Source organism: Liolophura sinensis, chromosome 9 (genome assembly GCF_032854445.1).
Source record: "Liolophura sinensis isolate JHLJ2023 chromosome 9, CUHK_Ljap_v2, whole genome shotgun sequence".
In the NCBI taxonomy this organism is placed as follows: Eukaryota; Metazoa; Mollusca; class Polyplacophora; order Chitonida; family Chitonidae; genus Liolophura; species Liolophura sinensis.
The window spans coordinates 30,844,631-30,987,685 of record NC_088303.1 but is presented as its reverse complement, the minus strand read 5'-3'; the positions used below and the strand labels follow the sequence as shown (position 1 = coordinate 30,987,685).

At 39.4% G+C, this 143,055-nt stretch overlaps 1 protein-coding gene across 2 annotated transcripts; it reads right to left on the bottom strand.

Annotated features, from left to right (window-relative positions):
• Positions 1-21,478: 21,478 nt before the first annotated feature.
• LOC135475388 (G-protein coupled receptor dmsr-1-like) lies at positions 21,479-80,666 on the bottom strand. 2 transcript variants are annotated; one of them, XM_064755258.1, is made up of 3 exons: positions 80,298-80,666; positions 52,036-52,146; positions 21,479-24,291 (listed from the first exon to the last, which is right to left on the bottom strand). In XM_064755258.1, the coding sequence occupies exon 3, from the start codon at positions 24,091-24,093 to the stop codon at positions 23,017-23,019; it is 1,077 nt and encodes a 358-aa protein (XP_064611328.1). In that variant the 5' UTR covers positions 24,094-24,291; positions 52,036-52,146; positions 80,298-80,666; the 3' UTR covers positions 21,479-23,016. The 2 variants fall into 2 exon arrangements, with proteins under 2 accessions (XP_064611328.1, XP_064611329.1); XM_064755259.1 differs by lacking the exons at positions 52,036-52,146; positions 80,298-80,666 and adding an exon at positions 24,957-25,047.
• Between the last annotated feature and the right edge of the window lie 62,389 nt (positions 80,667-143,055).

Here is a 143,055-nt window from a genome sequence, read left to right as displayed (position 1 = left end):
GCTTCTCAGAAGAGTATGAAAACTAAGTATGACAAAGAGACAGTAAGACGCAGATTTGAAGTTGGTCAGAAGGTATTGGCCTTACTTCCAGTTAGTGGTAAGCCACTTGAAGCTCGTTATTTTGGACCTTATGTAGTAGACAAGAGGCTAAGTGATCTTAATTATATTATTTTCACTCCTGATCGGCGCAAATCTAGACAACTTTGTCACATTAACATGTTAAAGCCATATGTATACAGAGATAGCACTGATCTCAATGTTGTACGTCCTAGTGGAGTTGCTATCTCTTGTTTTCCAGTGCCAAGTTGTAAGAGAGAGTTAAAGCGTTTTTTGGGCATGGCAGGTTATTATCGAAAGTTCTGTAGGAACTTTTCATTTGTTAGTGAGCCATTAACTCAGCTGTTAAAGAAAGGTGCTAAATTCTTATGGTCCATTGAGTGTCAGAGATCTTTTGATAGATTAAAGGCCATGCTAAGCAGCGGCCCCATACTTGTAGCACCTGATTTTAATTTACCATTTAAGCTAGCTGTTGATGCTAGTGATATATCTGCTGGGGCAGTTTTGTTACAAGAAAATGAAACAGATCACGTTGATCACCCTGTGTTTCTTTTCTCGCAAATTTGACAAGTGCCAGAGAAATTATTCGACAATAGAAAAGGAATGTCTGTCCTTGATTCTAGCATTACAACATTTTGAAGTATATGTGACTTCGTCAAGTTACCCCATTGTTGTGTATACAGATCACAATCCCTTAACCTTCTTGCACAAACTAAAAGGTAAAAACCGAAGATTGTTACGGTGGAGTTTGCTTTTGCAAGAATTTAATCTAGAGATTAGACACATAAAAGGGAAAGATAATGTGATTGCTGATTGTTTGTCACGTGTCTAGTTGGTTTTCTGCAGCTTTGTTTTTAAAGACTGTGGTAAACGTTATTATTATTATTCATGATTATGAATATGTTAAAGAAAGTTTTATGCAAAACTTTCTTTCCCTGAAGGGTGGGGGAGTTATGTATGACTATTTAACGTTTTCATGTACTGTTAGTCTGCGGACCTTTGTGTTGTATGTTATAAGCATAACAGGCCCTGTTATATATGTACAGTGCGGACCTGGCCGAAAGCACCTCGTTCAATGCTCTGTTTATTTAACTGGATGTTCATTGGCTGTTAATTCTGTGTCTAAGAATAGTTGAATCCACCTGGACCGTATATAAGCCGTGTTTTCTGTGCAGAGTGGAGGTATTTTTGCTGCATCCACTGGGAGCCAGGAGAGTGTGCGACGCTCACGTATCGAGTCCATTATTTTGATATGAGCTGGTGATGCCAGTTTCATTTGGGAGGACAGTTTTTTTATGCCGGCATCGTTTGTGTACCACAGTAGTACTGATGTCTGGTTTATGTGAATTTCTGCGGAAGTCACGTTTATTGGTGTTCGGATCTTTATTATGATTATACAGTGTGGACTGTGTAATTTGTTTAACACGCTGACCCCACCTGACCGACAAGGTCGTCAAGGACTCTAAACTGAAGTTTTCAGTTTTGCAAAGGACGTTCGTTCTGCCACAAGGTGACATTACTCTACGTCTCTGAACGGCTCGTTTGTGAGCTTCTGCGGGAGCTGTGACTGATCTGAAGTGGATTATACCTCCATGCCTGTATTTACCCTGTGTTGTGCTCTGCGGGTGTGACGTCATTCAAAGGCTTGACTGTTCCAGTTCTGTGTAACCTGTGTACTGTGTTCGTGTTCGCTAACCTGGCGAAGTACCTGTCTAGGACAATTTGTGAATTGTGTGTTTATCCCATGGTCTTTACGTTGGATTTCCTGGAATACATTCCTGGGGATGCAAAGGTGAACTGGAAACTTGTAAAGACCGGTAATACTGATGTGTATGTTGTTGTTGTTGTTGAACTGTCTGTAAAACTGTACGTCTCATTTTATATATAAAGCATTGTTTACATTGTAATATTGAGTCACTGAGTCTGTTTTCTGTTGCCGTTTTCAATACCGTAACAACCTGGCTTCCTCATACATCGTATAGATAATCAGAACTTTAGGTTAATTTGTCGATTATAATGCAAATTTTTGGTCTTGGCTGCTGTAGTCAATTTTACAGGGTTAGCCTCAAGCATTAAGGTTTCTGGAATTAAACGCTGTTGTGTGTTTCTTTTTTTATTATAGTTTTTCAAGCAAAGCCGAATATGGAAAGAATTTTGAATGACGTCTGATTTCTCTTATGTTTTTACCCATGTTTTCAATAGTCTTAAAAAAATGTGTGATATAGTCCTACTTTGTATACAATGTATAAGGAGTTATACTATCTGGCCATGTGGCCTTTGCGTGCTTCTGAAACAAAAAGTATAAATCGCATCCCTCCAGTTTTTCACACACATGTTCTTCAGTAATTATACTTCATATTTAGGTATGTTTTACTTGTTTTTTTGCATGAAGAGAATTACACCCCACTGCTGCATCGGAGCTAGATTTCCTATCTAGTTACAAGGGGTTCTTTACCTTTACTCTGTAGAGAGCTCCAGTAAGTATCGTAATTACAATTATGAATAAATATCTAAGGATTTTCTCGACTAAACTTCTCCATATTATTTATGAAATCTGTCTCCCAGGGAAATGTTCGAATTATGGCTTGACGAAATATAAATATCCTTACATATTGTCTGTCAATCGAAGCCATAGTTTCACTTTTCAAGAAGAGCAATGTTTTATGCTGCAAAAAAATAGCCTTATTCTTGTACATATCTTCCAGAAGGCAGACGAATATTCCACTTGATGTGCATTACACTTGATTGTTTAAAACTGGCTATGTTTACGTGTAGAAATTTGTTCACTCTTTCACAATTTTCATTTGATTGTATTAGCTTTCATTCGGTTTGCTGAGAATAGCAGAAGGAGTGATTTGCTCAAACCACCACAGTAGCGCTACTCTCAAACAATATATTAATTACGTCTAAACTTTGGTTCCAGAGCCCCGCTACACAAGCAGTCAAGGGAACGTAACCCTTGTTTTGCGATTTTGTTACTTCTTCGGATATCCCGAATCCTGTTGTGAGCATTCGTCTGAAGCAAAGAAAGGAGGTTGACGCTGAAGGGTATGGCTGTCAGAGTTGCGGGAGTACTGTCATGTTTTAATCGTGCCTTGCCACCTTCATGTCGAAGAGAAGCACTGAAGATTACCTGACGTATTCATAAAATCCATCAATGTTGCTAAAGCAACTTGGAATGTTATGTAATTACGTGAAATAATACTCTTAAACAAACGATGATGTAAATGACTTGTTAGCTGGAATAAATTCTTAAACAAATGGAATGAAAGCTCACCTTTTTATGGAATTGCCTCGTGTTTAATGTGGTTATTTTTTACTTATAAAAGAACAGTCACATTTGATGGTGGAGGAAAACAAAGTAAACCATTGTCCTTTGCCGGATTTATGAATACCCGGGAGAAAAGGCCAGATTTGAACGACAGTTCCTAACAGTCGCAGGGAATTTCGAACCAACGATGCAAGTTACAGATGTGTGCTGGTTACTGTTGTGCCTCAATTACAGTATCTGGTTTTAAGGTTTATACAAGTCACAGGTGTATCCGAGTTACGTAAAGGTGTTTATTTAGCAATGGTTTATCTCAATTACGGGTGTGTGTCAGTTACAGTTGTACATGTGCGTCACTTACAGATGTGCGCGTTACACGTGTACGCTAATTACAGCTGTATTCCATTTTGTTGCGTATCAGTTGCACTTACATGTACGCGATAGTTACAGGTTTACGATAGTATAATTAGTTTACTGATTTTTATACTCCGGCGGTAAAACATCATGTACACATCAGCGGGCTCTTGCACAAAGCAGTCCTAGCCTAAGTTGACTGTAACTACCATGGCAACATATGTTTTAGGATGCTTCGATCGCTTTGTGCAAGCCCCAGAATTGTTATCGTGCAAGACAAATAGGGGAGATAACTCTTCGATCTGTCGGTAGATGTTCTATCTGATTGTCGTGAATTGTCAGTGGTTTGAGGGTCGAACACTACTCACCCAGTTCATTAGACTACTTCCTTCATGATTCAAATGGCCATAATCTGTAAACTTACGCTGTAGGAACAGAAAAAGTTTTTTCTCGATTCGTGATATTATTATGTAAAAATATAGTTGCGGAAATTAGTGTGAAGATACTTTTTGACGTAGGCATGCAACTTATACGGTCATCCCCTCGCACGATAACCCTGGCCGAGGTCTTCATAAGTAAAATATTTTTTCAGCTATAAAGCACACCAAAATAAATAAATAAATGTAAAGGTAATCCTTTAATTAATTTAAATATTTGATTCGTGTTTCATGCTTAAGTAAATTTCACTTAAACGGCAGCTAGGATGCAGGTGTATGGGTGAAAGAAACCGGCTGAAACCATAATGAAACCACAGCGCCTCACAGGGTGATCCTAACAGCCCATTTTCCCCACAGCAAAATCAGAAACAAGTTTATAGAGCGCAGTATACAGACACTCGATTCAACGGGTCAAGGCCTGTCCGTCGTCCGTGAGAGAGCATTAGACAAGATTGATGTGAGCTGAAATTAATGATGATATGTGACATGTGATACAGCGCTGAAATAAGCTCACTTCGCTCCTTTAACTGGTTCCGGACATCTTTAACATATGGTCAGCACCAACCATCCGAACGTACTCCACTCGATCATATAAAGCAGACAATGAAGTCGAAATCATGGCAGAGAATGCAGACATGGCGTGGCAGCACGTAGAGCTAACATCTGGACTCTTCCCCAAAATTTTAAAGATTTAAAGCCTTAAAAAATAGCCAGATTAGATTAGATGCGGCATTGAAATACACACAAGGTTAAAATTTGGACTTTTTCTCAATTCTGCTAGTTTAAACATTTGGATCTTCAAAAACAGTCACATCTCAATGTTTTTATATATATATATAATATTTAATTAATTCAAATCTTGCAGAGCAAAAGAATAATTCTCCACAGAGCAACCCACTCGTTAAAAATCAGTTTATAATGGAGTTCATTCCCTAAAACTGTCTTTGGGTAACGTAAAAGAAAAAAATGTGACGAACAAACAACTTACCGGAAGTTCTGATCGCGATGATATTTTCTTGAACAAATATGTCAAGGAGGACGATATGAAATTTGACGCTGCACTATTCATTTATTACTACTGAACAGTGTTCATTCTTGAACTGAAGCCCTGAATCGCTGGGATAGACGAGGTATAGGATCAATACCCGACTTGGACAGCGAATTTCAAGATCGCCCCGCTCTCCTTCTTCGTGGTGCCTTGCTGACAACTATAGCGGTCGACATCGCTCGTAGAGCGGAGACTGGTGTCGGCTGAAGAGAACTTGTTTTCCCACTAATATTTGCATGCTTATTCCACATACTTATATATCATAACAATGTACCCCAGTTAAAGACTTTAATAAAAAAAATAGGTCATATTGAACCAACAGAAAGACATATATGTATAGATGAATGGAAGTTATTTACATAAAAATGTATGTTACTGGAATACATATACCAGATAGAGAAAGGCTGTCAGTTCAAGTTTAAAGGCAGTGCAATTCCTGAGATCCAGTTATTCATTGTACAATGAACAATACTTTTCGTAGTTATAAACATTAACCACAACGAAGTTATTACTTGAATGTTGAATATACATATAGTAAAATATAGAACGCTTGTTACAGATTCTGACTCGCAAACGGTAAACCATGGTTCGAGCCCAAGTCTTGTCATACACCAGACTCATTTCGTGCTGGAGTATAGGTTTGCCTCGTAAGCTGAATACCTAAGACTTTTAAATCATGAATCTTGACACTTTCCTTGTTTGATTGTTGACGTGAATACCTAACGGGTTAAATACTGGTAAAAACTGGTGTAAGCATTTCGTGACGCCTGATTGCTACAAAAAACTTCTGTCTTAAAAAAAGTGTAATTTACACTAATTAAAAGATTCGTTATCTTTTGATTGATTTCTAAGTAGTTAACACCACCTTTTTTTGCCATTGAATGCTTGACTTTTTAACACACGTCATAGCAATATGCAGGGCTTTGTTCTTTACAAAATATGTAAAAGAAGCGCCAAGTGTTCACGTGGCGTATATACATGTACACTGTATTGGTTCTGTATTTGACCAGCCTCTCTACTTGGAAGCATCTGAGGAAAATAGTTATAATCATGGTTTGAAGCTGATATTCCTTGAACTTAAACGATTAAACCAAATTCTCAGATTTAGAAACAGGTCTCCTCTGACCCGAAACGATATTCAGCATGAACGGAACTATAGATATCTAGGCTAACTTGAGCGTCTTCAGCGGAACAGTGAACGCCTCTCCTCATTTACCCATGCATCATCGGTTGTACTGTGTAATAGAATCATTTACGCTGCTCGACACCACCCCATTTCCTGCTGTAACTTACATAATGTAATAGCTTATGTAATGTATAGCCTTTACAATGGACAATCTTTACCGTTATCAGGGGGAAAGAGGCATTTGGACATCAATGTATGACACCTAATACACGATTTTAAAAGGTATACGAGACATGACTGACTTTGCTTGCTCGTATCTGATGCATATTGTGCAATACATTATGTTCAATAGACCACCATAACTGCATATGGTGATGGAATTGACATTTAGCCTAGAGGTCTGGTTACGTCAGTCAGTGCTCTTTACTGCACAGAATAAACACTCTTCAATATAAACACTAATATAGGCCTACTCCTTATAATATACAATTTAAGCGTGTTTCTCCGGTTCCCTCCGGGCTCTTCCCGCTTCCCTCCCACAATAATGCTGACCGCCGTCGCATGAGTGAAATATTCTTGAGTATGGCGTGAAACACCAATCAAATAAATAAATAAATAAATAAATAGATGTGTTTCATGACATATAGAATAAAACATAAATAAATAAATAAACAAATGAAAATGAATATTTTGAGGCATCAAGATAGAGTACATTAAACAAAACACTAAATCTGCTCAGCTGGATATATATTTAACAAACTCTCACTAAACAGGAACGGTGGCCTTTCATCCACATAGAACATAAACATCTAGGAAGTAAACAATAGTCAGAAAACTTAAACTGGTTTCACCTTGTCAATGAACCCTAAGACACTGCAAAAGACCAAGTTCCATAGCTTTCAGCCCTTGTTATGACAATTTATTCAATGACAAATTGTATATGCTGTGTCTGTAACTTTCACCCCATTTTCTCTTGAAGACACTTTGGTGAGTGTCACAATGTAAGAAGTTGTTTAATGTATATACGGTTTTCCAGGTTTAGTGTTTTGCTTACTTTAAAAAAATAAATAAATGAAAACTAATTCAAGAAAGTTAAAGGTTAGTTGTACAAAATGGAAAAGTTACTAGTAAGTATATTATCACAGAAATGGTTTAGGTGAGACGGATAGGAGAGGAAATCCATTTGCGTCTCATTCCATTAAGCCACATATTGCACTTTGTAGAAATGTAGACAGAAGCTTCAACGAAAATCACTATAATATTACGGTAAGTTAATAGAGTGACCAAAAATGAGACTACAAATAATAGTGTTTTTATTAGTGATGAGTGTGATGGCTGTAGAGCATATCTAGGGGTCGTCCAAGAATCTTGTAAGAGACGATTTTGCACCCGAAGCCTGAAATCTGTTTACTGTGTCGGTGTGTCGGCAGCTATATAGCGGAGAAGTGGAATTATTTCAAGGTGCGTTGTTGACACACTGGCAAATTTAATAATTCATCTTCCTGTCAGACGGATGCCTTGTGCGGCGAAAGCGTTTTCACGGGTCTGGCGGTATGCTAAAACACATGAATAATTCATGGAAGAACCAATTAGCGTGGTTTATTTTAGAGGGTAGCGCTTCCGGGGCTGGAGTCAAATATTGACCGACGACTTAAGAAGCGTCATTAGATTTCATAAGGCGATGATTTCTAGGAGTGAGTAGACTGACACTGAAGCTAGCTCTGCTAAGGTACAGAGATTTCTATGTCCGCCTTAAGGTAAATATTTTTGGAATGAAGAAGCTCTTCACCTTAGGTTAAATATTAATTTGCAATGATTGGTATGCGTGTACGCAGGACATACTGACGGGCAAAGACCCGGATATAAATCTCATCCCAGAAACAGCGAGATAATTAAACAGATGTCTATATTTGTGTGGCTTTAGATGCTAATGTGACTATCCGTCATGCCTTTAGGCAACACGGGTGCGAGAGAAAGAAAGTGGGATAAACAGAATTATCATCTAATAGAAGCTCTACCTAATTTCTGTTATACTCCCTAATTCTATCTCAGCCAATCGCGCTGGCCGTGTAACAAAAAACACAAGGTTTTAGAGCCAGATTTTGCTCTGATTAACCACAGCTTCAGCAATGCAAACCCTTCACATTTAAAAGGCAATTACCCGGAATGTCAAGCCTTCATCCATATGGCAAATGTTAATTCTTGTTTTAAAGTGTTTCTAAAAACAGAACAAACATGGCGTCTTGCTCTGCACATCTTGGTCATTATTAAATTCTCGTAGCCATTATGGGTTTGGTTAATGCTTTCTACGGTATTGCCTGTGTCATATGTATCTTTAAAAAACTTACTAAACGAATTAAAATAAAACAAAAAACAAAGCAGTGCTGAGAATGGGGAATATCCAATTTATTTCTAGGATACACTTTGGTTTTGAATACTGTCATTGTGATATACGCGAAGAATACCACTAAGGGAGAATCATCGTTGCTGACCTTCTTCTGATTCTATAATTGAACATTATCCAACGTTCAGAATTACCCACACACAAATTTATTTATTTATTTGATTGGTGTTTTATGCCGTACTCAAGAATATTTCCATCGTACGATGGTGGCCAGCACTATGGTGAGAGGAAACCGGGAAGTGCTCTGGGGAATCCTGCAGCCATTCGCAGGTTGCTGAAAGACCTTCTCATGTTCGGCCGAACATCTACATAAAGAATATGTTTTGATGTGTGCTTGGTACGCCCATTTGAGCCTAACAAGTGTCTTTGTATACTTATAATACATGGCAGAGTGGGCAGATGTTATAAAGTAATAAAGACGAATAGCGCGGCAAGAGATTTCTATCGAGTTAGGTGGATCATAATATAATTTCACAGTACTTTAAACATTGCGAAATCACGTAATGGCAAGCTGCGTGTATTTGACTTTGAATTGAATGTCTCTAACAAAATTGGAGGCAATTTTTTTCTTTAAGTGTTTGTTCAGTGCATCTGACATCCAATTTCAGCCTCATTCAATTAGATCAGCTTGTCACAGCCATGAAGTGGATTCCTTGGAAACAAGACAGAATTGGGGACGTCGAAAGCTTATTTCGTGACAGCTAAACGCCAACCTAATATATAACAACGTCAAACAGCCATCAGTAGGACATTTTAGATACCTCATGTCAGACGTAACGCAGCATGCAATTAGGTGAAGGCAACATAGGGCAGTCGTGGAATAAGAAAAATTAAAGCTCTTCCTAGAACAACACAAGTTAGTGAGTGTTCCACTGGTGAATTCCAAGAAACGAAGCAGGTACCATCAAGTGCTTGCACCTGGAGACTTCTAGTGTATTCTCTCTTCGTCAGTACCATTTGTTTTGTCATATTACGACAGTGTTCACTTTTAGTAGAGATGGCCACAGTGACTCTAATACTACTGAAATAATTCACTCAAACATCAGTCAACACCAGCAAGAGTTATATTATGAAAGAAATATAGATGTATTCACGAGTGCCAAGAGAAAGGGCCACGAGTGCCTTTTCATCCTTTTTTTATGATTTAGCCTTACTTATGTTAACGGATGCCAGTTTAGCCCCGTATTTGTGTTAAATAGAAGAAAATACAAAGAAAAAAGTTAAAAATGTCTGATTTAAAATATGGTTAATATATAGAATTTAACAGTTAGAGAGATCCAAGGAGAAATGGTGTTTACGTATGTTCTATACGTTGAAGAATAACAAAACTGCACTTTTGTGATCATTGGAATCGTACCAGTTCGGCAACTGTTTTGTTTCTGATATTACCATACGTTACGTAAAATGACGGCCTTAACGAGAAAACCAGAACCCTGTCCCCGGGGGAGTAATAAGGTCGGCTTCTCTCCGACGAAAGGTGCATTCCAAATCACGGGGCTAAATTGAATACACGGGTTAATCACTTCTTAACGGGAAGGAGACTGGAACCGGCTTCTGATGACGTGTATTACATTTGCCAAGACTTACTCCAAGGAATTCTTTTTTATGGATACGATTTTTAAAAAAATCGACACGCAGTTTTGTTCGCCACATCTGCTGGGACAAGCATGTCTATTGGCTGGTATAAGATGTCCTCTCAGGAATTCCTTAAAAAATTGCACGTGAGGATTTTTTTACCTTAACTTTTTGGATTGAACGTCGTCTTTGCCAGAAGTTAGAGGCAATGTTATTTAATTGGACACACATTTAAATTGTGCAAGTTTTGAAATCAACAACATTAACCTGGTTGGCTTATATGAGAGGCCATTCGGGCCAGATTACAACAAAAGCAGACTTCTAGTTAAGCGTCAATTTATATGTGATTGAAGGGCGGATCGCCAGCAAGTAAGGAGGATGTGATGAATGCAACGTAGTCGCCCGCTATTGCAAGTCATGCCGTTGCTGTTATTTAACAGAGGGGTCCCCAAGTTCTTTCTATCATTCGTACGCTATACTATTAATTATACTGTGATGCTTTGATAGTTTTGCTCTCACTCTAAACATCGTCGTCATATGACTGGAAAAATGTTGAGCACGACGGTAAACCCCAAACACTCACTCACTCACTTATTCTAAACAATGAAACACCAACTATGTTACAGTCAACTTGGGGAGCCTCCGCAGCGGAAGGTGTTAACCAGAGATGTAGTCAGCATGAGCTGGACTTGAACTCACAGCGACCGCATTGGTTAGAGGCTCCTGGGTCATTACGCTGCGCTAGCGCGCTAACCAACTGAGCCACGGAGGCCCCTGCTATACGTGGGAAGGTCTGCCGCAACCTGCGGATGGTCGTGGATTTCCCACGGGCTCTGACCGTTTTTCTCCGATCATAATGCTGGTCGCCGTAGTATAGGTGAAATATTCTTGAGTAAAGCGTGAAACACGAATCAAATAAATAAATGATAGGTAGTTGGAGCCCTATGTCTTGATGTACAATGTCAGAGGTATAGCTAGCTAGACTTCAGATAGTGGGCGGCCTGCGTTACCACGTATGTCAACAGTACGGAAGCCGATAGAAGACATTTCGCTACCTCGACCTTACTAATGCAGGGAATGACTGCGAGGTACCTCGCTTCGCTACTTCGCTGCCTCGCCGTCTGGCTGTCTCTCTACCTCGCTGCCTCCCTACCTCACTGCTTCGCTTGAATGAGGGTAACGAGGCAGCGAGGCTGCTGATGACTTCGTTGCCTCGATGCCTCGCCTGCATTAGAAAGGTCGTGGTAGCGAGATGTCCTCTATCCGCTCCCATACAAGCGTGATATGTATTGCACACAACTCATTTATTTATCTATTTTCTTATTTATTAGTTTTCATTTGATTGAGTGGCTTTCTACGCCACACTCAGGAATATTTTACTTCTACGACCAGGGTCAGGTTTGTGGTTGGAGGAAATCTGTGAAAAGCCGCATTCGTTTTCATTAGACACTCGTTTTCATTAGACACTTGCACTATAGTGCATCTTACATAACGTGATACATGACATTCATCTGCACTATGAAGGATGCTTGAGAAATACTACGGTAAAAATACGGATTTTAAACGTGCCATAATATGACAAAATTGATCACATTATAAAGTTTTTATTTTACATATGAAGACAAACGTTATCCAAAACGAAACTTCGACATCACCTAGAAACACACACATGAAACGTTGTTCTTCATACTGTAAATAAAATACAGTGCCTCGTTTGAACGAAAAATTGGCGTCTTTAATCGAATGAATGAATGATTATGGCTTAACGCCACATCGGCAATATTTCAGCCATATCGTGGCGAGTCTTTAATCGAGAGTGCATTTTTGGCGAGTTCTTACTCAATGTTATTTCACTGGTCACACATTTAAATAGTGCAAGTTTTGAAGTCAACACCATTAACTTGGTTTCCTTATATGAGAGGTTTCAGCATGAAGTGTATAGTACAACGACTGGTTGACCCGTATCACTATACTGGCTCGGGCGGGCGGCTTACTTGCGTTTGGTAAGGCGTCTCAGTGGAACAGCACTAGATAAAGAACGGTGGAAATCCGTCCTGCAGAAGGAGGCACATTCCATTCTAAGGACTCATAATTTGTTAAGTACGACGTTAAACCCCAAGCACTCACTCACTCACTCTATTAGAGGCCATTTGGGTCAGATTACACAAACGTGGACATCCAATTATGCTTGAATTATATGTGATTGAAGGGCCGATCGCCAACAACGGAGGAGGATGAAATGGCTGCAACGTAGTCGCCCGCTGTTGTGGTTGTTCTTACACAGTAGGGTCCTCATGTTAGAATGGCATCGCTCACCTTTTCGGGTAGATTTTACTAGTTTTGATAACATTGCTTTTGCTTACAGTGGAAAGAACAAGTCTCCCTCCGCAAGTCTGAATGTATTCTTGCTAGCATTCGTGCATTATACTATTAATTATACTTTGATGCTTTGATAGCTTTGCTCTTATTCTAAACAATTAAACACCAACTATGTTACAGTTAACTTGGAGAGTCTCCACAACAGACTGGGTTAGCACGCCAGCGAGACAAAATTGACAGAATATCAACACAGGCCATGTTGCCCTTTTAAACTCCAAGGGACACCGCACATAATAACGAAAACACGCATTTGTGTATATTGTGGTAGGAGGAAGCCCGACAGATCCCGGTTGATACCCACTGACATCCGCAGTTCTATTCCCTTGCACAATAGTGCATTTGACGTCAAGATGTGATATGTAACATCCATCGCGAAAACGGCACAAAATAAATCCACGCGTGACAAGAAAACGACGACTCTATCGTGGGTTTCATGTTGTACTATATAATGATGTATGAAAAACACACAATAACAGAAAATGTACTACGGAAATGGGACAACAAAATGCTCCATCTTTTGCTGAAATAGTCCAGAAAGTCCAATAAAACGTGGAAATATACTTGTTCTTGTAAAGGAAACAGGGCAGTGGAAATATTCGTTGAAAAGATATTGTTCATTGCAGCAAAATTACAGTGAAATTTGTAAGTCCAATAAAACCTGATACATTTGTATATATATATACCTGTTTTTTTTGTTCAAGAAACTCGGCAGTGCAAAAAAATCAATGCAAGTAAGAAATTCTACATTTTGCTACAAAATGTCATGAATAGTATAGAATCCGTGCGTAATTATAAGTAAAACCCACAAGATTCCTGCAAATAGCCAAACTTTAACATAATTATTATATTACATTGTTATGCTGTGACATTTGGCCTTAGGGTTTTTCCGAACCATACCGAACAGATACAAATGTATCGTGGATAATTGGGTAGTGTTAGTCTCTGGAAACCTGCCAATGTCCGAGGCATTTGGTCGTGGACAACCGCATCTGTTCTCTTCATTACTCAGAACATCTTGCTGAGATGAAAAATTAGTCGACAGGAATCAATAATTTGTGCTACCGCCAGAAGATGTAAGAGCTTCATTCGTTTTTCATTTTGATACTAACAAGGTATCAAGCTGTTTGATGCGATGGCACGCCTTTAATATAGACCAATTAGAATGGATACGCGTCGGCCAAAATCGCCGATAAGACAAAAGCATTGCCCTGTGATTTCTAATCCCATCTCTCCATACTTTTTACCATGGAGCATAATTGCAATTTTCTGACAATTCTCCATCTTCAAGAAATTTATGGAACAGGCGAACTCCCCTGCTTTTGTAATTGGATGCTATCCTATCAAACCTTTCCATGTCGTGCTATCATAAATAGTTGTTGCAAAAAAGAAAAAAAAAAAAACGATGACACGTATTCTATGAACAGATAAAGGCTTTTGGCCGTCTAACGCTAATGAATGTTAACGACGAAAGCAAAGCGGTCAGACGCACAGGATTAGAGCTCTGTCGGTATCGCCTGTGTTTTGGGTAACAGGCAATACAGTAACAACGACAGTGACCTATGTACCTATATAATGGGCATAGCCTACTTACAAAAAGAAAACTGTGACAAATAACATATCAGCGGAATTTCTCTTTCTATCGTCATCCAATAGACATGTTGTGAAATTTATTATTTTGTAGAGATTGCATATGATTTGTTTTTTTTTTGCATACATGAAAAATGATGTAGTAAATTGCAAACAACGAAAAGTACTCGACCCAGTGAAAATATAGTTATTTATTTATTTATATGATTGTCTTTTATGCGTCAGAATACAGTTACAGCAAGGCACTAGCGAAATTTATGTGGAATTTAATCGGTGATTTTTTCACACGGCCAAACTCTGTCGTAACAGGAAAGCGTCACAAAAATTGTTCAAGATGATTATTCCACCTAAATTGTGATCGTAAAATGTTGATCCCAAAGCACGTAAAACGAGTCAAATATTTGGTTTTATGTCGTCCTTAGTAATGTTTCTTGCATATAACAACGAGGGTCTAGTAGGGTTAGTCATGTACCGTGTGTTCTTCAGAAAGAACGAATCCATGCCGCCAAAGTGCTGCCGAAACTGAAGTATCATGCCCAAGACACCAGACATGACACCAAACCCAGCCTCGTTATACTGACACTTGGCCAACCAGTCCTGTTTGCCTACTCTAACCTCCCTTTGTGTAAAGCCAAGCTAGGGAGCAACAATTGACATTTTCAATATTTTTGGTATGACCCTCCCCGGTTTAATTGCAATGTCCCCAGACTTCGAGGCGTACGCTTTAACCAACAGGCCAGGAAAAAAGTGAGTAAGCAGCCACCAGGCGATCTACACCCTTTTGGATGTGAAGTCACAAAGCACATTTTAAAAACAGAAAATCTCTGAGGTGAATAGCCTTGAAATCACACAAGTTAGAGAAATGCCTTTTAAAATCGCTTCTTAATAGTTTACCTTTAGGGTGGAAAGTATTGGTAGCTTTTATGTATAAATTTATTTATTCTTTATTTAGCTAGTTAAGGGTGAGTTCAGAGGTAAAGATGCATGCTATTATCCGTTTATATGGATAAATCGTGTTCGGTAAAAATTTCTTTGTGGTACCTTGTCAATTATCCCGTTAATGGACGGATCAGTGTGAATAGACTGATGGAAAAAAACTAAGGGTCAGTTTCTTCTGAACCGGCATTCGGTTTCAAGAGGACACAGAAGTGCAGACTAAAATATATTTAATGGGTCCATTTTGTAGAACAGCTCCTCTAACCAATCAATAGAGCCTAACAAAATGCATGTGTATGGTATCTTAGGATAGTAGTGCTTAATATTATGCCCATTGTACAACAGGCAACACTGGGTGCATAATGTAAAATCAAGAAATCCAGCAAACTTGGAGAAGCAGAAGTTATTGATCGATCGCTGTGTTCCAGTATATGACTATAAGAATAAAGACATCCATCGCATACTTTTGAATAAAAATTTATCGTAGGCCATCAGCCCAAAATATTCAGAAAAGAAAGATTTTTTCCCCATTAAGGCACATGCTAAAGCTTTTCTCTCTCTTAACTTTATGGATTTACATGTATGCGTTTTAAAGAGGGCTTTGTGGACCATATGAAGTGTAATGATTTTTTCATTATACCATGTCACTCAGAATTGAGAAAATTTCGTACTGTTTGAATCTGTGTGATACCTGGCGCTTCACGTGGTCTCAACCATATTTTTTTATTCGAAAATGCTCTTTACAGTTATAGAATTATAAAACTTCTAATAGATGGAATACCATTTCTTCCCTTTTCCATCCCGATAATAATGTGGAAAAATTTATAAAAGAAAAAAGGCTACAAATGGTAGTAGAGATAATATTACACAATTTGTGTAAGATTCCCATGTACCTCATAATAAAACACAGAGCTTCAATTCAAAATTTTGAATTTTACAAATACAGAATTTCTTGCCATAGTTGTGGGCGTCCTTCCAAGTAAATTTATACTTTTCATAATGTCGAACCCCAGAAGCCGGCCTCTCTGATCAAGGCATCAACGGTTTCCTCTTCTTCACATACAGCTTGGAAGGGAGCCCGGGGCCTAATGCCTTAAAATCTCTAATCATGTCTGTCACGGTATAAAGGTAAGAGACGCGAAATGCATAAACCATAAATAAAAAGAACAAGTTAAAACTCCCTGTGTAGCAGATCGCCAATCCACACAAATCAGTGTTCCAGGTTTCGTAATCTATCTTTGCCATGTAATGCTGTAATCAGGAAGAGCTGGGTCAATCAGTCTATGTTTTGCACCCAGTCCCAACTTAAGGTGGGATACGTGTTCTTCTACTGTCTCTCAAACCGATTCAATCTCGACGGAGTTGTCAGAATCCGAGTGTGTGCTGTTGGCAGTGATTGATGATGAGAAGGACAGTAAATTGCAAATCCAGTTACACGCCCCTATCAGATTACGGGAGGGCTTATTAACCACATCGTGGGTCATTTTTATGTTGACTTTTATGTGATCGTAAAGCGTTTGTGAAGACTTGAGTTCCAAGAAAAACTGCATAAATGACCAAACTAAATGGTCAAAATGAGCTTCACTTTGTGAAAACAAGACAGATTACCTGATTATTGGACAAAAAAGATAACCATGGGGATGAAAAATGAATAAAATTACGTGGAAATCACAACCTATAGCGGGATTTTGAAATTGGCAACAGTTTATCAACTTTAAGATATCTTACACAGCCTGTAAACCTTATTGTGCCCATCTCATTTTCTTGTCTGTGAGACAGTTTCTTCCTGTTTCTTTGTTTCTTTTAGTTCTCGGTTTCCTTGTTACGTCTGCAGGTAGAAATATAAGTTTTTTATAGCATTATTAGTTTCTTTATGCTTCAAGTAACGCTCACGGTATGTCTTGTGTTCATTTGCTTTATTTGGGGGAAAACTACCACATCAGGTATGCGAAACACTTGATAAGGTGACCTCCCCATCAACCCAGCGGGAGCTGGATTCGAACACGCGACTAAAATCGACTAGGCTTAATTGTCAGTCTTGCCATTAAAGACCTATGATCAGATTTATCCACTAATAAGCTTAAGCATAGTCGTATGGTAGGGTGTGGTGTGTTTTCCCCAGTCTGTTTGTTGTACGTTAAGTGTTTTGGTGTTTCGATTATCAGATAGTTCGGTACAACATCGACTTTCACCATACATGTACATGTATTTTAGCATTTATGTGTCAGAGGATAAGAAAGATGTCAATTTTTAATCTTTTTCCGAAATAGGTAAACAGATTCGTAAAGTAAAAGATGCAATTAACGGGCATTGACCGACAAAGGAAATAGGGCTATAGCTTCGGTACACTTTGAATATCCCGACCTTCTACCACAGTATAGGATTTATACCATTGATTTGCTAGCACTGTAACAAACAGGGTCATTTTCCACAATGGTGTCTTAGTCTAAATGGATTGTAACTACCGTGGTTAGACAGGGGAAAGATGTTAGGATTACAAGAATTACAGGTCTTTTCCCACAAGATGGTAGCGGTACTTAAGCTAAGGCCGAGCTAACAGGCTGCAGACTGTGCTTGGTGAGCTACATACACACAGAGAGTCTGTGAATTACACATCACATTAAATGTTCAGAAAAGGGACTCGGAACATTCTATGTTAAATTCTAGGAGCTCGAGATTTAAAGATGATTGCCTTAAGTGTAAGGAGATTTCTGTATTTATTCGATTGTTGTTTTAACGCCGTAGTCAAGAACTGTTCACTAATTCGATGGCGGCCAGTTTCATGGGTGTTTTTTAAAAGATGAGGAAGAAAATAATGAAGTAATTGCAATTAGAATGTGCGCGGAAAACAGTATCTATATATATGTACATGTATAGGCACCAAGTTTTTAAGATTCTTTCATTATCAGATAAAAGTGCAGATAAAAGTTTTCAGACTCCATTAAAAGGTGGCAATATTTGGTATAATGACATGAATCTATTTTTCTTCCCCAAACTGCAGTTCTGCGAAATCTCTGTGTTGTTACATGTATATACAACTCAATGTATGATGCCGATAATCTGATGTTATACACAGTAAGGAAAAGCATTATATAATGAAAAATCAATATATCAAACTATGGGCCAAAAATCCCACCTTACATTCTCAAGTCCACCAATGCGGTCGCTGTGAGTTCAAGTCCAGCTCATGCTGGCTTCCTCTTCGGCCGTAAGTGAGAAGGTTTGGCGGCAACCTGCGAATGGTCGTGGGTTTCCTTTGGGCTATGTCCGGTTTCCGTCAACCATAATGCTGGCCGCCGTCGTATAAGTGAAATATTCTTGAGAACGGCGTAAAACACAAATCAAATAGATAAATAAATACATTTTCAAGCCTTAAAACAATAATACACATTTTTTGCATACAGTTTTCCATGCCCTCTAGGGGGATGATTAGTTCGTGTTGTCCTTTTCTCCTGTTGAAATAGGTCGAAATGTTTCCAGCCATTTTAGTAATGAAGAAAGCCTAATGAGAACTTCTGGACATTTATTTGATTGTTGTTTTGAAGTCATCGTTTGACCTATGGACAGCCTTAGATTAGTCATGGCCCAGTAATTGGAAATGTGTACAATCACTGTAATGAGACACAAGTACCATTTCCGCACGCACTGGCAACTCTGGTCCAAACTGGATTCTTCCCTTGTAATACCTGAGTACTGTGTTACCAACCGCACACAAATCGCCGTTGTCGCTGTGAGTTCAAATCCAGCTCATGGCGGCCCTCTCTCGTTTGGTACGTGGGAAGTTCTGTCACCAACCTGCGGATGGTCGTGGATTTCCTCCGGGCTCTGCCCGGTTTTCTCCCACTATAAATTCTAGTCACCGTCGTATAAGTGAATACCCTTGAGTACGGTGTAAAACATCAATCAAATAAATAAACAAATCGCCGTTATAAAGTCAGTAATGAACGATATATTTCACACCTTAGGCTCTACTAACTTTAAGTGGGAAAAGTCCTCATTGTGTTCCCCATTTCTTGGAAGATTCCTCCAAAATATTAAATTCTATTTTCCAGTCACACAGAAGAATAAACATGTGTATAAATTAGAAGTATATCAAAGAGCAAATTTCGCCCGCGCAATGAATCGTTTAGCTAGGAAATAAATATTCAACACGTTAGCTTTTTGTGGGCTTCAGACGAGTAAGCCTGTGAAAAGAGATAACATAGCTTAGTGTCCAGTTATAACTTAAAAGTAATCATAACAGAGAAATGAATTAAACATTACTTGCAGTGAAATGTTTGGTTCTTACTGTAGGTGTTGTAGATTATACTAATAACGCAAGTGATGAGCGACGTCACATCGATTTTCTTTGGCACTAAAACAGGTACTGAAAGTCAGATTCGCTTTTTGGCCCTCAGACCAACATTGCACGAGTAAAGTTTGGAAGAATTGTATTCAGACTTTATTTTAAAGATGGTGAGAAAGGTGTGTGCGTCATTAATGACATTGTGCAGATTGTGGCCCGCGAAGAACACTTTACCATGTAAACATTTCTTTGCATTTAACTCAGTGCAGGAATCATAAAAAGCATGTGTTTTCAAATAGTGTTTTTATGACCTTTTAACCGATACTATCTTCATTTTCATATTTTCTCTCCCTTTAACACCATACATGTACGTATATACAGAACATATCTGAGAATCCGGTTACATTATTGCACGGATGACTGCAGTCATAATGCCTACAAGACTGCCGACTTCCTTCAATACACATATGTCTAGCTTACATCTCTTGTTTGAATCCAAATCCCGCCCTTGGTTGCGGCCTTGAATCAGGAGGTTTGTACAGATTGCCGGTGATTTATTTATTTATTATTTATTTATTTGATTGGTGTTTTAGGCCGTACTCAAGAATATACCACTTATACAACGGCGGCCAGCATTATGGTGGGAGGAAACCGGTAAGAGCCCAAGGGAACCTACGAAGAGATCTTCCCACGTACCGCCAGAGAGGAAGTCAGCATGAGCTGGACTTCAACTCATAGCAATCGCATTGATGGGTGGCTTCTGGGTCATTGACGCATACTCCCTCGGCCAACTGAGGTCCCCAGATACCTGTTGAAGAGGTGTGGTTTACTACACATGTAATCTTGACACACGTTATATCAGTGAAAAAGTCTTGAATGTGATGTTAAGCACAAAACCAATACATGGCTGATACACATAGTTTACGTCAATGTTTCTCTAAACTAGATTGACAAGAATCATTAATCTTCTGTCATATTTCGGGTTTGAATGAGAAGAAAACATAAAAATGATGCCAGAATCAGACGGCAGAGCGTGAAAACTTATTTGGAAATATGGTCTTTAACATTTGTTTCAATTTGTTTCCCTTCAGGAGAAAAGGGTATTTGAAAATATTTTTATATGGTGGATATTTGCGATCATCTATTCATACATATCGTCTTTGCATAATAATGTTCTAAATAAGGATGTGCTGCAGATCTAATCAATTTATTTGAGTGTAAATTTGTTTTTTATTTATATCCAGATACATGCAGTTAATCTGATTTAAGATAATATTTATAAATATATGAAAAATATAAATATGATTAATATCATGGTTGAACACATTTGTTAGCGAAACGAAAAAAATAACGAAGATCATATTTACAACTAATTCTTCACGCTCTTTCATCTAAACTTTATGTAGTTTTTATGTTTTCTCCGTCTGTAGTTCGGCTGTCTTTAGAAAACGCAAAGAATGTGATGCTCTCTGTTACTTGCTGAACTATTCCTAGTGTGTGTGTGAAAAGAATTGTTGGCAGAAGGCAAATGTTGATAAATCGAAACATTGGTGCCAACACACGAAATCATGTGTTGGGGACTTTATTATTGTCTTGACAACACTCTTTATACTTTTTCAGTGATGATGCAATTTCAGAAATTATTATGAATATATAAAATTCCAGCTCCCACTACATGTAAATGACGTATGTGTCGAAGATAGCTAACTTTGAGCAAACCTCAAGAATCTGTCTGTGTAAAGAGCCAGCTCGTGACCTTTGAAACTACTTGGTGCATCCCTACCATATCAGGCTGAGTGGGATGATACACGCACAGATTTGCTATAAACTTTGCAAAGTAAGCTGTCTGATTTAAGGTTTTCGTAGTTTTCCTCCACCGGAAAAATATATTTCAGTGTTGTGTGAAAATACAATTGACTGAAGAAGTGCAGAAATAAAAACAAAGCAAAGTGGAACTAAGAGAAGAAGAACTTACTACATTAGAGAGTAACGATTTATTATCACAACCGGAACTTTTCCAGATACAACAACTAACAAATGGATATATTATAGCTTATTTATATGAAAATTTATTACATTTGCGACCCATAATATACTTAAAAGCAGCGAGGGAAAAATCGAATTTTTTTTTCTGCTCAAAATAACTTTTTCTGTCTTTAAATGGTGACCATGGGTTTTTGCGCTACAAGAATTAATTTGATATTTTTGAATACACCAGCTTCTGTCACAGCCCTTTTTGACAGCCCTTTTTGCAGATTTGTTAAACATGAAACATCTAAATCTGCTCTAAAAGTGTAAGTCGTTAACACAAGGCACACAGCACAAGGAATGCTGTGATTAACAATGCCAGGCACGGGAGACTGTTTTCAATAAGTCACACTGGAAGATACAAACACGCTTACTGATAACACACATTTGTTAATTGGATACGAGGGGGTAGAATCAAACCGATGTAAACTAAGCAATGTTGAATAAAATAACGAGTTTCTATCTCATGTTTGCTGCTAACATCATCGTGCACACGCAAAGTTTTACAGATTCAAATTACAAAATCAATTTGTACATAATTTAAATATGAATGACATGTCCTTGCATTTCCCTGCGTTCATCTCAATCTGGCGGATAAGTTTTGAAAAAACAAAAACAAAATGAGGGTTCAGGTTGATCTATAGTTAAGTGTCTTTCTGACCTGTGTCTATGCAATTAGAACGTGTGTACATTTTAACCACCTTCTGCTACAGAATCATTCCATGTTTTTCTTCAGGTATTGAACTGAAGTTCACACTACTGCAAGTTCTGTATTGTTAATTCGCTTGGTGTGATGACGTCATGCATTCGACCATTCCATATTTATCAGGATTAAAATGGCCTCATTTATATTTCTGGAATGGGTTTTATGTTCATTGGTAATGCAGGTGGGGTGGGGGGGAGGAAGGCTCCTCAGAATAATAGTAAAGAGGAGGCGGTTACACACTCTTATAAAATCTAAATCCGTGGGAGTGAGATTAAAATGTCCAGTTTTGTCTATTTACGTCGAAAAACGAATCCTGCTATAAAAAAACAAACGGAGAGAGCAGCTGTCTCCACTTTAGCATCCGTTTTCTATTTGAGGACGACTAAATGACATGATATAAATACTATACAAAAAGATATCCATTATAGGGTATGGCTGAACGATGTGTGGAGATCAAACTACCGTTAAAAATTTCTGGTAATTAGCCACCAGACTTTCATGTTTATTCCTATTACCACCGTAAATATTCAGGAACCACACGTTATTGGAAACCAACACAGTCCGAAATCCAGCCATACTAACAACGTCTAACTGCGCTCTCTTCTGAAATACAAGATAACAGCCAGTAGGGCATGTTCTATTCTAAATAAATTACCTGCATCATTTCTTTCACAGCCTATCTTTGTATGTTCTCTGTTTATACTTCACTACCAAACATTCCGCAGTTGAGATACATTCCATATCAGCATTTGTATATATACACTTTACATATGTTTGAGTCACATAATACCTGATAGGCTAGCTACAACACTGCAAGGATACTTGGCTATAAATCGGACTCTCTGGTGCTCATGTGCGTGGAGACAAGATGGTGTCCACCGACGCGAGTAGCTTTGAAGAATATTACCAAAAAGGTGTCCCTAAACTGCTTACTCATAGTACAATACAGGATAAAATTGATTCCATTATTTATGAGAGCCAAAATGTCCAGTAAATCTCCCAAAGGGTAGTAGACCGTATCGAAGAAGCCCTCGATGGTACCACTGAGGATGTGAAGCACACCCTGTGGGGTCTCTGTCAAGAGGAACAAGATGACAACTGCCAGGAGCATCCTCGTTGTTCTGTTGGTCTTCCTTTCCCGTGTTGAGTCATCGTCAGTCTTGTGACTTTTCTGAAGCAGCTTTTTGCGCCTTTTTTCAGCGTCCTTCATCGTTTTCACGAGCATTATGCTTAGAACGGTTAGCATAAAACACGGCACTAATTTGATTAGAACAGCTTGGGACCAGAAGTTTGTTTTCTCTATTATGTTGTCCAGCGTGCCGTTTCTCTTGATCGAAATAACCCATTGATCTGAGTTCTCTGTCATGGGTGTGACTTCGTACATGAGACAGGTCGGAAGGCAAACAACGATCACAGCAAATGACACAATAACAATTGCTAGTTTAGCACGATGAATACTGCATAAAATCACCCCTCGTCGTGGGTAACGAATAAAAATATACCTGAACAATGCTAGGGTCACGGTCAACCAGATTGACACGGAGTGGACAAGTACACTGAATATAGCATAGAAGAGAAGAAATCTGGCAGAGTGAATGGTTCTTTTCCCTTCCATCACATAAAAGTACAAGGCAAAAGGGAAGTAAGCTGCCATCGTCAGTCCGTCAGAAACGGCCAGTCCGGTTAACAGCACATTCGTCGGGGACTGCATGTTTTTGCGAGTCAGAACGATGATGTTAAAGATATTTGCCACAACGCCAAAGACGCAAACAACACAAGCGAGATATCCATGATAGAAATTATACCAGTTATGGAATGCAAAGAGTGCTGATACACTCTCGTCTTCAATGCCCGTGTCGTTCAACAGGATAGAACCATTACCGTTGCTGTAGCTTGCGGCCATGATGACTGGTACTGTATCAAGCAAGTGGTTGCGTTTTTCGCTATTTTCACGCTGGGTTTTGGTTATATCAGTCTATTCATCGATATCAATACAGATGACCCGGCATGAAAATCTTACTAATGGTCTCAGAGGGAAGGAAGACGACATGGGGCCCATTAGATTCTTGTTCCACATCAGCAAAAGCGATAGGTTTTACACCTGTAGAATAGAAAAGAATGAGGTAAAATTTAAAAATCATGCTGATGATCATGTTCAACCATGTTACACGAAAGACAAATGGGAGATGAAGTGAAGGGGAATTATAATGAAAAGAGGCGTTAGTCTGACTTTGTCGAATAACGTCTTCAAAATTTCTGGAGAAGAGCAGAAACAGAAGAGAGGACATCAAGCGAAGAACGAGTGAGTTTGCATGAAAAGCTGTTTATGAGTTTTTTGTAGTAATTCTATGGTGTAAATCTAAATGAACTTTTCTCGCCACAATGACTTAATCCAAAGTGTTAATAAGTAGATGCGTAGATGCATGAGGCGTGGTGCGGCACGCTTTCCGTCTAGATGCATTAACTGTTTATTACTCTTCACTTTATGACGGTAAGTGGAACTTTCCAAACCGCGACACTACCTGGAGAGCCCAGAAAGCTATCATTTGCTCGGCCGAAAGTTGAAGCTAACTAGTTGGCGAACATCGGAAGAACCCGCCATCGGTTCCAACGTATAACTTCCTGAAGCGAGAAGACGCCAACTTCTACTACTGAAAATAGGACCATCCATTAGCTGTTTGTCATTTAAATTGGATGCGCAGCCCGCGAGGACGTAAACTCTTAATTAGTCTGTCACTTGGAAAAGACATCAAACTTCGGAACTACCTGTCTTTCGGAGGCCATGACGGTAGATCGAAGCCCACACGTGTAGAGCTTTGCCCTCAAACACAATCAAGCCTGAAACATAACGAATGATTGAGCATTCAGCACAATGCTGAAATTGCGACCAGGGGTAGCTTATCCGTCTACATCGCCCAGATGACATTACCCCGGGTAAATTACGATTTATTGGAACTACTGGCACGAGGCTGTGTCCATATAAATCAGTCAGTAACTCTGTTTCCTTCATATACCCAGAGCTATCGTAGGCGGTTTAATTCAAGCCGAGGTGACGAGCTATAGTTTGGTAACTACATGACATAAAAAAGAGAATAGGCTACAGCAGAGCGGGTTAAACGAAAAGCAAGGATGACAACGTGATTCTTGGAACTTGATCGCCACACAACCTCTGAAACACTCCTTTTTCTCAGTGTTTTTTTCAGTTAAGGCCTTATCACAGCCTTACCCGTTTTAATTTTACATATGTCTACCTTTTAGGTCAAGGCTAAGGTAGACATTTCTTTACCTACTAGTTACAGATGGGACCTTTTCTACCCTGCGCGATATCATAAAGAGCAACCTACTTTGGATGTCCTTGACTAATACTATCATCCTATAACGATTCTTTAAAAACCAAACAACACCTATTTTGTGCTGTTACTTTCGATACGATGAAAAGCAGGAGGTGAATACTTTTCCTGTGAGAGTGACGCCGGCAGACATGATATGGGTCACATCCGAAGGGCTATTATGTCTACATCATCTGATACAGCATCGCCCAGATGGACGAAATAAAAGAGCTCTTCTGCTGCCTCGAAAGAGAAATTCATTACGTGCCAAAATGCAAATAATGCATAAAGCCTATTGTGCTGAAAAGTCATTGTTTGCAGAGCAAGTTATTCTCATAATCCACCGTATAACCAATCATCGGTAGGAATATGACGGCCGATCAATATCCACGCTTGATGCTATAAAGTAAGTTAATCTTTTGATATTGTCAAATTTATATTATCATATATCATATCCTCATAATATTTTCACATTACACATGTTTCTACCGAGGACTCTCCTTAAACATTAAGCATTTAGTAGGAAAATGTATTCCAGGTCCAAAAAGTTGAAATTTAACTGAATTAAATTGAAACTGAAACAAAGCTGACCTGAGTTTTTACCTCTCTGTGTGTGCTTGATACAGTATAAGGGTTATAAATGGAAATGTGCAATATTGAAGTAAGCGAACCATTTCCCTCTAGAACGGCTAGTGGTAACTGTGTGTGATGTGCGAAGAGGAGGCTTCATATAATGCCAAAGAATACGACTCTGTTAGATAATGTTGGGGTATCGTCCAAGCCTCAGGATTTGAACATACAGAAACAAGGCAGTGCATGTATTCTTACATTTATATGCTTACTCCAAAGGTACATAATCTCAATATAATCATTCCAATGATATCTAAAACACTCGATTATCTTGTTCTATCTGTCACGTTTATCTAGTTTCGTAAACTGGTTGTTTTCAATAGGTATAACGCTCAAAGAGTTTGAGACGTACCACATAGGCCTTTATTGTGAAAATAAAAAGACCGTGAAAGGGACACAACAGGAAACAAACAGGCTTCACAATATACCTTATATATGAGTGGGGCGGTTCTATCATATAATACATCATATCATCATAATACTACCATTACATATGTTTCTACTGAAGACTCGTGGGTTTTCGAACGTTAGCGGTTTTTACCATTGGTTTCTTTGCAGTTTAGAGTATTACGAGTTAATCAATGAGACTTTCCCATGAATGCGGTAATCGATCGATTTGCCTGCAATTCGTTTTGAAGTCATTTAATATGAGACAAGATGCTGATATTTTCCGGTAAGAAAAGTAGGTCAGTCTTTAGGTTCGGGTGTACCGAAAAGGCAGCTTTGTGGCTCCCCAGCTAATCCTCTCCGTTAATATAGGAATAGAGTTCATTGTGACAAAATAAGCAGTACATGGGTAACTCCACGAATGGCCAAATCAATGATTTTGCCTCATGGCCACGTCAGCAGCTTTCTTGGGAAATGGTAAAGATCAGCTCATGTTAGGAGGCCATTTTGAGAACACGAGGTCGCAAACACGGATACAGCACCAGGCTGCATGTATTTCAGCCTATGTCCGATCAACCTATATATTATAACGCATAAACTTGTCCGTTCGTTTACAACAGCCATATAAGTTCACTTCCTGGTGAAGGGTTTAGCCCCCACTGAACTATCATATACATGGTATCCTTATAGATTCCCATAGGGCAGCACTGTATCGGCTAATGCAATAAACTCCGTGCAAACGGTCTAGAATGTCAAGAATAAAGATGGAGTCCCTCCGGTAGCTACACCTCACACTGTTAAGCCGCCCTTTGCAAGAATCCAAGGTTTGTCAGCCGCAGGCTGCAGACCCATAATCTTATTTTTAATAATAGCCTTCATTTTCTACCGAACTCGGCGTAGACTCGAAAATTCCCGGATAATAGAGCCTCTACATACAAGTCGCATGTCATTCTATGCCCTGCTTAGTAATATTAGTATAATTCTGGCGGCGAGTTTACAGACCCCGAAACTTAAAGGCCTCTTTAATAAGTAAATTCGTCGAAATTTATCTATTTTTAGGATGTGTAGTCCGCTTGTGTGGATGTGGCTGCTCTGAGTATACATGTATGCCAGCTAGGGTTTGTGATTGTGTATTCGGCAGTACCCACAGATTACAAAGCATTTCCTCACTCACAGTCCAGCTGATAAATTGATAAACTCGGCAGCGGACCGTTATTTTCTTGATTCCCTCGTCACATTACGTCGCCACGATATGGCTGAGATATTGCCGATGTGGGGTTAAGCCATAATCATTCATTCATTCTTTCATCACATCATTTTCAGGCGAGTTAAACCAAAGTTTCATACTGGGGCTATTGTTACCCGCGATTGTTTCACTCGATGTAGTGTACAGTTTCCCTGAACATGCTCCGTGATAAATGGTGTGTTTATTTATCTGATTGGTGTTTTACACCGTACTCAAGAATATTTCACTTATACGTAGGCGGCAAGCCTTCTGGTGGGAGGAAACCGAGCAGAGGAAAACCCACGACCATCCGCAGGTTGTTGCCATGGCCTTCCCACGTACGGGCGGAGAGGAATGACAAGCGGTGTATAACACACGCATGTTTAAGAGCGTTTTACACCGCACATTACACATAGCGACTGACAAGACTAGATCACAACTGTCAGGCTAGAACAGTGTTTACTGATACACTGAGTTGGGCACATACTACAGAAAGAAGTACAAATATACATGTAGCCTGTTTCTTGTAACGTGACGTCTATTTTCAGCTATCACTAAAATAACCTATACACAGGGCTAACATTGCCTTTCGTTTTTGACACATATGACCAGAATCTCTACAAGCTATTGAATATGTAAATTATTGCAAAAAATGCTGTTTTCTAATCCATAATGTTAGTTCTTTAACTCCATAAGCTTATTTTTCAGACAAACACGTCATTGCATTGGGTGACGTCATATATATTCAAAATCAAGTTACATGTTTGAGATTGCGCGGAGTTTGGTATATGACAGAGAGGGGCACCTGCTACCTTATTTCTAATCCAAATCATTTTTAGCCCTGCTTGTGATACTGCCACATTTGAATATATACCTTAATATATGTATGTATACTTGAGGTTTAACGTCGAACTTAACGATTTTTCAGTCATATTTCGACGAGGAGTCATTAGGTGTATGCACATATATTGTGTCTTCTAGTGGCAGGGCGATTCCAGACCGTCAAAGCGCAACCACCGCTGAAGTATCATGTAGAAGACATTACAACTCACCAAGTCACATTACACTGACCAGGCCAACCAGTCATGTTTCCTTGCTCTAACCTCTCAGTGCTGAGCACCAAGCCATACCTCAATAAAGTAAATTTATTTTTTCTGTAATAGCCATATGATTTCAACGACAATTACCCATCATGTCACTTACTTCTGAATAATTATGACGTATCTTGAGGCACTGAAGAAAGACGTCCTACCTTGGCGGCTACTGCTTAGCTACTCTAATAAAACAGAGTACGCTCCACTCCCATTATCCACCATACTTTTTACAATAATGATGACGTCTTTCGAGGGAGGCCCTGAGGTCTTAGTCCCAAGTTTAAGGAGTACGAAAAGTATTCTAATTGCATTTTCAATGTGCAGTGTTCGTACTGTTACGTTTCAATAACGAAATACAAATTTTGGTAGATAATTTCACTGATTTTGGTAATAGATGAGAATATACCAAAAGTTAAAAGAAACAGACTGTACATTTAAGATGTTATCGGAACTGATAAAAGTTACGACTTTATCACTCATCGTAGTTTTGCGAAGACTGCGTGGTGATAAAGAAAATCGTCAATCTCTAGAGTTTGCTTCAAACTGTTTGTCAAGGGCTATTGTGTTTCCCTTTCCGCCCAACCCTACCCTATCCTAACCAACCCTATACCGCACTTCTCACAGTGGAACGCTGACCACCATTGGCAAAATGCCACTTGTTGAACTTGGTGTTGCGTTACCTGCATTTGTGTCAGACAAAGCAAAATTGTCTTAAGCTAATCAACAAGAAATTTCTATTATTTCTCCTGGTAATGGGCGTGCAGAAAACTGTAGTCCCTCTAAACTTAAGTTGGCAAATTCAAGCTCTCGCACGAGTCCAACAGCGCCATTGTGAAAGCCGGTTTTCGCCATTCTCTTGCCGTGTTTGATTTCGGTTATACACATGCTACTGAATCTGTTACATAATAGATCCCCAGGGCTGACACTCTTAGGCCTATCACATAACCACTAACCAGCACTATAACCATATCCAACATCAAAAGGCGATAACCTGTACTAAACAAAGCAGACTGTAGTGATCAAAGCGACTTTAGATTCCATCCACTATAAACACATAATGTCTCTGAAGTACAAGCGAGTTACCCAAGTATGGTATCCAATACCAGAGTACCTTGGAAGTGTTTTAAAGATATTCAGCAATCAGTTTATTTTTGCTTGTTTATGGCAGGTGGGTCTTTTTTCTAAATGCAACAGAAATAACCGTATATCACCAAGAGGGTTAAAATTAGGAACCACAGAAGTACAGTGTCGTTTTATCTACATACACTAGTTCCTGATGCCTTGCCAAGATTTTTTTATGCCTATCCTAAGACTGTTAGAGTTCAGCAACATGACACACTGAACAACCGGCATGAAATCAAATTGACTTATCGGTCATAGGATCAGAAGGAAGTCAGTCTACATTTGTAACAGATCAGTTCAACAAACTATCTCTTGGGCTACCTTTCAGTCTATCGACGCATAAACGGCACACGGGATTCAATAGTGCAAATATCCAATGTTCTCTTAGCAGGCGTTGGTACCATATTCCATAAATACACAAGTTATTTACAGGTGTATGAACCATACATAAGAGATATCTAAGACTTAACACAATATATTCATCACTAATAGTTGTCAGTATTTCATGTATATACTGGTAGAAAAACATATTACTGATTTTTAATTTGACATTTAATAGCCCACTTTAGGCCAGGTAGTTTTCAGTACTGTTTCATTGTTACAAAATTGGTTGTTTGAAGGCAGAATCACGGTGGGATACATTGTAATATGAATGGCCCTTTGTTCTATTACGTCAAGGATGTTACACCGGAGTTGAACTCTCATCAGTCTACTGCCATCAATAGCCCTTAATTCAATGTCTCTCTTGGTCGACGGATTAATCGTGCCTGGACATAAACAAAAGAAACCTCTGCACCATTTGCAGAGGTTAAGAATTCCGCGGAAGCGACAAGGAGGCACTAGTTTCCGAATGTTTTTTTTTTGGCGGGTAATGGGAAAAGAAGCGCATTCACGCGTGGTACAATCGGCCACATTGTGCTATTTCGGGGGAAATCTTTGGAGGGCGGTGCAAAAACGAACTAGCTTGTTTCGGAATGATAAACAGGAGCGGAAACCTGAACACTTCGGATAATTTCTAACTTCCACAATGGACTATTTAACGCAACGCCTTTGGCTAGCTTCGGGTAGAGTTCTATGTGGAAAAAAATACAGCCGGTAACTGCTTGAGGCTATACGCTGATATGGGTGACATAAAAAATACGTAACTGCGTCAAATGTCATAAAGTTACTCAGACTGTTCAGATCTGAAGTTTTTGTTTGCCATGATTTCTAGAACTGTTTTACAGCAAAAGATGTTTGGCACTTTAATCAATCTCTGTCTAAATTGCAAGTGGGTAGGCCTACTGTTATCAGCTTGTCTTTTTCTCGCTTTACCAGAGCTTGTAACGGTAGACTACATTTTGTTTTTATCTTAGGAAAAGAAAATTATTCCCTAATTTCGCCCTGGTGATCAGTGCTAAAACGGAATGAACGATATGGGTTTAACACAATGCAGATAGAACTTGTGTCAAGTTGGATGCTCTTTATTTTAAATGATATTCGTGTTTATAATCTGTCCCCCGCCATGTCATATTTTTGCGGTAAAAACGTTTCGAAAACAGGGATTTCAGGCCACAAGAGTACAAATGAACCATTATCAGTTGATTATGTTGACTTGTTATTCTCAATGTATTTATCGACAGTGTCTCGAGTAATATGAAAGGGATTTAAATATATCGTGGGTGAAATCTGAAGTTCATGGTTGTTTTTGTTTTTTCTTACTTCAGTCTTAAGGCTTACTTCAGTCACTGCGAGATGCTGGACTGTTACAAGCTGTTGATATTTCAAGTCGATAAGCATTTTATGAAAACAATGGATTTGAGTTTCTCTGAGGAGGACCGAAACCTTGAACGTGATATGAGACATAAATAATGTCCATAATCTTTATATAAGGTTGGCTTACGTCAACGGGCCATTGAAGTCAAAATGTGTACTTTTAATAGTCTACTTTTATATTCATACAATGTGTTTAGGTTTATTAATGAAGGAATGCCCATGTACAGTATATAACAGTAACTACTCCTTTCCATCATACATGTACATGCATGTGTTTACCATGGGTGCGACCTTAAGTAGAAACGAATGAAAGAAAAAAGAAATGTTTTGTTTGCTTGCTAAAGAGTTGCTGTTTTCACCCACAGTAATTCGCCCATTTTGCAAATTTATTCCCATCTAACATGAGGGCGATGGTCGCATAATATTAATAGAGTAGTCTTAACACGCAAATAAAGAAAGACAAAGAGACCTTACCTACTCTGTGTGTACGGTCAACGGGCTTACAAGTCTTTGTTTTCCCTCAATACCAGAAATCTTAGAACCGTAACAAAGGAAAACAATGACACCTTACCTACTCAGTGTGTACGTTCAATGGGCTGACAAACCTTTGCGTCCCTCACTATCAGTCCAGTGCTTTGCGCGGCCAAACTCCACATCTACCATTTTCCTTGCCCTTTAATGTGACAGGCATCACTGCCTAACTCTTGATATTCCGTATGCCATCCTAATTATTCACCCAAGGGCAGGCTTTGTCTCACCTTCTCATTTCCTATAATTGATAATAGCTGCATCATACACAGGTGTCTTAATATTTAAAATATCATAAATACTAATTAGGGATATACAGATGTGAGTTGATGCACACATGTCGAGTGGTAAGAAATGGAATGTGTAGATAAAGCAAATTCTGTGACCATGAACTTTAATTCTATTTGGCTTAGTGACGTGTAAGACAGTAAGGGAAAACTGCACTATATGGGGGTGGGTCAAACGTGCTGTAAACACTACGGTAAAAGCAAATCAAACGTGTTGGGCTGAGAGGCTATAACGGTATTCATCGTTCCATCGAAGGAATATTAGCAATAACACATCACATGGTAGCTTAGAAGACAGTTAGCAAAGGGCGGGAAGGGAGGAAGTAAAGGTTCTGGTAGTGGAGGTTTTAAGATGAGCCCTTTGATAATTGAAAACAGGTCTTATTCATACATATCTCTTTAGATCAATTGCTTATTTCCCTCACGCCTCTTTCTATACAGAAAAGAGAAACGTCGGTTAAAACCATTCTAGACAAAATCAATGGTCACAGCTATTAATCTTGGATTCATCCGAATGCCTTTTTTGTTTCTCTAAGACTTTGCAGCACATTTCCAATTCCAGATAAAGAACGTTCTGCTATTTGTCGTCCAGGACAAAAAACATGCACATTCCTTTTCCTCAATTCCACTGACATCGCGAAATGCATCTAGTTCAATAAACCATGCGTAAAAAGCTGGATTCACAAATAGCAAAAGAGAAAACAGCAAAAACAACAATAAAACAGCAAATAAACACAAGAAAATAATGTCCTCCAGCGACAAGTCGACGATTCTATTCAACGACAAATAGATTTTCTTTTGTGCCCGCAGTTTATCTTGAGATAGCGGTCAAAGAAAAACCGGGATTATTTCATGATTTCAAAAATTGCGCCAATACATAACTTGAAAGCGGCGAAGGTACAAAAAGAACTAATATGTCAAGGAAATAATAGAACAAGTACATATATTGGAAACAAATGAGATCGAAGAACCATTAATTAAAATCCTCTACACAGAAGGTTGAGTTTTCTCAGCAGTTTTTTCACGTGGGAAGATTCTAAAGAAAACAAAGCAGATAACACAAATGGCCCATAACTGAATGAAAACATATTGATGTTATCGCCGTTGTACATGTTGTAGTACATGTAGAAGGTAGAACTGAGGTTCTTTACGCAAAAACAAAACCGGCTCCGCTTTGTTCAAGTCGGGAAGAGATTCTCCATTGCTTGGAAACAATGCAATTTGATGAGACACAAAAAAAAGTAAAGATCAGATTAATGGACAGCGAAATTGTGATAAGATAAGTGATGAAGTTTGAAGTACATATGGATTTTCTCAGGGAATTAGTTTGTGTGTGCTACCATCAATTTTGAGGATGTATGGCAAAGATCACAGTGTATCATCATTAAAATGTCCACTCTAACTCTTGGTCAAATTTCCCTGTGTAGAAAACTGGGGAATAGGCGAGTTCTTTTTTCAATTCGCCTTTAGAACTTAATGGAGTTTTTCCGTTGACGTCTGGATTTAGTCCGAGTACACTGACTGTTGGTTGAGAAATATTCTGATACGCCATATTTATGGCTGCACAACCAGTCAGAGTCGAGAAAGTTTGTCTCAGAGATGTGACATGGGTAGGTACCCCAATAACCATTCCACCTACCTCCAGCTGCTTAAACCCTCTCCCATTTGCCACACAGTTTGTTTTTATGATAATGCAATAAATAATAAAATGCCCCCAAGCCATGACCTACCGTCGTGTTTTCAAGACGACCGCCATGTATTTAAAATAGGTGAATACAATTTTGGGAACGTGTCCAAAAGCGGATTTTTGTACTTTTTTCACTCTCTAACAGTGAAAATCTTAATCTCGTGCATTATTTTTGCAAGGTTATTTTTAATTTGAGAAATTGGTTTATTTATAGTATAATAATTTTGCAATATCTTAAATGAAGTCAACTCTGAATGACAGAGTCCAGGAGTTTATCTGTTGTTGACGATTCAAGTGTTCACGTGACCCTGTCAAACTAAGAGGCAAATGCCGGTGGTCTTGAAAACACGACGCTGGTGATGGCCTGGAGGCATTTTACGCGCGAAACGATACTTTATTTGATTATCATTGAAAAAAATGGTGTGGCAAATGAAAGAAGAGATGTTATGACGTGGATTTAAGCAGCTAGAGGTAGATGGGGTGGCTATTGGGGCCGATACCCATTGAGAAACTTGTTTGATTCACCTGTGGTTGAGCAGCCATGAATATGGCGTATCCAAACATTTCTCAACCAAGTCATTGTACTCGGACTGTTGAGTCAAGGGTTTGGATTTTGAATTAAGCTCTACACCATAGGCGTAGTGATAATCAATGCCTAGCACAAAGCTGGAAGCTTCACATTTAACTTATCGTTATAGTACTACACGTGTTGGGATCTTTAAAGGCGGCCTGTATCTTAGATGAGTACATATAGATGCCGGGAACCAGCTGTAAACTACTGCAGACAACTACCCAAAGGTAGGCAAACTTGATCTAATAAGGCAGACTACTAAATCCTTTCACAGATCAAAATGGATGGCGAAAAATGGTAATTACTATCTCTTTTGGTCTTATTTATATTTCGCATAGACAATTTCAATCAACTAATTTGAGAGATTACGGTACATGAACTGAACATCCAAAAACGCATCCTTTCTAATGTTTGAATCACGATAGAGTTCAGGGAGCAGATTAAAATGGCCAACTAAATGAAGAACGTGGTGAATGCAGTGCTTGGTTTTAATGAAGACCTCCTATCGTTTTTCATTCATTGGGAAAAGCGGGGTTTATTGGTTTGGACCAATTCCAAAATCTATTGATCCAGACCCATCTGCTAGTTCCTTAAGTCGCACAATTGCGTCATACAGTAGGGTGTACACAAACAGACAGAAAAGTCGATAGTATCTCAGAGACTTCTGTTGAATGGAAAGGCAAACGGTATAATTTGATTGTGGCCCGAACACTCAGATCTGACAAGGTTAAGAAAGGTGCAGGTCTTAAATTTGTTATTCTTTCTTCTCGTCTAGTACAAACAAGAAATTCATGTGACGTCTTTAAGCAAAATCCTCGCCGTTGATAATATACGCATGATATTTTGTCTCTCGTAAGATTGAGAAATTAAATGAATACGTTACTAGGTTTAGCACTTTTCTCTTTAGCATGTCCATCACTTATACGTAAATGTAAAGCCTTTTATGATATGTTCATACTATGAAACTTCAAGGCGATCGATTTCAGTATCTGTTGGATCAATTTCGTTTAGTACACCGCCACGTGCACACTGGGTTCTGCTGCATATATACGCACTTAATAGTGGCAATAAAATTCAACGCATCTGGGGAAAGCTATGAGACAACATGTGGCAAAATATGCATACGTTACAATTTTAATGAATATGTAGAATGTATGTAAAAAAATATATATATATAAAAACATTATCTTTACTAAAGGTTCTTATGATTTCAAATGTCCGAGCAAAATGTTCTTCATTCTTCATTCTTCATTCACAAACTCCAATACATTTAAGCCAAAGAAGTATATTCTTGAGCTATATTTCTGTTACTTTCTGGGACGTTTTAAGTTCACGAGACTGTGTGATGCATATATAAGTGTACTTAAACTAGTGTACTTGTACTGACTCGCCGAGCTTTTCGTTGTTGTTTTAATCACGACGAAATGTCACACGCGCTTCAGTCAGCATGAATTTAACGGCAGACAAGAGTGTTATGTCAACACAATCTATTTACTTGTGTTTAGTTTACCAGGAAAATCTATGGATCGTGCACTTTATTCACATTTATACTTAAACGGTTAAAAAAAACAACAACAAAGAAAATCAGGTTATGCTGGGCGATGTCTACATTGAAACGATCGACACTTATTCATTTCTAGCTGTGCCGGTATCTTCATTAGTCTTAGTCCTTTACAGACATCTATATCAATATCCAGTTCCCGAAGGCTATTAATACTATTGTTGAGGCAAGATAAATTGGACAGAGTTATGGGTTTGCTGTATTAGATATCTCTTAATTTTATGCAATACTAGTCATTTGATCACATAATTCAGTTTCCCATGTCGGCATTAAACGAGTAACTGGATGGATGTATTAGAGAATTTGTGAGCATAGACATGTAAATGCCTATATATTATTCAACGTCTATAGCGTATGACGGTTACTGTTACTAGTGATAATTTAGGAAATCTGATGCTGCAGCTAGAGCTCACAGCTGAACAGCTTTGCTAGTCGAGTGATGTGAAACATCAAGTCTGAACGAAATCTAGACTATCTGAACTTTCTGAATGAGAGTGTTCAAATCAAGACATTGTGTGGGTTTTCAGCGTTTTTTTTTTTTTTTGGACCCAAGAAAGTTTGCCGGGCATCTGTTGAACGCATTAATGATTTAAGACTCATTAGCGACATTTGAGCCACACGCTAGAAGCTAGAAGCAATTATGGCTATAAAACTGGACTGACAGCATCCGCAATCAGCACACATAAGAAAAAGGATAAGAGGCTTTTAAATTAAGTTAAAATCAATTAAAATTTGAAAACCGAACAAAATAAATATAGTATACAATATCTTTACATGATTAAAACATGTTTTAAATATTTAACTACAACTACATCACCAGTAAGACTGTGAAATAATTGAAATACAAAGTCCGTTGTATAGAACCTCCGAGAAAGGTCACATAGTCAATCAGGATATAAATGAATGCTGGGGGTTTTACGTGATACTTAACAATTTTTCGACATGGCTGAAAAACTGCCCAGGTGGCGTTAAGCCAAACGACTTATCTTTATTCATTCAAAATGCTGCCGCCACTGAATTGTCATGCCGAAGACACCAGACATGACACACCACCCAGTCTCATTATACCGACACAGGGCTAACCAGTCCTGTTTCCTTGCTCCTACCTATCAGTGTTGAGCGCGAAGCGATGCAGTCTTTTGCATGATCCGACCTGGGTTTGATCCCGTGTCTCCTGACTTCGAAGCGGATCAGGATATGTTTCATACCACGTGGAGTATCACATGGAACGCACGTGGGATCTATACCCCGTCGAGGACAAATTTATTATATCAATGTCGTCCAGAGGGGCAAAAGAGACAAAGCTGTGAGGCATACTGCTGAATTGCCCTGCATTCTGGCTACTTCCATTCACCGTATGTACAGCGTGAAGCACAAATAAAATGAAAATATAAATAGTAGCTTAAAAGTTTACTTAACAAAATGCATATTGTTTCAAAGTTCTGTAGTTATAGATCGACACTATTCATTATCATTGACCGTTTACAACTAACTTGTCCAAACAATTGAAGGATGCCGTTAAGGCATTTAACATTAATAAATACCAATATTAACTTATTTAACGAATTAATTATTTCTACGCACGCCCGTGCCTCTTTGATGTGTGTTTCAGCACTCATCCAAGGCTGTTTGGGCCTATCACACTGGAGAACGAGCAAACAGAGCGAAGTGAAACATTTACATTCATCAATACTCCTGACGAATTCCATAAAAGACATAAATGGGTCTCTATTAAGTATAATATCAGATAAATGGCACAATTGTCGCCTATTTTTTTTTTACCGTTTACACAAGGAACATCAAATCTACCTTCACGCGATAGGCCGACTAACCACAACAGCTTTCTGTGAACGAAGTGAATAGTGGGAACATCAGTTTATAACCACAACAGCTTTCTGTGAATGAAATGAATAGTGGGAACATCAGTTTATGACCACAACAGCTTTCTATGAACGAAATGAATGTGGGAACATCAGTTTATAACAACAACAGCTTTCTGTGAACGAAATGAATAGTGGGAACATCAGTTTATAACCACAACAGCCTGCTTTGAACGAAATGAATGTGAGAGCATCATTTTATAGGCACAACAGCTTTCTGTGAATGAAATGAATGTGGGAACATCATTTTATAACCACAACAGCTTTCTGTGAAAGAAATGAATAGTGGGAACATCAGTTTATAACCACAACAGCTTTCTGTGAAAAAAAGGAATTGTGGGAACATCAGTTTATAACCACAACAGCTTTCTGTGAAAGAAATTAGTAGTGAGAACATCATTTTAACGTTCCACGTTCCATATTTTAGTAAAGACATCCGTGCATTGTTAGGTTCAAGCGCTACCAGTAAATTGAATGGATGGCATACTTCGAAATTTAAAATTCCCTCTGATAGACACACTACTTAAAAACGTTTCTGAGCCACTGATTTTTTGTGTGAATGGCAGGCGATTTAAAGTTCATTAAGCTACTTAATATGTTTTTCTGAGCGCTTGGCCTTGTGAAATATGGTAGACCATTTGCTGTTATTGTTTACAGGTCGTCATTGTCTGTCTCGGCTTTGCTATCCATGTGGTCTAACGTGCTAAAACTGAATGGCTATTTGCAGTCGTGTTTTGTTAGTATGTCAGTCCAGGCCCTCGAGAAGAGTAGGATCAGTCTCGTTTGTTTTGCAGGAACCATAGCAACTAAAGTCAAACTACAAGAAGCAATCGTGGTAATAGGATCAAGGATTATGCTATCTCATATGTTGTCAAGCAATTGCCTTTCTTATGTGTTTACAAAAGCTCACAGAGAAATTAAGGAAGGCTTGCTGTCAAATGGGCAATATAACTGATTCAGTATGGAAGTCAATATGTGAAGAATCCAGGTCTTTATCACAGCGTCAGACTCCATTGATGAGGCACCGACTCTTGAGACTCCACGTCTTTACAGTTATGCTGTTGACTGCCTCATTTCCTCTTGCTTCTTCTATACCCAAATTTCATCATCTGGACAGCATCATCACTACTGACTATAATTTCCATACAGAATTAGCTAATTAGTCTTAAAGAGAACTTTTTTTTTATAATTGTGAAGCTCAGCTGCTTTGCTCTTACTATGAACATTATAGCATACTGCTTGGGGCTTTGTCCTCGTAGTTTATTTCATAACATGCTGTAAGCATGGGAAAGCAGTACAATATAAAACACTTACAGTACAGAGAATAAAAGCAGGGCAACTACGACGGTATGATATAGTTAGCAAATGGTCACACGATGTAACCGGCGAAATACGTCCTCTAGTCAGTTTACCTTAATGAGCGTCAAGGTTCTCAGTTCTTGGACACATTGGTGGTTACCTTTGAATTCCTACGAGCTAAAATTGTTTGACTTGTCAAATAAATATTTAGCAATCTTCTCTCACTTTATTAACAGGCATCGGAATGTTCAGACAAAAAAGTAAATAAGTAAAACATAAGTAGAGAGAAGTTGTGTTGATCTATAAAAAATATGATGTTCAGTTATAATGGATTAAACATTTAAATATAGTAACCCTTTGGAATGGTGGGGAAGGACAATCCTGATCAGTCTTACTTTAAATTACAGCTAAATTTAGCTGCTCTGACGAATTTGTCATGTTTAAAATACTAGTTAGAGCACATATATATAATTTTGAGACAATATACCAACGGACACACACACACATCATGTAGGCTTACAATGCCATTTGCTCTTTTGATTTGGAAAAGTGCCAGATGTATTGCGTAAGAAGTCAACATTTCAAAATAATACACCCCTAAATTATGACGTCGATATGACTTAACTTGTGATTTAATTTGGAGAATTTATAATAATTATAAAGCAAAATTAAACAATTAAATGGTTCGAAGTCAGATAAGTCAACGATGCAAGGAATAAGGTGATCATAGATCGAAGATAAGGTCAGGAGACCGTAACTCTATAGTATCATTCATCTTTGCAAAGTTTAGATTTTATGGTCCTTTTTTCAAAATCGTAAAATCGATCGCAACGAATTATTCTGAGACCAGAAAATCTCTTTGAGAGGAAAAGTATGTTTTTATAGCCATAAATCTTTGTAACTTGATCATCAGTTTCTGGAAGTTGATGTTGTATCTTTTATTGATCAGTTAACTGAGTCGCATAAAGCTACCGTTTTCTCTAAAAAGGTTCTCCATCAATATGTTTGTAGGCCTGCTATAAATCGTAGTGAAGCAGATCTAAAAGCCATTTGACAAACTTTGTGTTAAAGGTTGCCGGCTATACTACGGCTGTTTTAATATACACACCGTTTTTTTTTTTTTCGCTTTTCATAACCTATTAATTACATGAGATCTTTGGATATAGAGGGCAGAATAAAAATGCATGCGCCACTTATATTCTTGGATGTTAATTTCCTTGGGTTTAGCGTTAAATTCAACAGTTTTTACAAAAGTTTCTACGTGTAGCGGCCTGACTCCATTGCCACGATATACATTTCAGATGCAGTCTATTATGAGGATGGCGTATGAGAAGTTACATGTAATAGGTATAAGAAATAAACGCATGACCTATCTAAACCTGCAGTTTTAGGAAAAGGTTTCCAACTTAAGCAATTATTCAGGAGGTGGATAAGCGTCGCGTGGGAGAAAAATATTTCATGGATGTTTTATTTTTAGCGATAGCACCGAGCAACATGTACTGCAACAAGTACTTAACTGGTTTTTCACACTTAAACTTTCAGCTTTTCAAAATTACTGTTCATTATGCCAAATACCATGCGATTCTTGGTAATCATTCGTCAATTCACGGTCACCTGATATTCCGCAAAACACCATATATAACGATCGCGCTTAAAAGCAAAGGAACGCCACGATTACAAGGTGACATCCCACAATCTCGTACTAATATCATTGGACAGCTGACAATTTCTGATATCCCATCCCTCAGCATGCTCTATTTGTATGGTGCACACATCAAGTACACCGATCTGCGAGCTATTCGTTGGCAAGCCCCAAGAGTTATACATTTCTTCCTTGGACCCACTTTACTGTGTCTCTCCTTTTAGACGGGTCTGGTTACCGCATGGTAATGGAAGGTTGTTGAGGTAGCATGTTGTCTAGCAATGACGAATTGGTAAAGACTTTTTTATGGAAAATAAATACGGGAAAAACATACTAGTGCCATCCATATTGCGGAAACCAGGTTGCAAAACACTGTCCGAATAAGTAGAAAAGAAAAAAAAATCTATGACATTTAGGTAAAGAGGCGTGCCAGTGTGTTGTGCAATGATTCAAGATACTTCATGGAAACTCATCTTATCTTCTCCAGGCATGTCTATCAGTAAGACCATTATCTACCACAAATAGCCTTTACTAGAAGAACAATCCCCACGCCATACAATCATGACCGCAGTGTGTTTTTTCTTTTCGGTGTTTCTTTTCTACAGACATCGCATTTCCCCTTACATGTCTAAAGAAGCCTTTATTCAGAGGCTTTGCAGCATCTCTCTCTCTCTCTCTCTGCCAACCTGGTACTGCCGGCAGATGACTGGCCATGCCGTCTCCTATAGCAGGACTGAAGTGATTTTGACGGCCTATACCTCATCCGCGCACAGTATTACTCTCCAATCTATTCCTTCGTCTTGACCCCAACCGCTAAACCAGTTCGATTCATCCGAAAGTGGTTTTCTATTGGCCAAATTTATCATCTTTCGGACTAAGCTTCTAGTTATTTTACAATTCGTCTACTCAAAGAGATAGTAACCGTCTACAGCGGGAATGGTATATACCGCTGAACCAAGGCTACAACACATCGACTTTTTACGCGTCTAACTCCATCAATCTTCCGTGAAATCGCTTGGTAGGCGAACCATGTGTGAGTTCTGAGCGAACAATATAGCTTTGTCATTCTCTTTTTTTTTCAGCACCCTTTACTGTGGATTATTGACGTGTAATATGATTCACTATAGTGCACATGATTCTGTATTGTGATTTTCACCGGTTTTATCCAGTCTAAACTCTTTCCAGAGGCTTAGGTTCAACCAAATCAAATTGAATTCTTCGGAACAAATACATGATTTCTATACTTAAACTTACACATTTCCAGAAAAGAACTCCAGTTAACCACAAAAATAATAAAGATCGCTTTGCAAATACTTGATCTCTAAAATGTCTGTCTACCAATGATGCGCATCTATAACAATATTGAATGCTATGGCAGAGTAAACTTTTCAAATGATGTACAAATCTAGTATGTGCCTACCGAAAAAAAGTGGTATACCAATATGTAGCGTCCCATGCATTGTAGCGAACAGCCAGTGTTTAGCGGCATAATGTTGAAAAATCCGTCGGGAAGTGACTGTATGACTGGGGACAAACGCGAATCTATGCACATCATCTACAGAACTCCCACGATGAGCGCACCTGGGTACACGAACTTTTTTATGATACTTTATATTTTTGTTTTGCTTTCGTTTCAGACACTCGGGTAAGATCCCGCGTCAGTGTTATGTGTTCGAGCCGGCTGGGGGCTTCCTAAACTTACAATTATACAGGCCAAAATCAGTGTAGGAAAACCTTTTAGATGTCTACGGTGTGTCCGTATCAGATTTAATGTCCCTCATAACTTTGTTCAGGATACTTTCATTGTCGTCATTGTTGGAGTTTTGCCTCACTGGTACGTCATGTCGAAGTCACCAGACATGATACAAAGCCCAGTCGCTTTATACTGGCAGCAGGGAGACCATTATTTAGCCAGCCCTCTGTGGTAAGTGCCAATCGACGTTGTAGCAAAACTGCCAGCTGCAGTTTGTAGTCTGTGGATTAGTTCAGATTTTCCCTCATATGTGAAGTTGAACTTTCCCGGCACAACGACATTTACATTCACCGACAAGCAACTGCAACCAGTGCATGGCGCTCCAGGTCTTATGAATGGCCGTCTTTTATCATCACTTTGACATGGCATTGAATATTCGCTGATAAAAATACAGTTAGGCCTATATACGGAAGACAAAGGCGCTAATTTATATGCAAATTCAAAAAAGGCATATTGAAAGAAAAACGGAAGAAACATTTGTTTAAACCAAAAAGAGACATTCCCCTGCCTGCTATGTTAGACCACATCAAAATGGTTGACAGCTGGTGGGGAAAGGTATCGATAGTACAAAACCAATAATGATGGTATCCACGGCTTCGTCACGTGACTCTGCGCACATTAAGGCAGGCACAAGGACTAGTTTGATCGGTGTCGGTATACTGCAGAAAGGTTGTTATTTCTGGGATCTTTGGCCCAATGCTTTATAGCTAGACAGCATGTGTCACTTCTTGGGTCTTCGGCCCAATATTTCATGGACTTAGCCTCCATTTAAATACAAACGGCCTATAATGCGATAGATTCTCTTTTCTGGTATCTCTAGCCTAGTATTTCATGGCGCTAGTGCTATTAGATTCACATCAGTTTATTACAGGATTGCAAATAATGCGATTGGTTCTGATTTCTGCTGTATTTTTATAGTTTCAAGGAACCAGCACAATGAGCACAACATCAGTTTAACTAGACAACATATAATTGGGCAGGAGTACAGTGTTGCATGCATGAACTAACCTAGCCAAATGCTATCAAACTGAATGATCTACTTGAAGGTCAATGACAGAATATTGGCCTAATGGTAAGCGTGTCCAAAGTCGAGAGACCCGGGATCAAACCCGAGTCGGGCCATACCAAAGACTTATGAAATGATGCTTGTTGCCGACTCTCTTGGCGGTCAGCACTGAGAGGTTGGAGCCAGGAAACAGGACTGGTTTGCCCTGTGTCGGTGTCAGTATTATGTGACTGGGTGGCGTTTCATGTCTCGTGTCTTCAGCATGGTACTTCAGTGGCGGCAGTACTTTTGCAGCATTGATTCGCCCTGCCACAAGAACACAGGGTATATGTACACACACCTAATGACTCCTCGATGTCATATGACTGAAAAATTGTTGAGTATGGCGTTAAATCCCAAGCATTCATTCACTCATTGTGATAGAACAGTACGACTGATCTTCCGTTGCAAAACAACGCCACCACTTGTCAGCACGCAGTGTACGTTTACCACATGATAATCCAAAAGGTTAAATGATATATTGTCAAAAAGTCGTATTTCGTTCACGCTACATCATTCAAGAACACCTGTTGTGTCATAGTTAGTGAGTGAGTGAGTGCTTGGGGTTTCAGGCCGAACAATTTTTGCAGTCATATGACGACGAAGGAGTCCTTAGGGTGCATGTACCTGTAATGTTGCCTCCTTGTTGCAGGACGGATTTCCACCGCTCTTTTATCTATCCACTATAGACCCTGGATCGGCCGTTCCCGAATCATAATTAGTAAGAACTTCTGAAATTATATATTGTGACCATTGTTACATTTGGTAGATTTTGCTCTATTCGTCACTTGTTGACAAAAATTCACAAGGCGATTTCAGTTTGCTGCCATTATGTTACCACTCCGGAACCGAGTGTGTTAACAGACATATACATGTCGTATATAGGTCGTTGCTTACGTTTGTTACAGAATGATCACTTGCTGAAGGATGGTGTTATATCGGATTTGCTGGACGGAGAGCTATCAACCTTCCCGGAGGTTGAAGTTTTCTTTCACAGTTCTCAACTTTTCACCAGTTCTCAATTTATCACCACTTCTGAGATTTTCACCAGTTCTCAGATTTGCGCTAGTTATCAAATTTTCTTCGGTTCCTCAGCTACTATATATTAATTTCTCTGGACTGAATAGACAAGCGAACTACAAGGGGTTGGACAATTGTTTTTTAAGTTCCCTTTTCAGCATTCTCCAGCCTTTCACCCTTTCTCAAGCTTTCAACATTCTCCGACCCTTTACCGGTTCTCAACCTTTCAGCAGCCCCAACTTTTCACGGGTTCTCTACCTTTCAACATTCTTAAATCTTTCATCAATCTCCAAACTTTCAGCATTCTCCAACCTTTCATTAGTTCTCAACCTTTCGGCAGTCCCCAACATATCACCAGCTCTCAGTCTTTCAGCAGTTACATCGCGTATGCTGACGGGGAGGACTAGTAAACTGCCTCACGTTGAAGATTTTTTTCACCAGTTCTCAACATTTCACCGGATCTCAGCCTTTCACCAATTCTCACAATATGGGAGGTTGAAAATCACAGTTCTCAATCTTTTGTCAGTTCTTAACCTTCCACAAGCTCTTAAACTTTCAGCCGTTATCACCATTTTTTCAGGTTTTCTAGATCCTGTGGCAAACTTGAACCACTCATCCTTATTTTACCAAACAGAGTGGTACAGTACTACATCATGGAAGCTAATACTGAAGCCTTCCGCCTGTGAACACGCTGGGAGCCAACTAGAGCACACCATGAAGAAGAGGTAATCCTTCACTCCCTTTTGCCACTACCAATGGGTCGACAACCCCCTCTGGCTAGTTTAGGTCATCGTATTTATACCCACGCACTGACTGGTCACAATTTACGACCGTGTCGAATATGAAAAGGCGTAGTCCCGGGGTCAAGCATTACCAAATAGACTGCTTAAGTTAGCGTGGAGCGATTTTCTAGTGCGTCATGTGCTCTGATTCGCGGTAAAAAGTCTTATGTTTCCCTGAAAAGCTTTCCGAAGCAGATACAGAAACGCCTATACAAGATATCCTTTACCTCACTATTCGTCTTCATTTCACAAATGGTTTGAGGTCAATGTAGTTTCAGTTAGTACTGAATAATGACTGTAAAACGGTCTGTTAGAATTACTATACTTCACAATGTTGATCTCATTTATACTCATGTTTTCAAGCGTCAGGAAATGAATCAGCCATTTAAAGGAATTATAAGTTCACTCAGATCTATCAAAAACATTAAAAATGAGCATGACATACCCAGATTAAGCATCAAAGACTTTACACTGCTTCACATTTTCTTTAACTGTATCTGCCATAACCGTACTTGGAGTGCTCCGTGTACATTAAGGAGATAATGTCATAAAAAAGCTATTGTTCCCGTCTTTGTTTGGTTCTTCCTTAAAGAAACTAGAAACAAGAAAGCAATGCCAGTTGACACAAGAACCTAAAGTATAAATTCGAGTATTCTTGATTGTCGTTGTGTTTACTATCGTATATTAATTGTATGCATGTATGTATGCATGTATGTATGCAGGTATGTATGTATGTATGTATGTACGTCCTATGACGACGTGGAGTCATGAGGTGTGAATACACATATTGAGCAATGTCAAATTAATACGTATGAATCTTTCAGATTCGCTGCGAGCACACGTACTACTTGCACACCCACCAGTCATGTTTCCATGGTCTAACCCGTCAGTGCTAAGCGCCAATCAAGGCAGAAACAAGTACCATATTAAAAATCTCTGGTATGACCTGACATGGGTTTGACTTCACGTCTTCTGACTTTGACGTCGACGTTCTTTTGGAGTTTAACTCCGACTTTGAAATATATTTTACTTAAATACTAAACAAGTGGACAAGCTTAAGAAAATGAACACAGTCCTCGGTAAAGCATCGATCGGTGGCGTAGTTATTTAACATGGTGCATATAATTGCTTAGTGCTAATGAGCGGTAGTAATGCCAGGTGAGTATAGCAACAGTTTTGCTCTAGGACAGGCATTTGTCCTTTCCTCATAATTACTACATGGAATACAAAACCGGAAAGTAGAGCCTAATCAGCCTCACAAGTTAAGTCTGTATCCTCGAGCTATAAATCGCTACGCGATGCTTTTAATTTAATCAGCTACGCTTTTAAACATATCCTGAACAAACAATACTATAAGAGTTCACAGATTTGAAAATCAGCATGTGGAATAAACATTATGAAGGGGCTCATTTCAACCGTCAAAGTGTGAAAGTTGAGAAGGAAGGTTCTACGTCTCACTATGCACACCAAAACCACCATGAGTATATCGCTGCGGATAGGTCAACAATGCCCTCAGGTTGGAACCGTTCTCTTGGTCTGTAAGATATTGGAGAGCGTCCAGTAGACCGGCATAACGCCATATTGAATTATCTCTGTCTGTTGGAGAGGAACAGATTTCTCCGTCCACATGTGCAACTTTGGCACAAATCAGAGATATAAATTATGTAAGATTTTGTAAGGGTACCTACCGGTGTATTACTGAAACTGATCTTTGTGAATTTCCGTGGTTGGCACAAAATCTTCTTGTTTGGTTTCTTTTCGTTTCCTTTTATTCAGTACAAGGTACCTTGTGCGGTTTGAGAAAATCGCCAGATAGAAGTATAATTATTTCTACAATAAATTTAAATAAGAGTGCACTCTTGTATATCTATGTATGTGCCTCCCAGCCCTTCGTGCCGTACTGAGTATTATATTCAATTACCTTCATGACAGAAGATTTCTTCTTCGAATTCTCCCGTATAACTAAGATATGGTCAGATAGTAACGCCACGTGTAGAGCACAGATTTAATAAGGTCTAGTCAAATGACCTTCACCGATGAAACTTGCCGCCATTGTATAACACTAGAATTTTTTTAGTATAACGTTAATAATGACAGAAAATGGTATAAACCACATCAATCAACTAATCAGTCATTCATTCCGCAGTTTTTATAAAAGAGCGTACTCTAAATCTTGAAGTGCCTTTGCTAGCAAATCCAAACACCGCTGAAAGTCGTTTCCATTTGCTTTGCCAAAGGGAGATTAATATTGAAATAAAAAAAATCAACCTACAGTTGCAAGCTTTACATGGATAACCATGTCAAATGATGTGAGGTTATTGCTTGTAGGATAATTGTATCATGCTTTCGGAAATGACGTCAAGTTATTGCTTGTCAGATAATTGTATCACTCTTTCTCAAACGATTATTGCTTGAAAGATAATTGCATCACTCTTTCGCAAATGACGTCAAGTTATTGCTTGTTGGATATTTGAATTACGCAATCGCGATCATTACATTAGGTATTTCTGTATAATAAAACATTTTAATGTAGACATAATCAAGATGGATACCATTATGATGGATCAAATTTAGTTCTATGTTGCTTGTTTTTAATACTGACTTTTGATACCATATAGGGCTAGTATTGCCTATCAGCTGAAATATTTAGAAGAATTTAACAAAATCACATCTGTCTGTGCGTATTTCTTTATTTCCTTTTGGGAAGCACGGTGTTCACGTGGTTCATAAGTAAATAAGCGTTTCCATCAAGTAGTAACTTTGACGATATATGTGATATCTTAGTCCTACGGGTCTAGTTAAAAGGTTCATCACTGTCAGAAGTAATGTTTACAAAATCGATCTACTCTAATCGATGTATAAACGTAGCAAGGTGTAACATCTGTCAATGTTGTGTGAATGTTTTGTCAAGGAAGTTCTGGTACAATACAGCCTCTCTAGGTATAAAATGTCTCGTCAAATAACGTAAGTTTTCTTTTTATTTGTCGACCGAACTATGCTTACATGTTTACATAATTCTCAAAACAAATTAGCTTACTTGAAAATTTTCGCTAATTTGTTCATTTTGTGACTACCGGTTCGTCTCCCCATGAACGAAAACTACAGGTATGCACAGACACTTGCGTCTTACCATCGATTTAATGAACACATGGGATCAAAATTCTGCAAAGATAAATCATTTTGCACACTTGCTATGCATATATAATTGTCACTATCAACTGTCTTAATGACTGTAGCTCCTGACATAGGTCACCGTGGCATACTGCTAATGGACAGGGGCAGGACTCGCGCATGATTTGATTGGAAAGACGGCCGGCGTCGAATCGTATCGATTCAAGGTGCTTAACTTTGTATCCATATATATTAAGCCTTTGGTTGTTCTGTCGTGGAGTCAGTCTACAGAGCTGATAGAGAGGTCATTTAGCGGACATTGTCACCGACTGTAACAATACGAGCGTCACAATCCTGTGATGAATGCAACGCAAATGCACCTTATACCAATGATATTGCTCTCATTTTGAAAATCATTATTGAGAATAATTTTCTGCTCTTGTTGACATGTACGCTGATGTTGCCTTCGAGTAGTCATGGATGGATAGTCGTTATGGCATTAGGTGTAAAGCATTATTAAACTACACAGCGAATTCCAAACTCAAACCATACCATGATTACATAAGGCATTCACCCAGTCAAAACTTGCACACTAAATGTTAGTGAATCTCGGTGGAGCTGTGTTGACTTTTGATGCAAAGAATGAATTCAATTGCCGTGAACTGACTTGCGTTGGAATTGACATGCTTCACTGATGCTATACATAACGGTCTTAGAAAATGGTGCACATGTAATGACTGTTCATCTCTTTGGAAAGAAACTCTGTTTTATAGTCCCCTGGTATATGCGAAAACTCTAAGTATTACACAGGCGTTTTCTTATAAAACCTGATTAAAACTGTCTTGGAAGTTTTATCCGTTATTATTTTGAAATACTTATCACTTGTATCTGGTTTGCAAAGAACACGAAGCAGAGCCTATGGACAGTTGGCTTCACAATCCTATGTCATCATAACTCAGAACTGTCCTACAAACTATATGAAGCATTACTTGCACTTAACTCCCAGTGTCTATTGCTCTGAACTGCTTCACGCTCAACACGAAGCATTACATAGACGATAATTCTTAACATAGCCCTATGGTGTCTTTGCACCTTACTTTACACAACACATATATCATTATGCCTAAGTAATACGTAATACGGTTATTTAGACCACATCACCGGCTACACATAGCGTATATATTTTGTTTGTCAAAGGGATACCTGCTGGATTTTATAGTTAGGTAAATATGTATGGGAACACAATGTATGCTTCGATAGACGCGTAATGCCAAAGAGTCGCAGGCACACAACTGCCCCGCTCGCGACTTTATAATTAGTGGGAGGAACTCAGGAGTTGTGTAATTTGAAGGGGGAAATGGAACACAGTAATCTGCCAGTTATCATACGATGAAAATCTCCTGCAGCTGTAAATTGCTTAATAGCTACGAATTATAGTCTACATTATTTTATTAGCCACGCCGTTTGTAGAGCGGGAATGGATTTGTGTAAAACAAGACGCTCAGGGTAATGCCATTATCTGAGATGATTAAAACGGCCAGATTTAATTATGTGTCTTCAGTAAACTGTTTCTTCAAGAAGGTATCACTCAGCACGCCATATAGATCTGGCCATGAATCACATGACTGGCGTACCACAATTGAGTTAAGTGAGGTGATGTGAAGCCCCACTGGCTAGCGGTAATCGCATTGACTGCGCGGTGACGCAGAAACACCATAGCGCAAAAGTGTCAATAAATCCCAGGCGTTCTTAATGAAGTTTGAATGGCATTGTCATCTTTCCCCAATAAAGCTGTCTGTCGCGTGAAATGACAATAATTAGAAGCCATGTAGACAAAAAGACCCGTCTGGGTGAATTGTTAGCGGTGAAGAGCACCATAATACTGCTCGGTGAGTCCGTCTACCTTCCTGGTCTGCGGGAAATGTATCATTTACAATGATGGGATCGGCGAATGTCTGGGAAATGTCCACTATGGCAATCTCTGCTAGGGCGCGATAGAAATTACCCTCAACGACAAGGCGGAAGCCTGCTTGACAGAGCAAAGCCATGTCCACGCCCGCTTATATAGATCTGAAGAGATCAAATTACACGTTAGGGTGCTTGCCAGAACCATTGTCCTTCAGATAACAATATCACGAAGACATACAAAACTTTTGTCTTTTGTGTAAAGTCTAATGTTATTTTTTTTTGAGAAACCCCAGTAATTCATAGAATTACTTAGATGATCTCGGCGATGTTACCGCCTAAAACACTGTGGCGACCAAGAGTCATTTCCATACAAGTCTGCGTTCCTAAGCAAGTTCCTAGAACTTCGTAGAACGTAAAATAAAACTATCAAATAAAATCAACTACATGAATTACTTATCACAGGGTAAACGGTAACAAAACCATCTAAATAAATAGATGTACATTTTATGTTTTCCTTTTTCATCGCACATACAGTTAAGAAACTTTTATCCCAGCTCGGAACATTTCAATCTGTGCGTCAATACAGAAATTCGTATTCCAACCGTCGACCAAAATGAACGTTCTAAGTCAGGACCAATTCCCAAAACGACGTTTAACATAAACCACAAATGAACCAAGAAAATATCTTAAGTCAAGACACAAACTGTATGGGTTTTCTGTATTTTTATTTTTATTTTTTTTTTTGAACTTAAGATATGGATGACGATTTCCTTACGAATGGCTTGGTGAAAAGCAAGGAGTGAGTGAATAATATAAACATTATGTTGACGTGTTGTTTTGAATGGAGTATCCATGGTAGTATATTTTGATAAAACATACCACATGCGTGCAGATGACATGCAATGATGATATGATAGTGGTCGATTAGAGGACAACAGATCTCTGGAATTCTGCCTATTGCTGCTTTCAGAAATCGGAGCTTTCAGGAAATCGGTATGGATTTGATGACGCTGATAACACCCAACTAGCGAACTTTGCCGCTTTTGTTGCTGTTCTTAAGTAAAAATTGACCATTAAATCTCCGTTTGTACTCCCCCTTCCAAAATATCCATCGTAGTGTTTGGATCTTGTTGTGTGAAGTACCAGTCATGTTGTACATATGAGATTAACAAATATGAAGTTCGTTTATCGCATATTTTGAATGACCAGAATATTTGCTAAGAACTCACCTTGCGTGAATCTGGTCAGACTATCTTGACAGAAGCAAGTACTCCAATGTCGGAATATACCTGAAGATGTCCTTTTCTCCTTAAATCAGTCAACAGCCGGCGTTTCAACCACTGTAAAGAAAACATATAAAGTGCAAACAGTCAAAGAACGCCATATGTGACATCCAGGACAAACAGAGCTAATGATCTGAGCTAGTTACTATAGTTGTTACCGACCGATATACCACAAGCTATGCTTTTCTCCAGGGTTTATTGAACCTGCAATGAGCACAGCTCAAACATCCATCTGTTTGTCGATGTACTCTAAAGCGTGATGTACATCATCTTTACAATAACCAACGATTCGTTTGCTTCTGACCTGCTTCTCGTGAATTCCATGCAGAGAGACACGTGTGTACATGCGGGTAATTACACATGGCAATATAGCTTTACTTACAACATTCACAGTACAAGACAGGAAACCTTTGATCCTTACAAATAACACATTCATCTCGATTCACAGACCTGGAATACGCTGGTTCTTCGATTCGTGAAATGTAGCTTGTTAAACACAACACTTCTTCAGTAATTCCAAAATAATGCTTAGTCCGTTATCTTACTGGCAAATGTCAACAAAGAAACTGGTCTTCCACATATGTGTCCCGTCGTCAAATGTTTTATTTCTAAATTGCAAAGCATAGTGAATTATTTGAAACCTTAAGAATAAAAGTGAGCAATGTTGTGACTTAAACTGATACTGTTTATTACACACCAAGTAACCTACTGACCCACAAGTTTCTTCCATGAAGTAGAAATTTAACCTTTCTCTTATAAAATTTCCCACGTCGCTATATTACCAAATGAAGTACAGTTATGATTTTATTTTAAGGTATGGTGACATTTAGCAAATAATATGCTAGAGCCCTTTTACTATACATAATAAGTTTCCATCAATAACCCATGCTGATTTGCAACCGAACATGTTGGAAAGCTGGCGAGTCGGTGGATAAGATTGAGCCAGGAAAGCAAGTGGAAGCAAACGCTCATGTTGAAGGAAGATCGATGGTAGAGTGCTACATACGGACCAGCAGCCGCTACTCAGCTGATCAATCCGTGCCATTGAAATCTGGAGTACTTCGGCAAGATTCTCCAATAGCCTGTGTAAACACGAGGACGGAAAAAGTGAAATAGCACTAGACTGTCATCGGGCTTGCTGGGACAATCTCCATTCAGTGGCCACGATGTTCGGTTAGGCAAGGCAGGAGCCGGACACTGGAATATATAGCTAACTATTGACACCTCCGGATGCCGTTGTAAGGAGGGGCAAATGCTAACCCAGTGGTGTGCGACTTAGCCCCGATAAACAACTCGACCAGGTGTTCCGATTCAGATCGATGCTATTCTTTAATTGTAGTCGTACTGTTTACACAGCCCCAGTGAGTTGTATACAATCGCCTATCCTTACCTACTCCGAAATAAATTGTATGTAGTTTCAATGCTTCACGGCACCATGGTGCTATTGACTTTGACATTTTCCCAGCGTACAGTTTACCTAGGAAACAAATCCCATATGTCGGTGTGAAGAACTAATACTGATGACCACTAGGATAAAAACGCTGCGTGCATATCATGTAAAGATGAATTTGAGATATGACATCCTCTACGAACAACAAACTTGACATTTTCACAAAAATCTTTCTTGAGCGTTGCAAATACATACCCAGCCCCACTGTAAACGTAAGATGCGGAATTGTTTATTTTCATACAAACGTTATGAGTTAGTAAACACGATAACTAGTCAGTGACTTAGGGTCAACATGTACTAAAGTCAAGCTTATGCATTACAGGCAAGGGCTCCACCTAATATTAATGTAACTATGTAAAATACATAGTTAGGTCTTTCGTATGCAAGAAAAATGACCGCAATCAGCTTTGCCTCTTTTATTACGTCACACATGCCGCATTGATTATCAAACTGCTCACTCATCTTCATTTCTCGCCTAATTACACTGTTCTACGTAATTAATTTCATCCTCGATTAATCATATGCTAACTGCCGCATCTGATCTACAAACTTAACCCAGTGGCAAACGACTGACTTGCACATGTCAGGTATATCGTGTTCACCCAGATGCCCCAATATCAAGCTGTACGTTGTTTATAGATTACATGTGAAAAAAGAAAACACTATAATACAGCCGCTAATATGTAGTTTGATAGTGAGTTTTATTCCTATTATGTATCACAGCCGTCAGTTTCAACGTTGTCCGATCAAGACATTCGTACTTCATTACAACATTTATTATTTATTTGATTGGAGTTTTACGCCGTATTCAAGAATACTCTTCTTATACGACATCGACCACCATTATGGTAGGAGAAATACGGACAGCCCGGTGGGAACTTTATGAGGATACAAATCACTCCTTTTTTTCACATGCATGCTTCAGATCTTCTGTCGTCAATATCAAACGCAGATATTATTGATCGCCAATATGAGATAAAGCAGACGTGGCTTTAATACATATGTACATATATTTGACTATACCACAGTACACATGTTAATATTCTGTGTTAATTGAGTGTTCGCTTATTGACTGCAATAGTCCTGCAATGTAAGCCGTTTTATAAAGGCAATCAAGGTTTTACATCGGTAAAATCTAAGTCATACGTAAATCGCCTCACAGGTGCAGTGAAAAATTAGCCCCTCTCCTTACGTCATTCTAGAATTTATAATTAATCCAAATATAATCAACGGGGCATGACATTATGCACACCCTGAGCAAGGACCAAGTTCCTTTGGTCAAGTTGAAATCGTATTGGCAGACTTGAAACCCACAGTGGCCTAGGTCACGGATTGCGGCGGTGGAGACACTTCGCGGGTAGCATGCATGGCGTCACAAACTGGCAATTTTACAGCAATCCTGGGATCATGGTATACAGTCAATTAATAAGAATAATCTGACCAGGGTCAGTACGACTACCCTCAGGCCAATCCCGATGCTATTCAAAACATTGTCGAAAATACAACACAATATTATAAAGGACATAATGTTTTTTCCTGGTCACTTAGTGCACATAATCTCAACTCATTCCTAACACCCGTTTACTTTCCACGTTTCCATATCTCTTTACCAGCATTAGGTTGTCATCACTGAGATTCAGGCAGCATATTAGGGTAAAAAAGGTGAGTCTTAAGTAAAATTATTGTATTTTCATGTGGGGTTTCAGCAGTGTCTTCTTTGCATACACCCGTCCAGATAGGTCTTCCAGTACAGTCTGGAGGTACAGGAAGTTGGATTGCTCTGCTTCCTTTTCAGGTTTACCGAGAACAGAATGCTGTAGGGATATTTTGGTGGAAACGTTAGCTCACATCCACTAATATAACGATGCTTGTCATTTTTCTAAATACCCACGCTATATCAAATACAAAAATGGCGATGAATTATGCCCTAAGCAAGACTGTAACGGCGACATAGCACTCTTACCCTCGTTATGTCGGTCTGCCAGATAAGAAACTGCCGTATTCTTTCCTGAATGCAAAGTATCAAGGCTGGCTTCCATCGCCTGAGGCATAGAGTTTAATCACTGCATTTTACCGGAGCTAAGGCAATTATTTTGACACCCATCAAACGGAAGTCCTGTACCCAGTAGCATTTCGCCCTAAGGAAGACTCGGTCGGCATGTTCCTTCACGTCACAGAGAAAGCCATGAAATGGTATCAATATTGAGAATACAACACTTTTATTACATACTTCGACATATTTATAAGTCTTATCCAAGTAGTCTAGAGCTCATACACGCAGTTTAGTAATCAGTCTCAAGTAAGTTCAGAGTGAACGTTCTGACACTAACCCTGTCTTCCACGTTTAATTGTGTCTGGCGTTTGAAACATGCTTGAAATATTTATTGCTATGAACTATGGATTGTCTTGTTACTTGTGGTCACATCAAACTGGTTAGATATGTCATGCGTTCTTTTGTGTCCGGAAACACTGACAAAATTGATGGCTGTCCACACGGTATGCGGTCCAATGCGTGTCACGGCTGGAATGAGCTGTATGCAGTGATGTTTACGCCATCATGGCTAATCCATCACCAGTTGCGTCTCAGAAATATCTTTCACGGTAAAAGTTGTAAATTGTAACACAAACTTTGCTAAGCATAATTTTAAGCATAATGAGATCAGAAGTACGGCAAGGGTGGAGCTGTGAAATTATGACGGACGTGTCATCACAACTATTCTTCATTCAAGCCTTAACTGGCGTGTGAGACTGATCAGTAACAATGGGGAACTCGTAAAACTCCTTCCCGCCTTTATTAAGACGGTCTAAAGCTGTGAACTCATTTGCTCTTTCTTTTTATCGGCATATGTGTGCTCATAACACATATACGAAGTACACACACACTGCAACGTCACAGAGGAAAAACATTGCACTCTGCTGTCATTTGGACCGTCTGTAGTTCGCCATTAGCCTTTCGTGCCTAACATAGAATGGGAGACTCGAGGACGAGCTACGCAGACGGTAAAAAAACACAGTAGAACGCATCGTTTCCTTCTGTGGCGTTGCACTGATATGTATTTCATATATGTTTTATGAGTACACATACACCGATAACTGTGACGTAATAAAGGAAAGAGCAAATGAGTTCACAGTTTTGAACCGCCCTGGTACAGGACGTTTATTAGTTTCCCATTGGTTTATCAAGAAGTGTGGATAAACCAGTAATTTGACGTTGTATTGTTTTTCTTCTTTTCTCGACCGGTAAGCCAGTAGACAGCCAGGCGACTGATAAGTGAGTAATTTGGTGTTGGCTATCTTCACAGTCAGACGGTCAAATATGGACATGATAATAAAAATACCAGATTGGATTTACGTTTATGTCGTGGATGAAAGGGCTTTCTGCCCAAGTGATTCCCGCATCTGTGTTTACTTTGGCTTCTTCCCCAGGTGTTAAGTCCACGAAGCCGTCAATCGATAGGTCTCCATGTAATTGTCTACGTTTGCATGTCTGTGTAGTGACCCCATAGAAATCCGAGTCTGGCTGGGTCTAATGGGTATCAACACCTGCTTCTGCTGGCGATATTTCTCACCAGACTCACTGGAACCGCATGCTTATGTGTTACATTTATACGTATTGTCCAAACTGCGGCTTTTGTGCGTACCTTTTACAGCTACTGTTCACTTGATATTTCTCTAAAGGGAAGACATCTCCCACCCTCCATCGTGACGGCCATTTTACTTATCTCATGCTAAAAGCGGTCTTGTTAAATTTGTGTGCAGGTTACTCTTTGCGCGTTGTGTTTTCTGTTATTTTTTTGATTCTGTTTTAGAGTTATTTGTTTGCGTAACATTTCGTTTTCATTAACCTTGAACTTTGCGCAACAAGATAGGGAGAAGCCATATTGCTACAAGGTTACCTCAGTCTATACATTATATCTCATTGCACTGGACTGTCTAATCGTGCTATAATAGCTGAGCTGCGCTCTAATGACTTGATGGCGAAAACAACGAAGCCCTACTCTCTAAACCTAATCCCCCTGCACCCCCCATCCCCCCTGCCCTCAACACATACACTCCATGTTACGTGCGAAGCCCAGTATAGGGATACAAAATATAAATACAGCACTGCTCCAGACCTACTGACAAAAATTCAACTTTCAATTACAGTAAGCCAACTCACAGCATACATTCCCTTAATAAAATATACTGAAAAAACACTAGGAAAAAAATGTCCTTATGCCCAATGTTAAGGAACAATGTTTTAGGTTATATGATAGAAACACTTTCTGTTACTGTTTTCATCAGCCCATGGGTTGTAGCTTTGAGCATACCATTTGACACCATGGTATACACCTTGTTAAATGATTGGTAAGGAACAAATTCTAGCGTCTAATTTTCTAATGGGAGCCATATCACAAACAATGGCTCAAACACCAGATATAATCATAATAGTCTTCATTATTATGATTAAATTTTTATCCACCAATCCCCTGCCCAAGGCTGGTATTGAACCCGGGCTATTGATAGACACGTGTTTTTAACAACTCGAACCTTCCCAGCTATGACTTGCGGCAAGAAAGCCAAATCCTGGGCAAGACATTATCCCCAGAACCCGCCGCCCACTGAAAACGTGCGGACATATGAGGTGTGGTAAATAGGTGACAGGTGTCCGTGCTAAGTCTTTTACGTATAGTCATATACCAACTAATAAACAGAGGTCCATTTCTACTGAAGTTACTTAAATGTATACACTTTTAACTCAAGGTTGGCATTGATTTTCTCTTTATACTTATATGTACTTTTGGATACAATTCATCAGAATAATAAATTCTGTTATCACCATCACGATGTATGAATAGACACACGTTTTAATCAATAAAGGCAATGCGTTGTGCCCGGTTACCAATTCCTTTACATCATCATACAAATAATACAGACTCCGTAAAATATGAAAACATCATGCACATCTACACTCTACTGATTTGTCATTCATTCAAGTATACTATTTTTTGAACAATGACAGAAGCAGCATGTTGTAAATGACGCGGAGAGACAATCGTGATGGAATGTCTAATATACATATATATGTACACCGTAAAAGACATCATGTGGGTGTTTGTGTATCTGGCTGAGGCGTCATGCTGAAATGAGGCAGCAGTGTCAGTTTTCCAAGATTGTTTCAAATACGTACTATAAACAGCATCGTGGTACAACATCACATATGGCCAGAATATATGCCTAGCCAGAACAAAGCCCATGTGACACACAGTCGTAGGATATGACATCCGTGGAGTGGTTCAACCCATAGAGACGACATTGAGTTCCGTCTGAAAACTGTGTAAATTGCCTTTATACGATGGACATTATTCTTTTAACAACACTGGTCTTCAGTAATTGAAAGGTATAAATCCTTGCAAAGATATTATGATTGTATCAGCTGGCAAAACGAACGCTGTGGACAACTGCTAATGGTCAAAAATGTTCCTTCTTTACTTTGAATATTGGAGAAATCTTGCAGAACTTATATCAGCAGTTTTAACACGCAGAAAAAAGAAGTTATAAAGGTAAAACCCAGACGGTAGCCTACAAAATGTCTCAAATGATACGAAAAAGCTGGCAACGAAATTTAAACATTATTTAGAGGATAATTATGTGAACATTAATTTAGAGACAAAAGCAATGGTTAATCTAGCTGGCAGAGAACAGTTTGACAAATTGTCATCATCTGAAAAAGATCGATTTAACCATGTCCTATGCTTCCACTTTACGAGAAGTACATGTAGATGGCCCAGAGAACGATGAAAGCTAACAGCTCAATTAGGGGAAGGGGGAGGTTACTAATGTCCAGAGACGTTCATGCTCTGTCAGATGAGAATGAAAGACGATGATAAAATTATTCCATGTCTTGTTGGTCTAGGCGTCAAAACAGACATTCCTAAAAAAAAATAAGAAAGTACATAAAGTATAAATTAAGGCAAATTCATGCCAAGATTACCAGTAAACATTTTTCAATGATGATGGAAAGACGCAAGGAATCAAGAACATTTCGCCACCAAATAAAATAATGAAACATTGCAAAGATTTATACATCTGCAGATGTTCTCTCGTGGGCGACTCAGACGTATTTGATCTTCTGGAATAAGCCCGAAATCTGTGCAACTGTGTAAGTATTAACTTGCAATTTGCCACTCATTCCATTTTAAAGGGTTGCAGATGAGTATTACTAGTAGTACCATAATATCATAGAACATTTGGTGTTTTTGTTGTAAATTTTCAGTACTGTGGGCAAAATTTTATCCCCTTAACAGAAACTATCGTCCATTAAAGCAGCATTTGCACGGTACGATCTCTGACCTCTTTTCGTCTCACTGTAGCAAATATTAGCTTATTGACTTACGTTCTTTTATTGAGAGGTTTAATTTAGTCAGACCCCGTTAAGGGAATCTCCATTTCAGGGCCTCTGTCTGGGGCGTGATCATGAATGGGAAAGGCGCCATTACCAGCAGCACTGCACTAACAGCGAACATTTTTTCTCTCTAAATACTGGAATCCAAGTCCGATGTTATTTGCCATGGACGACTAATCCGGGAAATGGGAAAGAGGCGTTGTCTAAAGTCTTTTCTATCACCCAGGGTAATTAATCCATTTCACATTGGTTCACGATCTCCTCTCATGCATTCCGAATGTGCGCGTCCTTCACGGCTCCAATAATCGTGCTGTTAACTCGGCGTTGTGAGTTTGAGGGAACTTTGCACGTCCCTTATCGAACTCACGCAAACCTCATGCGCTGATTCAGAGAAACAGGGTTTTTGATGTAAAAGATAAATGCAAAGCACGCTAGTTTTTTTACCTGTTTACTCCTGGTAAGAGTCGCTCTACCGTCCATAAAGTATAACTTAGTATACGCTAGCCACTATAGATTTTTCGTAATTAGCACCAACGAGGCGTGCTTACTGGCTGCAAGCTCGACATGATATATGAAGGACAATACTTATTGATCTGTATAGGCGCTAGTCAGAGGCACGACCTAAGCACAGTTGGTAATTATAGAGGATTAGCCTCGTGTCAATATTCCCAGCAGCATTGGGCAATACTTTATTCACTGCTCCACGACCAAGAACAATTACACATGGTCATGAAACACTAGACCCTCGACTTCAACCTGACTTTCAGCAAAATCTGGGTTTAGAAGTGCTGCTAATAAGTATTTCTTCTCCGTGCGCAACGTCTCTAAAGCCTCATGCTTTTGTATGAAAGAGTTCTTGGGAACAGAGACATGCTTTATAGTGGCGTGTATTCTGATCTACCATCAGTGGAATTCTTGTAGTCATTCAGGATCGTACACGCTAGAACGACACACGCAAGGGATAGACAAAGGGAATGGAAAGCTGTTCTTAGTGAGAATCAACAGTTTCGTCTGTTCAACTGAAGTGTGTGTGATAGAAACGATATTTAAACAGCGGTACGAGTCATGGGTTGGATTCCAATTATCTGCTCCGTGTGTTGTTAGGTTTACATAGTTCTAAGGCACCGTCACAAAGACTTGCTTTGCTCTCACGTGACGTGTTTGCGAGGTGTTCGATGATCCAACTGGATACAGGAAGAACGAAGGACAATGCAAGCTAAAGCGATGCAGCCAAGAAAGTGCCACAAGCAGTGTCTGATCACATATAAAGGGTGGAACACTGCCATTTGACATTTTCACCAATGTCAGTTTTTTTATTGGAACTGTTGTATTTGACTAACACTAACATGAAGAAGGATGCTAACACTATCTCAGGATCCCGATTTCTAAGCATGTTCATTTGTTTAACCATTGTCTGTTGATGAGTGTCCCACCGCCTTGCATGTGCACGCACACTAACTTTTCCCAAAGATCTCCAACACATGCACCAATGTAAATCATAAGAAGATATAATAAATAGAAATAAATATACATGAAAAAAAAACGCCATCGGTTTCTCCATGTTTGTGGTCACTACAGCAGATAGGAAATTTAGAGAGCTACACGTAGAGTGAGTGAGTGCTTGGGGTTTAACGTCGTACGACGACAATTTTTCAGTCATATGACGACGAAGGAATCATTAGGGTGCATGTACGTGTAATGTGCCTCATTGTTGCAGGACGGATTTCCACCGCTCTTTTATTTAGTGCTGATTCACTGAGACGGCTTACCGAAGGCAAGTAAGCGAGCCATTATACTGATACGGGTCAACAAGTCGTTGCACTATCCCCCGTCATGCTGAACGCCAAGCGAGGAAGTTACAACTTCCTCTTTTAAAGTCTTAAGTGTGACTCGATCAAGGATTGATCCTGGATCTACGGGTCCCGAAGGGGGCGCTCTACCAACTGTGCTATCCTGGGCGGTGAGCTATACGTAGACTATTTAGAGCTATAGATACCAACATGACGGTGTTCCTGATCAGGCATTGAGGAAGCAGCTTCATGTGTCTGAGCAACCAGTAGTTTTTTTTATGTTTACAGCTTCAACGTGCTGTAAGGCTTTACGAAACACACATGCTTTATGCAAGTTGAATACTCAGTCAAGGAGCAAGTGATCAATCTTCTCAAAAGTTAATGCTTCATGGCTACATTCGCTATTCACCAAGAGCACCCTCTGCAAACCACATGGACAGAAATTATGCCAAACACATAATTTTCAGCTGTTAAAAGGTTCTGTTTTTCGAGGAACTTACAAAGATTGACTGCAATCAGTTTTCCAATGCCCGTTGGTATATATATATATATATATATATATATATATATGCTTCGACAATTTAACACTAGCTCCCAAAGACATAGGTATGTAAGACATTATACAAATAAAAAAACACACAAGAGAGAAGCGGTCATCAGTTTTCAATGATGCCGAGCAGACAGTGGGTATTCTAGGCATGAATTCCATATCAAAGTTCAAATTCATAGTCCATGAATGAGGTCCAGGACAAATAACAATTAAACAAGGTATCGCAGTCGCGCTTTGATTGCAACTGTTCATAAACACATCATGCAGATGTAATGAGCATGGCTGCCTTTACGGCCCCTAGCCCCTGCTTAAGCGGTATTTGATACAGTTCGAAAATGACCAGCGTTACAGACCTATTATGATTCAAAAGTAACGGACCCATGTTAACGATTATACGAATTCCTAATTTAAACAGACTCGAAAATATTGGATGTTTGAAGGTAATTACTAATCGGTTGCATATTACCCCCAAACCCACTATTGTCAATACCGCGACTGCACGAAATGAAATTCCGAAAACGCTTTTAACCTGTCCACCGAGCTAACATATGGAAAATTCCCCAAACTTTACCACCGGAAATGTCAGAGTAATCAGGCATATGGTCCTTTATGTAGATTAAAGTTTACATGAAGCCATCACTTTTCTTTTCCACACGCATTACTCTTTGCCTTCTCTCACAGTATGTTCTAAAGGCTAATGGTGGTAGACCATCCAATCCAGATGTTACTCTCACCTCGAGACCTTCTGTGACATTTGTCCTTTTCTGCTGCCTTGGTCATCTCTGCGAGTTCCGGCTGTACGTGAAATCGGACATTCCATTCATCATCGCGACTTTCTAACAACATTGTTCAGTTGAGAAGAATTAAGCAATCAATGCAGTACTAATACTGGTGCTACTAATTCGTGTGCACATTTGGTATAGCGATGTCATTAGTGCATTACGTGGGAACACAAGTGCGCTTAACGAGCCTAGCGGCTAAAGTTTCATAATTGGCCCATAGCTTATGAATTTTAAACGAGCAATTTAACGTCTGTCAGTCTAAAAGCATTTATAACCAAAAATAATGTTAGTTTTTACTCTTTTAATGCGTTTGCGTCGAACGCCACATTCGACGCTTTTCACATCCGGGAGTTCCTATTTTGTCACTGGTTAATCCACAAAGTACAATATGTAGATTACAAACATGTGATAATGTTAAGGAGGAAAAACTAGAAGATTACTCTGATGTAGTATTTACAAATTAACATTTTACGGAAAACTGGGGTTTTAATACAACCTGTAATAGATTTTCTCCATCATTCCTCAGCTTTTCTGCCTGTTTAAATCAGATAACAGCTCTGTGAACAGAGGACGGTTACGTATAGATAGATGGCCATGATGTATACTATGTCTGATTTCTGGTTAATCATATTGTCTCAATTTTCAATAAAAGGTTATAGCCCACCTTCGCTGTTTACTTTTTGGGGTATTCGACCCCATTCCATTAAATGTATTTGGGACATTATAGGGTTTTGATCCCTCGGAGGTAGCCCATTTACAAATTGGCCGCTATCATAGTTTCACAAGGCACGAAATGCTAAGCAACTTGAAATAAGGTTTTGTCTGGCATTGTAAAAATCATCAGTTTTTTGATTCATGAACATTTTATACATATTGTATGCTTAGGTCATTTTAGTCATTCTTCACAACAAACAAATTTCTCTTGCAGCATTGGGCCAGTCCATTATCACAAATGTTTACACGAACTTTCGTATTGTTTGAGAGCTTGACAAAGGAATACAACACAGTCTTCATGACAGAAAGATGTAGACTGGAAACATCTGACGTTACAAAGTCAACCACGCTGAGCGGTTGGTAAGCCATGTCAAAGGTTTCATCTTTCATCAACTTCTCACTAGTTCTCGTTGTGAAGATTATCAGCATTTCACCACTATTATTGAACTTCAATGAAGAAAACATAAGCATAATGTCCATATTGGAATCCATTTAAAAACCTGACTGAGCTGATTTTTATTCATATTTGACGCTAGCGTAATGAACTGCTGAAAATGACACCCATTCCTGTCCGTTACAAGAAGCCATAATCTTCCCGTATTGCATACCTGCAGTTTTTAAAATAAAGGAAGCAATCATAGATGGGATGTAGTTTTTTGCTTAGGCAACGAAATAGGCTCAACAAAGAAACCAGCATTCCGGTAGAGAGTTTTGAAGTTCTCATTGAGGTAAAATCCTTCCTGTTCGAGAAAAGCAATCACTGTTGTGAAATTAGCTTTTTCAAGAGATGGTCATGAAATGAGGTACAAGCCATTGGCGGACTACCCACTTCGCCCATGTTGCTGTGGCACCAAGCAAGTTGGCGTTGTTGGCCCACTATGTCTCGGCCGAAGACTGTTTGTAGCATCAGTCGGCAATGAGCACAATCACTTTCAAAATTACCAAAGTAGCCTAGGGTTGAATAGCTGCTTTTGATAGTATACACGATATCCGCATGTGCACTTTTTGTTAACGCTGATTAGCTGTCGCACGTCTAACATACATTAAAAAGAGGAGATCAGTCTGAGATATTTGTAGCTGGTAACATGAATAACCATTTTCATTCATTTAAGCTTCTTTTCACAGTTCCTATAAAACGCCGCTAGGAAGACTACGTAAATATCCTTAACTCAGTCTTGTCTATAACTAAAACGCTTTAAATTTCATCATCTTGGCCGTATGTGGCTCGCCTTTCATTTGAGCGAATACTTGTTTAAGTAATTAGCTATTCATGGTATTATATTATTTAAATAAATGAAATTTTCCCAATAAGAATAACCGAGCCTGCATAATCTTGTTGAGAAGTTTTCTAGTTAACAAAGTCAAGGTAACAATGTCGACTTACCACTTAGGCCAGTTTAAGACGAGGACAGCAGAATGATAAGTCGTTTCTCGGTGTGGAGCGACTCTATCGGACGACTGACTCAGTCTGCCGTACACCTTAAGGTGGCGTTCCCACGTGTCAGGACCGTCTGGTCCCCGCAGGTTCTCGCATGCAAAGTTTGCATTCACACCTCATCAATAACATACATAGACGTAGGTGTGATTTCCCTGCTGATTCTGTGGTTTCCGCTAGGAGTTTCAAACTCTGAAGTACTCAGGTTTTACCCAGAGTATGGATTGGCAGTGGACTGAAGAGTCTTGATATCAAAGAAATAGGTTTACTCCATGATGAAGAATTTCATTGCAAAAGTTTGTAGAATGCCTTTTTGTGTCCAACACAGTCATCAATACGTTTAAATATCCAATCAGAAGAGAGTTTAGTCTAAATTATTTTAGCACCTTGCCTTGGGCAAACCAAAGGCATTTGCCTCCTAAATTCCAACCACATGTCATTTATTTCTTACGCACGCAAATCGTAATGAAATTTATACATATCGATAATAAGTTAAATCAGGTAAAGTCACGTTCGTGTATGATGTTGACATAACCTGATGTTCACCATGGCAGGAAAACACATGCATTATGAGAGAATCATGGATTTTTCGACAATTGCGAAGAAGAAAAAATGTATCAACATAGGGATGTGTGAACTGTGTTGAACAATTATTGAGTAAAGACGTCATATGTATGCTCTGGCACGGTTGATACCAGAATATGATTACAGATTGCTTGACAATCCAATACTATCTGAGGAATCTTTCAATTTGCGTGCTAAACAAGGCGACGTTGTGTGATTTTAACTTTTGGTCACATTATCACGTATCGGTGGCACTTATATTTACCTCTTTATTGATTTGATTTATTTGCTTCATTGGAGTTTTACGCCGTGCTGAAGAATATTGCACTTATACGTCGGCGGCCAGTGTTATGGTGGGAGGAAATCGGGCAGAGCATAATGACCTGTATTACCGATTATAATCTGTATAGGACTCTGGGAAGAGTATAATGTAACGAAGTTAAACAGCAGATATCTAAAATATGTTTGTGGCAACTGGATTACATGTAACGCAGGGCGAGAACGTTTGCGCAATCCTGTTACACCTCTATGTGCTCTGTGCTGTAGAAAGTGGTATTGGCGATATTAACGATAAGTTAACCAACATCGAATTCATGTGATAACATCTTGAAAATCTTTTGTGCTGTCCAAGAGCAACATTGTGAAAGCATTAGTTAGGCTTAATGATGGAATATTTTGTCTCCACTTACAGCATGGAGATACGTGGCCAAAGTTGCAGTTATTATCCACAGAGCGACACAACGTATAGACTTGGAGCAGTGGATACCTCAGTGTGATTTCTTTTGAGAAAGACCAACGGTAAATCGAATCAAAGCAAGATAAATTGGCATATACCGGGAGTGACCAGCGGGTTATAATGAAAGCTTTAGAAGATGAACCTCCTGAAAAATTGATCCGGTGGGTGTATCGATGTCTCAGAGACCAGCTAAGAGAGTTCTCCGCTGATCTGGGAAATGCTATGAAAACAGCCGAGAAGTGTTGAGCCAGTCTGGCTATCCATCTATTAAGAGCTAACAAAACGATTGTGACCAAGAGAATAACGATCTAAATTGCCGCATGCCCAATATCAAAAATCCTGTCAGGGCAATGGTTGGCGGTCAGAGTTGTTGAGCTCTCCTCTACTGCACTGATAATTATGGTTATGTGTACATAAGCTGATGGCTTCAAGTTCCCCCTCCTCGGACCATTAAGTGGCCACGCCGCTTATAATCCAAATATGATATTTACGAGCCTATAATTGATTCCTTAGCCGAGCCGAGTTTACTTGATGGGATTTTGCCGTAAATAATCCAGTGCGTATTACTCATATCTTTTTCCACTGACTTTCTCGTCCGCGCTGTGATTCTCATTTTGGGTATGTACTTCAGAATGTGATTCTCAACCCAGGCTAATTGCATCTCGCTGACTCCAGTACAAAAGGCTAATAAATAAAAGAAAATTATATTGCTTCTTATGACATCCACAGTAATAGCGCTATTGAACAGCTGCTTGCCTGGTGTAGAATAAATTAAAGGATTTTGTAACATAAACGTTAAATGATTCTCAAATACCAACAAGGAATGCATCAAAAAATACGCCTGGTGAACACTGGAGGTAATATACTTCATAATCATAAATCAGAACCTTCTAAATGGCAATGTATCACGCTCCACAAACACACTGATGTGCTTTATCATTTACTGTAAACACAAGATTTTATCGTTCTACTTAGAATGCAAAACAGCAGTATATATGGAACAGGGAACATGTCCGTGTGACGTATTTCGGCTTTATCAAGACAATGCTTAGTTGCATTATTGCTAATAAATTAAAATAAATCACCTGGAATCTGTATTACTCCGCAGCGAAGTTTACAAGCTGTGTTTTATTTATTGCAAATCTGGAATACATATATTATATATTTGCATATCTCTGCCTCATAAGTTTAATGTACCGTCTTGTTTTCGAAGACAATCTGTTGTGTTCAGTTATTTATGGTCTATAAATTACCTTATCAGCTTCTACTTTGAAACTGTTATTTTGTGCCATTATAAGAGCGCAATGCCGGCTAAAAATGAACCAATGGGCGGCAGGGAAATCTTCATTTATTACTGGTAATAAATTCTGTAAGTCTGTATCCAAAATGAAAAACAACGATTTTAACAGTTTATGCTTTTCAAAATTAGGGCGACGAAATACATGGAATTTTTAGTATACGGACAAAATTGTTCTTTTGTTTCTTTTTTTGGGGGGGGGATAAGTTATTTTTACGAATAATATGAGGCAATGAAAGGTAAAACATGTTTGTTTGAGCTGCGGGGGCATAAAGGTTTTGAAATGAATATTCAAAATAAGGTCGTGCTGTCGTGCGGATTGAATCCAACGATTGGGGCGATTTTCTGTTTAATGACTGAACGTAGCACTTTAACTGGAGCTACGAATCTCATCTCATCTCATCAAAGGGAGCGAGTGAACATCTGCTGAACTAATCGGTTTCACTATTAGGATGAAAAGCTTAAAACATCCAGTCTTCCTGGAAATATTTCTGTTTATAGACATGTACATGAGTAATCGTCTAATGGTGGAGGGATCTCCGCGGCCCTGTTGATTAGCGCGCTGGCACAGCGTAATGACCCAGGAGTCTCTCACCAATGCGGTCACTGTGAGTCCAAGTCCAGCTCATGCTGGCTTCCTCTCCGGCCGTACGTGGAAAGGTTTACAGCAACGTGTGTTTCCCCCTATAATGCTGGTCGCCGTCGTATAAATGAAATATTTTTGAGAATAGCGTAAAACACCAAACAAATAAATAAATAAATCTAATGGTAGAGCAGTAGAAGTAGATCCGCATGGGTCAGGTACAATTAGAATTAAGCCGGTGGTGTAGGTTTCAGGCAACTTTATCCCAACACTTGTCTACAATTAAAGAGGAGACCAGATATTTTACCACAACCTATTTTATTTGCCCTATGTTATTGCTGTGTGTACACCAGGCGTAAAGATGACCACATTCATTCTGTAGAAACATTTAGTACAGGGTAAGTGCAAGTGCAATAATTAAATGTATTCAAAGAGAAAAATCTATTCAGATTTGTCTATGCTGGGAGATATAGCGTGACGAAGAGAATAATAATGGAATTAACCATTGTTTTTGTCAGCGTTCAATTATCTGTTATATATGGACTAAAAAGTGCTGTTAACTAGAAAACGGCGAAGGAGACTTCCGTCAAACAACATTGTACATGGGTGGTTGTTTTGTGTTGCAGATTGAAACTTCTCGATGTCGGCATTTTTTCTCTTCGCATTATTTTCATATGTGCAGAATAAGTAGATTTTTGTTACAAGCAAAATTCCATCGCTATGAAAGACATGGGCGACAGATATAAAATAAGAATATACGTGTATATGTGTATATTACGAGAAGGATATGTAAACACTGCTTAATGCTTTCAACGAATGTGGTCTTTTCATCTATAAACTGCTCAGTTACGGCCCAAACACTTGCATGCAGTCATGTTGGTAAATTTTTATTAATAATGACACATCTATTGTGACTGACTAAGTAGTGTATCTGAGTTCTTACAACTATTACCTCTCATCAACAATCTCAAGCAAAAAGTAAATAACTCAATGGAAGCCACAAATAAAAGCAAACATTAACATGTACTGGTACAGTAAATATCACTTGACATCCCTAGTCGTAGATTTAGTTCTAATTTTATGCCCAAAATGAAATTTGGCGTTTAACATCCGAGTTTATGTCACGCTGTAAGCTGCTCATGAATGGTGAATGAGTTTTACTGTAAAGGTTACCAGAAGACCCAGCGTCTGGGTGACATATCGGATTTACGGACTAATTAAATTGGTCTTGCCACTATAGGATACGTAGCTGGGATAAGATTTAAATGAAGGGCTTGTGCTGAAATTTGACAATCACTTCTCCATATTTATATGTCGACGAGACACAGCTGCCAATACCACAGGAGTGCTAACAAGAGACAATCCTGTTCTTCAATCCACCCAATTCTCCAGGATTAGTCCCGCCACAAACCGGATCGTTTCCTACCAATGTCGTTAAATATCCCATTTCTGGTCGGCTGTAAATCGAAACGGTGCTATTGGTGTTTGAGTGACCCGTTTTGTTTAACACGGGACAGTAATTGTGCCCGATCTGTCCTTCCAACGTTCGCTTCATTACGTCGAACACATCGGAATCCCGGGGACCGAACAGGCCCTTTTGGACAAGGGCTCGTCTGATAGCGATAATGGAGGATGAGCTAGTCGCAAAGGCTGTATAGTTCAACATACTCATGTGGGTGTTATGGGCGTGAAGATTGAGAGCACTGTATTGCGTTCCGAGACGTATTTCCAATGATGGATAGCGGCCTAGAATTCGCCTCCCCGATTAATTTAAGGTCGCGTCAGACACGCCGATGAACTCCATTTATAACTATGAGACGTCCATACAGAGTACGGTTATATTCCATTGTTAAGACGTGAAAGGCAAATTTAATCAGGTCGTCTATTAGAGATAATGCAATTGATAATGTCAAATCTATTGATTTCTACTGTGCAAAAATAAATCATTGTCTCAAGGTCGTTAAGAGCTGTTTCTTAACAGGAACGGGCTGTTTCTTCTCGGCATACACCGGCTGGTTAATCTCACACGAAGGGGACGTGTGCGGCTGGCACGGGGTCAGGTCGGTGCCATGTGGAATGTTACGTGAGAAATTAACACTAGACAAGGGAATTGATCAACGGAAGAAAGGAAGACAAAATCAATGATGCGTCGGCAAAATGGTGAGGGAAACTCAACATTGACATATGTACCAGAGGGTTATAGCTTATGCAACATCAACTCTCAGTCACATTGTGCATTTCTGGGATCGAGGGTTGAACCTAATTATTCATAGTGTTATCTGACTTTTAACAGATTTATTTTTAATTGATAAAGCAAAGAGCATTGAATAAAAGTATGCACATCAGTCTGTTGAACAAATACACCTCACTTATATACCATCCTTCAGCTAAACAAAAGGAGAGTCTATTTCTATAATCTTAATATTTCTATTATAAAAAAAACCGCAATGAAAGTCAAACTAACAAAGAAATAATTAGACCCCGGCTGCCAAGTCTGACTTTCTAATCTTTTTTAAGAATTTTAATTTCCTGTGCTATTTTTGGCTGATAGCAAACGCTTAAAAGGACTTTCTTTCTGATTGTGGCTTAATAATCTCTGTTCAGAGATGAGTTCGCTTCCTTACTTAAAAAAAATCTTTGAGAAATTTTGGATCCATGCGGTTTAATTGTAACTAAAGATATCTTTGGAGTCACGACATAACTTTCCTCGATATAGAATTTTCGTTATTGTCGTTGTCTGAACAAAAACATCTGTGTAAACAGCCTGGTAGCCGAAAAATAGTTCGAGCTAAGCTTGAATCTTCAACTTTAATAACGAAGGTCATTTTGAAATGATTGATTCAACATTCCTACATTAACTGACAGTTTATGCTATGTATTATACTGTTTTTGTTGCACTTGTATTCTGTAACAATTTGTCATCCGCTTTACATTTCTACATTCTGAAGGATCCCATTGTAAAGCGCATGATTGCAACCGCTGGTTTAAGACGCTCCAGTTTAATCCCGGTCATGGACACAGAGTTTCAAGATTCACTGCTCTCAGTGTTCGTGGGTCGGTACTGACAATAAGCGGTCGATTTAGCAGTCTTATGTGCGTTAAAAATGTAACTTTTACAGCAATATAATGAAAAAAAATTATAGGCCTGCCACGTGTGGTTTACCGTGGCCTACGCAGGTATCCTTAACCCATAAACTATGACCGCTATCTTAAACGTAAGGGTGTCTGAGTGTACTTAAACCGCAAACAAATATATAGATATGTATGAGCATAGCCCATAAAATTCGAAAGTTTAGTTATGAAAATCGACTACATGTTGCAAACAACATCTTATACGTGATGGCGATATTCTATAGTAACGTTCCATTACTGGAGTTATCGCAGCCGGTTAACTTTGCTGCGTCCAAACATGCAGATGTTGGGATTCCGCAAATCCGTGAATGCGCTTTAAGCAGTGAAATACAGAGGTTTTGGGTTATATAGACAGATAAGATCTAAACCTAATGACCTCCATTAATGATTGAAATGGATACCATGCCAGCCAGGCGCAGTGACCCCGGATCCTCTCACCCATGCGATCGCTGTGAGTTCTAGTCCAGCTCATGCTGGCCTCCTCTCCGGTCGTACATCGACGTGGGAAGGTTTCTCAGCAATCCGTGGCCTTGGGTTTCCCACTGGCTCTGACCGGTTTCCTCCCACAGTAATGCTGGTTGGCGTTGTATAAGTGAAACATTCTTGAGTACGGCGTAAAACACCAATCAAATAAATCGAGTAACAAGTCAACGTGATTCATTGAGACAAACAGCTATAAATGACGCAATGTTAAACGTTCTCAACTCACGAATATTACATAATTTTTGTTTTTTTTTCATTACGCCATATTTACAATCGGGTTGTTTACATTAAATTATATGTGGATGGTAAGTGCTATGGGAATGTATAAGGCAAATTGTCAACGTAATGCGCAGCATTTCGAGCATTGGCAACACACGTTCCTTTATTACTTACAAATGTTACATCGTGAGAATGTAATAACCTTTAGTCTCTGTTCTATAATAACAGTAGAAGACGCTTAACTCGCTCGCTGGCGACAAAGTACAACTCATACATCTGAGGGAAATCAGGAGAAAGCCCTGCTGTATTTGATAAATTGAACACGAGCGTTGATTTATAGGCCACACATTAGTTTTTATCGATGAAGCGGAGTGATGCGGAAAATTAACAGTAAAACTCTGTTACCATACATTGCATCAGTTGCACGATATACTGTAAATCAAAGAAGAAAGCATCTTAATATGGGTAGTCCAGCACCATGTATATGGATTTCAACTCGCTATCACATTCTGTACATCACAATATTAAAAGTACACTCAGGTCTAATTGACTCTATCCGTGGATATTTTTTCTGATAGTTGAGTTTGGGGAACAGTCCACGTAGATAGAAATTCTATCAGTATGTGTAAAAATGCTATATAGCTATGCATCACTCACATAGACTGTTCTTTGTGGTAATTGCTTCTATGCACCACATCATAAACAACTTCCTCCACACCTCATACATTCTTTAAAATCATATCTACGCCAATTAATTAAGCCAATCCTTAATGTCCCTCTCCAACAGAGGAATTAGCAAGGTTGCTAACGTTAAACAGAGCTGCATGTTTAGTGATAATAAAAGAACAAATAAATCAACTTTAAAGTTTTATTAAAGCTTTCACGCAATGCGTTGGCTTTCGAATAGGAAATATTCTATTAAAATTGTAAATTTACCCTATTTATACTGATTGCTTACTTTAACTGGTTTGATGTAGTGAACGTTAAATATTTGTAACTTTCATATATTATTCATATCTAAGCAGATCCTCTATTTGCAAGTAACTAGCTATTGCTCATAGAGTATATGCTGTATTATATTTGAGATTGAAAAACTAACTTTATTCCCAAAGGGGGAAATGGTCGTCTGACACTAATTTATTCCACGTTCATGTCCTGACTTTTTATTCGAACATTTCGCTTTGTTCTGAGAATAATGTTCGTGTACATCGGGTTAAGTCAATTACTGTCGACTGTTACATTAGTACTGCCTTCGTCCATAACGATTAAGTGATATACCGAGCAAGTTTCACACTCCCATTGCCTTCTCCGATTAAATGAAGTCTTTGTCACACTTCCGTCCTTCTCTTTCATCATTAAACACTTATTATCAGACTGTCCTTATTCACTCCGGTTTAATTTTTCAACTTAATTATCATAATGTCATAGCTCTCTCCGGTGAAGTAATTTATCAGCAATTGTCACACTGTCGTGGTCATTTTTGATTAGGCCATTTCACACCACTTGTCACGCCGCCATCGATCTTTACGGCCAAGTCATTTAATACCAACTGTCAACTGTTGCCATCGTCCTTTTTGGTTAAATAATTTAAATGTCAACTGGAGCACGTCTTCTTGATTTACTGTGTCATGAATACTAACTGTAACGCTTTTGTTGCTGGTTTGATTGAACTCCCTTTGTAATAAGCTTTAACCTCTAGCTGTTGATCTTCAGGAACAGATTTATTTATTTCTTTGCTTGGGGTCGATTCCACATTTCTGACTTAAGTCAAAATTTAAAATCTTTCCACAACGCGCAGTTTTTTATACTAAAAGTTGAAAGTTGGATACATATGGCTTAAAATAACATCGATGAGGTGGACAAAATTTTACTTGATAAAGCAGAAAAAAAAAGTTTTAAGATCGTAGCTCAAAATTTTTACTTAAGTCGGGAATGTCTTTGTGGAACTAGTCCCTGGTGCTTGACGCATTATGGTGGGAAGAAACCGTTCAGAGCCCGCAAGAAACTAACGACTATGCGCAGGTTGCTGTCAGACCTATAGGGGTATAGGTTGGACTTCGGCTATTTTAGCATACTTCTATTCGTGCATTATGTCCCCGGCGGGATATGGTTCTTGCCTTATGGGCTCTGATCTGATCTGGTACCCGAACTGACCTACATTGTATGTTAGATGAAAACTAGTTGAGTATGGCGCCAAACAACAATCAAGTTTTAGGTTGGTGTTTATATGAGAGTAAGATGCTTTATATGACAAAGAGAGCTATTCGGAACCTGTGGAAAAATACATTTCATTACTGTGTGTACATTTTAGTGACCTTAGAAAAATAAAGTAATCTTGGACAGTTTACCTGATGGTATTACAGGCACTAAAACGATCGAAGAACCCCACAGGTATTTTTTGCTTTGGATAAATCCGTCCCTGATGCCCCGAATATTCCTATTTAGTTCAAGCTCCAAGCCTGCTTAAGTATTTCATTTATCTTATCACAGAGGCAGGACAAATATTGTGCACTGATCGATTGGCTATATGGAGACAAAACTACCCCAATACACTGGCACGCCAGCAGTGATCAATGATCGAGAGCTGAGCTAACCCAGGTTTAGTAGGTTGATAGCGCAATGGATATACTATTGTCTTTTTACAGCCATGACAGAGAATTATCTGTGTAAGTGAAATGCTTCCCGACGATGCCTTACTGTTAACACTAAACAGACATGTTTTCGGCGCTATGTATTTTCCTAAAAAGAAGACATGCGTAAATAGGCTCTTTAACAAATAAGATTTTCAAGATGCTCACATTAAAGTTCATTGCTTCACACAACTCATACAATAACAAGCTTAAGATGGAAAGACCTAATTTTTCCTCGGAACCCAGCATTTGAAAATAGGACTGTCGAACTGCACGACACACTCTGAGAAAGGGCATGTGGTGAGTGTGTGCATAATCGCGGGGTTCCATTATTTATACGGAAGTATGACATTAGATAAATCAGATTCTGGGAAATTTGCAGACTGATGAAGTGTGGAGTGTGGAGATGTTTTTTTTATAACGTTTGTCAATAAAGCGGCGTGTGTTTTATCTATTACACAAATGTTCACAGCGTCATAGATCATTGTTTACCTAATTCAGCCTTGCAGTTGGTGTGCATGCAAATATAAATGATTACTTATCACTGATTACGAATGGAAAACACGAGTCCATTTACATGTATAAACTAACACACACGGCTGCTTTCGACAAATATGGTGATATTTATGCAGAATGTATTCACTTCTTTACTCTTGGCTCTTGCTTAATCGCATTACCACCTATTCGGTATATTTAAGAAGAACAAGGCATAGCGTTAGAAGCGAAAATCATTTTTTCCCTTCATTTGGTTCTTGTTTGCTATCTATGGCAAATCGATTAAAACAACTTCATTTGCTAGGTATAAAGAGATCTAAGAGTGTCGTACGAGGAAAGCTTAGAAATAGCCGGGGTCTGCATCGGGCTGTATATGACATCCTTGATGGATCACTAGGCATGATCCTTTGGCTTTTATTTAATTAGACCACAAAAACACAGCCCTGTGAATACTAAATGACAAGCTGTTGATGAAATGGAATTAGTGACCGTACCCAACAATATCTCAGCCTGGGTGATGGAAAGCAACTTTTAATTATACGCTCGTGAAATTTAGAAGAAAGTCATTGCAGGGAAAACTGGGTGCAATCGGACTAGTTTCAAGACAACAACAACGTCTGATTACTTGTTGCAAGGGTGAAGGTTTCGTGTGAAATAACGATCAATCAGAAATAGTTAAGGCGAATTCCTATATCCTTGCTGATCCTACCCAGATGAATTCTGAGAGCCAACTTTGTAACTTTGTCTGATCTCACTCAGGCCACTTGATGAAAATAAGTTTGGAAAAGATGTCGGCTTACGCAAGTGGAACTTATCCGTATTTGCACTGCGCTTGGCAAGGCATAAACGACAATCCATCAAAGAGTTAAATCAAGCAAAGGTAATATGCTAAGGTTTTTTTTTCACGACACGCAAGACTTAACAAAGAAGGTTTAGTAATTCAAAGGCGGTGTTTCTTATTTCATTTTTTTCTCTTTTACGTTCATGACACCTTCAATCTGTCTTGATACATTACCAGCTGTCCTCTTGTAATGTATCCAAAATTTACAGAATTCATGCGTAAATTTATTTAAAGATGACATCAAACCGTTAAATTTCTCTTCTTTTGCTCATCTTTTAGCTATTAGAAAACACGACATGCATATGGCTGTTTGGGTTATTATGAAAGCATTTTGAAGCATATTTTGTCGAGAGAAGTTTACAGTCAACATTTAATTTAAGGAGTGAGTTTGACGCATTAAAATGGACTTGGCGTATTTCATTCTTATGATGAAGAAGCTGTTACCGCTTCACTGCAGCTCTGTCGCTTCGTCGGCCTGTTGCGGCTTACACGAGGTGCTCTGCAACAAGGATGGCTGACTTTGTTTTCAAGATTTGCTCCCAGCCAAATGGAGCAATCCGGAGCATATGTTGACGTTGGCAACCCCAGACAAAGTTTCGCCGCCAGCGATGTCTCGACAGATTCTCTCTTGTTTCCAGATCCCTTCGTTCGTTCTGTCTCTCACGACTCCTGTTACGTCCGGTGCAATTTGTTTATAGCATTACCATGCCATGGCCGACTGACATTCAAACAGTTCATACATGTACAACTGCACTGGGGCTCAAACGCTGTGCATCGGTCTTATCTTTGATTAAGAACCTAGCCCGAACTCAACTTGCCATGTCGCATCACCAAAACATGTCTAACGTTTGTTTGAGCCACAGCATTAGAAGATCAGCACTGTCATTGTATCACGAAATTCAAACTCAGACTTTCCCCCCGTGTATCAAAATACGATGTACAACATTGTCGTATTTGCCTTGGCTTAACGGACGTCCACATACCTATGTTCGATAGCCAGTCTAATGGCTAGATCTACCATTACACTGTCGTACTTGCTTCTAGTTTAATTGCCTTTTTCCACACCGTTGTCGAATAACTAATGCTATGACTGTATCAGGTTAACAGATCCTTCATTTCGTTAAAATGAAAAGCCTGAACATGCGGCATGATCAGCCACATTGTATAGTTGTGCAGCACTACACATATCCAGACACTCAACGAACTAAAAACCTCAAAAGTACATAGTTCTCTATCTGTCTAAATCTCAATAACTACGATAAAATTCTCCTCGATGATTTTTTTTTGCTTATGTAGGTGACAAAACAACATTGTGAAAAGCATAAAAGAAGACAAGGCATAGTTATGCAAACAACGTTGAACAGGGCAAATCTCAGATTTAAACTAATTTTTGGAAAAAAATGCTACAGTTGCTTTCCAAATCAGGTGATCTGAAAATTATTTATTTTTTTGATTGGTGTTTTACGCGTGATCTAAAACAGTATTAATGCCATTTTGTATTCTACATATTTCTCACATGAAACGCAGCAATATTCATTAATGGCTGGTGACCCGGAAGCTGATATTATATTTGATAGTAACGCTTCCAGGTAGCTTCCGTATTTTAGGTGCTGCGTCTACTACCACTATTACGTAATTTAATATTTATGCGATTTTGTTAACCAGCAGAGACTGCAAAGCACAGATCTACCGTGTTGCTCATAAGGTGTCAACAAGCTTCGTTTTTGGAAAACAAGCTTGTATATTTTTAAAGGCTGGGCTGTCATTGAGTTGCACTGACCTATATGTGACGAGAAAACACCGTCGTGCCACACGAAACGCAGTCATCAGCCATTAGAAAAAACTTCTAATATTTCAGTGTTCCTTCGAAATAATGGCCATTTAGGTTCCAAGTTTCCACCACGGCTTATTGAGGTTATTCGGTTTATATTAAGTACAGAAGTGAAATGCCACATCGCGTTATAAGGTAGGGCTACACAAAAACTAAGCTCTTCATGTGCTTCCAATTTCCGCCGGGTTTTATATTTATTCATTTTTTGTATGGTTTCTAATCTATTAAACTTGACGTACTATTTTCTGATTCGCATATTCACGAGGATGTCATGATTTATTTTTTCTACGCGACAATTACTTAGTAGTCCAAAAGAAGATAGCACGACATGCACCGTACAAACCCGACATAGGTGCCGAGGATGTGGAATAAAACTATCAAAGAAGACTTCTTGGCGATTTGATTCACACGGAAATAATCGAAACATCAGGTCACCTGTAACAAATACAGTCAATGCCGGATCAAACCAAGGTTTCTCATTTATCATTGACCTTATGAAGATTTAGATTGATTTTGCCGACGAAAACATTGCATAAAGACCTCATAGGCCTTGCTGATTAAAATGTGGAAGGCACTGGGACTATAGTTTAGCACCATAATAACAGAAGACGGCTTAATTGCTTAAGGGCTAAACGGGCATAGAAAGTACAGGAGCATTACCATTTGAAACGGCACGCGGGTAGAAATGCTCGATCTGGGGCCATATACAAGCTGGGACAGCACACGACAGAGACTGAAGTGTTCCAGGAACAGTTCAGCTATAGACTGCCATACACATGTTATCCACTTATGTCCTTCTGAAATTTTCCCCGAAAGTCTGAATGATGAGATGTTATAAATCCAAGCTAGTGTCTCAGATTCCTCATGGATAGGCATGGATATTTGCTTTGGTGGTTGAAAAGTGCGTTTTATACTTGCCAGCCATATAAGTGCGTTTCAAATCAACCTTCTTGAGGCACATCTCCCAAAAAATCACATCAACTCTAACTAAAAAATATAGAGGTATGTCGGCCTGTCACAAATTTAATTTTTAACACATCATTAGCTTTTCTTTTTTGTTCCATACATTATATTCCAACCGCCCCTGCACATATCAGGTGTGGACATGCAGCTCTAATGGAGAGCTGAGCTGTACACCTACATTCACCACAATCCTAACGGTACCGGTAGCTAATTCGCAATCACACGGTCCGCAAGTGCTAACCGTTAAGTATAATTTATGACTTTTATCCATGGTAATGACGAAAGTACAAGAGCTTACCTGCGCAGTGTCAATTCCTCTCGGAATGTCGGCGGAATCAATGGGATTCGTGTTATAATGAGAGGGAGTTAGGATTGTCGACTGAGTTTCCACTCCATTAGGTCTCCCATTTACCCCAGCATCACTGACGACCCCTCAAGCATTATAAATGACATGGACACCTGGATAGTACTATGTAGATATAGTAACCTCAAACCATAGGGTGGTTAAATCTTGAAATCCTATAAACACTATGTTCCGTCTACTCCATGGGATTCTTGATGTTTATATAATCTACAAATTCACCGGTGGGCAGATAGCGCGCGCGTGTTTGCTCTGTGATTATATCAGCGGATAGACTACCCTCCCAGGGGCTGCAGGTAACTAGAAACCCATCTAACGGCAAATGCCCACGTTGTACATGAGCAGCAAATTGACTGGAAACTGTATCGTCTCAGCACCGCTATAGTCGATCTCGTCTCGCCTGTATTACTCTGGTAGCTTTGATGTGTTCCAGAGGGGATTGTGAACGATAAATCTCAGTCTTTAGTTCCTAGCCTTCCACAATATACGGATAATGGTGTAAACTGTCTCTCCACTGAATACACAAAATTGCCGCTTACTTGGCAGTTTAGAGCTATAGGCACCGATTTAAAGAGGAGTTATTGAGCGAGCTGCAAGCGCTAATGCTCCCTAAAATAGCTAAGCATGTCTTAGTGAGAAGATGTATTTTGCAGTTGCGTGAACGGCTCGTGTTAAAAAGTATGGGTAGGATTACACGAAAACATTTTCAAAATATTATATCTTTTGATGACATCAGCTCTTCTGGCAGACGTGAAAGATTTTACACACACACACACTAAAAAATAAAACAGAAGTACAAAATTCTGTTTAAAACTTTTGATAAGTTAAGGTAAGGATAAATCATATTGTTTACGATTCCACACCCAGGCCCATTCTTAATACCCAAGGCGAAAATATAGAAACGATTTCGAAACAGAAAACAAGGATTTGTCAACAGTAGTTACAAAGGAGAGATGGTGACACATACCTGGATCAGCAAAATTCGTCCTGGTCTCCAGCTGTAGGGTCCAATAGAGGCTGGAGTTGTAATTCGTGACGCACAAGCAACGGGCAAGTTTAACTCTCTCTAAAACGACAGTAATAGTTTCTCTGCCTCAAAAAGTCAGTAGACTCCGCGTATGCTCCATGGGGTTCCGCACAGAGATCAATAGCTGAGGAATATCCACTGCATAAAAATCTTATACTAATCAGGTTTCTTCCGTCTTGCGTCCGCTGGATTGTCAACTCAATAAGATTCTTCACGAAAAAGATAGAAAAAAATCTCTAGCAGTTCTTCCATATGCCGCTTCCAGGCTGGCCCTTTAATCAGGCATGCGAGGACATAATTGCTAGGACAGATCAATGACAGGCGATGCAGAGAAGAGCTGACAAAAGCTCATCTAACAAACAGTCCAATCGAGCCGGACTGCTACGGCTGAGAGTTGGCCGCTCTGTCGCCGTTCCAGGCCTGTGGAAAGAGAGCATTTGATGCGAAGCTTTTCAATTCCTCTGACAGAGGTGACGGCGTGGAAGATCTCCGATCGGGCGGCACTCTTAGGTTTGGTCCGCCTAGTGTCGGAGCAAAACCAAGACAATCCGCCTCGAGTGACGGGCCATAGAGGAAAGTAAGAGGCAGTATAAAAGGTGGCCACTGAACAATGCCGCGAGGGCCAAGAAGCAGCCAACAAAAAGTCGACGGCACGTGACCTGGTCTGATTTCATTGGTTGACTGGTGGAACTTTGGCGGCGAACAGTTGGGCCAGAGATCGTTCTGCAGAGTTGTCGTCGTCTATTCGTCTCTGGTCAATACCGTTTACTCGTGTTCCATGTAGTCTGTCCAGGACAGATATAGACTCGGTTCTGGCAAAAGTCCACTTTAATTGACCAATGACCAATTATCGCTAAACTGGAAGATGTTTGAGCCTCGAATATGGTTTAATCTTCTGACAAATAATTTAAATCATGGTTACATAGAAGACATTGTTGATGACGAGACTAATGTAATTACTGACCGAGTCTAATCACAATCCCCGAGAGACCAAGTCGTTTATATTTTCTTCACATGTACACCTTCAATGATTATGCTACGTACATTAAGGTCACTCTGTTCATTGTGTATGAATTCAAAGTTGTCTGTTACATTTGTAACGATGATGAAAGCACTAATTTGATGTTAGTGGCCGAAGCAGTAAGACAATTCTCCATATAAAATGTGGAATTCCAGCTCTCATTTTTCGACTGGGTTTGGTGACAATAGGCGATCCACCGCGTGACGAGGTCGTTTGAGGACTACGTGTCTTCCACCCATAGGAGGTGAAAGTCTGTAAGCAACGCGTGGGAAAGGCTGTCAGTAAAGGTTTATGGTTTAGCATGAATACTCCGGAATGCGCCATCCATAGCTCTGACACCACCTTTCCAGTGAAAAAATTATTGTCTATGTCACAGAAGGACGATGCAATGAAAAACAAATCAAATAAAAATCCCTGTGGTTTTACGAATAGACCGTCTGTTGTAGGTGTAATTAGTGCATGGTACCATACGAACTGTAGTCACCACCATGCACGAGCGAATCCATGCTGTGACACGCGATCTTCTTGTAGCCAAGTCATGTTATTTATGGCGTTTAGGGCGCATCAGTTGTTGCATTCATGAAACCGTCATAGAGGATTTACGCTACTCTTTATCTTTCCGCGTCGATACGGTCGTAAAATATGCCAGTAATTCATTGAATTACTGATATATAGGCAGCTCCCTTAGGCATAACAGACGATGTCGACGCTTGGCTTATCGTTAAGCCTTTTGATGGATGGTATAGTGCGGCACACCAAGATCTGTACTACATAATCCTTAGAGTTTAATAAAATAAGAGACTCATGACTATTGCGGTAAGAATTGCAGTTAGCAGTGTCGCCACACCCTTTTATAAAAGCTAAAAATGTAGCAACCGTTTTTTGACAAAGAGTAAGTTACCCACGTGTATTTCGAACCAGCCCCTAATATAGAATTGTCATCGTAGCACCTTGTATAAAATACAATGAGATGGGATGTTTTCTCTGTAGGTTTTATTACTGGAATGCATTATTTTGCTTGGGTTGGCTAATATCCGACTGAACCTGCATGTTGGTGTGTGAGTGAGTCATCTCAGTGCTAGTGTTCTTAGGTTAATGTACAATTTGTTTCCTTCAACGGTTTACGAATCAGACGCGATCTGTGTTTACGTTACCACAGATTAGATAAGGTGAACTGGATTCGATCACGCATGATTTATGGTCTATATAATGAAACTTTAGATACTGCACGTAACGTCTTATATTATCTTACATTAAGACGTTGAAGAGAATTGTCATATTTAGTACGAACAACGTCTTTCTTTACCGGCCGGTACATTAGAACTTCTCCTGACCTATCAACGTCAGTAAGTATGATGGATGATGCTCGTACTGTCCCTGAGTCTATCCCAGAACCCTGGGTACTGGTGTATATGACTTAGCAAACGATCCCACTCACAGGCTTAGGCATTAACGCATCCCTAATGAATTGCATTGTCTTCTAGACGGTATTGCTTGCTCCCTGAGCGCCAGTTAAGTTTCCAGGGTGTTGGTGCGTTGGTAAACTTTTACTGTAAGTTTAGAATCAAGATGAACAGAAAGAGAACACCGGGGGATGCATATACAGAATAGGGCTAAGCTAATTACTCTACGTGTCACGCAATTCTCGTCACACTAACGCCTCTAGGTGAATTGTTTTACGTCGACTATTAAAACCAGGAGCTTATGCTTAATATACTTATTTATATGTATATGTTGTGCATATAATATTTCGGAGTGGATTGTTCAGTAATGTACCCATGAATGTTTCATTTGACATATGTCGACAGCCAGGTTGATGGGAGGAAGGAAACCCTTATAAGTGGAAGGAAACCGTTATGGGCTGGCGGAAATGGGCTAGTAAGGCACCTCTAAAATCTAATTAATGGCCTAATGTCGCAGACGGCAAACTGGATTCGAATACGTGAGTTATCGATCAAAGGCTAGTGGTTTGTATGGGAACACATCATACCCCTTGGTCAGCGTGCGTCCATCTGAGATCAAATCAAAAAAGTCTTTGAAAATGCATATGAACAGAATGTACCCTTCTTCAAGGCTATGTCTAATTTTGCCCAATCCGGAGGTACGTGTATGAGCTGTTGATTCGTCGTGCTGAATTAGACCGCCACATTGGCTGTAGGAACAGTTGGCTATATAAACAGTTGGCTATATGAGCAGTTGGCTGTATAAACAGTTGGCTATATGAACAGTTGGCTATATGAACAGTAGCAATCAAACCGCGACTAAAACACATATTTTGTTTATCGACAACTTAAAAACTAGTCTGGTACACGATTTGGAATCCGATTCCATCCATTCCTCAAGAAGATTCCTTTCATCTATCCAACATCATTGGAAATTGTTGACTGCATGTCCTTGTTTGACTTATTTTCCTTTTTTATATAATTTCTTAATTCTTTGGTGGTGAACGTTGTTTTTGGGATTGGTCTTGTGACTATTGGCCTGGAACGTCAACTTTCCTTTACGGCTGGTATATACAACTTTCTGTTTTGACACCCGTTTTTTTTATTCCCAAATAGTTTTCTTATTAATTTCTTTCACTGCAGTTTAACGCTGAACTAACGAGTATTTCACGTATACAAGCGTGTTGATTGACGCGCTTGAAGCTAAAATGGGTTCAATTCTTGTCAGGAAAGTACTCGAGCAATGTTAGGTTGTTGTATTGGCCTAATGGTAGACGTCCCTATTGTACAGCAAGATCCTACGAAGCTCAGCCGTGAACGGACAAAATTCTGGATGTCGGGTAGATGATTTGCTTATTGCCTTATGCTCATTCTCATTGTACTTGCCTTTATATGGCATTCACGAATATCAATTATGTACTGCCGTGAACAATTTAACCATTGCGGTTTTAAATCGGTTACGTATGACCGGGTAACCACCCTTGCGGTGTTGACGTTGCTCACATTGGACTCTTGTTGCCAGATACACGTTTTCTGTACCACCTTTAAGTAGCACCCTATAGCTTAAGGGAAACCATGAGATTGCGTGTCCTAAAGCGCCTGTACCTGGAACGTTTAAAGTGATACGCACTTTGTTGCGCACATACACTGTTAACAAGAGCTTCGGCGATGTCAGGGGAGATTAGTTCTATTACTTACCTTGTAAGTATAACAGACACAAGGCCCTATTTTTTCCTCCCATGAATTATTTGTCAAGAGCTATTTTAGACAACAGAATGGCGTATTCTTTGAAATATCCTTTTGGTTTGAGTGCTTACATACTGGAACATTACATCTACAACTGTCAAACGAGATGTAATCACATACAAAGTGCACACAAGCTTCTTTATGTAAGTATATACCGTGGTCCTCAGATCAAATTGGATTATGACTCGACATCGCACCACGAACGGTCGTTAAGGCGAATACCAGAGAGGGCGAGGCCAGCCGCTGTGTTTCAGGATCCCATACTGACTTAAGGGAAATTATACCTTAGCCCCGGGGAAATAGCATGTAAAAGTCTGTCAGAGGATGGCTTTCTTAGCTTTTTTCATAAACTGATGAGAACGTTTCCGGAGAGAGAGGCCCACGTTGAATTGTCCACGTAAACACAGCAATTTCTTCTCTGGTGATCTCTTCCCAGATTCTTCATCTGGAACTGACGCCATGATACACGTATCCCCGCAAATTGAAGGAAGAACACACCTTAAGCACTGCGTAGGCAGATACACGGCATTTTTGTGTTATTTTTCTTTCTCTACTGTTTTTTGCTTTTGCCAATGCACGAAAATGTTACATAACAGCATGACTGCAAAATTCGCAATATCCCTCTCCTTATCTGATAACGTTCCATAAAACTGTATTACGTTTGATTCTCATTAAGTTGATTAATATGCTGCTGTTGTTTTTTAACAACAAAATCTTGGAATGAATGGACCAGTAGGTCGGAACATATTGCCTTCACAAACGTTTAGTGAAAAAATTAATGTGATAATTAACACTATATAAGTACTAGTATTCAAAATATGATGACGTGTTTTGAAGCATGTTGCTTCAATGACAGGTCAAGATTGGGTTAGTGAAAAGTAGCACCTGCACGTCTCCCTACAAAGTATTGACGCTTACACAGACACCCTTAGTCACGGTTGCGGTATGACAAAAAACATTTGTTTATGTACTTCGTTAAGGTGTTACTTCACATAGAAATGGCCATACTTTTTTGGCAAAATAAACGATGATAATGACTGTCTATAAAGTCTAGCCACGGTGCATATCGTGCATAGGGTGATTTTTAGATGTTGTTTTCATGTTCACGGTTTCATAAAGTGGGCGCCTTGGGTTACGGATACGTAAGGAGAGGAGATATCATAACGGAGTTAAACAGAGCTAGCATGATCCAAAAGAAAAGGCCACCTGATGACTGTATTCATGCGGTCGCAAGAGGCTTAGCTCACTAAGGGCCGAGTGACCAAGGCACTTTGATCTCGGTCACACAAGGTAAACAGGGGTCAGACTTGCGGCGGAGAAAAGGTGGAAGCGGCTTCAAGGTCACCTTCAACATGAATCCATTGTCAAATTGTGGACGGTTTGGACAGGTAATCTCTAGATTAATTCGCCCTGGCTGTTCGTTGAAGGGCGTTTGTAATCCACTAATAATGAGTGCATATCTGTGCGTCACACGTAAGCAAGTCTGTCAGTAAATTAACACAGTTTGGTGGTTTACTCCGGGCACACAGATTTTTCCGCCCGTAAAACAGGCAAGTGAAATATACCTGAAGTAGTAAGGGCTATTTAGGGTTCAAATATAAAAACGGTAATGAAGTAATAACTGCTTAATTTCAGCAGCCCCCTTTTTTCAATCCACTTAGCTCTCCTTAGGTATTTCAGTGTGTCAGGCGCAAGGCATATATGGTCAGCTGATGTGGAACGATCGCCGACTACCTTCAATGGGGTCACTTTTCCATACGGGCCAAGTTGAATTAGCATTTGCTCTGTTAAAAAAAATGGGGGTAATGCGTTATCAGTTTACCCACAAAAAGCCATCGCAAAGGAAATGAAAAATGAAAAATTAAAATTATACAATTCTTTTACTCTTCAGAGTATAATAGCTATAAAAAGACGTTATAAGGCGGTGTGTTATTCGATGTTAAACATGAATATTATGTTAATGTTGTATATGTTTATTGATCTAATCAATAGCTATAATCTAGGTTTCCTTCGAGTTCTGTCCGGTTTCCTCCCACCGTAATGATGTCCGCCGTCGTATAATGAAAGATTCTTATGAACGGTGTTAAAACCCAATGAATAAATGAATCAATGAAGAACTACTGTCGTTAACAACCTTATATTAAGCACCGACAATTCCCTATCAACCTGTTCTCCTTGTAAACAAAAAGTTTGTTTCTTTTCAGTTCCTTTGACATTTATTTAAATCAAAGCTATCTTGTGATCCAGTTTTAGTTAGTATTCAAGTTAGCTAATTGTTGGAGTCACATCAAAGTCTGCAGCATGTAAACCATATGTCCCGGTATGCTTTAAGAAAGAAATAAAAACTATACTCGACAAAAGTGAAACAGTCTTAACGATTTTAACTTCTCTGGCTACTGTTTGTGAAATGCTTAAAGTTTCGAGAAATAATACATACAACTGCTTCAATTAAAAGGATGAATTCAGAATATAAGCCGGAAGCGGTAAGTGAATCTCCTCTGGGGTTAGTGTATGTTCGCCCAACGATGTCTGTCGCTTGACGAATCCTCCACACTTTGCTGAGGAGTTGGCTGGAACCGGTCAATGATATCCGGCGTCATTAGGCACTGGTCACATCGCTGCAATGACTCTTTGATTCCAAGAAAAAACGTGATGTTGTCTTGAGAAAGAGGAAACACGGTTGACCACGTGTCAAGCTTAAATTACTCCGCTCGTCCACCGTTCGCCATTAGCAATCATGTTGTCTGTGCCTTGTATAAGTCTTTCCACGCAGACTATGAGTGGAAGGTTGGTCTTCACAGCAGCGTTCCAACGTGACAGAAATAAACCCACATGCGAACGGTTTATAAAACCCCAATGAACACAAGCAGTGTAATGTCTTTCTTGGTTACTTTTATACTCTTCCGATAAAGCCTTGCATTTCACATACAGCAGATGCTAACACGGTCACTCACAAATAAGTGCGTACACTTGCGTGTCGTTTTGACAGCTGTTGGTGTATCGGATATTCGCATCGCTGTAAGTAGATTGATATAGCCCGGCCCGGAGCGGGCACACTGTGGATTACCGGCATGTGGGCGTTTTACTTCACACCTGTTTGGAATAGTCTCTTCCCTTTCTTCAACATATTGATTTACACTAGAATTGTGCATTTAAATGCCTTAGCTATAAGTGTAACAGTGTGGGGGTTTCAGAGAGGAACAGGTGTAATCTGTGCTGGATAACATTTTACTAACATTAAACTTCACAGAAGCCCTTTTGCGAATTCTACCAAGATCAGATAGCCGAGTTTAAGCTATTAGTGGGTGTATGCAAATTGATACCGACAGAAAACAGCTGTAAAATGTGATGCACGATTTTCTCAGTAGCCCCATACTGTAACACATGTTGATTTTGTAATGACATAAGAGGAATGTGGGCGATTCAGTTAACAAACTTCATTGGCCAGAAGTTTTTTTCTAAATTTAATTGGCGTTGATTTTAACCACGATCTCTGTAAAATAAACAACAAAACAAAGCAATTATTCATAAATGGAAAAGTTATTTAAAAATGAAAAGCGATGGCTTTGAATATTTTGGTCGACTAATAATGGCATTTAATTGGCGAGATTCATTATTGAATATACTCAATATCAAATGTAAGTTTACATTTCTGGGATCATATTACAAGTGCGTGGAAAATGATGAATAACTAAACATGTTATAGGGGTTGGGGGTAGAGTAGGAATATAATTAAAGATGTACAGCATAGAGAGTTAAACCAGAGCAGCGACGACAGTGTGATAGCTGACACATGATCACACGTATCCGGTTAAGTGGCAGTTTACCTCAGTAAGGGTTTTATTCTAACTGTCCATGCAAATGCATATATAGTAGCAATGTACACGCACCATGGCTTCATCAGACACCATAGCTGACACGGACTGTTGAGCATTATCGTGGATACAATGTAGTTAGATATGCTGACTTCCTCTGCGGCCATACGTGGAATGGTCTACCAGTAACGTGAGGATTGGTCGTGGGTTTCCCCGGGCTCTCCCATCATAATGCTTGCCGCCGTCATGTAAGTGAAATATTCTTGAGTACGGCGTAAAACTACAATCAGATAAATAAATGTATATTGATCCTAAGGATCCTAATTAAATGAAATTTCAGTCTGTTCCTTGTGGATGATTATCCGTTGACATCACCATTGCCGCCATTAAAGTTGATGACACAATTCAACATAAAACATACATTCGGAAAGTTCTGGTCTTTTACTTTTCAAAATCACCGTATATATCAAAAGCCATGTGGATGGAAATGTCGCCATTTCACTGTTCCCTTGTCTTAATCCATCACGGTCTACCCTAAAGGCTGCCACTGATTATAGAGTTGGGGGTATTAATCATTGGGATGACCGGACAAGCGTTGTCCCATCGCTCAAACCCGGACCATCGACTTGGCCAACCTTCCCAATACCGATCTTCCAAAACCATACGATCATGTCAACCTCAAACTTTTCCAACTGCTCGTTATCATGTTGTTTGACAACAAATTGAAAGGAATATTTTGACTCGTACAGCATATTAGACATTGTGCTAGGTACAGCGTTAGTCTGAAGCCAATAGATAGCAGTTTTCCTGACGACTTGATGTTCAACGATAAATCAGTGGTTTCACCACAGCCTATAATAATTCGTTGGATTTTTCCTAAATGTAATCGCATAAAACACAAAGACATTGTTTTACGAAAGGAAGTGAGGAATGCAGTAACGCCTTAGGTAAGTATATAGGACCCCCAAACTAGTCCGGTAATGACGTTACCATTTTAAGGCACGACACAGGATGTCACTAAATCTTATTTGATTTCCATCTACGTCAATAGCGTCTACGGTGTGATTGGTCTAGGGTGCCAATGGAGACAAGAAAATAACCGCCGTAAAAGTCTACATTATTTGCGCAACCCCCAGTTTAGGCGATAGAAAATTTTCTATGGAAACTGTATAATATCTCTCCAAAATGTAATTATTTTTGTTTGTTATCATTAGTATTTTATCATTTTGTTATTATTATTGTCGTTTCCGAAATATTCTCGTAACCGTCAGGGAACCTTCAGCTTCATTCTGATTTTCTGCGAGTTCATATAATGGGAATAAAATTGGGACGAGGGGATTGTATGTTATGGATTACACGTGAGTTAGATAAATCCACCGTTTTCGTTTTACAAGTATTATTTAACTTATAAGAAAATGGTAAAATGAAGATTGTCATCATTTGGTTGTAGTAAAATGGCCATTCAAGGCATAAAACACGTTTACTTGCCGGCACATGTAACCAACTATCACATGCCCATTTGTTAATGAGACTACATGTGATTCTAAGACATTTCCGTAAGCCAGACTGTGAATGGTGTTCTTTCTGTAGATGACTTCATACATGTACATGTATGTGACTTGAACACTTGGGGTTCACCTCTGGTGCAGTATTTTGTTGGTTTTGTTTTTGTTAATTTCTGCATCTTTATAACTTAAGGAGGAATGATTGATTAGTCATCAACGGCAGATTGGAAGTGTTTTAGCCAAAACCCGATTTAAAATGATATACATAGCACGATCGTTTTCATTACATAGATCCAACACGTTTGGACCTCATACCAAACAGCCCCTCCGTTAAGTAGCTTCTCGGTTGGCTTTGATGTTTCTGGCAGCTGGGTTACCCCATAGGAATCAGCTAAAGCCGTCGATCAGTGGTCTCTCTAGCCTCGCCAAGCAAAGCATGTGCGAGAGATCGAGATGTGGGAATTAAATCTAAGCTAAGGTATCCTTGGCGCCAACTTTCGGACGGGTAAGGTTTGCCAAAACAGAATGCATCTACCGAGCTTATTTCTAGATTGATAAATGTAGATTCAATGTGCAGCATTAGCCAACAAATGAAAGAAACAGGGTCTGGATTATTCCTGATTCAAATTTAATTGCATTGTTTCCCAAAGAATAAAGCTTAGAGCCGAAATCCGTATAGAGCTAAGTACTTTTTACACTGTTTCCTTTATTAAACTGTCAGAATTGAGAAATATAAGCTTAACTACTCTACCCACTCTGTTTGACCCTAATTTGGTCCTTAAGAGAACTGAACTTTCAAGAACTTGGGGATTAACAAGTTTGTCCCACGAGTCTGGTAGGTAAGAAGATACGTAGCAGAGAACCGAATCTTATACAAACGTATAAAAATGTGTTTTGCCTACAGATTTAGAATTCAACTTGGGAAATATTTAAAAAATACGTTGCTAGAGGGTATGTACATGTATATATTCAGTATAAATGATGCATATTTTCCCGCGCAATGGCGATTCGGGTCCAAGTTCAACTGACCATCGTCGCCTTGCAATGAATAAGTAAAACGTTACAAGTTTGCTCACGAAACCTCATCAAAGTCTAGCTCTTACTGATTTCCTCTACAGTCGTTAGTGGGAAGATCTGCCAGTAGCATGCGGCTAATCGTGGGTTCTCGGGATCCGGCCAGGTTTCCTCCCACCATTGCAGTCGACACTGGCTTTACTAAATCGCCAAGCCACCTGTTTAATCTTCAAGTAGCCAAAAATCACATCCTCTTCATTTCGATTCAATGGCGCATGCATTTGACTGGAGCTAACGCATGCTCAGAAGGTTATAAATTTGCTCAGTGCAGGCTGAATAGGGTGTGTTAGACTTCATATATACAGGCGCCTTACACACATCGATAAAATGAGTCCATGCCTGGGCGAAATAAATTTACGTATAGCATTGAGCATAACGAGATAGATGTACAAGGAAACAGATAACGAGGACATAAAATCAGACTGCATGTAACTTCCACAAAAGAAGCGTCTAGGCAACACGCGTAAGATGATACCTTGCTAAGCTATCATAATTGACCGGTTATACAACAAGGTCATCCGTTATTTGTATTTCACTTTAAAATGTCGGTTAATAAGCCTTGCATATAAAGAGCTGTTTTTTCTTTTTGGAAGACACAATAAGCTTCTCACCATCGCGTGATTATTGGTGATTCTGGTTTTAACCTTTTATGGTATTTTGTAGAATGCAAATCACAATAAAGAGTCCCATGAAGAGATGACGAATATTAAAATTGCTATGACAATATCTGAAAACATTTTGCAAATGAAAGATGTTATTTTAACGGTCTGAGAAGGTTGATTATGTCAGGGGGAATAACAGGGTCAAGGTCGATGCCAGTGATTTGGTTTGAGTTTTGTGGAATAAAACTAACCATCACGAGTTAAACACCAATCATCAAAGATTGTCGCGTTTAAGTTACCCCCACCCATCTCCACAGGCTTTAGCAGGGTAATCGGACAGCAAAGCCCGGTCAACATCAGTTTAGTTATTGCGATATAACCGGGAATACTTAGTTGATCCATCTCGCAGCTGGGACTGGATCATAGACGCTAATTATCCAAAACTGTGTTTCCGGTACCATTAAAGTCATTGCCGTACAGATGAGAGATCTAATGAACATCATAGGAGTGGATTTAATTGGTCATTTGTTCAGGCACAAGAGCCTGTGATCATACTGCACTGACGCAATTCTCGTAAATTACACCTCACTGTTCCACATATAACCATCGTTTCGTAATTCGAACTAGACATTATGGTAAGTCTGACTAGCTTCCCTGACTGCATAACAGACCTGGGGGTAAGTTAACCAAATCCACCCAAAGCAAATATCGTCCATCATTTCTCATATTTCCACTGTTACAATTACACATTCGTTTTATGCCAGGGAGCCCTTGGGGGTCAAATCCTTCGAACAAATGCTCAACGACATTTGATGTGAGAAGTTCAGGGTCTCTGCAACCGAGTTGATCAGTTTATGGTTCATGTAAACCAATACCTGGACAAGGATTGTCAGCAAAGGCTGCAAAACGATTGTCATCATTCCTAGCTTGGTGTAATGAGTGGGTGATTGCTTGGGGTTTAAATTCATAACAAATTTTTAGTCATATGACGACGAAGGAATCCTTAATATGCCCCCTTGTTGCAGGACGAATTTCCACCGCTCTTTTATCTAGTGCTGCTTCACTGAGACGCCTTACCAAAGGCAAATAACCCACCCCGCCAAGCCCTTTTACTGATGCGGGTCAACCAGTCGTTGCACAAACCCTTTCATGGTGAACGCCAATCGAGGAAGTTACAACTTCCTCCTTTTAAGTCTTAGGTGTGACTCGACCCAGGATTGATCCTGGATCTACCGCTCCCTGAGCGGATGCTCTACCAACTGTGCCTGATGTAATGCATTTAATACCTGAACACACTTGATGACAATGACATCAATATCTTCCAGATCTGTTATACACGCTAAACAACTTTAATCGTCCAAAAGAAGGTGTATAGAGTGATATGCAGTATACTTAGATCAAAACAGATGGCGAACATAACCTAGATCACAAAGTATCTCAGTCTTTTATGACCCAGTACTTATTAAAGCTGATATAGGATCTCTCACCTTTACACAGTGCAGGTCTTCAGTTAAGCATTTGCATATCAATCGTTAAGCCACACAAGGTGACATGTACAGGTAATTCAAAGTCCTTCTCTTGTGGTGAGAGCAAGGGAACATTGAGGTTCGTGTGACCATTTGCGTATTCAAATGTTTGTTGAAGATCATTTGTCCTTCAACATGACGTGCATATCTGTAGCCACATCTGGGTCAGTTCGTCAGTAACTTCCCAGAATTGGATGGTTTACGCCTGCCTCTCTTGTTTCTCCACCCGTAAAACGTCCGGCGTAAAACAAAAATGAAATAAATTAGTTAAATGTAACTTAACGATGCTAATTCCTGATGAGGACTATGCAGTTAGGAACGAAACCATGTCTGGATAGGATCAAATACTTACTTCTGCTTGGATTTTTGCTCCCTCGGTGAGAGAGGCGAATATTTGCTATTTGTGCAAAGGGTCATATGTGATCAATGTTTTATTCGAGGTTGCCACTGACCGAGACAAAGCCAATGGTCTACATATCTACAGGGATATAGAATATCCTGTAATAAAATAAAATTGTGTGGTATTGCTAAACCTCTGTCTGCGTCGATAACAGTATCGCGTGGTAGTTATATATTAGTGTCCTCGGTGGAAAGCCTTTCATTTGATTCTAATAAATATTCGTTTCAGCTAATACCTCTACCTTATGCTATGTGACTGTTTCTAATACTTTTCCGGAACAGAATGGATCACCCCAGCAAATAAACGTTAGAGCCATTTATTTCTCTGTAAAACTCATGTGATCGAGTGCACTCTGTATTTATTGCTCGCGTTGACCTCTCCGCATCGTTGTATCAACATCGAAACATGCTATGAGTACAGGTAAGTAGTTGTTGTCGACAATAATTCAAATCTAATTCCATTCACCGCACCCACTGTGATCGTTAACTCAAGACGAGGGTAACATGCACCCACCGTGAATTGCAGACTGCGGGAATTTTATTTGCAGACTGGAAAACATACAGCTGAAAGCCATGTCGAGATTAGGACTTTAATTTCCTGAGCTTCAACTTAACGTTTTCCGGTTAGAATTCAAGATAATTGCCATATATGATTTCCCTTCGGAGTCTGTCTGGCCCTAAGGATTCATCAATAGACGTTAACGCCTGATTTGTAAATTGATTCTATCCTGGTAGTTTGAGGCCACCCAAGCATTGGCATCTAGATTGCGTAATAAGTGGACATAATAGGAAAGGTAGAATGTAACTAAGAATTCGATATCCGATTGGTAGTGAATTACACTGAGAGCTTAGGCCCTATATCCACTTAGAAGTTGTCTACAATGTATGTTTTCAATATACACGTGAGACATACCTAAAAGCTCTTGACATTGCTACCTGCTCGCAATCATGTCTGTAGGGAATGCTGGTCATGTCTTTTAGCCAAACAAAAAACAATATATCGTTATATCTCTGACAGATGAAATCATTGCATTCGACAAAGGCTTAGCGGTTTGAAACGCAGGGCCCAACTTTAAAATGTCATTGATATGAGTGTTTTTAGGCTCATAAAAACTTGAAGCCGGTCGTAGCCAAATTTTTAACATATTTTGCTTTCAAACAAGGTGCAATTTTAATCCCAGCGCTGGGCAGAAGTTAGTACCGTCTTTCACGCTGTCTTCCTCTTCAGCCGTACTTGGGAAGGTCTGCTAGCAACATGCGAAGGGTGGTGGATTTCCCTCGGGCTCTGTCCGGCTTTTCCCCACCATATTGCTGGCCCACGTCGTATAAGTGAAATATTCTTGAGTACGTTGTAAAACACCAATCAAATAAATCAAATAAATGGCGTCGTCTTGTGGTTGCATGTACTGGTGCAATGTTAGGATATGCATGTTAGAAAAATGCTTACAGGAAGTCGCTTAAAGTTTAGCCGTCTGTACCCAAGTGTAGACTATTGCCTTCACGAACACTTTCATTAGTCTTAGAAATGATCAGCTATAAGACAATAGAAAACGCTAAAACCATACTGACTCTCAAAGAAAAAGAACGGTTTCTGTAAGAAACTGCCTAAACACATGTAGATGCAACATGAGCTCTCCTGTGATAGGAGGCAACAATGCTTAGCCTTCAGCTAATCACCTCGTTCACCGGTGATGACAATCTTTACCCTATCGTCACTTCCGCTCAAAGTAATTCTGTGTATTTTAGGGTGTAAAGCCCTTTTTGCCGCCAGTCAGCAATGATTGGTGTGCATGTCTATACAGGTGGCATGGAAGTAGTAGAACTGTCTAATCTGCGCACAGGTATAATGTTATTGATGCAAGTTGGATATTCTTGGCGAGAAGAAAGTCACAGGGCCACGAGTGATGTCCCTTGATGTTGCTAGATACATATCTCACCCGCTGGCAAACTGTAGGAACGTTTAGATTTTGACTGTCAACCTACAGGATAACGTTGTCATTGATGACAAATTAATAGGAGTTTGAGGCAGTCTACTGTATCAGCTCTAAGAAGGCGCTAACCAATGAGAAACTTGAAGAGTGTTTCCGATGAGGAAGACTGACTTCAGAGGTCAACCTACAAGCTTGCTTTTGTAACTTTCGAGCCATGTTGTTTGTTTGTTGCAGAAAACCAATTCACAAATGTTGCAATGTAGGCAATGAATTTTCATATCCAGTTGAATGACCTGAGAACTGGTTATCTCTTAGGCAATGTGTTCTATCAATGATTTGTGGACAAAACGACTGCTCATCCCCTTTGATACATAGACTCTGATCGTGCTGTTTAATGGGCCCGTTGAAGATGCGCCCTATAGTATTTTCCTTACCGGTACTGAATTACAGGTTTGTTGCAATATACACTTGCATATTTTTGTGTGTAATATTACAGTTGTAATTGTTACACCCTGCGCATGAAGAACATGTCATTATAATCAGGCATAGCTGGCTGGAGTGTGTGTCCGTTTTTCTGTAATAAAACAAATTAACTAGCGGGTAATAGAATTTCTATTTATAGATGATAAAAGTTTGCGTAATGGGTTTTAAGTGCCACACACCGACTGCTCGATATAGCCCATAGAGTGTCGGATACTTTAATGGATTCCCATGTTCTTTTGCATGGAAGGTAATCTACTGATAATTTAAGGACCACCGTTCGTGCAACCAGTTTGGCTATTTTTTCTTCGCCATATAAATGTGGAAATGGTATGCAGAAATTAAAAAAAGGAAAGGCGTATGTGCTTAACGGCTCTTTAATGTTATGTATCGTGTCATGAAATTGTCAGAAAAGTTCGTTCACTTCCTTCTTTATCACCAGAAATTCCACTGTTTTTAAACCAAGCTGATTACATGCGGATGTTTTCTGAAGACTTTTGCAGTTCCCGTGATTTTGGCGACGAACGGTCGTTCCTTGTGAACCACCCTGGTGTGCGTCCTTGTGTTATATCTCCGGTAATAACACATTAGATGGAAGCAAATTGTTTCATACACTGCTCTTGAAGGAGGTTGGGATATCCTGTACTAAGCGACTCTATTTCTCGACAGTGATTAAAATATGGTGTAGTGATTTAGCCTTTTTCAAAACGGAAATAAGCCAAGCTTTCTCCAGGCTTAGCTTTAGATCTTGTGAGCTACATATAGCTGACTACCTTGGGGTTTTGTCCGGGAAAGGATTAACATTTATCCAGATACAATTTGTTATTGTTGGTAAATATGAACTGTACAGCTCTCACAACCATCGTTAATTATTCACGATTAATTGTGTAATAGGTGCAATAATATTGTTGATTCAGTCAATTTCACAGCAGTTCTGCAGATCTGCCAAGTAGGTCACAGGTAAGCAATAAAAACATATTTCATCCGTTTTCAGGTGGGTTTGGGTCTAGTGGCCTAGTTAACATAATTCTGGCGAAGCGAATAGGATACAAGCAGTGAGAAGTGTTCTTCCACATTTGCAGTGTGTTTTATGTAAATGACTTTGGCTGATGGGTTTTCCGACCGCTACACTCGGAATTTTCAGTAATACAATAAAACCATGGGCACAAATGAAGAATCAAACCTGCTGCATAACGACAAGGCAAATATTAAGCTCTTAACTTTGACCTAGGTTGCTAGGAAACGTCTGGAACTTTTTTTAGATGTTTAGTCTTGCGTAGAATTTCTGTGCCAGTGACAGAGCAAAGGAAGTGAGGTTTTGTACATTTTAGACAGAAATATGCTATGTGCCATTGTGACAGCTAAATTTTAGAGCTGGAGAAAAATGCTTATTCCAAACGAAATAGCCTACCCCCACCCCTAGCCAAATAATGATACACAAACCGAATAAGCCTTTCCCAATTGAAACAAGCTTCCTAAGGTGCCCCAGATAAGTATCTCTCAAACCAAAATAAGCAACTTCTACACAAAGCTACTTTTGCCATCGACACAACGGCGATACTCCTGACATATAATATCCCCAGGTCTTGACGGAATATCAAAGTAGTTATCGTTTCTGAATTGAATTCTCCACGGAAAGAAAAATCGGCATATTCTAATTTGATGAATTCCAAAGCTTAGGTATTTCTTCTATATTTGTCACAATACTGACAATTTGTTTTTGTCTAGAATATAGAACCATAAATATTAAGGAAACTTGACGATCAAAGCGAACTTCAACCGCAATATGCGATGTTCGTGTATTAAAAATGAATAACCATCGTACAGATTCACTTTGATACGATTTTATCATGACAATACAATGTCTGATAAACCAGTCCTTTTTATGTTACAATTCCCCCAGGGTCATGTGATAGGCTGGGTCTTCGTCTACTATGTGGGCCGATGTTTTTTTATTTGCTGAAGTGATACCAAAGTATATACGTATGATTTGCATTGAACTTAGTTTTTCAAACTTCTAAACGTCATATATCTAAGCACTGTAAAAATGTCGCCCCCTTATGTGAAAACAGTTTGTCCCTTCTCTGTCTCTCTCGGGCAATCTTCCATTCGTTGAAAACCACTTGTCTTCAATCAACAAGGTGTGCATAAATACATATCACATGTGCGGAAGTTCGACAGACCCTGATTTACTTTTGACACTCCGATTTCCTCCACCGATTGCCACCATACAAGTGACATTTTTTTTAGTGTTACATAACAATTAAATTAAATCAAATCTCCATCAAGTCTAGAAGTACAACGCAAAAATAAATCAATACAAAATGTGCGTTTTACCATTGAAACAACTAACACAAGCATCCTTTTTTAATGTGAAATTCACATAGCAACAAACTGACGACATATACGAGGCGGTTCAGGCATCTCTACATGTACATATGGGATATATCTATATATATTCAAAAATAATACGTCGATCTCAGTCATATTATAGATATATGATAGCAGTCAGGTGTACATGTGTGGAGGAAACCGGGGAGCTCAAAGTAAATCACCGCCAGGTACCTCGCAAACTGTATAACTTGGAGCAACATGCAATCGACTCAACGAAGGTTGCAAGCGACTTCGTGAGCACAATGGCCAACAACCTGGTACTCACAGCGAGCTGTCGCTTTAACGGTCTGGGCCAGGTGCGGCACTACAATTTAATCCAACGGAAGGTTAGTCAAGGGACATATAAAATATCACAAGTACAATACTAAATGAAATGTCCTGCCAGTTTATATTGTATATTATTCACATTATTTGTGTGAAAGTCTTATTACACTATAAGAGTGAAAATCGCAGCGAAGTTGTACAAATGATAATCATCACCTCTCGTCAATTGCTAATGTATGAAATACGGTCAGGTTCCACAGTGTGACGCGGGTTCATGTAGGCCATATTGGTCCTCGATTTGACAAGCGAATCCCATTATAAGAAAACAGAGACCTCCGGATCAGTTGGTGATTGTATCCTTTGATTTCTCAGTCCAGTCTGGCACATCGCCCCGTAACATGACCCTGTCTACAACAGGAAAACAACCACTGACGTTTCATGCAATTCTTCGGAGCGAAAATTAATCAATGAAAATCCATCTAAAACCGACCAAGAGCAGACAAAACCAGGCAATTATGGGGCCACCGCTTGATTAGCAATTGGTCGTCCACTTGTCGCAAAGACGGAGTCAGGACTTAGACTCCGAGGTTAACCATTTGTCAAATAGCGATGCCCTTTTCAACCAGGATTACGGCGAGCCCACAGAGATACGTCCTGACGGTTATACATTGTGGTCTGCGGACCGGGAAGGAAACCTTATCGCCGGGGCTTCCCAAAGGATGTCCAGAACTAGAATCAATGACCAAATGAAATCGTAAGTGAACGTCTTTAGGGACTAAGTCCTCTTTAACCTATGCAGAATTCAGAAGGTAAAATGCGAAACCTTTTATGATTGAAAGTGTGTCTCTTCATCCGCTAGCGGATAACTCATGGGGTTAGGTGGGGTGAAGAGGTGTGGGCGCTGGGGATATTAGGGAGAGTATATGCATGTATTTCCGCAGTAGGTTTAGAGCTAAGTTCAGATTTTAATCTGGTTTAGTACATATGCTTAATACATTAATGTCACATAATGTGTTTGCTTTGAATCCTTTTATTTGTTCCTTTCACAATTACATGCAAATGAGTCTCTCTCTCTCTCTCTCTCTCTCTCTCTCTTCTCTCTCTCTCTCTCTCTCTCTCTCTCTCTCGTTATATATATATATATATATATATATATATATATATATATATATATATATATATATATAGATAGATAGATAGCCAGTCCCTTTTAAAGCAGAAAAACAGAATTCAGATCATATTGCGCTCATGTTTTGATTTCGTGATATTTATTTTGCCATAATGAAGATGTTTGCCTGACTGGCAACATCTGATCAAGCGCATACTAATCGAAACATGTTCTTTTTTTTAATTCAGGGGCAAACAAATGACATCTATTCATTTTCCATGTCAAAGATTTAAAGATCGATTTTTTCCTATATGAAATGACGGAGCAAGTCCTGGACACGGCCTCAGTATAGGTTTATTATGAAACATGTAAGTTAGCCATCTTAACTTGTATAAGGACTTCTCTAGGCTGACGTTAAGATCGATCACTTTTGTTGCTGCTGGACTGAAGACGCTGCTAATGTTTACATAAGTATCTATATATTTTTAGCGAAAAAGAAAACAGATGATAGACAGGTAAAGGCTTATTGAACTAATAAAGTTGCTAACCGAATCACAGATTAACCTCGTACCAGGCTAATTGTGTTACAAAATTGGTCACATCATCATTTCGGTGGATCATCTTGTATATCATCGAACGGCTTGCTGGTTTGATGTGGCTTGTCCATTGCACAGCTATGTTGTACGCGCAATAACCATGTGATTAAATATTACTCGGTATCTATACACTGGTCGTGGAATCGTACCATAAAGCTGGCCGCCGTCCAATAAGTGAAATATTTTTCAGTACGGTATAAAACACGAATCAAATAAATATATAAATACTCACACTACAAGTTACCATGTGTTTAAGTATCTTCATTTGCAAATGTTCAATATTTGGCTTCATTTACGTGTAAAATGTGTGCAATGTAATCATTTATCCTCATGTCAGCGATACACCGTGTAGGTGTGCAATGTCGGGGTGTGTTAGAACCAAGCGCTATACCTGCTGTAAGTACCTGTCATAGTCTACATTATACCCAAATGGAGTTAGGTGGAATGAATTCTTGTTCTTTATATGTATATTTAAAAAAAATAAAGCTGTATGATTCCATATCAGAAACGGCCGTATGCTGTGGCAGTGGGGGGGGGGGGGGGTGTTGTGATGGGCTCTGAGAGGATGGAGAAGGGGCCGTGTAATCAAGGCGTCGCCTTAATATAAACAAAAACTACTCGCTGTCATCTCAAACAGGCAGCGTGTCAGAGCCGTAGAGGGAGTGACTGAGTGCTTGAGGTTTAACGTCGTACTCAACAATTTTTCAGTCATATGACGACGAAGGAATCCTTAGGGTATGTGTGCCTCCTTGTAGGAGGACGGATTTCCACCCGGAGCCGTGGAATTACAGGGAGAAGTCTTTGCTAGGCGACTGCAGGCCTGTGCATGGAGCTCTCAGTACCATAGACCTGAGTGCTAAACCGTCTTGTGACCACTTTATTCATTAGGGAACGTTAGTGGTTGTAGCGATATAACGACCGTCTGGGTAAGTTCACAGAGAAGATCTCATGCCAGAATTATCTGGGATCGTTTATGTCCTGCTACATTTAAGACAGTGTAGAAAACGTACTCGTGTCAAAGAAAGTACCGTCTGATGAAGCTGGCAGTTAATGCAGGCTTGATCACGACCGGATAAGACCAGAGAGCGTCAATAACGAGCCGATGGGCTGGTACTGGGGTGTTTCTTCAGACATCAAGCCGACCCGAAGATTTACCGAAGCAATGTTTCTTTTCACTGCTCTTTCAAGCGTGTCCAGCTCATGTACTCAAACTGCCATGTCTGTTTTCTGGCAAGACGCTGCAAATAGATCGCTTTAATTATCCTTTCTAAGCATTTAGTCATTGCAATTTTTGTGCTTAACTGAGACACTGACACTTGTTCTTTTCTTGTAACTCGCAATTTACTTTTCCCTAAATAACTGGCGCCGGTAATCGTGGTTCATGCATTACTACCAAACTGTCCCTGTTTCATTTTTTTACACTGAACCATAACAGAAACCATAAAAACAATACTATCAAATAAAGCCGCATTTTTATTCTTACGAATGACACATGAGTACTATTTTTTAGCATCCGTAGTTAGAGCGTTATCCAGGGTACATGGGCCTACCAGGATACATTAGCCTACTTGGATACATTACATTAGCCTATCAGGGGCTACTGGGATGCATTAGCCTGTCAGGGTACATTAGCCTGTCAGGATACATTAACCTGTCATGATACATTAGTCTATCAGGATACATTAGCCTGTCAGGATACATCAGTATATATTAGCCTACTGGGATACATTAGCATGTCAGGATACATGAGCCAACAAGGATACATTAGTCTACTGGGATACAATATATTGACCTATCAGGATACATTAACCTACCAGGATACAATAGTCTATCAGGATACATTAGCCTATTGGGATACTTTTGGCATACCAGGATACATTAGCCTGTCAGGATAGATTAGCCTGTCATGATACATTTGCCTGTCAGGATACATTAGCCTATCAGGATACATTAGCCTACCAAGATACATTAGCCTATCAGGATACATTAGCCTACTGGGATGTATTCGCCTGTCAGGATACATTAGCCCACCAGGATACTTTAGCCTATCAGGATGCCATGAGCATACCAGGATACATTAGCCTATCAGGATATATTAGCCTACTGGGATACATTCGCCTGTCAGAGTACATTAGCCTGTCAGGATACATGAGCATACCAGGATTATTTCAAGAAGCCAAATGTGTTTTTCTTTTAAACATATCATTATTTATATTTTAAGACACATATTTATTTTTCCTACCAGCTCGGTTGGTATGTATGCTTAACTGAGCACGTCCGGAAAATGAAACTTGCATTTGAACAACAAACCAGCGTTTTTGGTACCCTTCGTCTTTTTTACACCACAACAGTGCTGTCTAGGTACTGTCGTGGAGAACCGTTGGGAAGCTCTGGTACTTTGGCAACCATCGGTGAACTCACAACCGATCGTTTACAGGATAGCTCTCTGTAGTCACTTCGTTTCGATAGCCACATCAGCCTTTCAGAGGGGTCTATGTTTCAAAGTGAAGCTTGGTTGATACATGACGAAAATCTCTACCAAAGATTACTGTGTTCTTTTCAACTGTAGCTGTTCATTCAAAGGCCATGCGTATTTTGTGATTAACAAAAGTTAACATTGTTAAAATCCTTTAGAGTGATATTTGCTTTTCTAATATGTAGTTTGACGCGTATAGATGTATCTCAAAACACCAAGATCTAAAATTTGTACGCATCCGTGTGGAACAGGTTTTGTTCTCCAGAAAAAAGTTGGGTAGCCTAACTTCTTAAGCTTGATTTGTTGTTTCATATATTGCTTTTTGATTCCTCACATTAACTGAGTGGAAAACTGGTCTCATGTTTGAGAATGAATCAATGTGTTTTTTGCAAAATTGTATGCACAAATATCATATGATTGCATCAAGTCAAATCGTTAAAAAGAAAACATCATTTTGCATCTGGTACAAAATACCAAGTAAAAATGATAATACTGCGAAACACTTTGTCAACAAATTTTGAATTTATTTACTTTTCACTGCAAGGCTGTATATATAAAATGTCAAAGAGTAAAATTATAAGTGACCTAAAGCGTAATAATTTTCTGGCAGTGGTCATATGGTGAGGAGCTGCAGACCTCTGATTCCCTCTAACGGAAGGATGTAAAGAGGTTTAACCCACTGTGCGCGACACCGGTGGACAATTTGGCTTCGGCACCAGTACGGAGTTGGAAGAACAGGAGAAAATGAACGAGCGTGCTTCCGGATTGAGTGGTCTAAGAGGCTGATTTACGTAGATTGATGGCCGATTGGACGTTTACATACAATGCAGACGATAATCGGATCATTTGATTCGTCTGTTCCTGCCGTTTTGTCGATGAGTTAATTTAAAGAACACGATCGTAAATATACAGGCCCGTGTAGCTCTGCTGACGGTTTAATGAAAAGGCGAAACCCTGTCCTTAACCGTCCGTTAGACGCCATAATATTTATGTCCAGTTCTCGGGCAGAGAATTGCAGTACGTCCAATAAATCAAGGGACACGGTACTTATATGCCTTTTACTGTTCAATTTACTAAGGCTAAGGCCCCACCTTATGGCGATTGCGCAAATTGGAAAAGGCTCCCAAAGCTTTGCAAATGTCCACAAAGGAATGACATTTGCCCGTTGTTTTCAAAGCAGGGCAGTATTATGTGCTCTGGCAACAGTATATTGAGTTAAATTGAAACAGTCAGACGAGCGTTGATGTAGAATGGCTGGTACTCATAAAAAAGAGCAGCTACACTTCAAATATTCACTTTCAATCCTTGTAAGCTCCAGTTCTTTATGCTGCGCCACGTGATCATGTCTTGTAGAGAGTATCGATTCTGTGTAAAAACCCAGAAACAACGACTGAATCTTGTAGGGAGGTATTTGACAAACGACGATAGACGCACAAGATGAGTTACATTTTATTCGCCAAACTTTAATATTCCTCTCAGCCGTTTCATTAGATTGTGTAAACCTGGTGACGCTTATAGAAAAGCACTTTTTGTTGTCACCGGAATCGTATTTTTCCGTGTTCTCCATTTTTTCTACAAGGGTGTTGTTGTGATAGGTTTTACCGGATATTACCTCTCGACGTGGTCAGATTACCTATGAATGGAACGCACAACCACACAGATCCTCCTCGCCTCGCCCTTACAATCGTTAGAAGACCAATTTGGTCCATGAGGATCGGGGCAAGGTTACGCGAGTGGACGGAAATCATTTGAAAGGTACTCGTTTGTTCCCTAATTTCAGATTATTTTGGATGAAATATCTGCACAAAAATGGCAATTCGATGGGAGAGCCGCCCACAAAATTGCCGACACCATTGCCAAATCACGCATTGCCAAGAGCATTCAGAAATGAGACGGTAATTTAGCAATCCAGGTGAAAATCACGATAGATTGTACAAGTGAAAAAAATCTTAGTCTAGGTTCAACGAGGTGGTGAAAAGGTACAAATAAAACTAAACATCTCTTTGAAGATGTGTAAATCATGAATTATTACATAGATAGATTTAATATCGATTCTTTAAATAAAAGACATCTTTCGTGATTCTTGAAATTCTAGAAATGTGAATATGAAATTTCGCCTGAGGTTTGAAGTATCCGGAAGGTGTTACATACGGACTTCTTTAGCCCATTACATTAATGAATCGATAAGCTGAAGAAGTATTTCAGTCTACGCAAGAATTATTTCACGTTTCTTACACACCTCTTTTTATCTGTGTTTCTTTTCTTTTGTCTTTAACTTTTGTCTTTTTCTGGACTTTTTCTGTGTGTTTCATTTTAACTTTTATTCCTATAGCCAGCTTTCTTCTTCACTATTTTTTTCCCCTTTAATCCCTTTTTCATCAGAAGGAGATTTTGTCTGGAGGGAGACCTGCTTCAGATGCGCACTTCCTGCAGAAAAAAGGGAATTCAAGTTGTTAGATTAAATCATTCTTTTGGCTGGAGCCCATGTGCATTGCACTGTAACGCTCCTGCTATTCTCGATTCCGGAAAAGATCGAAGAGTTCACTCTGCGTAAATAACCTTGTGCGTCTACACAGGAAACCAAGTGTAGCACCGAAAGAAGAAGAGGAGCTTCAGATTCACTTGATCATCTAAGTGGCCATGGGGGGGGGGGGGGGTAGCCTTACAGTGTGCCAAAAGGCTATAAAGCCTACCAAAGCTCTGTCTTAACCGATGATTCAAAGTGATTAGATGATATACTATGAAATATACTAGACTTGTAACCTCTGGAATCAAATTATACTGTATGTCGCCAATAATGCAGACCACATCACACGCAGGTGTAAGGAAATTCAGTATTATCTTGTTCGTGTCTTATCATGGAAAATGGCCTCTGAATCTAGAAACCCTTGTACAAGAAGATCTCATACACTCCTGGTGAGAATACATGGCGGTTCACACTCTTGCCGGGCTCCATGTGCTACGTAACCCGGACAACTGCATAATTACCACCCAAGACATTAAAACAGAAAAAACGTAGCTTGCCGCATACGTTTTTAATTAAGCACACACAGAAGAGTTTGGGTCCATCAGGTTATACTGTTAATCGGTTTACACATTATAATAAAACACCAGAGGCTGGGTTTAAAGCTCGCCTTGATATTTTGTTTCATCAGAATAAAGAATGATATGTAATGAAAACCATGTCAGTCCAGTTGCAATAGTAAATTTTGAAAAGTATGCGTAAAATTACGATAAAATAAGCGATAACGGAGACATTCCGTAAAAAGTCGACGCCGTTGCATTGAGTTAATGATAGGCTCAAGTTGAAAGACATGATGTCATGCGTTTAACGGACCGATCGACGAATCAAACAGACAGATCGATTTATTGAGCTTTTTGTTGCAGCTAAAATGTTCTGTATTTAGCTTTTCTGAGTCCAGTAAAGTCGATCAAAGAATCATCAGTATCAGTAACTACAAGTTAACAGTGGTTAGTGGACTTAATGTACAAGTTAATGATTAAAGGGAAGGCCACTCTCGCCTTTCGAAACCAGAAACACCCTTAGTCAGATCAAGGAATGATATACCGCAATAATATAAGTAAATGACAAAGTCAGTTTTTAAATGTAGTCTTTGGTGTCTTGGACATTTCATGTCCGGATTTTTTTAAAAGTTAAGATTTGAACAGTAAACATGTGAAAAACTAAATGCCTATCAGATTTCTTCTACATCGCTTGACAAAAATATGTTCAGATCTTTAGATCTTCAGATAGTTTCCCTTTTTACGACACAGTATGGATTACCAAGGGTAAAGGCGATCTGCTCCTTGATGCCATTACGGGCAGCCGTTCATCATACACATTGAATGCCGCCTAAAGACGTGTCATAATCAGATGCAAAAATGCTGGGAGATATAGCCGACTCCATTGTGCTTATGAAATTGAAAGTTTTAAAATCGGTTGTTCATCATGTTATGCAATTACTTTGTTGGACCGATTGATGTTTTTTAATAGGACCCATCGAACCCAGCTCGTTTTCTTCCAAGATAACGGTCCTGGCGCGTTCTGACAGGTTCATCGATATTTTGGCCGCTAAGGCGTCGACAACGCGGTTATCCACCGAGACTTAACCGTCTTGATCGGTAGCACAAGCCGGTTTTTTATTGGTCGTCTTCTCAAACCCGATCATTCTCCTATTTAATATCGTCCATCTCCTTTTTTATACGCTAAGCAAAAAGGTAACTTGGGCGGATTTATTCGGCTGAATATTTCGTCGGACAACATAGGATATACACCTTCGCAATTTAGCTTCTTCAAGCCCGCGCACTGCTACAGAAGATATTGGAGCGGAGTCCCACACACGTACACGAAACAGTCGCAATTCACAACAGTGCCGCAAATTCGCAAACGGTAAAAGCTGATGTCATCTAGCATACAGGTCATTCGTGTAGAGGATGGCCCAAGTTGACAGACATACAATGTAGAATGTGAGAAATTTGACCCATCGAGCGACTGACGGTCAAACAGACAGACGGACGGACAGACAGGCAGATAGCGCACCTCTAAGAGCTTGCACTCTCCATCTTCGACTCTTTTACGAAGCTATGAAACTTTTATGAAGCTGCCAAAGTGATACAAAATTAATCACTCAAACGGGGTTTGGACATAATTCATCGAACGGTTTTGGCCGAATAGTTTTATTGTTTACTTAAAATTTAGAAATAATCATTTCAATCGTCTAAGAGAGGAAGTTTGCGGGGCGTGGAAAGTTGTATGCTACATGAAGTGAAAGATGTCTGCACTAAATTAAATGGGCTGTTCTAGGTAAATGAATGATCAAATTCTCTAGAAACCATTGCTGTCGTCGTTGGCTTTATTATTGTGTTGTGTCATTATTTACGCCCATTAACACTGGTTTAAAAGTTTGATGTATGGAGGTTAAAGTTCCAACATTGATGCCAGCTGAGACGAAAGCTACTGAATCCCATCGATATGCAGCTTAAAAGCTAGAAAAACTGACGGATGTGCAGTCACGAACTGGGATGCATCCGCATTTCGAAAACTTCTTCACGATGGAGACAAAGACGAACCTCATCCCCATCATCAACAACAAAGTTGTTGCTCATGGCAGCTACATGTATTAATGTCTTGGCAATTATTTGTTAAAAACGTACGTGTACGACGGAAGAAAGCCGAGTGGAGACCGTCACTTGCAACAGATGTTGTACTCCAGTGCCAGTCATAATGTCGCCAATTTTCAATATTTTAGAACAGAAGAGATGTACAGGTTAGTTGTCCTATGAGTGCTTCACAATGCCTCTTCCACAACCGCGGTCAATCGACGACTCTTCACTGACAAGATGGTCGGCTTAACATCGGTACTCACACATATTCGGTTTGTATTTTAAATCTTCTCTACATGATACGCACGAGACATATTTTATACATCTGCATGTGTAACATTCATTTCCTTTTTCATTACAAAAAATTGCAACAATATGTATAACAGAATTAGACGTTATGGAATTCACAAAGGTCTTAGGTGGGCCGACGTGAACAAAGCACAACAGTGGAAACTAATGGGAGTCACAGGCTGGCATCAATTTTCTCCGTAATTCCAGACAAGCTCAGTACATCTCTGTAACATTTCTGACCGTGACTTGGTCATGACAAGTAATTATAGCTATAATGTTAACGTCTGGACCAGCAGGAACCGACTAAATGACGAAGGCTTCACAATGCCCTAGTGACTACTAAGTCTGGAAGACAGCAACAGGCTATGATTGAAATGACAATGTCTTGTAAGGAGTGTGTGTGTGTGTGTGGGGGGGGGGTGTCTTTGACCAGTTCTATAGTCAGATCATTCTGCCATATTGCTGAATGATAACATATCCACCGCTCAGCACGGCGTGTAAACATAATCAAAGCCTGCTGTATTGATCAAAATCACCGATCATATGATGAATAATCACCTGGATGATCAACCAGATGAACTTTGTACACTCTTGTCTAGGCATATAGCAGAAGGGAATCGGTAGATCTTGTATTAGTATACTCTGACAGCTGTGGCCACGTGTCTGGTGTCTTCGGTATTACGTTCTTTAGCTAGCCAGCCATATAAATATGCAGGCTTCGAGGCTAGCCTGCAATAAGGAGATACCAAAGCTAAAAGACAGAAACTACGTTTATAGACCAAACAGCTAGAGGGACAGCCACATGTGGCCAGATGTGCACAGATCTAAGTTCATCGGCATCGTTCGGACCTTAACTTCTTGATAGTGTATTCTAAATTTAAGAATGTTACATTTGAATAAGTAGATTTTACAAACTGTGTGTTTTGTCCATCCCAACATTATCTCATGTTGTCTACCGCTGCAGTGTTTCTCAGATTAGCCAAGAGTGCTCTCCTAGTACTTTTACAAAAGGAGCGTGCAAATAACCACACCAGTAGGATACCGGATTTCGTGAGCATTTGGCACATTTATAACTGATTAAGTGATAACCAATATTTTTCAGTTAATTTCAGATTACAAGATAAGGCGAAAAACTCCGGTGTGCTAAATTTTGAGAGGAATTATTGGACCATACCTGCAATTTGCATAAATTGTTTTACTGTTATAACTGACGTACAAACGGAAACTCGACAGCGTGTTGTCACAATGTTGCGAGACGACAAATATGGGAAGTATTTTTTGTCATTAAAGACTGATTTTACATCTATTCCAGCAGTCCTGCTGATTTCTGACGTCCATCATAACATGATGAAAGTGCCCCCTTCTAAAAAGAAATAGGAGTTTAAAAAATAAAATGGTGCTCATTCATACTTCTTATCAGAGTACCAATTTTATCCTACGGTCTTGAAGACATTTTCCTGTATTGTCAATTAAGTTTAATGTAACGCTTTAACAAAAAGCGCACAACCGAAGACGAACCTCAAAGGCGACACAGTCGGAGACACAATTCCACATCCCATTTGCAGGAATTCAGATCTTCTCTCTGCTGTTTATCTGCAGTTCTCTGGGTAACACAGCCCTTCCTGTTCCTTTAGATGAAGTGTACTAGGGAGATAATGGAGATTGTCGCCCTTCGCTCCTCTCCACCCGATGCGAAACTAGCCCTTCATCATACTCTACTTAGCGGGGAGCGTTTTGGAATATCCGACTCTTTTCGTCTTCAACCAGCCAGTCCTAATTCATCAGAGCATTGAGTAGCCTTTTTCAAGTACCCATCTCAATTGAAGTTTAATGCATCAAAGTGACCTTGACCCACATTTTGTCTTGCGATAAAAACTGCTGCTGTCCTTGCCGATTGCATTATCCGTATGATTCATCCGTTTTGCATTTAGGCAAATTTATTTATTTATTTATTTAGTTAGTTAGTTATTTGACTGGTGTTTTAGGCCGTATACTCAAGAATATTTCACTTATTCGACGGGCAGAGCACGGGGTAACTCATACCATCCGCGGAAACCAGGAGAGGAAACCAACATCGGCTGGACTTGAACTCACAGCGACCACATTGATGAGAAGCTCCTAAGTCACTGCGCCACGTTGGCACGCTAATCACCTCAGCCACAAAGGTCCCATTTAGGCAAATTGTTCTGTTATCACACACTGGGGGCCTCCTTGGCCCAGTTGGTTAGCGCGCTAGCGCAGCGTAATGACCCAGTAGCCTCTCATCAATGCGGTCGCTGTGAGTTCAAGTCCAGCTCATGCTGGCTTAGTCTCCGGCCGTAAGTGTGAACGTCTGCAGCAACCTGTGGATGATCGTTGGTTTCCCCCGACTCTGCCCGGTTTCCTCCCACCATAATGCTGGCTGCCGTCGTGAAATATTCTTGAGTACGGCGTAAAACCCCAATGAAACAAAATAAAAAAATCACACACAGTATGCTGTTCAGCATTTATTTGGCGACGTTTTACAGTTCTTCAAATGTTTACAATAGCAGAAAAGTTAAAGTGAAGGGAACTAAAAAATGAAGCAAACGTGATTGGGAAGGATGAGTGAAAACGTTATCCAAAAACAGTCTTTCCTTGTTGTTGCTGTGGTTGTTGTTATTACTGTTTTAGGGTAAATAAAATGCTAACACCGACGAAAGAATGGACAAAATTTTGTGTTCGCTAAAACAACATACTATCACACCGATATTTATATGATACCCAGGTTAGAGTTAAATAAAAATGTTTCATAGTGTTTTTGTTTTTTTACTTTTTGCATAAATACCATTCCGGTTGTTACCATATTGATTTGCGTGCTACAGGGATATAAAAATTATATACCTGTATAAAGCCTTTGATCACTATAAATTTTCCACAAGCGACAATGTAAACTTTTAGTGCTGTAACTCAGTCCTAAACATTTCTTGACAAATAGATTTTGGTGCATACCTGACCCAACCTGTGAGAAAACAGCCATAAAAATCTTGACATAGGTTGACCGTCAAAACCTGAACCTTTCTATGCCAGCAGCTGGGAGGAGTACCAAGGGAACATGCCCATTTGTTTCCATGTGTCCTCTCGCCCAGAATTTCAAACTTTCATCATTAAAACTCATACCTGTTCAACGTTAAGATAATTTCCATTATTTTGATACCAAGCATGCATCTGTACACAAAAAATGGCAGATTGGCAACGAAGAGAGACTTTACACCATAAAATACACAGAGATACATTCGTAATTTTCCACCCAAAAGTCGGAATAGCTAACAGGGTACCAATTTCATGCATGTGCAAATGTTGGCAAAATTATTGCACGTGTATACTATACTATACATTACATGCTGTATGAACATCAACCAGTGGAAGGCAAATCACTGCAAGGGGGATTAGAAGACCATACATTGATATTTATTTATTTATTTATTTATTTATTTATTTATTTATTTATGGTGTTTTGTGCCCTACTCAAGAATAATTAACCTATACGGCATTATGGTGGGAGGAAACCGGACTGAGCCACGATTAAACCAACCACCATCCGCAGGTTGCTGCTAGACCTTCCCACTTACGACCGGGTGAAAATGAAATTATGGACTTTCAGAATTTTGCGTTTATTCTCTGCAGGCGGTAAGGTTTCGTCTTGTCTTGCGACGCGAAGCAAAGCAAAATGGTGTGGAGCTTGAAAGCTGAGTGAAGCAAGGTTGGACTAAGTTCTGTATGGTATATTTGACGACTTAAAACATTGGGGGGGGGGGGGTGTTGCCGGGCAAGGAGAGTTTATAGAGAAACAAGTAATTGCCTTCAGCCCATCACTTAACAGAGAATGACCAAAGATTCGCATATACAGATTTGGCCTTATTATCAGAATGAGGCATACATTTATTATTTTATTAATTTCATATTTAACGCTGAACTCCTACAACCAGGAGTCCACGTCCTCCATGTCTGGAAAATATGTCTATGATCTTATACATCATTTATTATTGATCAGGTAAGTCCATATTTTGATATTTTTAATTTAACAGCGTGGGGGTTTGTTCGTGTGAATCTGAGTGGACATATCCACCGGCTCCTAATTAGAGGAGTCAAACTCAGTAAGATGGACAAAGATCGAAATGCTTAACTCACTAGGCGTACACCGACAGACAGAGAGAGTGTGTATGTCCATGTATTCAACTCGATTTTTGTACCTTATTTTGTAATAATGCAAGTTTCAAATTCACATACATTTTTCTGACGAGATATGGAGGCTATTGTAATATACCCTAAATACGCACTTCCAGCCGCTCTAAATGTAATTTGATCAGCGCCCTTTAATGTGGTTGGGGATTTATTACGTTTCCATGAAAAATCAACTGCAGTTTTCGATCGAACAATATCACTGCCTCTCAAGATTCGTTAGCTACGATTCTAACGTTTACTAATTGGATTTGACTGAAAAATCTCCAAAGTGTCTTTTGCTCATTCGATCGGGGAAGGGCATAATTGGAGGCAAGTAATAAATACCATAAACTATCATAATTATATTTTTCTCCTTTGCGTGGAGGCCAATATATTCTGCTGCCCATACAGATGTGGAATTTAACCCGGCTGCAGTTAAATCATGTATCAAGAAACTTGTAGTGATTTTTCTCGTTTTAATGAGAAATTTCTTCCCTGCAAGTCATCCCAACCTGGTGATCTGAAAAAGACGATGTCGAATAAACATCCTAATGCTTACAATACCCTGAAGGCATTTGCCTCGCAACCAAAAGATGACTTATAATAAGATGTGCTTGCCAGTACACTGGTCTTTCATGTCTGCCCACGGTTCTGGCTGAATTCTACATATGTAGCGCATGTTCTTTGGGATACTCCAGCTATATGCTGGAAGTCAAATGAAAGCGGAGTCGATGCTCGATATGGAAACACGTGAGATAAAGCCTGATGGCCGGCGCCTTGTTGCTGAAAATTATATTTTCACAGAGAAGTTCAAAGTCTGTAAAAATACGACGATGTAGCCGTTCGTCAGAAATCACAAAAGCACCAATTACAGGACGCACAGTAAACATACACGTAACCTGGCTTTAATCTTACAGGGGATAAATAAAACATAACAACTGTTAGATGTGCGCGGATGCACAATCGCTAGGTCACATTGACTGTTTGTCCTATAAAATGTAAACAACGGCAAGTCTGGAGGAAGCCCCAGAGTCTCCTTCTGATGCATGCAATCAACCCAGAGCTTCCAAGTCTTAGATGTTTTTGAGCTTTTATCTAACTACATAACGTTTCTCAAACAACATATTAATGGTGTTATAAGGCAATAATTGGCCGTTCAACACAAGGATATGTTCAATATAGGCTGTAGTTCCTACCAGCTTTGGTCTAGTCCTTCATTAGTCCGTATTTTACAAACGCATTTTCGTTTTTGGGTATTACTGTATGTGATATAATAGTAAAATGGTGCACTTTCAGGCCCACGAATAACAACATTCATAAATCTTCGTCGGAAAGGTACTGTATATAGAAAATGATATTTCAGGCAAGAGACCCGACCTTTTGAAAACATACCAGGTACAAATACATATAAAAGACAAGACAACACATGATATCATCTGAGTTATTTACGCAGAGGGGTGGAAACAGACCTAAGCAGCCAAGGATATTTTTTCTGACTTTGCTTGGTAACGCCATAAATCAAGTTTTAATCAGTAATTCTTACGAGGCCATAGGATGCGACATGTTAGAGCAACCGGAAAGACCGTGTCGCGTCACTCGTACCCCACGCACATACAGGGTTTGGGTGATGTAAACGGAAACAGCAGCGTCCTCGGGTTACAGTAAAAACTTGCACCTGAGTGGTCAAAACTGATAGCATGGTATCGCTTTCGATTGTCTCAGTACGCGCGATTTTGAGCGATAAGCTGCCATACCTCAGTTATGCAACAATACAAAGATACAGAAGGTATTCTCTTGAAACCTGTGATTTTTTTTTTTTTTTTTTTTTTTTTTGATTGGTGTTTTACGCCGTACTCAAGAATATTTCACTTATACGACGGCGGCCAGCATTATGGTGGGTGGAAACCGGGCACAGCCCGGGGGAAACCCACGACCATCCGCAGGTTGCTGACAGACCTTCCCACTTACGGCCGGAGAGGAAGCCAGTATGAGCTGGACTTGAACTCATGAAACCTGTGATATATTATAAATGCATATATACGTTTGGTCTATTATCGGCATTTCTTTTAAGTTAGATGTGCCCATTAAACAACAAACGGTGGCATTACCTTATAAAGGAAGGGTCAAAATTAATAAAAACAGTTGCTCTTTACAAAACTATTTTTTCATGCATATATGATCAATATAACCGGGGAAAGTCGACCATGTGACATTCTTACATCGACTAGGTATCAGGCGCACATGGATAGAAAACCACCTACTTCTGGTAGCATGCTATAAGCAAAGTGAAAATTAACATTGTGCCATCACACCGTCATCGACATTAGCCCCGAAAGACTCCAACTCCTTTTCTTATACTGGCCTAGCTCCGTTGGAGTCTCGACGCTTACAATGTTGATTTCGTACTCAACGAATGTCCGGCCCAATTCTCTTTGTTATCGAATAAGCCTAGCGCAAATAAAAGACACCAACCTAAAGACCTGCTTTCTACACCTACCGCACCGCCACCATACGTCTCTACTCGATTTAAAATAGATTTATTATCACCATGAATGGACATAAAAGAGAATAACAGGCTTCCGTGCCTATGGTGGCTTGGAAAAATTACTGAGATTTAGGGTAAAGATATTACGGATGTTATCCACAACGCAGAACTGTGATGCAGGCGAAACAACAGTGTTATACAAAAATCAACCTCCAAGTATATTGAATGAGTTTCATGTGTGTTATCTAAATCATTCCTACTCCCCCCCCCCTCCCCCCCCGCCCCGCCTCCCCATCTCTCTTTGTATTCTCAGTGCGGTGTATAGGACATATCCATGCATACACATATATAGGCATAGTCATGGCTGAACTGCTAGTCGTTCTATATATGTTGCCTATTCATTTGTATAAGATAGTCTTTGAGGTCAGTTCAAAGCAAAACACAGACTGGATAATGTGCATCTGTTATTACTGATCAATGCAAACCACTCATCGGTTATGCCTTTGTAATCGCGGTTTTATATGTGTTATTGCTGTTCCATGGGCATGTGAGCCCTTTGTGTTAAAGTAATGTCAGAATGTCGCTTTATCTTTAACTGTTTCCGTCTCTGATGTTTTTTTTTTTTTTTGCTTTATTTCTTTCAATCAGATTATTGATTGTCCAATCACTAGATCGTTGTATTCTTTCTTTTTTGGTAAGGTTGAAGTAGCACATTTGTATTATAGTATGATTTACTTTGATAACTGCTATTTTCAGCCCTAAGCTTCGTCCTTCGTGCTGCAATATATATCTAATATCTCATACACCATTTATTATTTATCAGCTATTGTTCATGTGTAGGCAAGTCCATGTTTTTGTAATACATCAGCGTAGAGGTTTGTTCGTACGCATCGGCGAAGACCATTGAGTCCTACTAAGAGGGGCTACGGTGTCTGTGAGTGTCGAATTCACTGAGAATGGGCAAAAATCAAAATCCTCAACTCAATGGGCGTTCACCAACCTGGTACAGTATGTACAGTTGCTTTCTTGACACAAGTAAACAGCCGAACACCACTCAAAATATCTGTAAATAGACAGGCAGAACATCCAATAACTCAGCTGGCTCAGCACACTAAACATGTAGCATAACACACAGGTATGTCCTGACACTGCAGTGGAAAACTGGAGTGTACTCTACCGTTCACTTTTGGCAGTGTATTTCTGCCAAAAAAAATACAACAAAACCCCTTGAAATACCTACGTCAAAAACAGACCAGCCGTCAACCAAGATGGATTTTCCGGGTCAATATGACGTGTAACACAACCCACCACAAAGCGATATACATGTATGTATGTATATATGTATGTAAGTATGCTTGGGGTTTATCGTCGCACTTCAGTTTTTTTCAGTCACACGATGACGAGGAGTGTGTATACATTGTGTCTGTTCAGGCACGACGCCAAAATGCTGCCGCCACTAAAGTATCATGCTGAAGACACCAAGCATGACACCCGAAAGTCACATCATACTGACACCGAGCTAAACAGTCCTGTTTCCTTACTTTAACCATTCAGTGCTATATTTTAAAATCTTTTGTATGCTCCCACCATTGGACCACCGCAATGATCACCACGGAACTACCATTGGACAAATACATAAGAGGGGTAATAATGTAACACAATGGTAAAAATGAACGCAACCGTCGGTTCTTTAAAACTCTGCACCTGCGTTTCCACACAAAAGGCGTGCTACATCGGCAAACATCAAAGTGCGTTTCTATGGCTTGAACATTGGCTATGGCTATTGACAGGTAAGCAGTAAATTCAATAATCATCTCTGCATGCGTATACATCGAAGTTTGAGAAGAAATGATATACATGTATTTATTTATTAATTTATTTTATTGGCGTTTTACACCGTACTGAAGAATATTTCACTTATGCCGGCCAGCATTATGGTGTGAGGAAACCGGGAAGAGTCCGGGGGAAACCTATGATCATCCGCAGGTTTCTGGAAGACCTTCCCACTTATGGCCGGAGAGGAAGCCAGCATGAGCTAGACTTGAACTCACAGCAACCGCATGAAACGATATAAATCTACGGATATATATCATACTGCCCTAATATCTGCGAATATTTTATCAATGATTTTTCACTGGATCCTTGAACAATTGTATATCTACGTAATCTGAGTTTTCCACGTCGAAATGTTTATCGTTACACTATACTACCCCGGCGTATGATTATTATGGACAGTGAGTGAGTGAGTGCTTGGGGTTTAACGTCGTATTTAATAATCCTTGTTGCAGGACGGATTTCCACCGCTCTTTTATTTAGTGCCCCTTCACTGAGTCACCTTACCGAAGGCAAGTAAGCCGCCCGCCCGAGTCATTATACTGATACGGGTCAACCAGCCCTTGCAGTATCCCCGTCATGCTGAACGCCAAGCGAGGAAGTTACAACTTCCTCTTTTAAGGTCTTAGGTGTGACTCGACCCAGGATTGACCCTGGATCTACCGCTCCCGAATTATGGACAGTGTGTACATGTAGTATATGCACACAACAAAAATGAAAGCAGAATTTGACTATTTAATTACAATGTAATATCAGTATTCACTCGGGAAAATATCCCGTGCACTGCATTATTATCTGTCGATTCAGACGATGTTTTCTCAAGGCAAAAAGTCTACTACGAACTTGACTGCAGCATGCAAATAAGAACACTGGAGGCTGTATACACTGGAAACGAAATAATTGATATACACTTTACTCGCCTCTTTGAAATAATATCAGATAAATTCTGGTACTGAATAGTGAAACAAAGAAACAAAAGGGAAAAAATCTTCGACCTTAGCCTCAAGGTATTCACATCTATGAATGTCAAATACCTCTGCCAAGATCTGTAAGCAATGCACTGCTGTAATACCAGATCCAGTGATACATAGCTCGGGCTTTATTAAATCATACATCGACGGTGTAGGCGTCTCGAACAAAACAATCTTTTTTGGGCAAGCTTAATTTTTCTACACATATCCGTCTTTATTGCGCGATTTTGATTTGTGCTAGGTGTGTAACTGACCAAACGCCAGTTGTTGAAATGAAAGTTGTGCCTTTCTATTCGTCCCACGGCTATCACCTGACCTTTTTGTATTTTTCTGCTTCATGAAATATTAATTCCATTTGTGGAATTACTTCCAGTAAGGCACATTCCCAGAAATCGGTGCTGCAAAGGGCGTGCACATTGATCCTGAGATTGGCACTCAAGCCTTAACTGCCTGAAAGAGGCAGATGCTTGCATTTGTGGATTAAGGGTTGCTGGCTGTTTAATGCAGGGAATCAACCGAAAGAGGCTTGATGTTGTTGAACTCTCTGACAAGCGTAGGAGATTTATTTCGCCAAAAAGTCGCCATCAGGCTACCGAAGTCGGCTACATGTATGAGACTTACGAAAACACTGCAAAACTCGATTTCTTGCTGGCACAATCAAAGCTTGAATAAAAGATATGCATGCATAATATATAAACATCCTGCCAAATATGTTATGCATATTAGGTCAAATAACAATCTCTGTTCTCTCCGAAATGCGTGATAATTTGGAGACTTAGTTAAATGTGTTCTTAGATTGCTTGATATTCAGGGTTGTACAACAATTATAAAGATTTAAATCCGAAGACGTATGGAATACTAGACTGTGTAATAATACGCTACATATGTCCCCATCTACATTTAATCAAGCTAACGATGTCAGTCATCATCTACCTTGATTTAATGAGTCAGATTAACTATTTAAAGCCCTGTACTGTCTTTCATAAATTTGTATGATTCATGACCCAGTCAGGTTCCATGTTACAAAGATCGACTGGTTTCTGTGTCGTTGAGTAACCATTGGCTAATTATTACCACATTGAATAACCATTGGCTAATTATTAAGACATTGCTATTTGGTAAATAATGCAAAAGTCTATAACATGATATTGAGGGTAAGATTAAAGTAACAGTGTAATAATTGGCAAATGGTCAAACGTAACTGGTGAAATGTGGTCTGTTCTAACTATTCTAAATGTGAAACACTTCAGAACTAACATCTCTTTAGCACCTTGACTTTGAGTAGCAGGTATAAGACATTGCACGTCACCGGACTAGAATTACCCAGAAGTTATGTTCATTAGGATGTAAAGCGTATCCTTCCAACAATCAGTACCGACCCCGATAGACGGTAGTTGGCAGAGCGTCCGCTACGGGAGCGGTAGATCCAGAGTCAATCCTGGGTCGAGTCACACCTAAAACCTTAAAAGAGGAAGTCGCTTGGCGTTCAGCATGAAAGAGATAGTGCATCGACTGGTTGACCTGTATTAGTATAATGGCTCGGGCGGTGCAGCTTACTTGCCTTCGGTAAGGCGTCTCAATGAAGGATAAGATAAAAGAGCGGTGAAAATCAGTCCTGCAACAAGGAGGCACACTACATGCACTCTAATGATTACTTTGTCATATGACTGAAAAATTGTTAAGTACGATGTTAAACCCCAAGCACTCACTCACTCACTCCAACAATCAGCTATTAGAAACTCCTTAAACTTATATACATGTGTATATATAATTCTCATCTCAAAGACCATCAGTCTTCAAAAGCAGGAAATTCTATTAAGGGGTTCTAAAATGCCTTTGTCTTTGTAACGAAAATTATTGATTGCGTGATAAACTACAAACAGGACCGATATAGTCCACGGTTCCATTTTGCGACACAGAGCTTGCGCGAAGCCTTACGCTTTTTGTTTCATTCTGGGGATATCTCTTTAACTTTGCAATGTAAGCGGAAAAATTCACTTGAAGTCTTTCAGCAAAGATAATTGCTTTGAAGGCGTGGTAGCATCTCCCTATGATGTTTAGGCCGTTACCGTCTTCAGAAGAAAGGAGCACTTCGTATGTAGCGTGCTGATATATGCGTGAACCCAGGATATGTGACTGTGTGTTAAACGCAACTGACAGAAAGTAATAGAAGACAACACTATAGGAACGTACATACGTTACACAGACATTTAAAGAACATAAATGGCAGCATTCATTGTGAACACAGTTTGTCAAACATTTGCACTGGTCGATCCTAAAGGAAGGTCTTGATTATCTCTGTGATCAAAGATCGCTGTTCCTTCATTTCGGCATCTCTCACTTATTTGGCCACAATTGAAGTCTCAGCTTATAGTGTTCAAGCAGAAGAAGCAGGGATAAATAACCAAGTTAAGATGTGTATCTACCATCAGTCATGCGCGCATTTGTTCCAAGCGGGTAATATATGACGTCTGACGACCTGGAGCAGAAAGGAGAACAATTGTGATCAATGAGCGTATGCCAGTAATCGCATATCTACGTATACAGAACCGTTATATGCCTTGCTTCCAATCAAATCTCTTTTTACAAAAGGCATTAGGGACTTTATTTTCATTAAGTTGTTGCGGTCAATGGCAGCCGGTAAATGGACTAGTCAATAATAAATCCTGGCCTAATGGTATAACGTTACTTCGGCTACATTTGCTTAATACGATGCGATCGGAAAATGAAAGTGAACCTTTGCATATTGGAATATGTCCCTCGGTACTGAGTCAACGCGCTCGCCTGCATACATCTTCTTGTAAATGAATATAGAAGGTGGCTAGCGTTAGAGAAAAATTCAGCCACATGTGATTTTCTTTCGCCATCCGTGGTAAACAATAAATAAGGACATAACACCCTGCTATGATAAAATATGTCACGATACTTGCAAAAGAACACACACTTCTGCGATCTGAAGCAGTCACCTACACGCCTAAATGGCCATGTACACGTGGGTGGACAAATGGATTTTTGTTGGTACATGTGCACATACATAAACAACATACATATTTTGTCTATAGAACCCCACTCATCATGGCTACCGTTACATAGAGTACAGAGATTTGGCTCATTTGTTCTTGTTTGTGTAAAAAAAACTTGTGACATTTTGTTACAGGAAATAAATACCATTTGCAAACGCATGGAATTTTAATTAACTGGAAAAGTGTAATTCTGATCCCTTTTCACCGCGCATATGGATGACGCTTTTCCTAAATTACGAATGTAGGTAACATTTGGGAAAGGATTCTCTACCTACTTTGACAGAGCACATATTTCTTTCGGTATTAAAACCGCTGGTTATGAATAGTTTTTAACACAGATCACAGATAAAGTTTTTGCACAATACAACTGTTTACACTGAAGTAGCAGGAACGAAAACCAAATTTCGATCACTTAACATATTTTCGCACATAAAAGAACTGTGCTGGTGCAACCACATTTCCTCAACTCATCTTTATACGCTTATACCGTACGTTTTAGCCTATACGTTGATAGGCAGACGCTAAAAGGTCTCGATCTACAACGCGGATGTAATTTGAGAGCTGCACAAGAAATGGGCAAAGGATCGTAATGTTGGTTGGAATGGGCTAATCTACAACAAAAAACAATCGTAAGGTACATGAAGCTCCCCAGATGCGCTTAGCATTCAGAATATACATTTCCTTCAAAAACTTGTAGATCAAAAACTGCTGCATAGTCACCTACAAAATCGTTGAACTATGTGATATGTTTTATTTGCTCGGTTTGAGGCAACGTTATGCGCTTTGGTAATCCTCGGGCGTTGAAAAATAATGCTTACTGAAACACCAGATATGAGCTAATTCAGTAAGTGTAATCTTTTTAAAGTTTTTAAATTCTTTTAAAGTTTTTTTCTGATTAACATCTTCGGTGTCTGGTTCTTAAGAATATTTTTTAAGATTCATGACGTAGAGTTGTCTGTAACGTGAAAAATTCAATTTTCAGTTTTAACTTTGCTTGAAGAAATCCAAACCAGTGAAAGATATTTGAGAACACGGTGCTGTTTACGATATTTAAAAGCAAAGGCTTACAACCGAGTTATCTTGAAAATTAATATTGACGTTGAAATTATTACGTAAAAATCAAATCAAAGTACGCAAGTATGTGTGCCGAAGAACTGTAGGCCTGTTAAAGGGATATTTTTTATGAGTAACATGCATGTATGTCTGTCGGACAAGGCGCAGCAATGGTTGTATGCTGGAATATGGACTTAATTACACAATGGAATCCATTTTTATTGACTTTAGAGCTTTCATTCTCCAACTCGACAGAATTTGGCTTTCACAACATCACATGTAGGATCTGGAAAACCGTGAGCAAAGTTCGTAACACAGTATAGCTATGTATGTATATTATCTAGATGAACAGTATTCTAAATAAACATGTACACGTGCCTTTTCTACACATCAGTAATACTAACACATTATTATTATTTTAAATTCTTGCGCAGTATTGTGTATCTTTCGAGACTTTGCTAAAGATCCACCAAATATCCGTTGAAGAGGCCCTGGTAAGTTCTAGAAGGTCATATACATAAATACAGTAAGTACAGCAGTTCCCTGACAGCTGCATTTAACAGTATTGGAGCAGTTGGCCGGCATCAATTCGTGGTCGCATTAGAAACCATGTGCATAGGTTGCAAAATTGTGCAAATGTTCGTCAGCGAAGGGTTAATAACAGTAAAAGAAGATCCAGCGTGCCAAATGAGTGCACCACAATAAATACTATTAGAATCGGCATTAAACGCAAACCAGGAAAAGATATCACCAATAATCAACATTGAGTATTTCATTATTTTCAAACGATACCTCTTGTGATAGTTCTTTATGACTCTAACAACATTAGACACTGGGCTATCATTTTTACTCTCGTATGCAAATTAATCCCATTAGGATCGTAGGGAGTCAGAATAGCATAGCGGAAGTAAATGCATGATGGTTATATAAAAGAACGTGACAAATAAAACAGATGCCGTTTCAAACATAAAGGCGCGCTTGGTGTAAACAGAGGACCATGGAAAGTCAGAATTCATGCATTCATTGAAATTGTTTTTCTTCTTTTTTAGGGATACACACTGAATTTGCTATAACCATCACCCGAGAACCGGCAAATATGACTGTGTAGAAAAATCAATAATTCAGAAAAAAAAACGCTTTAAAATTCGCGAGGCAATCAGGAAGCCAAAACAATGTGTCCGCTCGCTCTAACGGCGGGATGACGTTTCTTTGCAGCATCGCTGTTGACAATATCCTCATTTGTGTTTCCACACAATAGTTGCCTGTTGACCTATAGCTCAGTGTTGAAGCCAGACCCTATCTATACAGAAATTTTAGAGTGTGAAAGGTGTCAAAATCTGTACTATCGATCTTACGAAGAGAATCAAGATTCGTGTTTTTCAGGTGATTCTCAAACTCCTCGGACAAGCTAATACATATATAAAACATGATAGATTACTCTAAGCATTTGATTTCATAGAAAAGATCATTGTTTTTTTTTGTCAGGGCATATTTTATTTGGAGAAGGTGAAGAAAGCACCTATACGACTAAAACAACCAGGACGATACCCTATGGCCATTTTGATGCAGTAAAACAATGTTGGCTGTTTTTTTTCTATCCATAAATATCCAAAATGTGTATAATCTTCTTTAGTCTTGATACAACGGAATTGAAAACAATGATTACCATTATTAGAAGCCTATGGATGCCGATAGACTGAGGATATTTTGATAGATCGTGGCTAAGGTACCTCACTTCGTCCTCCTTTCTTATTTCGCTTCCTCGCATTTTGCAACTTCCACATGTCACACGATTACGTTTAAATCAATGGTCTTAGCCAAAATTGCGTATTTTTGAGAGAAAAAAAGCCAGGAAATGTGATTGCTAAGCGTGGCACATTTGCAAGGTACAAACGGGTAATTTATGGTGTGGTTAACAATTGCTCCCGCTCATTTCTTAATTTGATGACTATTATAACGTAATTATCGCCTTTCAGTGAACAAGACGTCAGAGCAATGTACTTGTAAGCAGGAAATCTCTCATGGTTTGCCCTCAACTGATGTGGATGAACATGATACTGGCCAGATCGTATGTACTGTTTTTTATTTATACATTTATTTACTTGATTTGTGTTTTACGTCATTTTCAAGAATATGTCTCTTATACGACGGCTGCCAGCATTATGGTGGGTGGAAACTGGGCGGAGTTTGGGGAAAACCACGACCATCCGCAGGTTACTTCTGCCTTTTTGCAGCGTGTCATTATAGCAAACCGACAACTGGACATATCCGGACACTGAGACTGGCCTGAGACCGCATTTAGACATTAGCCACAGTCGAAGAGTTCTATATGGTTTAATCCCTATTCTTAGATGCTTTAAACCCAGACCCTTTAATTCCTGTGCATAAGCTACGGCCCACACCAGCAGCTGGTTGTTACAGGACAGTTTGGAATTTAGAGAATGTTAATAAGCTGTTAAAGGAATTTGGTCCATCATCATATTGCATTGCTCCACCTAGATTATTTATATTAAATGACGAGCTCTTTGAACATTCCCCGATTCGAAACACTTTACACTCAGCGCTGTTTGCATGGAGCACAATGTCAAATACCTTAACTGGCTCGCACAACCGAATAGCAAAATGTGAATAACCGTTCAATTTTGGAAGACGAAGTTTACATTTACACAACAGTGGTTAGGAGAATCTATGAGTGTCCATAGTAAACCGCAGCTTTTCGCAGACTTAAACCCGGAGCGATAGCAGCGAGACGTCGATATAAACATAGACCTTGCAATAGCAGCGTACCAAACGTCGTCAGGCTAAAGTCAAAAACTGAAACACAGTTACAGTTAAAATCTTTTGCTCTAGTATCAAAAAACCAATGTGTACCGGTTTTTACACGTGTTTGTTTACCTCACGATTTCAACAAGATTTGCATCACAGGTGTACAATTTTGTGCGCATTAAAAGTGTATGCACATAAACATGATGCAAGGCAGACGTTAATGTTCCCGTGCAAATTTATAACAATTAATGTGTGCCTGTGTTACAGATCATGTGCATGTTTTGTACATAGCTCCTTTTAGAGAGTAGAACATTTAAAATTTGCCCACTGATTCTTTGGTGCAGAACGATGCCCTAACCACGCACTTGCAGGTTATGATTTAAATCGCTTCAAAAAATACCGACTCAGCACCATAACTGTTTGAGTCAGAGACGACCCCAAATTCTCAAATGAAACTAAAGCTCATATCAACTGAACAGCGTGATGCTGACACCCCAAAGCCGAGATTGCCATCAAGCGGACCCATTACATTATGCCAAACTGCCATTAATTACCAATATACTTCTTAGCGTGGAAGATCTTTGGTGCTATACTTTGTAGATATATGTCTAATCGCGGTCACTTAATTATAGAAACATCACATAGTGTCATGCAGTACGTACTTTTAGAGTTGTATATTTTCGTTAGCGTCATTTTCCAGTGCTGAACATTTATACCAGTTTAGAAAGACACAAACGTTTCACAAATGATACAGCAAGTTGCCTTTAAAAAATATTAACTAACAAAATGAGAGACAATATTTTCATACGACTCTATAGGCATCGAAACAGACATTCGTTGCCAGCAGACAATACCGATAGACCTTTTAGGTCAATAATCGCATGTCCCATTTTTAAGTCAACGTTTAAAACAAACAACCAAATCAATCAGAAAGTATTTAAAAAAGAGAATACGTCAAAAATTTCGCTAAACGCCAAAGCTGGTAGGCGTATACATGTTAAAATAAAAATGGCCATTTGACCACTCTAGTAGAAATGTCATATGTTTTTATGTAACACCAATGTTTTGGAGACAACGTTGAAAAAATTTACTGAAAACATCAATGTTATAAAAAGGAGCCAACCTGTGTTTTAACAAAAACTTATGCGTGTATAGTCTCACTCAATACATGTAGCGGGTTTACATATAAGACATTTGCGTTTAAATAAAAATCAGCAAGACGTTTGCACCTTAATACTCGTGCTTTTATAAATACATGTCATATGTGTCGTTAACATTTGCAGTTTCGTGAAGGAAAGACGCAAGGAATGGTCTTATTGAATGAATTGAATTAGTATCTATATGGTGTCCAGACCTGTTATAATTGCGCTTTTTATATTTTAAACTGATTAAGTTGTAGGACATTGCTCTGACAGGTGAGGTTTCATTAAAGACTTTGTTAGATGGGGCTGTGCTATATATATATATATATATATATATATATATATATATATATATATATATATATATATATATATATATATATATATGTATACAACAACCCACGCAACTGCATTTCACGGGACAAGAATAGTCCACCCAACCCTTGAAAAATGTGCTAAGCTTGAGCAGTGAAACTGAACCTGCTAATGGAAAATTGTTTACCTGCGCGCCCAAGAATTTTTCTGCCTGTTGAATACAATTTACAGTGTGTTGCTCTTTAAAAAGTTTTTTCCATTTGACTAGTATTTTTGGAAGTTTTTTTTGGCTTGTTCTTTAATCCACATATGTAGCCAATTATCACCTCAAAAGTTGTCAGACAAATGAATCTAATTTTCTGCAATGTTAGCGCGCTTAAATCATCTTTCCACCCGAGCGCACAAAGTGTCAAGCTGTCTAAGGAAGAAGTGATATGCGAAAAACCAATTTGCCGTGCACCGTCTGTGAAAATACTCCAGCGTCCGTGCGAGGCGAATCGCAGACGGTCTCGATTAAGATTAACTTTGCCTAAATCCAGCACGTCACTCATCATGATGCATTGGCTTGTGTATCGATGAGATAAAATAATCGAGTGAGTGGACGTCGAATTGACACACAACGCGAATGACATGACTGTGTACAAAGTGACACTCATCAAACACAAAGTTTAATAGGTTAAGTTGTCCTCGTTATGAGACGATAGGGATGCCTAGCCTGCTTGTCGCTTATAGTTGTTGTTACCATATAGATGGCGCCTCAAAACATCTACACGACAGAATGGCTATCAAACGATGAAATCATCCCACGCTGTTGGCAACATATTTAACCTCAACTCAAGCCTCTAGCCTCTGAAAATCATATCGAGTCAAATTCAAATAAACATCAATTATGAAAGGAATCAAAACTTAAATTATGATTTTTCAAAGTTCATAAAAATAAGATATATTGTTTTGGTATAAACCTTTTTTCACAAATTACTAATTGTGAGCAAGATGAAGCTCATAACGTTTGAGTCACATTGATAATAATGAGTATTACTGAGGGATTCACCGTGAATATATAGTCATGCGTAACAAAATCCACATTTTTCATAAAAGTAATAAATTTGCATAACATTTGTAAAGCGTGACATAAATTGAGCTGAAAATTTTCCGTGAGGGATTATGGTTTTCTGTAAAGGGTTTATGCTGCTATAGCTCGCGTGATATTTAATATTTACCAGCTGTAAGAAAGAACGGCTCACTTGTTTTTTTTTCAACCATTTTAAGGAAGATTACAGCGTGCTAACCAGCACAGATTTAATCTGTCATATCTGGGCGTTTGCAAAAACATGGTTTTGAAATGTAGCTTTGGCTTTTTGAACAGCCAGCAAACATGCAACAGACACTATGCAGACCAAAGGCGTCCGCTGAACAAGGTAAATAACCCACACGGATCCTGCCAAAATTCACAGTTGGAGACTTCGACTAGGCACGTCGAGACGTAAGATAAAGATAACACGCTCCTAACACAACTTGTTTGAGTGAAAGGGGCTGGGTTTTTTTTTAACTGAACAAGCTGTTGTGTGAATAACGGAAACACGCCGATGTTAGGGACAGGAGCGCTGAGAACGCTTCAAGGTCATATAGACAGGCACAGGTGTTTGGTGTCTTTCTGCCGCAGAAAGTAAACTAAAAGCTTCAATAAAATGTCAGCAGCTAAAAAACACTTGGAGATTTATTTAAGCCCGGAAGCTCCACCAGACCACACGCTAAAGGTATCTGTGTTTGTTCTTTACTTGCAGGTATTTAGCTAAATCTGCTTTTCGCGAGCATCCCCTTTCTTCATGTCTAGTATAGACATCTCAGAATCCTCCAGCTGTATTACGCCTGATGAAAATCTGAACTGATTGAAACCGCAATATATTCATTTCTCTTCGCTTTCTTAATATAGATCGTTTAGATATCGTCAGCTCTCCTCTCACCTTTTTCACCTCGTCGAACAAACGAACCTAATTTTCTGCAAAAACCTTCACCTTGCAGATCACATTTTCACCTCTACGGTCTCGGTGTCAACTTCTTTTGCCGTGTCATGCAGAGGCGCGAAAACCAATTCATTGTGCGATGCCACTAAATGTAAACCTCATCCTCCACGGCCAGCCGAACTTGTCGAAGTGGACAGCCATCATCATAAGTGAGTTAGACTTGTGAAAAAGTATAAGGACAATTATCGAATCTCTAAAAATGGAAAGCCATCGAGACTCGGAAGATGATAGCTGTAAAACACCCTTCATCGTTTCTAGGTGGGTTTATCGGAGGGATACCTTACAGCTGCTGAGAATTCCACATGTAGATGATGAGGCAGCGTTAAATGCAGCGAAGGTCTTTCTACTTCTACTAATCGATTAATCATTTCGTATAATTTACACTCGTCACTGATGAGGCATTAGCATCTGACACCCTGGTTTTAGGCAAACCCTACAGGTATAGACTAAGGACAGAAGACACATGGTGGGATGTACGCATATACACAAGTTTCAATCGTTTAACTGTTAGGTATACGTGATTTAGAAAGCGTCAGCGAATGTTTGATTCCGAAAATGGAGAAATTATTTGAAAACAAAAAAAAAAAAAAAAACTTGTTATCAGGGACTTCCAGCTCGTGACGGTTGCTCATAAAAATAGCTCCCCGAAGAGGGTAGGGGAAAGGCCAGGGATTCTTGGCTTTCAAGCTGTCTAGTGTGCATAGATGTGTGAAATTTGGGGATAACATTCACTAACAGCAATGGAAGATCAGGCTCGACTTTTAATGAAAACATAGTTTAAAAGTTTGAGTTTTGTACATGTTTTTCCACTTAACGTGTTAGCGAAATATGCACGTTTTCACTTTCATCCAGGGAAAGGGATTGCCAAAAGTACCCAAGACGTTTTTGTGAATGTGAGGGTTTAAGGAATATCTGAGGGTTTAACGAATATCCCAGTGAGTTTAAAATGCAAAATAGTTTACCATTAAAACGTGTTTTAAAAGGTAGATAACATTCACCAACATAAAAAGAATGCTAACATCATATTAAAGAGCGTGAAAATATAGTTATAAATATGGTTTTAAATATTATTTTTTTTCGATTTTTTCTTTCAGAATAAAAGGGTATTTGAAAAAACTTTTGTATGGTTGGTATTTGGGACCACCTCTGTGTATATATCGCCACTGCATAATAATTTTCTAAATAGGGATGTGCTGCAGGTGTAATAAACTTCAATTAAAAATGTCAATTTGTTGTTTATTTCCAAACACATCCCTTTAATCTGAAATATGTTAATATTTACAAATATATTAAAAAGATAAATATAATCAAAATCCAGGTTGAACAAATTTATTATAAGATTCTTACGCAAAGACAATATATACCATTAATTATTTAATTAATTTATTTTACCAAAAATTATTTTCAAGAGTTTTTCTTTTGATCACAGTTGCAACTAAATTTTATTACTTTTTCACCTGAACTTTACGTTTTATGTTTTCTCCGGCTTTAAATACACAATGTTCTTAACGTAGCAAACTCTAATGAGTATTTGTGCGATAAGGTGTATACTGTGTGCACACATATTATCGATGTGTACCCGAAATGCCACGTGTTCAGTCTGTAAATCCAGACATTATTACAGCCCTGGTACATCAACCAGGTCAATTTCCAAGTAAATAATGGCAAGACTAATACTAACAATTAAAAAAAATGATATAAAGTAATAAATTAGTACGGTGTAATGTAAAGGAAGTCGTTTGTTTTCACTGACTCTTGAAAGACACGCGGCATATTCGAGGCACGTAGATTTAGGCAATATCCAAATGATGTGCCGTGCTAGTTTACACGCTGCAGCTAATGAAACATATGGCATATATCTACTATGCGCTTTGATTCTTTTAATTTTAACCGAACCCTGAATTATATGAAATTAGAAACAGTTATAAAGCAGAGCACATGAGATTATGGAAATTTTGTCCATATTATTTAGAGATAATGACGTGAAATCTGTGTTACTACTCTTTAAAAATTTACATTAACAGTTAGAATGAAACTGTAACTGATGTTAAGTGACAAGAAGCCGAATTTCAGTGGTTAATTATGATGTGTATCACACTGTCGTCGCTCCAATTTACTCTCTGTTCTATAGTCTTTTACATTATATTTACTCATAGTAAAATTTAGGAAAATCACTTACAGTGAAGGCGTTTGATGAAATATCTTTTACATTGTAGTGTTTGCAAGAATAATTTGTATTGTTGATATAAATTGTCTCACAACACATTGAATCTGACAACTGCTATACACGGTGAGCAATGTACGCGCCGTATGCAGGCATATTCCTTTCCACAGTTACAGACAATGTCAATTTTAATACTAGGTTCCCTTGGCCTCTGCCCGGTTCCCTCCCACCATAATGCTGGCCGCCGTCGTATAACTGAAATAATCTTGAGTACGGTGTGAAACACCATTTAAAAAAAAATAAGGCTAATACTATCTCCTTGTTGTAAAGGCTGCGTGAAAGAACATCATCTGAACATCTGGGCAGTTTACAGTTTCCATTAAATGTGGTGATGGGCGTTTCCTCGGCAGATTCACTTTTTAAATGTACTAGTGTATACAAGTGTAAGACTTAACTAAAGCTGTTCGATACAGCGTGAGTAAAGTGGTACCGCCTGCAGTTTTAAGCAATGACTCACAACTGAGATTGGATATCCTTTCCAGTTGGTGTGCGTGTCAAGCACCACTGTATAGGCCATGCAAGACTACGGGTTAAATACTCGTCCCTGGACCAAGCACTCTTAAAATTGGTTTTTCACTTTTGATATTCCTACGTTAAATATCTTGAGCCGATGCTACTCTGCGCATTTGTTCTGTTGCATTGCAATCTTATCAGGATCGCAAGCAGTCTATTTAAAGTGCATAGGCTTTACATTGAAAGCCACACTCCAAACCCATGTTCAGCTGTACTATGAATGCATTCTTCAGCTGAAGTGTTTTAATGCCTGTCACGAGGTCCCAGAGTTGAGATATTGTCCATGAGTGGAGTTATTCATCAAGCGTTATATCCGGTTCTTCTCCAGCAAGTTGATATGGATTAGTATTCAAACTACAACTCCATTTCAACGCCTGACAGTTGACAGACCGGCTCAACACTGATCCCGGGGTTTCCGGTCACAAACGCGATTTGCATAACTTTTAGATTTAAGTAACACCTCACAGCACAACGAAGATGTGCATTCATGCGATAGGCAGTTAGTCATTCCGCAAAATGTAGAAATGTTGGCGAATGTATGAGCGGTGCAAAGGTAGTAAATTGTCGGTAAGCTACGGCACGGCGTTTTCACCTAACGCTTACATTTACACATCTGTATTTTTTGAAGCGACCATTTCAATCTACTATGGCTTCTCAGATTTTACATATTTTCCAGCTAACCCACGTTGGCTTTAGAAACACACTATGAGCAGTATGACCTGAGGAGTGACTGCAGAAGTTAATATTTATTTATTTATTTGATTGATTTTATACGCCGTAGTCAAAAACTCAAGTATTTCATTTACACGACGGCAGAGTTATGGTGAAATCGAAGAAGAGGGGCAGAACCCAGGTGAAAGCCACAACCATCCACTGGGTGCTGGAAGATTAAGTTAATAAATCACATTTCACTTGTCTTTGACGATATTTAAATATGTTTAAACTGTAGCGACAGTTAACCTCAGGATGATATCTTTTGTTTTCATTGTCAATGAACTCCTTTGGAAGCCACTGTTGAAGGTTTCAAGGTCACGACAAGATTTTGCGCAGATAACCCACACCATGAAACAACACTGTTCATGTCTTTTACTTGTGCCTGATTCCGTTGTTTCCGGAATTGCGCACACGAAGCTGCTTTTGACTGGGCTTGTCGGTGTAATAAAATAATCTGTGAATATGTGTATTCGTGTGCATGGAGGGAGCCCGCTCATCCAGTAAGGTCCCACAGGTCTCCCTGTAGTCATTAAATGTAAATTCTTATAAAACAAATATCTTTCAACCAATGTCGTTTAGTGCGTTGTGTTCTATTGTGGTATCCACACTCTAGTAAAATGACTCACGACGTATTAAATGCAACTTTTTCCGTTTACATCATGGCTCCGCTAAATTTTAAACGTCGTTATGAATAGTTAAAATGGTGCCCAGAATGAAGTCACAAATGACCAGTAATTATATGTCACAAGACACTCTTGAGAAATACACACTATAAGAATTAACACCCTATGTTGCACACATTGGGTATTTATTACACTTATTTATTTAACATTTGCATGCTGGCTTCCTCTCCGGCCGTACGTAGGAAGATATACCATCAACCTGCTGATGGGCATGGGTTTCCCAAGGGCACTGCCCGGTTTCCTCCCACCATAATGCTGGCAGCCGTCGTACAAGTGAAATATTTTTGAGTTCGCCGTAAACACCAATCAAATAAATAAATGAATATTTAACATTTGTAAAACACGAACTTTCCCACAATTTCTTTCCCAGTCATAGAAGACAGAGGGTCTTGTAAGACTTCTATGAAGGCTGTCAAGCGCTTAATGTTACCAAACAACAAACGAGCAATAAAGTGGTTGTCGAATGTACAAATTCTCTGCCTAAGGGCAGTTTGAAGCTGCATCTCGTCTGCCTCCTGGTTCTCGCTCAATGAGCCACGTACTGTTACCGCACATAGTGTACTGGTCCCATTTTATTTCCTATATGTGTAATTCAAAAAGTATAGATGTAATATCACGAAGCGTAAAGTGTGGGCTAGTAGTACTTATACTAGCATGCTGAATATATTTATTTAGTTGGAAGGAAACCAGGGAAACTCACGACCTTCCGCAAGTTGTTGGCTGACATCCCCACGTACAATCGGAGAGGAAGGCAGCATGTGCTAGACTGGTAGGAGACTCTTAGGTCATGGAGGCCCCACGAAAATGCTGATCACTGGGTCATACAGGATCCACAAGCATGGTGATCACTAGGCCATGGAGGTCTCACGAGCATGTTGATCACTAGGCCATGGAGGTCTCACGAGCATGTTGATCACTAGGCCATGGAGGTCCCACGAGCATGCTGATCACCAGGTCATGGAGGTCCAACGAGGATGCTGATCACTAGGTCATGGAGGTCCCACGAGCCTGCTGATCACTAGGCCATGGAGGCCCCACGAGCATGCTGATCACTAGGTCATACAGGATCCACGAGCATGTTGATCAATGGGTCATGGAGGCCCCACGAGCATGTTGATCACTAGGCCATGGAGGTCCCACGAGCATGTTGATCACTAGGTCATGGAGGCCTCACGAACATGCTGATCACTAGGTCATACAGGATCCACGAGCATACTGATGACTAGGCCATGGAGGTCCCACGAGCATGTTGATCACCTGGCCATGGAGGTCCCACGAGCATGCTGATCACTAGGCCATGGAGGTCCCACGAGCATGCTGATAACTAGGCCATGGAGGTCCCACGAGCATGCTGATAACTAGACCACGGAGGTGGGATAAAAGTGATATCTTTAAAGCTCGATTCTTTTCATTTACGAAGCGGTATATTGATGATCTACTGGCATTAAATAATCCCCATATTGCTGGGGCGGTGGGGGGAATTTATCCGCCTTCATTGGATTTAAAGGAGACAACAGATAGTCCTGATGGTACATCTTATTTGGATCTATATCTGTACAAAGGCGAACAAGGTCTCCTTTCACGCCGCCTTTACGACAAGAGGGATAATTTCAATTTTGATATTGTAAATTATCCTTATTTAGATAGCAATATACCAAAGGGTCCTGCATATGGCGTATACATATCTCGCCTTGTAGCATTTGTCAGATCTTGCGTTAATTGTGATGACTTTAATCGGCGTCACAAGTTGCTAGTTCAAAAACTAGTTTGTCAAGGATACTCCATCAAACGCCTTCATTCTAAGTTTCTCAAATTTTACAATGAGTATAACACTCTCGTTGGGAGGTATGAACAGAGCGTTCAGAATCTCTGGCGATCAGCATTGTGATCAACCGAATAGACGGCGCTGTTATCCCTATGTACATATCTATCACGTACATGGTATTTAACAACATAGATGGCGCTGGTAGCCCAGTGTAACCGTCTATCTTGTATGCCATGTGTAACATCATAGATGGCGCCTCTTGTAGCATGAGATCTTTACAAAAAATAGCAAATGGCGAAACACAAGCTCACAAAATGCTCTGTACAGAAAATGGAGTATAGATGACGAATGTCGTATGGCGTGATAGCCGATATCTCCAAACCCAGCAAAGTCTTTCACAGTAAATGGCAGTAAATACGACTGCTCACAAATGGACTTGAATGAAAGACTGTCCGTAAAAGAGGAAACATACATCGGCAGCTCGACATCACGGACGCTACTGTCTATCCATCCGCCCTGAGAAGTTACACATTCACAGGTAGTTGGGGAATAAACCACTTACCGGACTGTCATCCATAGATTGAGGAATTCATCTTAAGGCCTGTCGCTTATCTGAGAGTTATCTGAAAGCCAGTTATTTCACACCTTTACTCTCTGATAGTGTTACTCTTACAAATATGACACACATATTCTATTAATTCAACATAAAGATTCTATTAGACTTAACAGGATATTAGGTTGAATATGGCAGAATGTTATTGTAGCGGGAATTTCTTTCAATTGTTATCACTGTTCAAGTGCAGAGCGATTACATTTCCGTTTTACTCTGAAAGTCTATGGTGAGAACTAGTTCACGTGAACTCGTTCACCCTTTGGTAGCGCCCTGTGAATTTGTAAACATTTACACCAAACTTGTGGAGGCATCGGTGCGTAGTTTTGAGGTAGATTCCATTTTTCCTTATTTAAATAATCTGGCTTCCAGATTTAAGATTGAAGAAAAACCATGAAATCCAGTAGTGAAAAAAATTTGAATTGATGAAGGTCCAGACAGAATGTTCAGTTCAGCAATAAACAACAGTTTTATATCCCTCTGTACAAGGACGTTGATGATAAAGATGTGGTGTGTTTCTAATTCATTAAAACGCAGCACTATATAATTATGGTGTGTCTACTACCCAGAGGCTCCTCAGTTCCTGATACTTGACCTAGTATCTACAGAGACCCTATCGGAAGTAACGTTTGTACACGGCCGAAACTTCCTCTAGAAAGATTCTACATCGGCAGATCCAGTCAACGTGTTCCCAGGATCAACGTGCATCCTGATGCATCTGCAGTGATGATACTTCTCCTATTATTTACAGAGGCTCAATCCACATTAACGTTAAACACTGCCGAAATTCCACTTGAAATTCAACACCGGCTGATTCGGTCAACGAGTCGTCCGTGGATACTAGTGCATCTGCACTCGGGAACCGGAGCTGTCACTGACGACAGGAACCGTTTTGTTCGTGGATCCCTAGTGAATCTGCACTCTGGAACTTTAACTGTTACTGACGACAGAACCGTCCTGCTCAGCATCGGTCAAGGACTACACCTAATGGCATCCAACTTTAGGAATTCACCCAAACAGTTTGTCACAACTTGTTCAACACTGTATGGTAGGTTTTGACTGAGTTACTAGATTATTTATTCAAATAGACTTTAGCACAGATACTTACGGTGTGTACCGTTAGGCCTTTGATACCAACTCATCAGTATTCATTCTGACGCTTCTTTTATAGATTTTTAACACAGTAGATGTCTATGTACGGCATTCAGCAATGTGATTGGCTAACCAGCAAAATAGCTGCACGTCAGTCACAAATCTGCTAAAATCCTGACAATGTCATTTTGCCTTCAGACGTTCAAACTTCTCAAGTAATGTCAAACTTAAAAATTAACAATCAGAGTCACCAACAGACGAAATAATTCCTTTTATCCATGACATTAATCAAAAAGCTTATATCACGTCTGCAAGAGTCGATGTATACATACAAATTACCATACGCATGAAAACTGCTTACGAGCAAAATGACTGGCTGTAGAAAACGGTAAGACCTCATTTTCAAGAGCAAACTTTACGAAAAATGTACATTCAAACGATGCTATCACAAGTAACTACTGCTATCAAACTCTTCCTAGAGTGCATCTACCAGATACTCAACCATTTTTATCAAATCTAACACTTAGATTTCTTTGTCAAAACAAAGTTTATAACCGGAGAGTACCTACAACAACAACAACGTAATGCTGAATCATTTGAGCGATGTCGTTGTTATAACCACACAAATCCTATTCTAAATCGACTTCCAAGACTATTACTACGTAAGAATCACCACTCACTACTCTATACCGGTCTCAGGAAACCATGGTTACTTCTTGTCCTAATTGCCAAGAAATGCCTTCAAGTTCTACTACGAATGGGAACTAACAACAGAATCTAGTTCTCCAGGATCGACCTAATAAAAACTCAGCCAATGTTACTTGTTTAGAAGGTCACCAATTATTGTCTTATAAACAGCAAGTGACTGTAATAATCTAAATTCGCAGTCAAAAGAAGTACTTACTAGAAATCAGGTCTCTTGTAACTGTAGCAACAACTATTAAATGTCAAATACTATATTGACATTATCAATTAGTCAAAAATGGAGCTTCGCCCATGATTGAAATATACTTATTTCCAGAGTTGAACTCTGTCATAACGAGTCCAATATTGACCAAAAGTTAAATTCAGGGATGGTATCAGTCCCGAGATATTATGTAAAAATATTGGTGAAGTGTTCTTTTTACTGTCCATAAAAATGTTTCTAATATAATAAGTATAGTTTAAATCTTACTGTGTTATGATGTTACTACTCCTTATGTATCTACAGGTATGTTAAAATGTCAAATTTGTCACATTATGTTACGATAACAAAATGCATTTTAACATCACACAGACAACAGACTTTCTTAACGGATTCATTTTTTGAGTATTGTAGCGTTTCAGATAGCCTGTGCTTTATCCTCCTCTTGTACAGTCCACATGCTTTAGAGGGCTTGTTCCTGTGTGAAAAATTTCGTCTCTGTTTCCAAGAGTTGTCGTCAGCAACGAGTCCTTCACGAATTTTGACCTCGCAATCATGGCTGATTTGTTGACATCTTTGCCATCCCTAGGGCCTCATCGGTGATGTTGAAAATAATGCACAGTGGCTGGGACACCGAGCGCCGAGGGAGGCCACTGGGCGCAAAGTTAGCAGCGAAAGGGCAGGTTGTCATTACAAAGGAAGCGATCCCAGAGCAATCACCTTGAGTGGTGTGGCTTTCTTTTGTGCTTTCAGAAAATTGATCTATTAGTCTAGAATGCAGATGAGGTCTATTTTCCGTACATCGTATTTCTTTGAGGTCGTAAAGAATTTATGAGACATAAATTTAGTGAAAAGTCACTTTAGCAGTACGTAGGGGAATATCAGCAAAAATTTTCAACCAAATCTTTTTTCGCTGTTGTTTTTCAGCATGAAAAGAAGAATGTTGACAAAAACAGATGCTTGGAGTTTTGGTAATTAGGGTAGTCAGATGCAAGTTAAGCAATTTCGTAACCCCTTAAGGTGTCAACAACCGATGGCGTCATTACCTAGCAATCAGTTTTAAATCCAGCTTAAAGATCCGTATTCACAGCTGTATATGTCGGAGGTTTATTCAGTGGTAATGGACGGTAACAGGGGACAGTGACGGTCATATAGTTAAATAAAATATGATATTTGTACGTATACAGATGGGTAATTATTCGTATTATAGTAAATTGAACCGGCGACAAATGAATATTAGATATTTTTGTCAAGAAGCGTATTCGCCAATATATCACTATATAAACCACATTATAGTATAGTTTGTTTTTATACAAACAGATTTTTTACAATATATGCTACATTTGATGGTTCTTAGAATCCCACAATACATTGCAATTTGCTTGCTGAAAATGCACAAAGGAATTGGACAAAAAGGAGCGGTTATTTTCAATTAGCTGACGCTGTGGGGAAAGTTTCCGCTTCGTGCTTGTGGCATTAAGGATTCCCTACACGTCAGTGGCGCCGCTAGTGATGACCGTGATAAGGCTGGAGACTAGTCAAGATGTCCATCATGGGATAACGTGTTTTAATCCTCGTGGGACTTTTTTTCCACCGATTACAACTTAATGTTCTTCCTGGTGCGCCTCGTACAGCAAGTCAGCCAAACCACAGAGGGGATGTAGACGGATATTAGAGAGTACCAAGAAAGTCACAGTCAGCGAAGTAAGGAGACAAGCCTTCGCCGAAAACATTTTATTTTGGATGCCTTTCCTTTATTGTCAGTCCTACATAAGTCAGATAGCTGCTTCGAGTGGTGTCTCTGTAGACATGAGCGTAACGTGTCATAAGTGGGAAAAGAAAGGCACAAGCTCATTTATGCCTGTGGCATTACAGTTTTCGGCGGCAGCCCAGAATTCAACTTCAGTCCGATTTCTTAAAATACATTTTTCTAAACTGTTAATTTGAAACAGTTCTTGAACCCATGTAAAATCTCAGATGTCATAACGAATGGGATAAATTACACCGATTTTGCTGAACTGTGCATAACTGTCTCGAGTCATAATGCTTTAACATGGTCAGGTGGATTTGTTTGTCCGCAGGGATGAAATCTGGCACATGCGCACTGGAAACAGCTATCCAACTTATTGCATTCTCTATGACATAGTTGCAGTGGGTTATCGTTTTTGATCATTTTGGTATTTACCACGGCCTCAAGAGTAATGAAAGCGGGAGACTGTTTATGACAATGGTCCAAATGTAGAAAAGCAGTCGAATTGGAATGGCGTACGTCTCTCTGGTTACTTGGAAGGAATTAAATGCATTTCCAGGTCTGAAATCATTCCGGTATGTCTCAGAAAATGCTTTAGATAACGTCGTCGAACCACAGTTCATCACCTTTATTCCATTTATGCCGTAATGCACTAATATACATGTCTATCTCGGACGATATCTGGTGCATATAGCACGACTACAGTATGTGGAACCTTGAAGTCGCCGCTGAACTTACATTGCAATGAGCCATATAATTATGTTTTGATTATAGTTCACAGTTCTAGATAGTTGTCGTTGCATGAACTGCTAAGCGAGCTGACTGGATCACTGATGATCTTCGGCTACAATGTACAAGATACGCTTGTAGAGGGAGTACGCATATCTCGTCCTCGTTCTTTGTAGATATTGTAGTTCGTAAAGAACCCTTTCCTGTCTTGTGTTTTCCTGTTTGTCGAATGATCTAGACGGTTGGCGTGTTTTGCTGGCGATTTGGTGCTTGACCCTGGGGTCCCTGCTTCGAAACTCGGAGTGGTCTCAGCCAATTTTACCACTAGCATGAGAATATGTGTTATATACAGAAAGTACAATCCCCAGTTACAGCAATACTCTTATCATTTTTTGGAAATTCAACCGACTAACATATATTGGTTTATAAAAATTAAGATGCACTGTTATGTAATACAAAATTGTATATTGGCTTAGTTATTTTTTCGTCCAAAAGACAGAAATTACAAAATTGTTATCTGGTTTTATGATATTAATCATATACAAATTACATGAATACAACTTTTCACTTGCTATGCTACGTGTTATTAGAAGGACTTAAGGGCCATTTGCTAAGATGATACCACCAAATGATATATTGTGCAGAAGATACCGGGCATGAGCTCAGTTGATGCATTCTGCAGAGGACACCGGGCATGACACCACCATATACACATTGTCCTCACATCAGCTGACGTAAGATCCAAGTTTACAATCCTACTTACACGTACAATGCAGGATTGGTGAGTAGGCTGTTGACCAAAGTAAAGCGTCTTGGCTATGCCTTTAGAATTGATTTATTTATTTATTTGACTGATGTGGGAAAACCCACGACCATGCGCAGGTTGCTGAAAAGCCTTCCCACTTAAGGTCGGAGAGAAAACCAGCATGAGCTGGACTCACAGCGACCGCAATGGTGAGAGGCTTCTGCGCTAGCGCGCTAGCGCGCTAACCTTTAGAATTGAAGTCTCCATTTGTGACTGTGTATGTATAAATATTTGAATGCATACATGGCTGCATGCTTAGGTTTTAACATTGTGCTTAATTTGTCAGTCATACCACGACGATGAGTCATTAGGTATGTTTACCTATACTGTGTCTTCTTTAAACAAGGCGCGTCAATGCCGCCAAAGTGCTGAAACCCCAACCAGTGACATTATAGTGACACAAGGCCAACCAGTCCTGTTTCCTTGCTTACATCTCTCAGTGCTGAGCGTGAAGCGAGGCAGTGAAAAGTACCAGTTTTAAAGTCTTTGGAATCTGCGAATCTTAGTGATCCCGGGCTCTGCCCGCTTTCCTTCCGCCATAATGCTGGCGATACTCATCGTATAAGTGAAATATTCTTGAGTACAGCATAAAACACCAATAATAAACAAATAAAATCTTTGGTGTGACCTGACCTGGGTTTTGATCCCGGGCCTCCCAATTTCGAGGCGGACGCTTACGTGACAGTGAGAAACTTCAAAATTAATTGAAGCCAGTTTATTGACTTTGTCGTTGATGCCCATCAGAACACCACTTATGAAACCTTCTTGTATATACCAGGCATATATTTGACCAACGCCTTTACTATTCACTACTTGTATTTAGTCCTGCTACTTCTTAGTGATACCTAACACGCGATGTATCTGTTTTTATTGATGTCCCTGACATGTGCGTGCCTGTCCATGAAAACGGTTTTTGTGGACAAAATCAATGACTATAAACTCGTGTTGCCTGTTGTTGTTTCATTTTATTTGTTGAAAGCAGTATTAACAATATTGCGAACAGGCTGTTTGTGTGTACCTTTATGCAAATTCCAATGCACTGGAGTTAAATGGAATATAGCATCTCATCCATTTCCGGGCAAACGTTTATATGCGTAGCATTAGACTAAATCCATGTGAAGCTGCTTAATGTCGTTGTCAACCAGTAAATCTTGATGACCTATGATTTTATCATTCCTGCCAATACAAAACGACATCCATTTCCATACTGTTTTATCAATGACTCTAAGAAAAACACACTGATTTAAGAGGTTTCTCCTAAGAAAACACAAAACACATGGTAGGACAACTGGGACAAATTTCAATTATATGATTAGAAACTCCTAAATACTTTGATTATACGTCATTCTCCTTTGCTCCACAAATATCACGAAAGAGTTACATGAAAAAGTCGATAGCGTTCATGCACATCCCCATGACAGTTGCGTGGAATCGGATTCGTTATGTGTTCGGTATGTAATTATCTTATTCCGCGGCACGGCAGTTCCATGATTGTAACTGATGGAGACCTTTCCCCCCTGGTGTATTCTCTGTAGACTGTTTGACCACAGAAAGGACAGCGAGAGTCAACAAGCCATTATACATGGGCTTTTGCTTCATCAATCAGTGCAGTATTTACCGCAAGCTTACGCCAGATTGTGGGTCATGGTAGATGAAATCATGGGGATTTAAAGAGGACATCGAACGCCCGGTAAAGGCTTCGGGTCGTTTATCACTGCCTGTTTGTGGAAGCAATGCGATCTTAACGGCAAAAGACATTGCTAGGTTAAAGATGATGAACTCTTTCCAAAGACGACGTGCGCAATTTTGTCCAAGGTGTCAAATTTAATTTCGCTAACTAGGTTACTGTAACTGAATTAAGTGTAGAGAATTATACTGCGAATGAGAAGTGTTCTTTGGACTCACAACTGTCCAAGCCGAAACCGCTCAATAGGCCACAAGTGAATGACACCCAATAGAACACAAGAAAGTCTCTCAATATTAAACAAGCGCTACCGCTGTGTAACACGACTAAAGTAGTTTCAAGCGATTTAGGTAGAAGCAATAGAATTTCATAAAAAAATTTAATCTAAGCTACGTGTTATTAGCAGCCACGTACTGTTACCAAGAAGGCGTCCACTTTCTCTAATGATGTTATCTTTCGTGTACGCTACTCAAAAACTTTGTCTTACTTTACATCACATTTAACACTCGTCTGCCCTTGGGTTCAACAAACACAAATGGTCTTTGCACGTACATGTAGTTAAGATCCTGATTTTGGCATTGGAACCCATGAGTTTCATTACTGGCCTTATCTATAGAGTAAGCATTGTTCTATGTAAAAGACTAGACCCCCCCCCCTTTTCCCCACCCCCAGGTAGCCATATCCCAGGATATAATAGCGCACCCTATTATCTAATTCAGCAGCACCATGCCTGCTGGTGAAGACCAAGTTATTCAAGTATACCTCGCACGATGGCAAAAGCTGGCACATTCTTGACGAGGCTTAATGAAGAAGGAAACATGGGCAATCGATCAAAGGAACAGAGGCAAAAAGAGAAAGCATGAAGGCCCACAATTCCCATTGAAAGAGGCTTGCATTACATAACACAGTATGAACTAAATGTGCTAATATTAGGCGGTTATATAAGGACAGGAGAAGAGCGTTATAAGGGAAAGAGGCGGTATCCATGGCCTTTCTGCCAGCTGAATGAGATAACCTCATGGCGTGCCTTTTCTAACATAATATGGGCGGACAATGTCCATGGCAGCATCGGCCTATGCCTGTGCTATCAAGGTGTTGTATGACAACGCTATTGCCGTGGGGCGTTTCGTTATTCAACATTGCTTTAAGGTGTAATTATGTAGCAGATTGGACATTTAATACAGCACTCCATTAGCGTCGTCTGTTTAGGACGTAAGTTGTTACAGCTACAAGTCAAGCTTATCCCGTCACTCACAGGCATAGTTAACACGGGTAAGCTAATGACGGCCTGTGACGTAACAGTTGGTATTGACATTTAAGATGTGCTTGTTATAAAAGTCCGTCTGCATAATAACACATCATTATAAAATTTAGAACGACGCAGTGTCATATCACCTACATGGATAGTCTGTCTCGACCACATACAGTATGTGTATTGTGCCAAAGTGCATCTTCCCACACTCTAAATCATACAATAAGTAACTTTGACGAAATAGTCTGAGCAGTGGAGCAGCCAGCCGATGTAATGATTTGATATTTGATTGTTTCTTTTGATATTTTTCATATCGCCCCAATAGGGTTGCAATATTTCCGAAGTGGCGATAAGCCCTAATAATTCATACTAGTGGCTCTATATGGCAGTAAAAGTTATAGAACCC

Bases quoted from the DNA above. Each gene is read 5' to 3' on its own strand.
- LOC135475388 (XM_064755258.1), bottom strand. From the start codon at position 24,093: ATGGCCGCAAGCTACAGCAACGGTAATGGTTCTATCCTGTTGAACGAC.